General features: G+C 34.9%; 15 protein-coding genes, 1 non-coding gene and 2 pseudogenes across 17 annotated transcripts; 10 read left to right on the forward strand and 8 right to left on the reverse strand.

Annotated features, from left to right (window-relative positions):
- The first annotated feature begins 3718 nt into the window (after positions 1-3718).
- Positions 3719-7858, forward strand: LOC125209323 (MATE efflux family protein). Its single transcript, XM_089068758.1, has 8 exons — positions 3719-4066; positions 4306-4847; positions 4941-5027; positions 5483-5539; positions 6518-6756; positions 7060-7178; positions 7262-7351; positions 7650-7858. The coding sequence occupies exons 1-8, from the start codon at positions 3770-3772 to the stop codon at positions 7704-7706; spliced, it is 1488 nt and encodes a 495-aa protein (XP_088924884.1). The 5' UTR covers positions 3719-3769; the 3' UTR covers positions 7707-7858.
- Positions 7859-11768: 3910 nt separating this feature from the next.
- LOC125209057 (transcription factor bHLH94-like) lies at positions 11769-13010 on the forward strand. Its single transcript, XM_048108648.2, has 3 exons — positions 11769-12010; positions 12372-12692; positions 12855-13010. The coding sequence occupies exons 1-3, from the start codon at positions 11771-11773 to the stop codon at positions 12951-12953; spliced, it is 660 nt and encodes a 219-aa protein (XP_047964605.2). The 5' UTR covers positions 11769-11770; the 3' UTR covers positions 12954-13010.
- Positions 13011-18694: 5684 nt separating this feature from the next.
- Positions 18695-19729, reverse strand: LOC148930234 (F-box/kelch-repeat protein At3g23880-like). Its single transcript, XM_089067719.1, has one exon. The coding sequence runs from the start codon at positions 19727-19729 to the stop codon at positions 18695-18697; it is 1035 nt and encodes a 344-aa protein (XP_088923845.1).
- Positions 19730-21772: 2043 nt separating this feature from the next.
- LOC148930235 (putative F-box protein At1g47790) lies at positions 21773-22393 on the reverse strand. Its single transcript, XM_089066397.1, has one exon. The coding sequence runs from the start codon at positions 22391-22393 to the stop codon at positions 21773-21775; it is 621 nt and encodes a 206-aa protein (XP_088922523.1).
- Positions 22394-34379: 11986 nt separating this feature from the next.
- On the forward strand, positions 34380-36240 carry LOC125216450 (homeobox-leucine zipper protein ATHB-5-like). The gene is made up of 3 exons (XM_048118160.2): positions 34380-34897; positions 35163-35506; positions 35609-36240. The coding sequence occupies exons 1-3, from the start codon at positions 34837-34839 to the stop codon at positions 35960-35962; spliced, it is 759 nt and encodes a 252-aa protein (XP_047974117.2). The 5' UTR covers positions 34380-34836; the 3' UTR covers positions 35963-36240.
- Positions 36241-41569: 5329 nt separating this feature from the next.
- Positions 41570-50537, reverse strand: LOC148930236 (coatomer subunit gamma-like; annotated as a pseudogene).
- Positions 48091-49182, forward strand: LOC148930237 (secreted RxLR effector protein 161 pseudogene; annotated as a pseudogene).
- An 8685-nt stretch (positions 50538-59222) lies between the features above and the next one.
- Positions 59223-65524, reverse strand: LOC125215599 (uncharacterized). Its single transcript, XM_048117056.2, has 14 exons — positions 65154-65524; positions 64625-64707; positions 63612-63770; positions 62855-63074; positions 62680-62766; positions 62454-62593; positions 61800-61880; positions 61487-61551; positions 61208-61383; positions 60834-60964; positions 60655-60742; positions 60244-60460; positions 60022-60128; positions 59223-59942 (listed from the first exon to the last, which is right to left on the reverse strand). Exons 1-14 carry the CDS (start codon positions 65319-65321, stop codon positions 59439-59441), a joined length of 2226 nt encoding a protein of 741 aa, XP_047973013.1. The 5' UTR covers positions 65322-65524; the 3' UTR covers positions 59223-59438.
- A 3266-nt stretch (positions 65525-68790) lies between these two features.
- Positions 68791-71940, forward strand: LOC125211521 (uncharacterized). 2 transcript variants are annotated; one of them, XM_048111351.2, is made up of 3 exons: positions 68791-69036; positions 69243-69390; positions 70150-71940. In XM_048111351.2, the coding sequence occupies exons 1-3, from the start codon at positions 69017-69019 to the stop codon at positions 71821-71823; spliced, it is 1842 nt and encodes a 613-aa protein (XP_047967308.2). In that variant the 5' UTR covers positions 68791-69016; the 3' UTR covers positions 71824-71940. The 2 variants fall into 2 exon arrangements, with proteins under 2 accessions (XP_047967308.2, XP_047967309.2); XM_048111352.2 differs by lacking the exon at positions 68791-69036 and having other exon boundaries at positions 69104-69390; positions 70107-71940.
- Positions 71941-72958: 1018 nt separating this feature from the next.
- Positions 72959-74711, reverse strand: LOC125213856 (14-3-3-like protein 16R). Its single transcript, XM_048114616.1, has 4 exons — positions 74157-74711; positions 73543-73665; positions 73330-73446; positions 72959-73235 (listed from the first exon to the last, which is right to left on the reverse strand). Exons 1-4 carry the CDS (start codon positions 74631-74633, stop codon positions 73185-73187), a joined length of 768 nt encoding a protein of 255 aa, XP_047970573.1. The 5' UTR covers positions 74634-74711; the 3' UTR covers positions 72959-73184.
- A 3096-nt stretch (positions 74712-77807) lies between these two features.
- Positions 77808-80626, reverse strand: LOC125212321 (12S seed storage protein CRD-like). Its single transcript, XM_048112449.2, has 3 exons — positions 80397-80626; positions 78719-79379; positions 77808-78049 (listed from the first exon to the last, which is right to left on the reverse strand). The coding sequence occupies exons 1-3, from the start codon at positions 80590-80592 to the stop codon at positions 77917-77919; spliced, it is 990 nt and encodes a 329-aa protein (XP_047968406.1). The 5' UTR covers positions 80593-80626; the 3' UTR covers positions 77808-77916.
- A 4626-nt stretch (positions 80627-85252) lies between these two features.
- On the forward strand, positions 85253-88085 carry LOC125209099 (dimethylnonatriene synthase-like). The gene is made up of 3 exons (XM_048108700.2): positions 85253-85891; positions 86862-87177; positions 87243-88085. Exons 1-3 carry the CDS (start codon positions 85272-85274, stop codon positions 87870-87872), a joined length of 1566 nt encoding a protein of 521 aa, XP_047964657.1. The 5' UTR covers positions 85253-85271; the 3' UTR covers positions 87873-88085.
- A 516-nt stretch (positions 88086-88601) lies between these two features.
- On the forward strand, positions 88602-90356 carry LOC125217027 (glucan endo-1,3-beta-glucosidase 12-like). Its single transcript, XM_048118849.2, has 4 exons — positions 88602-88705; positions 88780-89133; positions 89621-89744; positions 89874-90356. The coding sequence occupies exons 1-4, from the start codon at positions 88642-88644 to the stop codon at positions 90058-90060; spliced, it is 729 nt and encodes a 242-aa protein (XP_047974806.1). The 5' UTR covers positions 88602-88641; the 3' UTR covers positions 90061-90356.
- A 133-nt stretch (positions 90357-90489) lies between these two features.
- LOC125215718 (small ribosomal subunit protein eS6) lies at positions 90490-92613 on the forward strand. Its single transcript, XM_048117239.2, has 6 exons — positions 90490-90629; positions 90746-90810; positions 91480-91537; positions 91635-91743; positions 91827-92099; positions 92197-92613. Exons 1-6 carry the CDS (start codon positions 90624-90626, stop codon positions 92433-92435), a joined length of 750 nt encoding a protein of 249 aa, XP_047973196.1. The 5' UTR covers positions 90490-90623; the 3' UTR covers positions 92436-92613.
- A 121-nt stretch (positions 92614-92734) lies between these two features.
- LOC125215717 (Peroxidase superfamily protein) lies at positions 92735-94331 on the reverse strand. The gene is made up of 3 exons (XM_048117238.2): positions 94117-94331; positions 93834-94025; positions 92735-93364 (listed from the first exon to the last, which is right to left on the reverse strand). The coding sequence occupies exons 1-3, from the start codon at positions 94315-94317 to the stop codon at positions 92768-92770; spliced, it is 990 nt and encodes a 329-aa protein (XP_047973195.1). The 5' UTR covers positions 94318-94331; the 3' UTR covers positions 92735-92767.
- Positions 94332-96562: 2231 nt separating this feature from the next.
- On the reverse strand, positions 96563-96634 carry TRNAM-CAU (transfer RNA methionine (anticodon CAU)). The gene has a single exon. It is a non-coding gene; the product is annotated as a tRNA-Met (tRNA).
- A 2544-nt stretch (positions 96635-99178) lies between these two features.
- Positions 99179-104266, forward strand: LOC125215719 (polyadenylate-binding protein 2-like). Its single transcript, XM_048117240.2, has 6 exons — positions 99179-99341; positions 99460-99562; positions 100349-100419; positions 103466-103657; positions 103732-103859; positions 103958-104266. Exons 1-6 carry the CDS (start codon positions 99231-99233, stop codon positions 104004-104006), a joined length of 654 nt encoding a protein of 217 aa, XP_047973197.1. The 5' UTR covers positions 99179-99230; the 3' UTR covers positions 104007-104266.
- Positions 104267-117535: 13269 nt separating this feature from the next.
- LOC125213467 (phospho-2-dehydro-3-deoxyheptonate aldolase 2, chloroplastic-like) lies at positions 117536-120677 on the forward strand. The gene is made up of 5 exons (XM_048114029.2): positions 117536-118158; positions 118623-118900; positions 119023-119299; positions 119399-119644; positions 120260-120677. Exons 1-5 carry the CDS (start codon positions 117640-117642, stop codon positions 120512-120514), a joined length of 1575 nt encoding a protein of 524 aa, XP_047969986.1. The 5' UTR covers positions 117536-117639; the 3' UTR covers positions 120515-120677.
- Positions 120678-140241: the final 19564 nt, after the last annotated feature.

Genomic DNA, 140241 nt, shown 5'->3' on the forward strand with positions numbered 1-140241 from the left:
AGATTGAAAAAATAAAATAAAGTATCAAGTCCCAATTCACTATCATTAAATTAGTCATCTAATAATTGAAAAACTAACACATAATTTTTACGGAAAATTTTAATTATATTTAAATTCAATTTGGATGGTAACTAAATTAAATAGTAGTAAAAAAATTGTTGGACTCTAGGTCTTTGATGCAAGACGAGTAGCGAAAGAATTGTCCAAATTGTCCTTTGAAGGTCTTAAGGGCATTTTCGTCCAGAAAAAGTTTAAAATACCTCAAATGATATTAATTTGTAGTTCACGGACCTAAAATAATATTTTCAAAGTTCACGAACCTAAAATGATACTTTGACAAAGTTCGTGGACCTAAAAAGATGTTTCCTCAAATATTTAATTTGATTGACACATAATTTTTTCTTTCAATTGGGACTCGAGTTCACAGTTTTCATTCGCAATTTTTGTATATGTATATACAAAACTATAGATTATTATAGTAAGAAAGTTTAACTTTAGGTGTTTTCCCATTTTCAAAGATTACGTACATCAATTTGTACTTAGTTACTCTCAATTGCAATATAACTCTCAATTATTGTAAGTTTGGACAATATGTCTAGACAATTTTATTGAAAATACATGTTACGTTCATATCTTGAACTCTAGTAAGCCTAATATAGGCCAAGAAACTAGCTAGCTTTAGACAAAATATGCCCAAAAAGAGCACCATAGGTAGACTCGACGATGCCTAATCACTTACTACAAATAATTATCATACATTAATTAAGGTTTGATTTGATATAATTAATTAATCATTCACCACTTTAGTTAACACATTACCAACAGCATATATCTAGCACTTTTTTCTTTTTTGAATTTTTTCCTGAACAGAACATATATGAAAGAGTTCAAATCATATTTCTCAATTATTGTAGTAACAAAGTAATTCATTTTATAGGAGTAGTAAATAAAAATTTTAATGAAAAAATAAGTACATAAAGTTTCATTGAGAGAACTCGAAGAAAATGACTACATGGATTTTGAAGATTAAGTCACGATAATTATTCATGGCACCCCAAACCGAAAATCTTGGATCAACGGCTGATATATTGTATGTTGTGATGAGATCCAGTTTCAATTTTAATGATAGAACAAACATTATGGAATGTGTGTATATGCAATTATTATTAATTGAAATCTTGAACTGAAAAATGATAGTGATAGACATATTTCATTATCGTCACAGCTTATGCCATTTTATTATCCTAAATATGTCACCTCTTCTGTCGTCGCATCTCTCTCACATCTTATGCTAAGACTATTATCTTTATCATAAATTCATAATTATCGAGAATTGCCAAAATATTTGTTTTGTGTTGTCTATGGCCGAGTCTTCAGACATGTACTTATCTTTTTTTATATGTCTTCTAGTTAATAAAAAATGTAGTATCTCTGCACACAATTGTTTTGTCTCTATTTGCAGCATGAACGTCAATGAACATCACTTTGAATTTTATACTCCATATTAATTAATTTTCTTGGTTTATACCATTACACATGTATATTGGTCAAAAATATTTATTGCAATATATATGTGGTAGTAAATTAATTACTATTTAATTTAAAAAGTTCAAAATTTGAGGGGCTGGCTAATGTTTAAATGAGAGGACAGTTGTCATTTCTCCTTTCTTGGAAAGAAGTAACAAACCAAACATTAATATACTACTACTACTACTACTATTAATGTCACAAATTACTATTGTAATTATAAACAATTTAACAAGCTGTACTATTTAATTAGATTCTACTTCGAATTATCTATATTAATTTTTAAGTGAAAGCTGAGAACCGAGATTCGTATTCACACATTACAATAAATTTGTCAAATTAAATAATGACATGATTTCAGTGACGTTAATAGACGTGTCACATGTTTATGTTTATGTACATTTATCTTTATTCTAACTTTTAAAATAAATTTGATAAATTTATTATAATAAAAACATTATTAAAACAATTAATTATTGTGACATGATAACTGAAACACAAAATGTGGAACAATTGGTCAACATTATTCGACATCTATAATTATTAGTTGAGCATTTTGCCTTTGAATTTAAGGCTCTCTTGTTCAACTATCATGTCAATATTAATAATAAATTTGTAGTAATAGTCAAACAAGAACGTGAAAAATGAAAGAAATGATAGTAAAATTTGCTTTATTTAGTGCAAAAAGAAATATTCTGATAATTTTTTTTAATGATGTGAGAAAAGTCACAAAAATTAATATGAAACCAAAAGTTCAAATCCATATTCTTAATTACTCCCTCCGCCCCGAATAATTCGTCCCAATTTTCCATTTCGGTCCGTCCCACATAATTTGTCCCATTTCACTTTTACCATTTTTGGTAGTGGACCTCATATTCCATTAACTCATTCATACTCACATTTTATTATAAAACTAATATATAAAGTTAGGACTCACATTCCACTAACTTTTTCAACCCACTTTTCATTACAATTCTTAAAATCGCAAAGTGACCCGAATTATCTGGGACGGACGGAATACTAAGAAACCAGCCTGTAATATTTTCAATTATTTGTGCTAATCCTTAAACGTAAATGCCTTTTTAGGGAAATACTTAATTTATCATGTTGATTTATCACATGGAACAATATTTATGATCACTAGAAGATGATGAAATTATCTAGCCACAAATAATTGTAAGGTACAATAATAAATAATTTTAATAGAATTAACTATTTGTCCGTCCTACTTATGAGCAGTGGAATTTGAATAGGATTTGGTTTAGATGACGTTATATCAATTTTTAGTAATTCGGTTAAAAAAGTTCTACAATATAGTATATTATTTGGGTCCAAATTCTATAAAAGTTAAAAACTTCATTTTTGTAATACCATAAATTTCACAATAAATATATTACTTTGTATGTTCAACTTAGTGATAAACATCAATGAATGTATATATAGGTCTATCTTAATATAAAGAAAAAAAACTTACTAATACATTGTATATATTGGTCTATCTATATACTCCGTATAGATACTTTATAGAAATATATATCTAGTAGATCACGTGACCAATGAAGATGAGATCAATTCTTTGTTTTGTGACGACTCACGTCTTATTATAGTTAATAACATAATATAGAGTATACGAGTAAACTATTACACCTACAAAATTTCGTTATTTATCATTATTGTTTATTTTCAATTTTCATTACTATATATAGTTGATTATTATTATACTCTTCAACTCAAAAGTTATACTTTTATCATCCTTAATTATAAATATAAATAATCAATTTTAGCAAGGTTTTTTTGCCTTTAAGTTCTTAAACATTCTCAAAATTCTAATTTTACGCACAAACTTTTATATTGTTATAAATAACCAAACTTTTACGCAAAATTTATGCAAAATTTTAAAAATTTGCAGACAAATTAAACTTTGTTAGCCGACATAGCACATAATCAATTATAGTAGTAAAACGTACCACATCACTGATTATTAATATTTTTAATTGACACAGTAGCAGTAGTATTAAAAATGAGCACATGACTGATTCTTATCAAATATTGGTAGTTCAATTCAAAACACTTTTGGTAACTAAACAACCAATTGCATTTGGTGGGGCCATAAAAAATTAAAGCAAAATACGAATTGAATTGATGAGTAATGAGGTCCAAGAATTTGCTATTTAATCACAAGATCTTCTCTTCTCTTCCCTTCTCTTCTGTTCTCTTCTCAGTCAGTCAAGAGTGAGAGAGAATGTCAAACACAAGCGAAAATGGTGAAACACAGCTCAAGGTACCATTGTTGGAAGACAGAGGAAAGAGCACTGAATTAGTAGAAAAAGAAGATGGAGACAACCCTCGGCTGAGTAGCAGAGTTTGGGTGGAGACGAAGAAGCTATGGCGGATCGTGGGCCCCGCCATCTTCAGCCGCATGACGTCGTACACCATGTTCGTCATCACCCAGGCCTTCGCCGGCCACCTAGGCGACCTCGAGCTCGCCGCCATGTCCATCGCCTCTAATGTCATAGTCGGCTTCGACTTCGGCCTCCTGGTAATCCGAACCAAACATCTCGTTACCGACTCCAATGTCATAGACTGGTCTTTTAGGAGGAGTTTGTAACATTAGTATTTTCATTATGAAATTAAACTAATAGAAATAGTGATATAGCAATAAATGTCAAACTAAAACATATTAGTTTTTCCTCCAACATATTAATTGGTCAAATTGGTCAAATATGATGAGAATTAGATTCGGTCTGAATTCTCATGTTTGGTCTGTAATGATGGCAGTTAGGCATGGCGAGCGCGCTAGAGACGCTATGCGGCCAGGCGTTCGGGGCGAAAAAGTACTACATGCTGGGGATCTACCTCCAGCGGTCGTGGATCGTGCTCTTCGCGTGCTGCGTTGCGCTGCTACCGCTCTTCTTCTACGCCACCCCGATCCTGAAGGCGGTGGGGCAGCCGGACGACGTGGCGGAGCTGTCGGGGACGGTGGCGCTGGTCTTCATCCCGCTCCACTTCAGCTTCGCCTTTACGTTCCCGCTGCAGCGCTTCCTTCAGAGCCAGCTCAAGAACAGCGTCACCGCGTACGTGAACCTCGTCTCGTTTATCGTGCACGTGCTCATGAGCTACCTCCTCGTCTACCGCCTCAGCCTCGGCCTCGTGGCCACCGCCTTCACCCTCAACATCTCGTGGTGGATCACGGTGTTTGGTCAGTTCATCTACGTTGTCGGTGGCGGATGCCCCCATACGTGGACCGGGTTCTCGACCCAGGCCTTTTGCGGTCTGTGGGATTTCCTCAAGCTCTCGGCTTCTTCCGGCGTCATGCTATGGTCTTTCTCCTTCCCCTTCTTCATTTCTATCTATCTTGACTACTTTTGTTTATAAAATATTGATTTAATTTTTTTTTTCTTGAAATGGACTAGTCTGGAGAATTGGTACTATAGGATTCTGATTGTGATGACCGGAAATCTCAAGAACGCGACGATCGCAGTTGATGCATTATCCGTCTGGTAAGTAGATTACGAAGAGTAACAACTTAATGATTAAAATTGCATTATAGAACAATACGAAGTTGAAAAGTAGTATAGTGAACGATCGATTTTGATATGTTATCTGTGTGGTAAGTAGACGACGAATCGAAACTTAATGAATAGAATTGCGTCATAGAACAAAATGAAGTTTAAGAAAATACTAGGAATAGTATATAAGTTTAAATGTGACTATCAATTTCTAATTTGTCTTCAACATTGCTACAACCTTGACAAATACTGTCTTTTTCTCTTTGGGCAACTTAATTTGTCGCATCTCTCCCGTGGTACAGAATATTCATATTTATCTTAATTATATCTATAAAAATTGACAAAATATATATTGAACTGTATTTTGTTACATATTGTATGTCTTGTAGTTGATAAATTGTAGTCCTAGTATATGTCTATATAATTTATTTTTTGTGTATTTGCAGCATGAACATCAATGGCTGGGAAATGATGATTCCTCTTTCCTTTTTTGCTGGAACTGGGTAAAAACAATTACCTTTTATGAATTACTATATTTTATGATTTCTAATAATTTATGCTACCAAATCTATAATTAAACACTAAACACAGGATTTCTTTAGTCATTACTGTGGCAATATCTTACTAGACTGAAATTGTAGCATATTTTAGGGTCAATGCAATGACACATGTATCACTACTGCTGGTCATATATTGATTGAATAAAAATTGCGACATGTGGGTAAATTGAATAAAAAAAATGGAGGGACCAATGTTTTAGAAAATTTGAGACATGTGTTAGTAAATTGAACAACTATTCAATAAAAACATGGAGGGACCTAGAAAGTTATTCAAGAAGGTACTCAATCAATGCTTGTACAATGCTCAAGGCTCTCGGCTGAGTAGCAGGAGCAACTTTTAATTTATTATGAGCCCAAACGATGGATTCAATAAGTTCTTGCCAATAACCACGTCCACTGAATAGAAACATTAAATTAAAAGCCCATACAAAGTGAGCACCTAGGAAAAAAAAGCCATATGCAGATAATGAAGAACCATAAGACTGAATTACCTGGGATGCCTGTGCCCATAAGAAATCCCGGAGCCACCCATTAATAGTAATAGAACTCTGCGTGAAGTTTCCTCCCGTGATATGAGTTACTACCCCTTGATCGCTTAGTATATCTCTGCTTGATTTGGTCAAACTTTATGTTGTCGGTAAAATAATTAATATTCCAGACATATCGTTTGTCACACGGTGTCTACAATCAATTATAATTACCAAAAGAGAGAAAAAGGAGGAGCAAGTATATTTCTGCAATTGTAACTGAACGCATCACGTGACAATCGAACTGTTTATGTTCTACTCTGATGACGTTTGATATCCTAACTTCTCTGTTAAAAAAATGAGGTTTCACCATTTAGTGCCCGAAGGGACAGTCGATTCGCTTTCTTAGTACATGTGATTCGATTGCTGACGATACATTTGGAAATGCATGCAGGGTAAGAGTGGCTAATGAGCTAGGAGCAGGGAATGGGAAAGGAGCCAGATTTGCAACCATTGTATCAGTTTGTGAATCATTGGTGATTGGTTTAATATTTTGGCTACTTATAATGATATTCCACAATGAGATTGCTCTCATTTTCACATCAAGTCCACCTGTCTTAGAAGCTGTCTCCCACCTCTCTCTTCTCTTAGCCTTCACAATTCTTCTCAACAGTGTTCAACCAATTCTCTCAGGTAAGATATATTTGTCATAAAATTTGTTACACTTTGTGGCCATTCATAATATATATCTATTTAAGTATCTATTCAATTAATGTCATTAAATTTTGTACTGATCACATGTGTTTTGATTTTACTTTGATATGGATGACACAATCCTATTAAATGTAATATTTACTGTCCTGATGTACACATTGCATGTTCTTTCACATTCAAAATTATTAACTAAATCAGAGTTGATAAATGTTTGCATCGTAATTATTGAATAGAAAAAGCATGTTGAAAACATGAAATTGAGAAGGTGTTTGAATGATGAAGGGGTGGCCGTTGGATCTGGATGGCAATCATACGTGGCATACATCAACCTAGGGTGCTACTATTTGGTGGGAGTTCCACTTGGAGTTTTGATGGGATGGGTATTTGACCAAGGAGTTATGGTATGTATGCATATCATAATTTTGAAATTAATACACATAATTAACAATTTTGGATTGGATTAATTTTTTCCTATTTTTTTCAGGGAATTTGGGCTGGTATGATATTCGGTGGAACTGCAGTTCAGACACTAATACTTGCTATTATTACAATAAGATGTGACTGGGAAAAAGAGGTAATTAGTTTTAATAGTATTATTTAATTTTTACTGTGTGTTACTATAAATAAACATTTCAATTGGTTGTCATTCCTGTATACATTATGTCAATGAAAAAAAATGTAGTTGTGTTAAAGTGTACCAGTAAATAGTCTAGGTGCATGAAAGGTATATTTCAGACATATAGAAAAGATAAAAGGAAAAAAACAAATGTATAGGAATATTTTTCAGAATGAAAAATGATAAAAAAAAAATAGCTCAAATGTGTCTTATTATTATTGATCACAATTTGATAATGTATGTCTGAATTCTGCAGGCGGCTAAGGCAACTATGCATGTGGACAAGTGGTCAGATTCAAGAAACACTGCATAAACTGATAAAGAGATAGGGCCAACATCAATTTTTTTTGTAATAATATCTTCTTCAAGTACTTACTAAAATTGTAATTTAAGTGACACCTAGAATTCAAGTTCATATATAATGATGATGTATTGGATTGGATTTAAGGTTACATATTTTGTAAAGATTTTGGTTATTTCTTGTACAAACTATAAACTAGTAACATTTGTATGTATTGGCACAATTATAAACTAAATCGTATCAAATATATATAAATTAATAGGAGATAGCAAAGAAGTAGAGATGCATGGTTAAATCGCAAGCGACGATTTGACCCGGAATCGGGTTGGTGGTCTGTGGTCATAATTTGAAATCAAAATAATTGTAAACGGGCTGAATCGTTACACCGTTTGGATGGTCCACTTTTGTTTTGATATTTTTGAACCGTGAACTAGCTATTTCGGCTCAAAACCGGGAAATAAATTGGTAGAAATCCGCCGGTTTTGAACCTGAACCAATTTCCGGCCCGGCGGATGTCTACAAAGAAGCATGGTTATTTCTTTCACGGGCTTTAGATTCAATACTCATGCCGTACACAACAGCCCAATTTTCCAAGCCCAAAATTCATATGGGTATTGCCAAATTAAAGTATACAATAAAAAATAAAAGAAAAAAAATGACCCAAGCAGGAATAATTTATAGTATCATTATTATATTAAATTAATTCAGTTGTATTAATATTTTCATTAAAATTTTTATTGCTTTATATGATTTGGAAATACAAGATCGCGACAGGTAATCTTAATAATAAAAGTTGATATATACGTAATTAGGAGAGTGATCAATTGCTAACTCATCATTTAATTGCTAACTACAACTAATTTAAGGCCACATGATTTTAAAAAACGTGTGATCTACAATTTGCCATGTGTAATTTTCGTTTTTATTAATTAAATCGAAAAATTTTAAAAAAAAACGCCAAATTAGGGTTTTAGATGAAAATGTCAATATAGTGTTTCGAAAATATCAACACAATGTTTTGAGAATGTCAACACAATTTTAGGATTGACATTGTATATGCTTTATATTGACATATTATCTTAGCTGTATTGACATTAGCTTGTATATGAAAAATACGAAAATTCTAGATTTTTTTTTTCAAATTTTGACGTCGGAACATATGCATGTAGTATATCGTTGGAATCCTTATAAAATTATCTTTAATTTGATATATGTTATATGAATTTAAAGTTTTGGGATTTCTTTTAAAAGTTAGTTATAAACTAACTTGACATTAATACCCCTATTGATTTTTATTGGAATTAATCATATATCCTTATTGACGTTTTTTGTTGATCGTATTGACATTTTGTGGTTAATGATCTAGACCTTTAATTTGAATATCTAATGGCTATTATTGAGTTGTAGTTAGCAATTAATAATTGAGTTAGCAATATAACACTACCCTACGTAATTAAGTATTTTATGTTGGGTTTCTTGATTCATCATACTGGTTTCCAAGTGTATAAGATGTCAAAAGCTATTTAGTGAGGCTGGCTTGTTGAAAATATTAATTAACAAGCAATTAGTATAAGACATCTGGATTTAGATGGAAGTAGACTAGGCTTTTTAGTAGTGTTTACTCAAACTCTATGCTTCATTAACCTTTTAATTATCTGTCGCAGAAGAAAAATATGAAGATGCATGTGAACTCCTGATTAAATAACAAATTAACAGTACCTAATAGAACAAGAAATAAATGTGATGGCATTATTTTAACGTTAGAAAAGTTTATTCAAATCACAGAAAATAATGAGCAAGAGTTCAATGAGACAACTATTAAGGTTTTGCCAAAGAAATACAACCACACACAAAAGCCTAGGCAAAAAACCATCTCGCCTCTTCGTGCACATCTCAATCTTATAGTCGCTGAACTAATTGAATTTATCTCACAAGTCACCCGTTGAAAATAGGATCGGGACACCATATATCCTCTAATCCATGTATCAAGATGCCAAAATAAACACTTCTTCTCCATCTTTAGAACGAACATCTTATTCTGAATATCACAAATTGAACATGACATGACATAGAACATGACGATCCACATCTTAACGTCCTGTTTGCAACCGGTGTACCCCATCCGGGCTACGAAGAGTAGACTTGTGAAAATGTTCCATCGATCATAGCAATGTGTACCATAACTTGCTTGGCACCCTAGAAAGTTAGGTCTCAATTGGTAGCCGAGTTAGAATTTGTAATGTAAGTTAAAACAAGATACTCCCTCCGTCCCAAAAGATTGTTCCATTTTTCCATTTCCGTCCGTCCCACAAAGTTTTTTCCATTTCACTTTTTACCATTTTTGGTTGTGGACCCCATATTCCACTAATTCATTTCTACTCACACTTTATTATAAAACTAATATATAAAAGTAGGACCCACGTTCCACTAATTTTTTTGAACTTACTTTTTATTACATTTCTTAAAACCCGTGCCGGGTCAAAGTGGGACTATCTTTGTGGGACGGAGGGAGTAGTTTATTTAGTTTTGTGTGAATAAGATAACACAAGTGGTTGTTTGGTATGTTAGACGAATAAAACAAATATTTTAACTCTATGTTTGGCATAATAATTTGCACTATTTACGTTTAAATTGTAATCGCACAAAATTGCCCTAGTGAATCTCAATCAAAATAAGAGGGTGAAATTTTGAGGGTAGTAAGATAATTTAAGTTAGTAATCATGATTGAATTTTCAATATAGATTAATTAACACCGATTTATTACATCAAAACATGAAAAACAAGACCGGCCGAAAAAATAACACGGGTTAAAAAATAATTTAACTCATAATAAATACTAGAACTAGGATAAATACTAACATTAATTAACCTAACTAAAACTACCAAAGGGACCCTTAGGATATGATACTCATGTTGAAGGAATTAAGCAAATACTAACATTAATTAACCTAACTAGAACTAGGATAAATACTGACATTAATTTCCTTCTTGGATGACCTTATTAGAGGCCAATTGAAGGAATTAAGCAAATAATTTTTAATGTGGTAATTAGGGTCTAGACTCAAAACCCTAACCAGCTATTGCTAGCCCTCCAGCTGTAAAAACTCCTTCATTTATTTCCTGTAATTTGGGGACAAGTTGTTATTTTTCAATAGTAATCGGACACCATCACAACAACACTAACGTGGTTGTTGTTGTGGATATACTATTGAGTTTGTACTTATTTGACATTAATATACTTGAATTACTATTGAAAAATAGAAGTATGTATCATACGTCGATATCATATTATTAATTTTTTTAATTAAATCTGTAATATACGATTTAATGCTGCAATCGTTGCTAGTAATGAATGTCAGATGAAGAACGAAAATACACCACCAAAAAGGGTTAGGATCGATGGACCAGTGATAGTTTCAAATTTCAAAATTAATGAAGTTTTTGTAAAAAAAACTAAAAAAATAAAGAAAACCACAACGTTCATCGATGCCGTTCAATTGTTGGTGCGGTTTCGGAATTTATGCTAAGAGAAAATATTCCATACCTAGAAATTGTAACCATATTATGCAAGAGAAAATATTTTTGTGCAAATTTAAAAATATGTCTGTTCAAATTGATGTAAAGAAAATATTCCTATGCAGAATTTTGATGAAAATGGGCTGTTTAGAGAATAGAATTTTGATGATTTTTTGCAGTATCATGAATTTATGTAAGATAAAATATTCTTGGGCAAATTGAAAATATTTGTTTTTGGGTTGTTTATGGAATATAAAATATAAGAGAATGTTTTAATATTTGTCCTCTCTAGTGAGAAGACATCGGGAAATGTTAACAAGCTAATGTTTTCAATTTAAATATATTAAATACCTTATTCTCTTCATAATTTGAAATTAGGCACGTCAAAAGTTGTAGTGCGACCCTCTCTAAATTTATAATCTAGCTAGTTGTTCGTCAACATTTTCAATTTTATTTTAAATAGACTGCAAACTCACCTTCTTCTCCTATATGTGCGCTGCCCTTGTCTGCTCAATTCCTTCCTCACTAACACAACAAACAGTGCTTTAGAGAGAGAAAAAATGGCTATGGAAGCAATGATTTACAACTACACTACGGAATTGAACATGTTCGGAGTTGAAGAAAAGGCTAACACACCGGAGGCACGGCGCAAGAGGCGGAGGAGCAAGCCATCGATGAGCGAGGAGGAGCTCGAGACGAAGAGGATGACTCACATCGCTATCGAGAGGAATCGCCGCCGCCAGATGAACGACTACCTCACCGTCCTCCGCTCCTTGATGCCTCCTTCCTATTCTCAAAGGGTAAAACTATTTCAAACCATGGAATAATTATTATTCTTTTAACATTTCCCATAAATAAATCTTTATATATATTTTTTATGGATATATTTTTGTGTATGATTATGTTAACCATTGAGTTAAACGTTGTCGTCTGATTGAAAAATCGTCAGAATATACTACTATACATAGGTAACTATATTCTTTTTCTGTGAATGATTTTGTACGAACTGATCTTATCTTCATGTTTTTCCAATTAATTTTTAATATTTTGGGACAGATCATAATTTGACTAAATTTCATGCGATTTTTAATAACTTGCCATAAATACTATAGTACTATTACATTATATATTACTCATATTAAATTTAATGTCACATTGTAGGGAGATCAAGCATCAATAGTTGGTGGTGCGATCAATTTTGTGAAAGAACTCGAACATCTACTTCAACTCTCCACTTTCCCTCAACTATACACTAGGAGATCAAGTAGCAACTCTTGTATCACGGCGAATGTCGCGGTGGAGAGGCGGTCGGATATCGAGGTGACGATGATGGAGGGTCATGCAAGCATCAAGATCCTAGCAAAGAAAAACCCTAAGCAACTCCTCAAATTGGTGGCCGGATTTCAATCCCTTTGCCTCAACATTCTCCATCTTAGCATCACAACCGTTGATCAATCGGTTTTATACTCTTTCAGTGTTAAGGTATGTTTTCTACTCATTTTATTTCATATTTTACATCAACTAATTAAATAGAAAAATGTCAATATATATATGACATGTTGGTCAAGTGCACGCATTAGCCAAATTCATAATTGAAAGAGTGAAAAATATTGTTGTTAAATAGTTAAATAAAATGAAATGCAGGTAGAAGATGAATGCCAGCTCAGCTCAGTGAATGAGATAGCCACAGCAATACAAGAGATGATTGGAAGGATCCAACAAGAATCTACTTCTTTAGCTTAGAAAATTGTCTTCTCTCTTTACATTTTGTAAAACCTAGTCTTATGGAAGTATCGTGTGTTATTTTATGGTAGCATTATTATAGTTTAATAGTCTAATTTAAGAATGTCACATATTTTAATACTCAATATTTATAAATGGTTTCAAAGTCTTGGGAACTTAAAAGGAAATAAAATAAAATTATAAAAATTAAACAAATCCCGAAAAATAATAGAAAGACTCTTTCACCCTTAAACAATGTCCGAAGTTTGTATCAATCCGACATAGTTAACGTTTTGGGTGTCATCGATATTGATGGGAATTGAATCAACTAGTCAGATTCAAGGTTTTAGAGAAGAGACAATTTAACTCAATCAATTTATCCTCTCACAAAATATAGTAATTTTACATAAATTAGTATCAATTTTCCATATATGGACTATGAGATAATCAGATAAGAGATAAGGATCGATATCGCAATAGCATAGAAGCCACTTTAAATCTAATAATTCAGTCTCCTTCTTTAACTATAATTTACTAGTTTTAAAAAATGGCAAGACTTAGTCAAATATATAAATTAGCATAGTCATTCATTCACAACATAAACCATAGTAGAAAAAAAAATGGCCCTTTTCTTCCCTTCTAAAGAGATGTTACTTGTCTTGTTCTTTTCGATCTCACCCATCGGTTTTGGTTTTGACAACATATACGACTACGACATTGAGATCTACAATGGCTCGTACCACACGTCATTGGTCACCACGTGCACGACGAGCTACATGCCTTTAGGAACCGTGACCATAAAGCGTCGCTCCCCGCAAATATTCCAATGTGGGTATCTCGATGGGGAGAGGAGCATGTTAACGTGCAACGTGACTATGGGAAAGTTGCACGGAGGATTCACTTTTTTCAATTCGGGTAGAGATCATTTGACGAATTGTAAGGACCTAATGTGTTCGTGGATTGTTGATGAGCGAGGCTTGTCCATGAGAAAGGGTGGTCGTGAAGTGTTACATTATCGATGGCCTTAGAGTTATGTGTGTGTCAATAATTTTCTCATCAATAATATGGTGATGGTATACTACTATATGATATATGATTACTCCATCAATAAAGAGAATGTTTATTCTGTTCGACATGTTACTATAATGCTATACATTACGTGAATTATATGAAATGGTATCTGAAGTACAACTCGGATGGTAAGATGAGCAACTCATCAATTGTTAGAATCTGACCAATGAGACTTTCGGACAAATATGTCCAACAAGAATCCCCTTCTTTAGCTTAGACAATTATCTTCTCTATCTACATAGGTGGTGTTTGATTTCCTAGATAAAATAATACCAAGACAATCTAGGATTGAGTTGTGAGATTATTTTAGTCATAGAGGGTTGGTTAGCTATGACTAATTATCCCATGATTATCCATCTAGAATTGAATTATGGAATTGAATCTCATGAACCAAACACATTATATATATTTAATCTGGGATACAATCTTGCAAACCGAACACCCCCATATTGTAAAACTTAGTCTTAAGATGGAATTCTTGTATGTTATTTAATAGTACTACTATTGATTTAGTAGGGCCTTTAATGATCTAGTGTTCGAAATCAGGTTTGCATTCTCTAGAAGAAGATTATGTCTTAATCGTAAACTTTCACATATATAAGGGTAGAAAATTGTTACCCCATGATCCGTCTAAAATAAATCTAATTTAAGAACGTCACGGGTTCAAATACTCAATATAAATGGTTTGAAAATCTTAGAAACTTAGAAAGAAAATAAAATAAAATTACAGTCAAAATTTAAACTAATTCCATAAAATCTATACATATATAAAAGGCGAGTTTTGACCTTCTTTTGAAATATTTATAAGTTTTGTCCTCATTCTGAAATACTTATAAGTTATGGACTAATTTGAATATTTGATAATTGGGCATGATAATCAATATAGCATTTATAATTCAAGTATTAATTATTTAATAACCGATAAAGGTGGGAATCATAATTAATAAGCATCTTATTTGTCCATATATCATTTTGGGTATTACAAATGAAAATCTATCTATACATCTTCATCATATAAAAGTTGTGTTTTGAGTACTAATTTAGAATATTTTTAAAATATATTTGTATTAAACAATATAGTGTATTAATAATAATTATAGGATTTGTAACTTCTTTCAAAATTAAGAATTGTATTAGTAATAATTATGATAATTTAAAATGGCAGTTACAATCTAATCACATTGTTGTGTGGGGAAATAATTTTTGTTGGGTTAAGCTTTAGTAATAAATAGAAATCCACCATGTATATATTGATGAATTAACATAATTTTCACACCGCGTATGTATCTTAATTTATTTCAATATATTAAAGAATTTATGTACGTACAAAATTATTTTTATGCACATAGGAAATCACTAACTCTCATTTAAGAACCAAACAAGTATATATGCGTATTACATAGGTTAAAAATTTTAATCAAAAACTCATCTATCTGCCATTTTAGATTAAAAGATTAAGTCTCTTTTAATTTCATAAGTATCGAGTAATATAAAATTATTTTAATTAAATGTCATTTCATTTGTTTGTAACACTCAATTTAATATCCAAAAATTAATGCTCATCATTATTTTACCGTTACATATTTGCTATCATGAATTCTCTATGAGAATAGAATAAAAAATCAAAATATTAAATTCTCTTATAAAATTAATGTGTGTCGGTATATAGTTTCCATCCATCAATCAATTTTTTAATTAATTATTCAGTTTTTGAAACTTATTATTCACATTTAAAGGTGCAAATTTATGACTTTAATTTGGAGAAGTTATAAAGCATCTCATGGTTAATTTTTTATCTATAAATATGACGTTTGAAGACTTACTATCTACACATTCCTACTTACTTTACACTTAAGTTTGCTATTTTTGTTCATATCTTATGAAGAAAGGTCGACATCATGGAATCATTCTTCACCTTTCTCAATGATCTGGAGCCTTCCACAATTTATTTTGTTATCGAAGTTCGTTGCATCCACGTTTATGAAGCTACTGCTCATGGAGCCATAACCAATGCCATCGGGTTATAGTGTGTTTTTCATTACCGTGCGGTATGTTGTTTAATGCGTTATTTTATGTTTGTATGCAAATTATATAAAATCATTAATTATATTTTTTTTGCTTAGGGCGTTAGTATTCAAGCAACTTTTCCGTGAAGTTTACACGAAAGGTTTGGTGCAATACTTAAGGAAGTGACGTTTTTTCGTACCATTTTATGTTTATCATTTGTTGTATTTTCATTGTGGTTGTGTGTTTTGTTTTGTTTATTTATTTATTTTTTTTACTCTTCACGACGACAAATTATATGAGAGAATGAGGTAGAGGGACACAGCGTGGACGAAGGCCGATGATATGGTGAAATTTCTGTGTAGCATCATAGCTGGCATACTCCTGTCCAATTTGCATTTCATATTTAGTCTTTTTCAATAATAATATTATTAATAGTCCAACTAATTGTGGATTGGATATTAGGCTATTCATCAAGTTTAGACTTCCCCATATTATTAGTCTTTATATTTTTGGTCTAATCTTCTTCAATAATTATATTAGTCTGATGAACTGTAGTTTATTCCTTTTGTTATAAAGATGAGCTATTAGGCTATTACGTTTAAGCTTGCCTATATTATTGGTCCGTTATATATTTGGCTAAACGATAGCCTTCACTAATATATATTACCATCTTTTTGGACCACTTATATAAGACGTTATTTCTATATCCTCTGTCCCATGGTAGAAAATTGTACTATACTACATATCAGTATTTTTTTCCACATATCTATATAAGTTGAGTTATGGAAGTATTAATGCTCTTATAAATTAATATTGCCTGAATCATTGCCTGAATCATTTTAATTCTTTTTTAATTCTTTTTTAAGTTTACTTTAATATTGCCTGAATCATTTAGCTATTGTTTTATATTTATTCCATGTCAATTTTTAAAATTTGTTGTTATTAAGTGTGTCAATTAATAACCAAATAGTAATAAGTTAATTTGAATTAGTCTAATAATATTGATTTATAATTTATTTATTCACAATTATGAAATTTTTGTATAGAAAGTAGTTCGTGAGATGTTATATTTTCAATTAATTCTAATATAGGAATAGTATTTTTATTTAGTACTCCATGATACATGGATTTTTTTTTTCTTCGAAGAACTTAATGAAATGATGTTATTTCAAATAATTTCCATTCATGTATTATGAATCAAAGCTTTTCAAATTTTTATGATTCATTCTTAATTATTTCATGTTTAATATATATGTTTTAGCCGTATAATTCATAGTTATCATATACATTTTTTATAATGTTTTAAATTTTTTGTAAATAATCTATAATTTAAAATTATTATTTTAAAATATTTAATCTGTGCATCGCACAGGTGTGATACTAGTAATAAAAATAGGCCAGTCAATCCGACAGTTAACACATGCAATAAGATGCAATATAGATTATATAAAATGAATAAAACATACCAAATATAACAAACATTTAACTAAAAAATAAATATAGCAAAATAATGCAGAACAAAAATAGATTCATAAAATATTACAATGCTTTGTTTTTTGTAAAACAAGTATATGAACAGATAAAATAAAGAAACAAAAGATAAAATGGTCTCAATAAGGCTTTATCTATGAACTTATCCACTAGGGCTACCTGACTATAACATTATATTTCTTGAAAATGGATATTTTTGCGATTATGCTATTTTCGGTTCGACCCTAAAGGGATATTTAGGCTCCGGACGCACCCCCACCCCCCACCAAAATCCACCACTACAGTGTCTCTCATGGAACTGATTCACCTAGTTAGATTCGTGCTTGTGGTATCTCATCTAGATATATTCTCTTACAAAAAAAAAATTACTAACAATTTTATTAAATTTTATTCCTATCAATTTTCCATATGGACTATAAGAGATATGGGATAAGGACGGACTCTGCAATGGCATGAAAGCCATTTTCCTATCTTTATTAGTGTAACCATATTTAAATCATAATTCAGTCTCCTATTTTAACTACTATAATTTACTAGTTTTGACATAAGGCATGACCTAGCCAATATTATAAATTAATATACTCATTCATTTAAGTTTAAACCCAAGGTAAAAAATGGCCCTCTTCTTCCCTTCTAAAGAGATGCTACTCGTCTTGACCCTCTCGATCTCACTCATCCGTTTTGGCTCCTCACTCGTCTTGACCCTCTCGATTTCAGTTTTCTATGAGTACCGGTATTGAATAATTATATTTATATATTTAGTTTCTAACATAGAGCATACTCGGTTGCTTGCTAATTACCGAACATTTTTGAAGCACCTTTCCATATTAGTGAACACACCGAGCACAACCATGCTCAGTAATTTACATATTGCAAAAAATATATATTTAAATTATTTAAACTACTTAAAATTTTAAACTACTGTGACGAAATACAAAAATTATATAGGACGTTAAAAGGAGAGAAAGTGTAAAAAAAAAACCCTCGAATCGAAAAATTAAATTTCTATAAGGAAATTATCACAAATTAAAAAGGAACGCGAACAGGAAAAAGGCCCTATAATTGAATCAATTCTACAACAACACTAAAGTAATTAACAAGAAAAAGAAAAGGCCCTAAAATAGAATCAACATTTTAATAAGGAAATAATCACAAGAACGAATGGAACACAAAAATGTTTAACTGAAACAAAGCTAAGAATTCAATGAAACGAGGCTTCCTCTATACTCAATAGTCCGGGACCCTATTAGGGACCGTTTGGGCAGCAAGCTGACGAATTCGCGTGCACGATAATCATACACATATTGCTCGAAAAAAACACAAGTATCAATGCTCCGAGGTATACAATACAAGGACACGTCCACATTCGTCACATGATTCCATCTCGATTCGCTTCCTTTGCCTTTCAACTCATAAATTCCCACCAAATTACTATCAAATAGTGGAGTAGCTATATCAAATCGGCGAAACGAGTGCTCATCTTCTGCAAAAATCTTACTACAAATAGAATCGTCCCCCAGGACCATTGTTGTCTTAAACACTTCATTCTTCATGTCAAAACTTAGTATCTCACCACTACACTCACATCTTTCTACACGCCGGCTTACGCGCCAGTGCGCAAAGTAGCCATTCTTGCACCCTGATTTTATAGCACTATTGTGCCTAAGGTGTAGATTATCAAGGACAGCGCTGTCTTCGCTCAATTCCCTCCAAGAATTCGTCCTTCCCGAGTACACATGGGCGTGGAGGCGGCGGTGACCCTTGCACGACAACAGTTGTACCACTTTGTAATCTTTATCGAAACCAACTCCAACCGTGCTACATGTTATTGTACACGAGGGGATGGAAATTAGTGGGAGGAACTTGAGTTGGCCTAGAAAAGGGTTGCATATGGCTATGGGCACCTCGGGATTCGTGCATTCGATGCAGATTAAACCCTTTACCGGCCCATGTAGCCGAACATGATCACTGGCGAACCCTTTAAAGTGGTCGGATTCTTCCGATATTAAGGCCTTCTTGTTGTGTTGCACGCAGATTTGACCGTTGGATGTACTGAATTTTAGATATACCGTGTCGTCTGATTTGTTGACGTTGTTGTACAATTTCCTAAAAGGCCGGGAATCGATGAGGTCTTCCCATGATTTGCAGACGGCTCTACATCTCAAGAGCGATTCGACGGGAAGATGCAAGAAAATCTCTGTCAACTCATCAATGTTCATTATCACCATGGTTGAATTATGTGGAGAATGGTTAACTATCGATGGAGTTTAATTAGCAACATATATAGAGAGAGATTTTGTGTAGCCTAGTTAGATTCGGATGGAAACTCGTATGATATTTATTTCCTTTTGGAGATAGGATCGATGTATAATTGCATTTTTTTTTAATATAGTCATACCATCCTTCCATAATAATCCGATTTTATAATTTTACATGGAAATTAATACTTCACGATTCTTACTTTTTGGAAATTATTTTCCATGATTCCAGAATTCTTATTAGAATAGGTATTTAATTTTGGATGGAAATTAATACTACCACATATACGATATTTATTTCCTTTAGTTGGTGATGCGATCAATTTTGTGAAAGAAGTCGAACATCTACTCCAACTCTTGTAGTATTTTTTATGCAGTCAAGTATTCAATAACAATTCTCTATACAAAGTATTATCTTCTTGTTTTTGTTTCAAATATTACTGCATAAATTTCCAATAGGTTGTCGATCTTTATCAATATAACGAATAACTCGTTTATTCACAAACAATTTGATTAGGGACACAGATTTTAAACAGTAGGAAAGTGAGTCTATCCGACACTTGAACAAGATTTTATGAAACTCAATATTTATGAACATAGTAAATCGCTAACTATGTTAAGTTGTTAAGTTGCTAACTTGCAAACTCATCAACGCAGTGTATTGAAAATGTCAACACGATGACAAAATGTCAACACATAATTTTGTTGAACTTCAATATAATGTGTTGACATTTTAATGTCACCGTGTTGATATTATGTGTTGACATTTTTAATACACAACATTGATGAGTTAACAGAGTTAGCAATTTAAATAATTAGCAATTTAAATAGTTAGCAATATAACGCACCCCAATATAACCTATGAACATATTATAAAAATTTAAAATAAATTTGGAAAAATAACAAAAACACTATTTTACCCTTTAAAATTATTCCTTGGGATATTAGGGATAAGGACCGACATTGCAATAGCATGAAAGCCATTTTCCTATCTCTGTCCCTTCCTTCTAAATAACAAATTATAATAAAATCATAATTCAGTCTCCTTTTTTAACTACAAAATACTATTTTTCAAATTTCAATAAAGACTTGGTCAATATATAAATAAGTACTCTTATAAACATTCATTCACTTATAAATTAAACCCTAGTAGAAAAAAAATGGCCTTCTTCTTCCCTTCTAAAGAGATGTTACTTGTCTTGACCCTCTCGATCTCACTCATCCGTTTTGGTTCCTGATCACTCCCTCGTATGACACGACGTTGGTCGCCCAATGTGCGATCAACAGCAAGCCAATGGGAGCCATGACTCCTAGCAAGATTTCAAATGTCCGTGGCTCGTAGGGGAGGTGAGCCTAGCTTGTAACGTGCGATGTGACCATGGGAAATTTGTGTGGACGATTCGATTTTTTTTATTCGAATTTAATAGAGATTTAAAGAGGACCCCAGCATCAAAATCTTGCATCCGTCACTGACAATAATGATCATATTGTAAAGGGAAAATGATATTATTATGTTTAGCTTTAGGAGACAGGGCAGAAAACGCATACTTCTTGAAATATTTATGCATATGCATAATGATACTAACGAATAACACTATATTTACTTAGAAAAAATTTGAATAATACTCGAAGTCGCTAACACTATATGCAACAATTTCCAAGTCAATAGCATTCGTCCTTTCAAATTCAATGAAAATTCAAATACTTCAGAGTCCATGCCAAATCTTTAAATTTAATCAAAATTCTGTATGGAAATAACTACAGAAGACATTAAAAGGAGAAATATCCAAAATAACACCCTCGAATCGAATAAATTCTACAAGGAAATAAGTACAAAAGTAACTACAACAATAAAAGGAACGAGAAAAAAAGAAAAATACCCTTAAATTGAATCAAAATTCAAGGAAATAACCACAAAAACAACTTCCTACATCAGAAAAAGGTCTAAAATTGAATCAAAACTCCCAAGGAAATAATCACAAGAACTAAATCGCACGTTGGTTTACACAAAGATTAATTCTCTGTCAATGAAACGAAGCTTCCTCTATACTCAAAATCCTGGGACTCGTCTGAAAAGTAATTATAGTAGCCAAAATCAACGAGGCTGCCGCTGCTCAACTCCACCCAAGAATCCGTCCTTCGTGAGTACACATGGCCGTGGTGTGTCCTGCAGACTAGCACTTGCACCACTTTGAAATCTTCGTCAAAATCAACTCTAACAATGCGACGTGTTATTGTACACATGGAGTTGGAAATTAGTGGGAGGAACTTGAGTTGGCTTAGAAAAGGGTTGCATATGGCTATGGGCACTTGGGGGTTCGTGCATTCGATGCATATTAGACCCTTGACTGGCCCATGTAACCTAACTTGATCACCTAATAACCCTTTAAAGTGGTCGGATTCGTCCGATATTAAGGACTTCTGATTGTGTTGCACTCGAAATTGACCATTGGATAAACTAAATTGTAGAAATACCGTGTCACCTGATTTGTTGTTGTCGTCGTTTTCAATGTACAGTTTCCTAAAAGGTCGAGAATCGATGACGTCTGCCCAGAATTTGCACACAGCTCTAAATTTTAAGAGAGATTGCACAGGCAGATACAAGAGAATCTCTGTCACCACATCGATGTTCATTATTACTTTGTGTTTGATTGTGATGGTTGAATTATGCGTAGAGTGGTTAACAATCGATGGTGTCGAGTTACATATATATAGATAGATGGGATTAAAAAATATATCGATATTTATTTCCTTTAGTAGATTCCGATTCCATAATTTTACATGGAAAATAATACTACTACTACTACAACAATTCTTGTTTCTTGGAAATTAATTTCCATAATTCCAGAATTGTTATTAATATAGGTATTTAATTTTATATTATTTTATTAAAAAACAAACTACACCATTATATTGACATAAAATAATATCCGTTTTTTATTTTGGTCCATTCATCAAAATTAGTCTTATTTCAGTATAAAGGAAAATCTTTTAAACAGTATTATTATCCATTTGAAACTATGTACAAGGGCTCACCTTACTAATGGGCTGGGCCGTCCTACGCGTCAAAGCCCAACACTAATTTACAAATGCACCCTTTTTCACATCAAATTATTTATGATGTAACGTTATTTTACCATAATAACTTACGAGTGATGATTTAGAGACATAATGTCTCCAAGCTATAATACCCCTATGTCACTTTGCCATAAATTAAATTATTATATGGACTAATATACCCTTATTTCAAAATTATAAAAGGAAAGACAATTCATTTATTATATCATTTATCTAAGTAATCAATCAAATTCATATCAAAAGTCAACTCATCAAATTACACTCTTTTATCAAAATATACTCAATCATCTAAATATACTCAATCAAAACTAACGAAATCTCAAATATATTAATTTCTCACTCCATAAATCATAAAAATGACTACATGCATATACATACTTAATTTCTTAGTATTATCATCCAACAAAATAGTTATACTCATTCGAATTAAATTATTTTATTAGTATTAAATAATTACTAAAATTCTAAGTCATAAAAATGACTACATGTATATACACTTAATTTTTAATTGTTATCATCCAACGAAATAGTAATAATTATTCGCATCAAATTATTTTCTTAGTGGTATTAAATAATTATTAAAATTCTAAGTCGTAAAAATGACTACATAAACACACATACTTAATTTCTTAGTCTTGTTATCCAACTTATATGGTAATAGTCATCCGCATCAAATTATACTATTAGTATTAAATAATTATTAATATTCTATGTCTTAAAAATGACGACATGCACATACATAATTTCTTCGTGTTATCGTCCAACGGAATAGTTATAGTCATCGCATCAAATTATTGTATTAGTACTCTATTAAATAATTATTTTTTAAAGAGAGTATTAAATAATTATTAAAATTCTAAGTTATAAAAACGACTACTATGTGCATACACTTCATTTTTAATTGTTATTATCTAACGAAATAATAATAGTCATTCACATCAAATTGTTTTATTAGTTGTACTATAAAATAACTATTAAAATTCTTAGTCATAAAAATGACTACATGCATATACATACTTAATTTCTTAGTGTTATTGTCCAACAAAATAGTAATAGTCATTCACATCTAATTATTTTATTAGTACTAAATAATTATTAAAATAGTAATAGTCATTCTTGTATAAAGTATTTTAATAATATTAAATAATTTTTTTATTAAATCTATTAAATACCTATAAGTTTAGAATTTAAAAAATATTATATAAAGTATTATTTAAATACAGGTTAATTCATTATATTAAATTAAATTTTAAACAAACTAATACGTATTACGTGAAGTTAGAAAGAATACTTCAAAAGCATATTTATGTAATGAATTTAAATAAACTAATATTACCTAATAAGTTGTTTGGAAATTTATGAGAGATTGATAAGAATATTTGAATATATATTTGTTTAAATCAAGCCATCCTTAAATATACACATAACTTTCCTAAGCAAGTAATTTTTAAATACAAATAAATATTTCATATGCATAAGGGTAGTATGGTACATGTACAAAACATAAATTTAAATAAAAATTTAAAATAATCTAAAATGACTATTTTAACCTCATTATAGCATTATGGCTTGGAGACATTATGTCTCTAAAACATTTTCCATAACTTAATTATATATGGAGATACAAATAAAAAAAAACAAGACAGCTAGATAGAAATAGATTACTATACGCAAACTAAATATGGCAAAATAAAAGCCAAGAGACCTTCATAATACCTCCTTAATCAGACCTTAATTAATTAATTATAGATTAGCTTATTTCAATATTAGTTGATATTTGATCATTACAATTACTTCACCATGTACTGGAAATTTAAATATGTTAATACAACCAAGCAACGTGATTCATTCTTTCTCTTCTTTATTTGGACATCCAGCTACAATTTTTTTTTCTCTCACAAAAGAAATGACATAATTTCAATAAAGAAAAGTCATGATTGGAAATATTAAAAAAAGAAAAAAGAAAAAGACAAAGGTCTTTATCAAGATTCTACTTTTCCAAACTTTTATAACATAAGCTTTGGACACCACTCACAAAATGAGAAAAGAGAGCCAAAAAAGAAAAGCTGCCCACCATTAAGGGGTCTACTTACAAAGAAATGCACTTTAATCGACTTTATTAACTAATTTTATTTAATTGTGTTGGTTCCGTATTTTGCTCGATATAATCTTATGGAATTTTTCAATTTTTTGGAAATAATAACTGATTTTATTAGATTATGTTTGTTTCATATTTCACTCGATATAATTATGCCACTTCTCATTTTTGTGGGACAATAATTTTGAAGAGTCTCTTTCGAAGATATTCGAGCAGTTAATATATTCTATGTTTAAACGATAAAAAAGAGAGTTTCAAGTTTGAGTTTATACAATTTCTCCAATTCCAAAAAATGAAGAAATATTAGTGACAAGTAATCCAAATTTATCGTAGTAAATAAATTATTATAGTACATAAAATCTAGTAACAATTACATAAGTATACTAAACAAGGTCAACACTGATAGTATCACAATAATATTCTAGTACAACGTGATATTAGTAGTACACAATAAAAAAAGGAATGTGCAAACTTTAGGCTTTGTTTCAAATTTGATCTAAAATTTATAGTGTTACTAATTAATAAGACATAACCTTTTTATATAAAGCTTTTCTTTAAACAAATTAGATCAAATTAATAAATTAATAAAAACTTTTTATATAAAGCAAATTAGATCCGACTTTGCAATTTGCATCAAAAGGCCCTTATATTAATTAGCATGTTTTGTGGAGATGAGATTTTGATATTCATAAATCATAATGCACTAAAACATAGTAATATTGATTGTCGATTGAGATCTTTTAAATACGAACTCTCCAAAAGCTTTAACTTCACTGCATATATATAGACTTTCAATTCAATTATTTAACCGTCGAACATAGATAATAAATTTACAATATGTGAGATAACTTAAACAATAACTTTCAAAACCTCACAATAAATTTTAAAATGTTGAATTTTTTCAATTGTAAAGTTAGCCCAACTGTTGAGAGTAATATAATGGTAATGGAAATATTTAGGGCAAACCATGAAAACATTAATGAAATGTTCTGCATATATGAGGCATGGAGGTTTGGCCTATCAATAAGTCTCTATCTTTGAGTTAATATACACTTTGGCCTTTCATGGATTCAAAGAGTCCCCTCTTAATTGGAGCAATAGACTCATTGATTTTGACTACTCCATTTGGCTTGCTTTTTTAGGGCATCATTAACACAGCCGCAAAAATTAGCCGGGTCCGAGGGGAGCAGTGCGGTGGCGTTGCTGGATAGCCGGGCGGCAATTGTAGTGCCATCGTGTGGTGCGGATGTCCGTTGTTGCAGTGCAATCTTCAGCAAAGTCTTACGATTTTGCTTTTTTAAGATGTTGACGTGACACGTAAATAGTAGACGTGTTGTTGCAATGCGACGTGATAAACCTTACAATTTTATTTTCTTTAAGATGATGGCGAGGTAGATTACAACACCAACAAATGCAAGAAGACTACTAAATTGAAAGAAAAAAAAACCGTCACACCAGGTGCAAAGCTGACACGACGTACTTTCTTTTATTGAAATTATACATTATATACAAATTATAAATAAATAAGTACAATAAATAATAAACTTTTAATACGTAGGAGTATGTTTTTTTACCAAAATATTCCATTTACATACGTAAGTTACATAATATCTTTGATAACGAGTTTAAAATTGTAGTTCTGAACTAAATGTCACTACAAAAAAACGCAGTTTATTTTCGTTTACATGTAAACAAAATATATTTTTAAACACAACGATATTACATTTCATTCACTTATTGTTTTTACAATACTTTTTTCCAATATCAGCAAAAAAATCAACGTTATATTGTGCTCAATATATTCTTTTAAGGCAAAATGTCAAAAAAATCATGAAGTTTGATCAAACATTGTATGCTCCACAACTTAGAAAATTAGTCAAAATAAAATTATGAAATTTGGATTTTCTCAATTATCTCATTGTAAATATTTTTGGTGAAATTGTATATGATATCGGAGCTGAAAAATCATACATGGACATCACTCCAATTAATTAAATAATATTGTCAATCCATAAAGTAAATGGCATCGTTTTATTGAAATTGATAACAATTTACTACATATAGACAACCTCAATTTTTAACCATTGAATAGTTGAGGGTTTAAATCCAAACTTATGACAGTCTGAAATTTGACTAAACTTAATACGAGTAATTTATTTAATAATTTACCTTATTCCTTATCAGTTAAACTCTAGTGCGGATTGATAATTACTCATTGGTGATTGGCGTATATGATTTAATTTGAATTTTAATGGCGTGTAAGTGTATCGTTTATATATTGCTCGTTTTGAATGCAAACTGGTAGTATATTTATGCCACATTTTAAATTATACAACTTGCATAATATTCATTTTATATAAAATCGATGGATGTATAAAATAAGAAATGTCTCAATATTCTGAATTATTTTCTTATATTTTACATATAGTCCAAACAAAATAAGGTACTTATTTTTTATAACCAAAAGGTCCCCAACTACTTAAGTGGTGAGTAAAATTTCACATTTTCGAAGTCACACAACAGAAGACCAAAACAAGCAAAAAAGAAAAGAACTGATCGACAACCAACAACTAGGCATGCTTGGTATGATAGAATGGAATGACATTCCTACCTTCATTCCATTCCTTTGCTTGGTAAATTTTTTTCCTTAGGAATGGTCATTCCATTCCACATGGGAATACCCATTCCATCCATTTAGCTAAGGAATGGTCATTCCATTCCATTTCATTTTCTTTCTTTTTATTTTAAAATTTAACAAAATTATATAAATATTATTTAATATTATATTTAAATTTAATATCATCTCAATTTTAGCATAAATTAAAATTTTAAAATTTTTAATAATTGAAAAAAAAAAAACACACACACACACACATAAACACGTAGCAACTCACACAAACACACACACACACACACACAAAAACACAAAAAACACATAGCAATACACTCACACACAGCAACATACAAAAACACACACACAGCAACACACAAATACATACATACAGCCAAAAACACACACACACACACACAAGCACACACAGCACACCAAAAATCACACGCACACACAACAATATACACAGCAACACACAAAAACATACATACAGCCAAAAACACACACACACACAAGCACACACAGCACACCAAAAAACACACGCACACACAACAACACACACCACACATACACACTCATTTACTTGTATAATTCAACTTAATAGATCCAAAATATTTGACAAAAATATTTTTAAATAAATATATTTTTTTTATAGAATCAACATATTAATTATTCATATTTCATTTCATTCCATTCTTATATTATTCGTAGTTACCAAGCTTAGGAATGAAATCAATCAAGGAATAACAATTCCATTCCATTTGTAAACCTTACCTTCACCAAGCACAAGAATGGAATGGAATTGTCATTCCATTCCCATCTTCATTCCATTCTCATCTTCATTCCATTCCCTCCTTATTCCATTCCATCATACCAAGCATGGCCTAGATATCTCGACCGGCGACGAAGTATAAAATGATAAATGGATTTAATTGGTCTATTTTTCATATATACCTTAACATCTCATTAAACCTTGAAGCAAATGCACACACCAAGACTAGCTAGTTGTGTTCCTAATTTTGTTTACCCACGTTTTAATTAATATAAAGATATTTAGACAAACATATGAAATTGAAAAGCCAGATGCAATCAACCTGCATTAATGATTAATAATAAGTCAAAATATATCACTCCATGTTTCAAAGGTTTGCTCGTGCGGCCTTCATAATAAAATTTATAAATTTCACAAATTAAAGCAAGTGTTGAAAAAATGGGTTGTGTTAAATGTCGTGACATGACCTAAAGGTTGTAGGACCCCATTTGTATAATTTATTAATTTCAGAGTATAGAAAAGCTGTCAGAAAATTGTGAAAAATGGGTGATAAGCACAAGCTTGTAGTAGTTACTATTAATTGTATAATTGGACAAAACACCTATCATCGAATATGAAACACTTGACTTGTTCAACTCTTTGTGTTTGTACAATTTAGTGTTGGTTGGGTTTTGGTCAAACTTCGATTATATTAATATGTAATCAAGAGAACTATGTTATTGGACACAATATTTCCTCTCCATCTAATAAGTTTAGGGTTCAAGACATCTAAAGATAAATGAGGATTATTATTAATCCTCTTTAATTAAAAAAAAAAGGTAACCATATTATTTTACCATTCTCTCATCATATTGTATTTCAAGATATAAATAATTGATTACATACATAACATATTTAGAGTATGTATGAGCTACAAAGAGATGTTGAAAAGTTTGTTTGGAAGTCATGTGTTTGTGGAAAATAAGCAACCTCCACATGCCTTACCTTTTTATGTGGGGTTTCTGTGGAAAGTAGAAACAATGGTACAACTCTTTTGTTGGTATCTCTCACTACATGTGTACACATTAATTTTCAAAAGTGCAACATCTACTTCTTTCATTTGTACCATTACATGCATAACTTGGATAAATATATATTTATAATTCTCTGTTAATATGTGTTTTCTGCATTCTCATGTAAAATATAATCAGTCTTTGTGTAAAAGTGCTAGGACCAAAGTAAATAAAGAGGAAAACATTAGGATACACTGGATGTCATTGTTGAAGCAAAAAGGAAGTATAAAAGATTTTGAAACTTCACATGGGACTTGGATTCCCCACTTTTGTTTGACTTTTGACTAATACGAAAAAAACAGTCTAGCAAAGAATTAGTCATAACCAATAATGATATCTTGGATCTAATTCGTGTAATGACCTACAAATAATTAGCCTCGACGAACAAAAATTTGGAGTAAACGTCTGACAAAGAACTAGCAGTAACCAATGAGAATGTTCGCCTTATAGGAGTCGTGTCGATTGCAGTCTCTCTAATGGCTCACACTTTGCTAATATAATACCTCCAATTAAACCACTTCAAATGAACATAGGGTTATCTCGTTAAGTTGAATGAAGTTTCAATTGACTAATCTCTAGTAATTAGTAATCCAATTATTTCAATCAATGTCCTAACACCCACATACATAAATTCGCATCTCTTTACAAGCTAGTGGTGGTGGAACCCAACATTCTCACCTTATTAACATACACCATTTAATTTGTGTGAGTCATACTTGACATTTTAATGTCTCATCTTCAAAAGTCTTTTTAACTTGAAACTAATACGTGACCAAACTTTTAGAAGCATATTCTATAATTGCTTACAACTTGTTATGATAAAGTAGTGACTCTCTCTAAATGTACGAGAATTAGTAAGTAGGAGTACTAGCAAACACATTGGATGAATAAATATCTTCAATAGTACATACGTCAATAGGGATATAAGTAAATCAATATCAGTCCACACGTGCAACATTATGAACTTGTTAAAGTTCCTATAAAAAATAAATAAAGTATAATAAAGAGTTGATCAGTCTTGGTCATTGCAACCCCTTCCTTTAATTAGTCTTAATTATATTCTATAAGCACTTGAAAACACAATCTATCTCCTATAAAGAACTCACATTTTTATCATTTTTCTTAATAAAAATCTCAATTTAGTTTTTATGAATATAACTTATATTCCATTCACTCTCATTTTTTATACAAGGCTTAAAATTCATAAACAACTCTTCGTAAATACTGAGGGGCCACTCTAGTAAAGAAATCAAAAGCGTAAAGCAAAAAATAAAGTAAAACACGATATAAATCGAAGAAAACAATAAGCACAAAAACTCACAAGCAAACCAATACAATCCAAAGGTACATCTTCTATGTGTATAGAAAGGGAAACATGGGCATGAAGTCCCGCTCAGCTCGATGTCTTAATCACCAATCAAACCTCTAATAAGCCATCTGTCATCGGCTGCACTAAGATAGGAAAGTTTGAGCACTAAATTTCTATCCTTTAACGAAAACCCAAATAAATCTTTTCTTCGCAAGATCTTACCTAGACTCATATCCATGAAAGATCATTTTGTTGCTAATATATACTCTATAATGACCACGAAATGACGTCAAACATAGATGTCAACAGTTTCTTATTAAAGTCGCGGAGATGAAGCCCATCCACGAGAGAAAGCATGTCGTCGATTTGTTAGAAACGTTTCGTCGCCCCTACAATTTACTAATGTATTAACTATTTATACTTACATTCTATTATAACTATCACAAAAATAAGATTCATATTCTACCCTACTATTCCACTAAAGTAAAATGAAGTTATACAACTAGTAACAAATTCAATGAATATAATAATAATGTAGAAAGCAATGTTGTGAAAAATAGGGGTTGATTGCAAGAATTTTCAAAAGGTTGATAGATTGTAGGTTGGGTCCTACATCTAGGGATGATTGAAATTATGATGATGAATGAGCAGTCCACAGCTAAATCCCACTTGCACATTTGGAACTTCATATCACAAGGTTTTGGAATTCCAAAAATGCATACCTATCCACACTCACATTCAGATGCACAAAATCATAGGTGAAGCTACATTCATTTTTCTCATGTACAATCTTAAATTTAAGAATATTTTAGATTTCTCAGAAAATGTTAAATACTACACTGAATAACAAGTGGCTGGAAATGTACACTAAAGATTGTGCAGAGAAATGATGAATATTCCTTCCCCTTGCACAAAAAATATGCATCATCAATCAACCAAAAGGTTTTTGATTGGGAATTTCTCCCCTTTTATTCTTGAAAAATATGTTTTTGCTTTTTGGGTGAAAAATGAGAAAATGGGATGTCAGTTCATATTTCACTTTGTCTTTCTGAATTTTAAAATCAATTTTTGGTACTATTGAAAATCCAAATTAATTAAAAATCACCCAACTTCCAAAATGTTTACATCTATTGCTTCAAATTTTTGTTATGATGAAACTAATATTTACAAGTAGTGAACTCCTTCACTTCTAAAACTTAGTGAAAATATTAAGAATTGAATAAATGATTGTGAAAAAGTAAAATTCCCACTTAGGTTAGATGAAAGTAAAAAGGACTGCAGCCTATTTCAGCAAAGTCATTGCTTTCCTTGATTGGCTAAAAAGGTTATTTCTGAGCTATGGCAAACCAAGAATCTGTAACTTTTAGTTTTGTCACTTTGTTAATGTAATGTAGCATGAACATGGTAATTTAAATAACTATTCCAATAGATAAAAGCTTCGATATTTTTCATTTTCCATGTAATGATTGATTTATGTGCTAATTAATTGGTGAATGGAATGTATATTTATTTGTAATTACAGATCAACAAATTACTAAAATACCTCCACATTTTTATTGCAAAATTTGGATCATCTTTTATTCAAAAGGTAAGGAAGGTAAAAGATCGACATTTACCCAATGTAGCCATCAAAATCAATTGATAAATGAATGGCAACGCACAAATGATAAAATAAAAATGCCTAATAGGTAAATAAATAACATCAAAGGTTATATTTTACCTCAATTTCTTGGAAGAATTCATGGACCATCGTAATAGCTATAGCAAATTGTGCGGGCACAATAATAATACCAAACTCTCAAGACATGGTAAAGAAACTCTTAACATGAGTGTGAGCACGACACGCCTAGATAGAAACATGATAGCAACACAATTTAATTTGTATTGATATACATGAATTGATCATGATTCGGTAAGATATAAGCTCAATCTCACTTGACATTGTAGCAATGTCAAATGTACATTCTTAAAGTTTAAAAACAAATACAGAAATAAACTAACTAGTAATTCCCAGTAAACAAAAGATTAATAATTTTGGATGCTTCGTTTTGATAATGATCTTTTTGTTTGGAGGTAGCCAACCCCTTTTGAACTTGTTTGTTTGGTTGCGCTTTGATTATGTTTATTCATGTTGTATATTTTACTATCTTTCTAAGTCTATTTTGTTTGTACCAGACTCTGTACTCCTTTGTTCATTTGCATCTTCCAACTGGTGATTTGAATCTTTCATTTTATTTTAAAAGTAAACTAAGAATTAAAATACTTAATATTCCATTCGTCCTATCCTATCTAATATGAAACATTTCTTGGTCATCACAAAATTTTATAAGTTACTCCCTCCGTCCACGAATAAGAGTTCCGTTTTTCCATTTTAGCACATTCGCAAATAAGAGTTCCGGTTAACTTTTACCTTAAATGGTAATAGGATCACACCTTCCACTAACTCATTCTACTCACATTTCATTTAAAACTAATATATTCAAGTGGGACTTCTATTCCACTAACTTTTTTCCACCCACTTTTCTTAACATTTCTTAAAATCTGTGCTGCCCATGAATGAGACTTCTAATGGCGGACGGATGGAGTATTGATTAATATATTTAATTGAAGAGAAATTGTAAATGTAATTATTAAAATGAAAATTAACGAAGATGTATATTTTAATTTAACAATAATTGAATATACACTTGAAAAGTGAAAAGTGAAAATGATAAATAAAAATGTGTCATCTAAGATAGACTAAAAAGAAAAACATGTCATTTTAGTTACTCTTTCCGTCACCGAAAATTTATCACCTATTTGCTTTTTCCTCCGTCACTAAAAACTTGTCACATTCCACTTTTATCATTTTTGGCAGTGGATCTCACATTCCACTAACTCATTTTCACTCTCATTATTATGATAAAACTAATATATAAAAGTAGGACTTACAATATCACTAACTTTTTCAACTTTCTATTACATTTTGTATAATTAGGGCGGAGGGAGTATTATATACTCCCTCCGTCTCACAAATATTGTGTCACTTTGATCGGGCACTTGTTTTAAGAAATGTAATGAAAAGTAAGTTGAAAAAATTAGTAGAACATAGATTCTACTTTTATATATTAGTTTTATAATAAAATGTGAGTATGAATGAATTAGTGGAATATAAGGTCCACTATCAAAAATGGTAGAAAAATGAAATGTGACAAATTTTGTTTGATGGAGGAAAATGGAAAAATAGGACAATCTTTACGGGATGGAGGGAGTATATAGCATTAATATTAATGATAACAATTACACGAACCGTTACACGCAATCAAAGTTAAAGTTTGTAGAGATTAACCTTAAAAAAACTGAATGGTATGGGAATTTATTTTATTACGAGTAATAATTAATTGGTTATCCTCAAAACAAAAAAAATAGATAAAAATGCAGAAAAACCAATTTCCGAATTATACGGTGTTGTTTCCTGCGCCGACCACACGGTGGTTGCACCCATGATCCGCTGACGCCACCCAAATCTCCACTCGGCTCGGCTCGGCTCAATCCCAGCCGCGGAGCCGATCCCTGTCCACTTCTCTGATAGTTGCATTTGCCTTGAATTTGGGGTTCATTTCATTTGCTGACAAATAAAAATCCCAATGCATCTAACCCTGGTTGCATCTCAACCACACATCCAACCCTAGTTAGTTTTATTTAAACACTCTGAAAATTGTGAATAGCCAGCTGGGCAGTGACACAGTCTACTGATCCACACCCCCCATATTTTTCTTTCCTATTCTTCAACTGATTGAGTAATCATGTGGAGAAACATGGTAGAGAGCAAGCATTTGCTTATTACTTGTGGGTTTGTGTAAAAAAAAGTTTCCGTTTTCTTGGGCTTTGGGTTGGTTTCATGGGTGCAGAAGTAGAGGAAAAGGAGAGAGATGGAGTTTTGATGACAGGGAAAAAGCTGCACAGTCGCAATTATATCACATGCATACAAAACTGTGCTTCTTGGGATTGTTGTCTTTCATGGGAGTTTGTTTGCCATTTCTTGTAATTCCCAACTCAAAAAACACACACTTCCTTTCACTCCTTTAAAGCTGGTGGTTTTACAAGAGAGATCTGAGAAATAGACTAGTATTAGTGTTAAGTTAACAACAACTGTGTGTGAGTTTTGATAATCAAGAATGAAGAGACTCAGTGATGATTCATTGGGTGGCTTGATGTCCATCTGTCCCAACACTACAGGTGAGAAAAGGAGAATAAATTTATTCCACTTTTTTTTAATTAACTGTGTGTTTATGGGATCAAATTATCACAAAAAGTCCATGTTTTCTTGTCCCTATGATTATGATATGATTCTGATTTCAATTTATGCCAATTCTAGTAATGTTTATGCTCCCCTGTTTTCAACCAACAAATCAATCCATCTATGTGTCTAGCTCTAGTGTTTGTTGCTATAATTTCTAACACTTTATTATCGTGTTGGTGTGGTATTATCGTGTTGTTTTAGATATGTACGACGCGAGGGAGTTGGAGTCGATGCTGGAGGGACTGGAGGAGGAGGCGGGGCCTGCGGCGGCGGCGGAGAAGAAGCGGAGGCTGAGCGTGGATCAGGTGAAGGCGTTGGAGAAGAATTTCGAGGTGGAGAATAAGCTGGAGCCGGAGAGGAAGGTGAAGCTGGCGCAGGAGCTAGGGCTGCAGCCGCGCCAGGTGGCGGTGTGGTTCCAGAACCGCCGCGCGCGCTGGAAGACGAAGCAGCTCGAGAGAGACTACGGCGGCCTCAAAGCCAGCTACGACAGCCTCAAGCTCAATTTCGAGCGGATCCAACACGACAACGAATCGCTACTCAAAGAGGTTCGAATTCCGATTCATCCTCTTCTCAATTACACGAATTGATCTCGATCTCGATCGGTGAAAACTGAGCTTCAATTTTTGAATTTGTGTTGAATTGAGCAGATCCGCGAGCTGAAATCGAAGCTCGGAGAAGATGATGCGGCGGAGGCGAAGCCGGAAATCGAGATCTGCGCGGCGGAGGCGGAGGATCGGGATCTGGACGGCGGCAGGAAGGAGGAGGAGGAGGCGAGGTGGCCGAGCTCCGGCGATTTGAAGGACGGATCGTCGGATAGCGATTCGAGCGCGATCGTGAACGAGGAGAACAACGGATCGTGGATGATGAAGACGGAGGCGGCGCCACAGCTGGTGAAAATCGAGGAGTACAACTTCTTCGGGGAGGAATCGTGCAGCACCTTGTTTTCCGACGATCAAGCGCCGTCGCTGCAGTGGTACTGCAATGAACAGTGGGATCGGTGATCGGGAAATCGTGTACAGTGAGATTTGGGGTAAAAAATGGTGTTGATTGGGATGAAGAGAGAGAATAAGGGTGGGTGAGGTTTCAGAGTTTCACGTGGGGAAGAAGAGAGAGAAAGGGAGAGTGAAAAACAGAGGATATATTGCAGTTGAAGAGGAGTGAACTGATTTTAACTGTGCTGTAAATTGTAGTAACTCCTTTTTTACTGTGGCCAGAACTGCTACTGCGTACAAATTTTTCACCGGGGATAAAAATTACTTTCACTGCTGTTAATTATAAATTATCTTTTCATCTTCTATTACTAATCACATCATACAGTAGAAAGCAAGAAGAAGAAATTCCACATGGACAAATAAACGCTAAATAAATGTCCTAAACTGCAACAATCGATGGTTTTTTGGAGAATTTAAATGTACGTCAGTCAGGTTAGCAACAAAGTTCAAAAGTGATGATGATTGGCCAATTTACTAGTCTCGGTGTTGACTATGGTTTTGATTTCAGTGTCTCATGGTTTGGGTTTGGCGTTGTATTTGTGTCATGACAACACATATGATCGTGTGGCTAACTACATTGGTGTTGTGTGCGGATCGTGTTCAGATTTTAATATATATGGCCAAGTTCGTGTTTATGTTGAGGATTATACCGTATTCAGATTTAGTCTTAACGAATTGAGTGATTATTAGATCGGTCTTGTAATAATTCAACTAGCACGTTTTGTCAGTCTTAAATTAATAGTGCAAAGTATTAAATCAATAGTTTTCTTTTAACTAAATCTTGAAAATAATTTAACGGTGATAATTTAATCCTACTCTAAATTAATAGTACTATAAAATGTTAAGTTGTTTTTTTCTGTATATTTTTCATATTCTTTTTACTAAATTTGGAAATAATCTAAGGTAGCTAATTAAATGTTCACGATTTTTTTATAGATTGCGAATTTGATTGGTTTCTATCAATTGGTAAAATTTGGAAAGTAAAGGAAGTTGATAGCTAGTCTACCAACTCCATCCTTCGTTTTCTTGACAACAAGATAATGAATTTATTATTTATTTCGTACAACTCATTTCTTCATTTATAAAAATACGCTAGGTCTAGCTATCAGAATAATTTAATAATTGGAAATCAAGAAATAAATTTTTTATTTCATTAAAAATTGAATTTGGTAAAACCTAGTCTAGACATATTGGATAGTAGACTGGTAGAAGTCGATATTATTTAAGAGGATATTATTGCATAAGTAAATTAAGAAAGTGAAAAGTTTATACTTCCACCACTTATTATATATTTAAATGAAATAATTATGCACCTCTGTTTATATGAATAAACTAATAAATAATTATGATTCGAAGATGTGTATTTTAAAGGATCCGTAGATGCGTTTTTTAATTAAAGTTTTGGAGTATAATCAACCTAACACAAGTAATTGGATATGTATTTAATCAACATTATTCCTTTGTACTACCAATTTTAAATTATGAGAGCACAAGACGAATCTCAATCACATAGGACACGTTTCGAAAGGAAGCTCTATTTCACACGTATATCTTACATATAAGTCTACAAATTATAGCTTTGACACTAGTAAAATTATACTAACACACGATAACATTTTATACTTCTATAATTGAATATACTTTGTCTGATGATTCGGTATGGGCATTTTCTAGATGAGCCAAGATTTTGTAAATTGCACTAGCTTTTATGTACAACGATATGATATGAGAAAAAAAAAAGTGGTCTTATTGCAACTCTGAACTGAAGGAGAAGTTAAAACAACAAAAACATGATAAAAATGCAAATATAAAGATTTTTAAAAATGTTTTATTCTGCATTGGTTGGCAATAACTAGAGAACTTTAAAATGTGAGAATTTAGCCAAGAGCGACACATAAAATCGAGGCATCATCATATCTGAGGGGAGAAGGTGGGCGAGCCAACTAAACGTAAGCCATAAGGCAAAACATAAAAAAAGTCTCATATAAGCAAGAAATCTCATATATTTTTCGATAATCCAAAAATCTCAAACCACCAAGTGGTGAGAAGGAGTACAGAACAACAGCAAATGCATCATTTATTTTCATGTAATAGCAACAAATAGCATCAATAGCATGCGACTTTGCATCTTATAGTACATCTTATATCATCAAAATCAATTTATAACCATTTATGGTAATTTAGTTGCATTTAGAATCAAATATATTTCGTTGACGAAGCTCATTTAATAGAGAAAATGATGTAACGAGAGACCTTGATTAACAAAGCGTGTTAGTTGCATGAATAGAGATATATATATACAGAAATGTTTTGATTAAAAATGCTTATATTTTGGTGGATTGTTGATATTTGATATTTTTAATTAAATCTTGTTAATATAAGTGTAACATTTGCTAGAGCATTATACTAGTATTAGATTTGAGCTTCCATTTTTTTATGTATTTGGAGAAAGAGATGTTTCAATTAAAAGTTGAAGATTTCTATTTTCTAGTAAACTCCCGTGAATTTATTATATTAATTTAGTCCATTAAAAGTCTGCTTGATCATGACAAATAATGTTGAATATTTCATGGTGATAGAGAAAGTGGTGAGCTAATTAATTCGTGATTAATTAAGGAAAAAGTAGTGTGATTTAGACAAGTATGTGGTGTGATTTAACGATAAGAGGCATATGAGATATGGTCTAGGCATCTAAACAACCTCTTATAGTTATCATCTTAGGTTTTCTTTTTAGTCATAATAGCAACTACTTCACATCAAATATAAATTACAGTAGTATTGTTTTACATTTTTTTTTCAATAAAGAGCAAAAATACTACTCACAAATCACAAACTGGCTACGAGCTCAGTTCCGAATACATAACATCTCGGATATATATTCGATAGATTAGTATCGATAAGAAACAAATAAAGAGCAACAACTTACCAACAAGGACACAAAGCAAAACACATCAACGGACACCTTCACTGAAAGACCAAAGCAAAAAATCACATCAGGATAGAATACAAACACGACCTCAGGCTAATTGTCTTGGAAAAAAGAAATTGGACACCAACCTCAACCCAAGTACCAAGATGTCAAAAAGTCTTCTTTCTCAAACTTTCTATTGAGTTTGAAATCATGGAATGCAATTTTATTTCGGATATTCCAAATAGACCACGAGGCAACTAGATCTCACGGAGGTCCAAATCTCCTTGTCAAACCTCCTAAAAGGAGCATCGAGCCACAAGACATGAAGTGGGTACATTCAAATTCCAATTATCTTCGAAAAATGAATTGGCACTATTAATCATTCGAAATATAGTTCACTACAATAATAAACTACTACTAGTATATTTCAGCTCAATAACCGTACTTAATACTTAAGCACTGTACAAATTATAAAATGCCCTCAGCTTGTCCAATTAAATATGTGGTGCCACCACATAATCGCAATCAACATCGTCTAAAATTTACATCCAAGGATCGTTATATATTCGGTCTCGGTTGTGATACAATACTAAGTAGTTTTTGAATAATTACAACTCTATGTATAAATATTTATATATATAATTATATATTATTCCTCTCACTTTCACCTTTTTCTTCAACTTCATGGTGGGGACATTTTACTTTGAAAAACTTCCCCAAAATATTGAAAAATATGGGATACCAAAAGATGAAAGCTACACTTCGACTCATGTCACTACTTACTATTTTTCGACCTGAATAATGCATGGTAGGGACTCTGCCCTCGTGAGGAGCTTCTGCTTCCTCTTGATTTTTTTTTCGCACACTCCCGATTCGTGTTTTCTCCCGTTTGTTCTTTTCGTTCATTAAGCTTTATCTTTTGATTTTCGTTTATTTTTGTGGTAAACGAGTACTCTTTTTTTTCCTATAGCGATGTTTTTCTCATTGGATTTTCACTGAAAAGGTTTTAACAAGGCTCTGTCCCTATTCAACTTCTTGTGTCTTGAGGGGTTTTATTGTCTTTAGGTTATATTTTCTCTAATAAGCTTTGATTATACATCTTATATGGCATCAAATTGTAACTTCATTGGATATGAACAACATTTATCAATTCATGGAGTTAAATAATTGCAATAATTGTCACTATCTTTGAGTCAATTACAAAAATAGTATCCTATATAGAAATTAATTTGTAAATTTAATTGCAATTAACACTTGAATTTTATGTTGATGGTGATTGACAGGTGAGTTTGACCTACAAAGCTGGAAAAATTGAACCCAAGAATGATAAGAACTCTTCACAAAAAAACAAGATAAATTAACTGAGAAACCTACTACACAAAACAAAAAATAAATAGGTGGATGGTGTTTTTCTTTTTCATTTCAGGACTAATTATAAACTGATGGAAAATTTTTCAATAAGCATAAAAATGCTCAAAGCTAGAAATTGGATGTGTGGAGGATTATTCAAACATTGACCAATTCATGGAAGTATATTTTGGTACTTTCCTTTCCCAACCCCCACAATAAGGACTATTCAAATAAAAGATGAAACCCATTTGAGATTGTAAATCAATAATGACTAATGACATTTGGAAAGATCTTTATTATGTATATAAATAATACACTAATATTCTAGTTGAAAGGACTAATAATCATTTTTAAAGGTAAAATGTTCTAGTATTGATGTTGATAGAATTTTAGAGGAAAATATTCTCTCATAAATACATTCTTTAGAAGGGGTTCGGACGAAAGACTTTGTCAATAATTCTTGTCATCATCTAATAATATGCAACGGAAAAACGTTATTGTGATGAATAAGAGTGAGTTAATTTTTCAATAGTAAAAAAAGACATTTCTTTTTCTTTTTAGGACTCTTTTAAAGATTTATTATCAGACTGCAGATTATGTTTGTAGTTTGCAGCTTTGGCTGTGGCTTAAGCCGTAGCCTTAATCCATGATTTTATTGATATATTTGTAAAAGAATTAGGAGTTTATAAAGAAATTTGTCGTAGCAAATTTTTTTTTTCGATTCAAATGTGTCTATTTTTCAGGGACGGAGGGAATATAATATTCTCAAACTCTCTCATTCTCATGATTTGGACTTTTTTTATGCAACACAAACACTAAGCCAAAAAAAATGACAAGATAACAAGCTGAGAAATGAAGCTGAAAATTTGAGCAAGTTAAGAGTTTAATTGATTCATCTCAAACTTGAAGGAAAAAAAAAAGGAATACAGTATAATATTTGCAGAATAAATATGATTTTTAGGTGCGTACACATAATAACTTAATTAGGAACACTCGATTCTCATTTCCATTTATAGCATAAACTTTATTAATCTCCTAATTCACTCTTTCTTTCTCCTTCCCACTTAATTCATTTTTATTTTCACTTAATTTTTAAACACTAGTTTTTCAATTTCTATGCAAAAAAGAAACATGTACTATGACTTTTTCATCAGCTATTTTTCCTTTCTCAGTCACTTCCATATCATAAATTCCCATTCAAATTGTGGATGTCTTAGTACCTAAGTGATCGGGTCACATTGTTATATAATGAAGTGACAATACAAGAATGAAGTGATTAAAGTTTCAACTTCAAATAAGTGTGAAATAGAAACCATATGTATATAGTAATTTAATGCAATATATATACTAATTAATTATGCACTCCCATTGTGGTTGGACGATTTCGACCTGAGCTTACTCGAAAAGCTTATGCCATGGGTTTTAGGTTCCTCGACCGCGACCGGAAATGATTGCGATAGTTGCTCGGCTTCTGGCTCACCATCATGCATGTTATTGGAACATGACCGAGATTTGATGACTCGAGATGCTTGTTCAGTTTCTGCCTGCATGTTACAAAAACATGCTCACATTAACTTATTCGGCTTTGGCTTCGGCTTCAGCTTCAGCATAAATATGATGACTTACTCGATGCTTGACTTGCTCCATATGTAACTTATACACATTCACATCCAAACCAATTGCTATTTGATCCTCCGGAGTTGTCCATGCCAGCTTATGCACCATCCCCACCTGCTACATCAAAAATCAAATTCATTACTTAATCAGCAAAGATTTACTAGCAATAAGAACATATGTATAGAAATAATTAATCAACCTTGTGCAATGCCCTGACAGCACTAAACCTCGACACGGGCCGATGAGAAACATGAAGAATTTGGCGCATAACATCTATGGCGCTTTTAACATCACTAATTTTTATGCCTTCCACCCTTGCCAGTGACCGGAATCCCTATCGCCACCATTTCATCTTTATCATGGATACAAAACAGTATGTATTTGTCTCTATAAACTTTGCCAGGGATACGGCGAGCTTTTGCATCCTACATACTCAATCTATATCTATCAGCACTTGAGACAAGGCCATCAACATTATTTTTAGACTAGCAATGATGCAATACTTGAGCAATACCGCGCGCCAGGATGCAAGGCCCCAATGGCGAAGAATACCAACAAGATTGCCCGGGAGAACAATGTCTGGAACCAAAGATGTTTCCAATTCAATGCACTGTTGACGCCATTGTGGTCCCATCTGAAATGAAAATGAGTAACAAATCAAGAATAGTGCCATCATATATATCCCACTGAAACATCTTCTTACCGCGAATTTTAGATATGTGGCATGGAACTGAACGTGTTTCATTTTTTCGTAACAAGTTGATTTAGGGTATACTCGGAGTTTGGTGGCCATGCTTGGATCTCTCTATGAGAAGATACAATTATAAAACTATAAATTCTTCCAACTACTAGCAAGGTAATACTTTTGTAATTCCTCAAATGGAGTATGGTGTAATATATACCTTTAGCAGATTGATTGCACACACAAGGGAAGCAATTTGAAGAATAGGATTGTCGTCACATGTCGCCACATCGAGGAATTTCCTAACTTGGCTTAAGGATGTGTCATTTGTAATATGACGAAGCAAACGGATAGCATTAGCCCGATATGCAACATTACCAGTGTTGACGTCTTTAAGGAGCAAACTAGTGACCAAAGGAACCTTATTAGCAAAAAATAATTTAAAAAAAATTAGCCCCTAACTATACCGAAGAGAAACATGTAAATGTAAAAATAGAAGAAGAAATGTGAACCTCATCTGCAATAGGGCAAAGATCCCTTGCAATTAGATGAAACATTCTTCTCAAATGAATATCTTGGAAATGATACATATTAATAAAATAAGAGAGTATAGTTGCAGCTTCACTCTACAAAACATATTACACTAAAACTCAAATACTATCTCAATTTCCCAATAACAAAATGGAACTAATTCGAATACCAAAGTTGAGTGTTGAATATTTGTGGACCTTCTAAGAGTTGGACTTTGGTATTAATTAGTTGGGCTGGCCCAATCCAATTAATATTAGAGCCCAAGTCTCTGGTGCAGGCCCAATGTGTTAGTTGGCCCGCTACTTACCTGGTTACCTGGATGACCGCCACGTAGGCAGCTCCACGCGGATCCTGGAGGGCAGCCGTTGGATCTTCTGTGTGTTTGTTAAGTGAGAAGGAGTCTTTACTCTTCTCTCATTCAGTTGAAACGTCTGACCTAGTCTTTCTCTCTCTTCGAAATCGCTCTACCTTCTCTCTAGCTTTCCGGCGACTCTAGTCGGAGTTTTCCTTCAAGCTTGTGTTTCCACCGATGATTCTCAGTTTCCTAGAGATCTAGTGGATTAGTTTGAGTGTTAGGCAACTTCTTCGGTTTCCTTCTCAAACCCTAGTGTTGGTCTTCTTTCTGTGACCGACCTACTTGGCCTGGAGGTGGTGTGATGAGAAATCTTGGTGTGCGAAGGTGTTTGGAGAGTCTTGTGGTGGTTCGCGTGTTGAGGAGGCCTACTGTGGTGGTAACCGGTGAAACTTAGGGTTTCTGGGGTCCTTGTTCAGTATTTCTCCCTTGTGACGGTTGGTTGTAGCTTTGGGGAGGTTCTTGGCCCGGTGTAGTCGCCTGTTGCGACCTGAGCCATATTTCTGTGCTTACGACTTTGTCACTCTTGTTTACCTTGTGGTTTAGATCCTGCGGGATCATTCTTGTGGTACTAACGAACTCTTCTTAAGTGTGCAGGGTTAATGAAAGAGATGGAGACTCAAGTTCTGTGTGCTACTTGAACTTAGTCTAGAATTCTTCTATTGTATCTTCTTGTACTCGTGTAGAGTGTAATCTTAGTATCACACTTGTATTGGCTTGTATTCCTGAGATTAGCCATCTCAGACTCAATAAATAAAAGAGGTCCCGGTAATTATCGAATCCCGAGTGGTCTGATCCCTACAGTGGTATCAGAGCCACGGGGGGATCACTTGGGCGCGCCGGGTCGCAAATTTAAGGAGGTGGGCTCGTCAGAGTAAAGCTCGGCCTCCGGTATAGGCCCTGAGGTGTAACCGCTCTGGTAAATTGGCTAAACCTCTCTTTTCTGCTTCCTTAGAACCCTAGGCTTGGGCTTTTGTTGCTGGTAGTAACCGCTGGCTGCGGTCTAGGCTCTGTGCTCTTGTCTTCTTGCATAATCTTGATGCTTATTGCTTTCTTTTCTTCCGCTGCTTGCTTGTTTTTTCTTTTCTTACTCAAGGTGTGTATCTCAGAAGCTTTGTTTCTGTGTCTTGAGTAAATCACCTATCCACCCTGTGCCTTAACCGCCTTGAGTGACCCCCTGCGCCCCCATATATTGGGTGATTGTGAACTGGGAAATCCTCTTGCCGGGGTACACGTGACAGATAGGGAGGAACTCATCTAGACTTGATCTTTGTGTGTCTGGGATCACCTTGAGTTGTGGTGCTCTGTGTTGCCTGTGGGTGTGCTTGCTGCTAGCTGCATCTGTGATTATTGCATGAAAAATCTCTGCATCTGTGTTCCTAGTGGATTCCTTGACTGTTATTTGTTTAAATCCACTATCTGTGAAAGCAGAGTTGCTTGCTTTGCCCTTGGAGTGTTGAGTTCTTTTGTGTGTGTTAAAATCTTTCTCAAAATGACTCAGCCAGTTGGCATTGTCCCCTTCAATGGGAAAAATGATTTTGTTATATGGAAACAAAAGGTTAAATGTGTTCTGATTCAGCAAAAGGTTTTCAAAGCTATTGAAGGGGTTCTTCCTGAAAATATGTCTGCTGAGAAAAAGGCTGAAATGAATGAATTAGCTAGGTCTTCAATTATCCTCAACCTCTCTGACTCTGTGATCAGAAAGGTTGGGGCTATTGAATCTGCCAGTGAAATGTGGGCTAAGCTGGATACTCTCTATACTGAAACTTCTATGTCCTCCAGGATGTATCTCCTGGAAAAGCTTTTTAAATTTAAATTGGATCTTTCAAAGGACATAGATGATAATATTGATATTTTTCAAAAACTGGTCCAGGACATTAAAAGGTCTGGAGATAAAACCATTGATGAGTATACCAGCATAGCCCTCATGAATGCTATCCCTGATACTTATGGTGATGTTAAGGCAGCTATAAAGTATGGAAGGGATAGTGCCCCTCTAGACATGATAATCAGTTCTTTAAAGTCAAAAGAATTGGAGCTTAAAGAAAACTTTAACCCTAAATCTTCTCAAACTAAGGCTTTGAATGTGAGAGGGAGGTCTAAATCTAGAGGGGATGGCAGTAATTCCTCTGGGAATGGTAAGAAGTCAAACAGAGGCAGGTCTAGGTCAAAAAGTAAAGACCCTAAGTTTAAAAGAAAATGTTTTAATTGTGGGGAAGTGGGTCATTACAAGGCTGAATGTACTAGACCCAAGAAAAGGTAAGAATCCAAATGGGAATAACCAGTTGGAGTCTGTTGCAAATCTGGCCAGGGATGATGGTGCAGATGGTGTTTGTTTTATGAACCATGATGTGTTTGTAAACTCTGCCTCTGAGTGTTTCTTCACCAAATATGACTGGCTAATTGATTCTGGATGCACTTTTCACATATGTCCTTTCAAAGATTCTTTTACTTCTCTCAAACCTGTGGAAAATGCTTTTGTGTCTATGGCTAATGACAAGAAGTGTAAAATTCTTGGCATTGGTACTGTGCTTTTAAAGTTTGAGAATGGGTATTTGCTGCCTTTGAAAAATGTGAGATATGTGCCTGATCTGAATTACAATCTGCTATCTTGCTCTTGTCTTGAATCTGAGGGTTTTGAGGGTAAGTGGGGGCAGGGTACTATGAAGATCTGTAAGGGTGTGCTATGCCTGTTTAAAGCTGTGAAAAAATGTAATCTGTATGTGTGTACTGCTAAGCCTCTAACTAGTTATGATCATAGTGTAAATCTGGTGAAAATGGATAAGGCTTTACTATGGCATAATAGACTTGGGCACATGAGTCAGAAGGGGTTAAAACTTTTGAAACATTATGATATTTTGAGTGAGTTGGATTTCAAAAATGAGCTCCCATTTTGTGAAACTTGTGTAATGGGAAAACAGCATAGGGTGTTTTTTCCCACCCCTGTGACTGAAAATGTTAGTCAAGTTGTTTTAGAGTACTTACATATGGATGTTTGGGGCCCTGCCTCTGTCACTACCCACTCTGGATCTGTGTATTTCTTATCCATTGTGGATGATTTTTCAAGAAAAGTTTGGTGTTTTCTCTTAAAACATAAGTCTGATGTTTTTCAAACCTTTTCAAATTGGAGAGTTTTAATGGAAAATCAAACTAGAAAATGCATCAAGACCATTAGGACAGATAATGGCCTTGAGTTTTGCAATACTCAAATGAATTCTTTGTGTCAAAAATCTGGGATTAGGAGACATAAAACTACTCCTTACACCCCTCAGCAAAATGGTGTTGCTGAGAGGATGAATAGGACTTTACTTGAAAAGGTTAGGTGTCTCTTGTCCAAAAGTGGTTTGTCCAAAAAATTTTGGGGTGAAGCTCTTTACACTGCTTGTTATTTGATAAATAGATCCCCTTCTGTTCCTCTTAAGGGCAGATGCCCTGAGCATGTTTTCACTGGTAGAAAACCCAATCTGTCACACCTAAGGGTGTTTGGGTGTAGTGCTTTTATTCATTCAAAAACTGACAAGTTAGATCCAAGGTCTAGGAAGGGTGTTTTTGTTGGCTACCCAGATGGTGTTAAGGGTTATAGGGTGTGGGTTAGGGATGAACCTGGTTTCAAGGTTGTGGTCAGTAGGGATGTTATCTTCAATGAAGATGACTTCCCCTGTAGTGTCCCCAGGTCCCCTGCTTCTCCATCCTCAGATGGTGAACCTCTTAGTGAGGTGGAGCAATCTGAGGAGTGGCCCTCAAGTGAGGTGGAGTCCCAGGGCAGTGATGCTTCCACTGAGGTGGAGCAGGTGTGGAACTCTTCCCCTAATAACCCAGATCCTATACCCCCTGAGCCTCTAGAAAACCAAGACCCTGACCATGAAAATGTTTTTAATGATGAGCCACAACCCAGTAATAATCCAGATTTACACAATTATCAGTTAACTAGGGATAGAGCAAGAAGGGTTGGTAAAGTCCCTGAAAGATTTGGTTCTTATGTGAATTTAGTTGCCCTAGCTTTTAATGTATTTGAATCTGATGGAAATGAGCCTCAAACCTTTAAGCAGGCTCAAAAGTCCAAGTACTGGGATTTATGGTTTAAAGCTATGCAAGAGGAAATCCACTCCCTATTTGTCAATAATACTTGGATCCTTGTGCCTCTACCCCCTGGTGCCTCTGTAGTTGATTGCAGGTGGCTGTTTAAATTGAAAGATGAGATTGAGGGGTTGAGGTACAAGGCTAGGTTGGTTGCCAAAGGTTTTACTCAGCAAGAGGGGATTGATTATACAGAAATTTTTGCTCCTATGGTTAAGTTTACTACTGTAAGAGTGATGCTTGCCTTATGTGCTCATTTTAATTGGGAATTAAAGCAAATGGATGTCAAAACTGCTTTTCTTCATGGTGAATTGGATAAACCCATATACATGAAACAACCAGAGGGTTTTGTGGATCCAAACTTTCCCAATCATGTGTGTTTGCTTAAAAATGCTCTGTATGGTCTTAAACAATCTCCTAGGCAGTGGAATATTAAGTTTAATACTTGCATGCAGAAGTTAGGCTTTATTAGGAGTACCTTTGATGCCTGCTTGTATGTGAAAAATCTTGATAAAGTGCCTGTGTTCTTGCTGTTATATGTGGATGATATGTTGATTATGGGTCCTTGCATTAAGTCTATTAAACATGTGCAAAGTGCTTTATGTAAAAATTTTGACATGAAAGATCTTGGTGATGCTAAAAAGATTTTGGGGATCAATATCCTTAGGGATAGGAAGTCCTCTTCTCTGGTCCTTCATCAGGAACCTTATGTGCAAAAAATTCTTGAAAAGTTTAATATGCTTGGTGCTAAAATTGCTTCTGTTCCTTTAGCTGCTCATTTTATGCTAAGTAAGGACCTTTGTCCTACAACAGAATCTGAGGTTAAAGCTATGCAAAAGGTCCCTTATTCCAATGCTACTGGCTCTGTGATGTATCTTATGGTTAGTACTAGGCCTGATATTGCCTATGCTGTCTCTTGCTTGAGTAGATACATGTCTAACCCTGGGCCAGTGCATTGGGAAGCTCTTAAGTGGTTGCTTAGATACCTGAAAAATACTTCTAAGTATGGTTTGTGTTTTTCTAAGCATGATCAAGGTGTTGAGTTGTGTGGTTTTGTTGATTCTAACTATGCTAATGATAAGGACAAGAGGAAGTCCACAACTTCCTATGTGTTTCAGGTTTGCAGGTCTTGTGTTAGCTGGAAATCACAACTACAACACATTGTAGCTCTGTCTACAACAGAATCAGAGTATATAGCCATTACAGAGGCTATGAAGGAGGCAATCTGGTTTAAGGGAGTTCTCTATGAACTCAAGTTTATTAAGTCTGCTCCTGTGTTATACTCTGATAGTCGGTCTGCCATCCAATTTTGTAAAAATCCTGTTTTCCATGATAGAACTAAGCATATAGATGTTAGGTTCCATTTTATTAGAGATGTTGTGGAAAAAGGTGAAGTTCTTTTACAAAAAGTGCATACTGATCATAACCCTGCTGATATGGGTACTAAATGTCTTTCAGTGGATAAGTTGTTGTCATGAATCAAAAAATTGCACTTTGATTTTGGTTGAGCATGTGCATTGCATGTCCCGGGGAAAGACCTTGTTGACTCTTTGAAGTCACAAGGCAAGTAAAAGTCCTGCAAGACTAATTGGCCTAGCCATCTGGAGTCTTGTGTAGGCAACCTGGCTGATCTCTTGACTAATGAGCCTCAAAACTCTTTGGTGTCTTGGGTTAGCCTTGTAGGCTGTGATGAAGCAACAGCTGACTAAGGCTCTCCCCATGTGCTCTCAATAGGTCCAAGGTGGAGAATGTTGAATATTTGTGGACCTTCTAAGAGTTGGACTTTGGTATTAATTAGTTGGGCTGGCCCAATCCAATTAATATTAGAGCCCAAGTCTCTGGTGCAGGCCCAATGTGTTAGTTGGCCCGCTACTTACCTGGTTACCTGGATGACCGCCACGTAGGCAGCTCCACGCGGATCCTAGAGGGCAGCCGTTGGATCTTCTGTGTGTTTGTTAAGTGAGAAGGAGTCTTTACTCTTCTCTCATTCAGTTGAAACGTCTGACCTAGTCTTTCTCTCTCTTCGAAATCGCTCTACCTTCTCTCTAGCTTTCCGGCGACTCTAGTCGGAGTTTTCCTTCAAGCTTCTAGTGGATTAGTTTGAGTGTTAGGCAACTTCTTCGGTTTCCTTCTCAAACCCTAGTGTTGGTCTTCTTTCTGTGACCGACCTACTTGGCCTGGAGGTGGTGTGATGAGAAATCTTGGTGTGCGAAGGTGTTTGGAGAGTCTTGTGGTGGTTCGCGTGTTGAGGAGGCCTACTGTGGTGGTAACCGGTGAAACTTAGGGTTTCTGGGGTCCTTGTTCAGTATTTCTCCCTTGTGACGGTTGGTTGTAGCTTTGGGGAGGTTCTTGGTCTGGTGTAGTCGCCTGTTGCGACCTGAGCCATATTTCTGTGCTTACGACTTTGTCACTCTTGTTTACCTTGTGGTTTAGATCCTGCGGGATCATTCTTGTGGTACTAACGAACTCTTCTTAAGTGTTCAGGGTTAATGAAAGAGATGGAGACTCAAGTTCTGTGTGCTACTTGAACTTAGTCTAGAATTCTTCTATTGTATCTTCTTGTACTCGTGTAGAGTGTAATCTTAGTATCACACTTGTATTGGCTTGTATTTCTGAGATTAGCCATCTCAGACTCAATAAATAAAAGAGGTCCCGGTAATTAGCGAATCCCGAGTGGTCTGATCCCTACATTGAGAAAGAGACCTTTGTGAATGTTTCACCCTGATTGAGAAGATACAAAAGCTTTTTGATGATCTAATGCAAACAGAAACCGAAATAATTAAACTAAAAATTGTAGTAACTATATTAAATTTGACATTGCAGAAAAAAGTACATGCAAACATCTTGTTTTCTCTAAATGGGGATCATCAAATTCCCTCACTTCAATTAAAACAGCATGTTTCTCAATCACTACAAACCAAGAGCAGTTTAGGTAAACATTAAATTATTCAATTTCTCTATTTCATAATAAAAGAAAATAAATCGAAATCAAAATAATATATAGAATTACTCGACCTTTTTCAGTAAAACAATCATTGTCTCTATTTACAATCAGCCGCCGCATTGTATGGCACTCTCAGAAAACAAGGCCCAAACATATATACAAATTGTAGCATGTAGGAAAACAATCGGTCACTTCTCTGTTAGTAAAAAGCTCTGTTTTTAAAAAAAAAAACTTTTTGGTGTTGTAATGGAACTTAATTGTGATCGCGTATATATAATGGTGAGGGCATTGGACTAAGATTGTTACAAACTGGAATTAATTCAAAGGTAAAACTATATTAGTAGATTATTGGTAATTTATTTAGAAGAAAATACAATGGTGATTTTGTGAATGAGAGATGATCAAATAGAGGTATGTCGTATTCAGTAAATAGGACTGACTTTTTCTTAGCAATCATGAATGAACTATTTTTAATTAATTTACCTTTAGAGAAATTTTAGATTTCATTTGAGGTATTAAAGCAGGGGTGAAAATTCAATTGGATAGTTTGGTCAATTTATAAATGTAGTGATGGAAATAATAAAGAAGAGAAAAAAAAATACAAAAATCCATTTTTCAGAAAAATCTGCATATCTCGATTCCATATTTCGAAAGTTCAATGAATTTAATCCCCAATTTCAAAAGGTCAACGAAGTGAATCCTTTTTTCCGAAATCTCTCCTCAAAGTACAGATTTGTTTAGTCGGTGGATTTGAATATACAAGTATGAAGCAAAACATTTGAAATTTCTGGTTGAATTAACTAGGAAAAAAAAACTGAGAATAAAATTGAATGTGTTGTCACCAGTGAGATAAAAACAGCCGACGGTATTGAGGCGGGTGAACGAGTAGTGGCACAGGGGTGAAGGACGGCAAGGTTGGTGTGAAGGGAATAAATATGATTTTTTAGCATGTCCAGTAATTAATTTTATTAAAAACTACAAATATTTCTCCCTCCGTCCCCCATTAATAGTCCATTTTGGTTCCGGCACGGGTTTTAAGAAATATAAAGAAAAGTGGGTTAAAAAGTTAGTGGAATATAGTCTCACCTTTTGTTTATTAGTTTTATAATAAAATGCGAGTAAAATAAGTTAGTGGAATTTGAGGCCTACTTACTATATACCGGTGAAAGTGGACAATTGATGGGGGACGGACGAAAATAGCAAAAGTGGACAATTAATAGGGGAGGGAGTAGCAATTTGAAACTGGAATACACGCCTTATGTAGCAGCAAGGACCACTTATAACAATTCCTAATACATCACCCACTTACTGAAAAGTGCCACCGAAGCTAATTAGTCAATAATCAAGGCCCAAAATAGGCCACGAAGTTCAGCTCACTCTCTTTTTCCGTCATTCTAAATTCTGCATCGCTGCCTGTGTAGTCTATCCATCCATTTTTCGCTCCATCAGTTCATCAGACTTCTGTTTTTGGTACACTTCTACACTCCTTTAATGATTTTATTTAGAAAATTCTCCTCTTTTAACTGTCCGAAAAATATCTTCCCCTTAATTTTGTCATTCATTGACGGGGGATTCGACGTTCAACGTCTGAATCCCCGTGCAGTTCTTCATGATTATATATAGTGTATGTTGATTTCATCCCCAAACATTTATTCTGAGAAGTCACATTTTGCAATGGCGGACAAAGGTAGAGGTATATGCTCGTTGTTTCTTCAACGTGTTATAATAACACTCTATTTGCCAGAAATATGAAATGGGATAAGAACGCCTTTATAAGTATCTGTACATTTCGTTGGCCTTGCTTGTGCTATATATGGTATATTTATAACGATATTTGCAGAATAAACATGTTTGACCGTTAAATTTAACGAAAAAATTTAATATTGAACCAAAACTATCTGATTTGAAATTCGCACGGTGCTTGAATTCGCACGGTACTTGAAATTCGCACGGTGCTTGAAGTTCGCATCGTACTGCATCAGCATTTATAATCGATCAAATTTCAGCTCCGTGCGAATTTCAAGTCAGATGGACAAAATCCAACAATCCATAGTCCCTAAATTGTCTTTTTCACCTCCTAAACTCATTCTAAAATTCTCTACTTAATGCTTTTATATTCTAAACATCTACATTTTTCTCTATAGAATCATAGATGTTTTCTTAAATAATATCTATAATCTAGAGAATTCTCCTAAATTATTTAAATATTTTAATACCTACTAATATCTAGAGAATTCTACATAATATCTAGATATTTGTTGTATAATATCTAGATATTTCTATTACAAAATCAAGTTTATTTATTAATATTCTAACTGAGATAGAGGTATATGCGTGTTGTTTGTTCAATGTATTATAACACATTTTTTTTGTTTGTTTGTTTGCAGAAATTGCTGATGCGTTTGAGCGGTACCTCAGGCTGGATGACCCCAACCATATGAGCCGGATCCTCCGGGAGGAGGACGTCGAAAGGAGCGAAGGCCTGTTTTGTGCGATGATTACCAGGGCAGAGAGCATCGTGGAGGAAAGAATGATGATGTTCGGCAACATTTCCCGAAGCTGCACAAGAGCCGCCATCGCAACGGCCACTGCCATCAAGGACGGAGTTCGGTCCAGGGCAGTCCTTGTCGAGTTGGTGTCGTCGATCACTTGCGCCAGTGATTAACGGCGGAAGCTCTGGATTCTGCAAATCGAAGAATCATGCACTATCAAATAGCGAGATGGGGTGGTCATGGTGTTCTGTTTCTGGTGTTCCTGTTTGTCCGCATTGCTCTGGTCCGGTGGTTGAAGAACACTGCCAGAGTGAGTTACCTAAACCCTGAGGAGTTCATTGCCGCTCTGGTGCCGACGATCATTGGGATATCCTCCTCTTGGATCGAGGCCTGGACCCACAGGAAGTTGCTCGCGCTAGCCGATGGCAAGATAGCGTCAGAGATGATGATCAAGATGAATACATACATCGAATGTGTTTTAAACAACCAAATTGTAAGGCTCATTTTCTACTCCCTCCGTCCACAAAAAATAGTCTTATTTGTGGACGGCACGTGTTTTAATGATAAATTGGTAAAGTAAGAAAGAGATGGAGTAAAAGTAAGTAAGGTATGAGAGAGAGGGGGAAAATCATGAGAGAGGATGAGAAAAAAGTAGATAAAGTGGAAGAAGAAGTTTCCATTTTTGAAATGGGACTATTTTTCAAGGACACCCCAAAATGAAAAAATGAAACTATTTTTCATGGACGGAGGGAGTATTTTTTATTTTTAATTATACCAAGTACTAAACTTTTTTCTTCTACATACAGGAGGAACCTGATAGTGAAGATGAAGATAGAATTAACAAGTTAAGATGAAGATGACTAACTAGTGATTAGAAATAGGTTTCAATAGTAATCCCTCCATCCGTCGTTAGGAGTCTCATTCCTTGGCGGCACGGGTTTTAAGAAATGTTAAGAAAAGTGGGTGGAAAAATAAGTTAATGGAATAGGAGTCTTACTTGTAGTATATATTAGTTTTAAATGAAATGTGAGTGGAATGAGTTAGGTAAAGGTGGGACCCTATTACCATTTATGGTAAAAGTGAACCGGGACACTTATTCACGGACGGACTAAAATGAAAAAACGGGACACCTATTTGCGGACGGAGGGAGTAATAGGTAAATATGGATTCTCTGTGACTTAGAACAAGCTCAGATTTTCAATGATACCTTAGTGAGTATTCGGAATTAGAAGAACAAGCTCAGATATTCAATGATACCTTAGTGAGCATTTGAAATTAAATACAAACTCAGAATATCAATGATAACTGATGATTTTGATTTGTAATTAGCAATAGATGAACAACCCAAGAATTACGTGGTTCGATCCATAATGGATCTACATCCACGGACAAAGATGAAGCGTTTATTGTGAACACAAATCCAAAACGATTACAACAATCACAATCTCTCAAGCTAGCTACTCAATCGAAGATCTCCGCTCGACTGTGAAAACTCACTTAGCTAACTAACATGAATTGTAAAGTGTAAAATCACTCACTCTCTCTAACTCCTCAAATCTTAGCTAGATACAAAAAGGGGGGAAAAAGAGATCGGCAGTTTGCTGTGTAACAGAATGAGCTGAGGTGTTGAGCTCACTCAAAACAGACGCTTGAGCTGCTGCCTTGGGCCTACTCATTTTGGGCTCAAATACATGTGGGCCTTTCATTAGTTGGACTCCAGGATCAGCCATAAATACCCAACGAACTCCACCTTGGCTGTATCCACCAAAACAACTCCACCTCCATCTAAGTTTCCTCATCTTCGAGCAGTCACATTAACTAAGTCCAAGCAATGCTCAAACTTAGCACTTGGCAGAGCCTTAGTCAGCATATCAGCTGCGTTCTCATAGGTGTGAACCTTTTTCACTGCTACTACCCCTTTGCCAATCTCATCCCTTACAAAATGTAACTTGATATCAATGTGCTTACTCCTTTCATGAAAAACTTGGTGCTTAGCTAGGCTAATGGCAGTATTGCTATCACAAAGTATTGTAACTGGTTCTTGAACAACCCCAAAGTCATTGAGTATCCCCTTTAACCATTTTGCTTCCTTAACTGCCTCTGCCAATGAGATATACTCTGCTTCAGTCGTGGAAAGAGCAACCACTGACTGAAGATTAGACTTTCAACTAATGGCAGTCCCATATAGCTTGAATATGTATGCAGACTGAGACTTTCTATTATCAATGTTGGCTGCATAATTCGAATCACAATAGCCAATGAGCACATCCTCATCCTTCTAAGTGCCAAACAACAACCCAAGATCTTGTGTGCCCACTAGATATTTCAGAATCCACTTCAATACTTGTCAATGCTCACTGCCCGGGTCAGCCATAAATCTGCTTGTTAAACTGATAGCATGTGATAAATCAGGCCTTGTACACAACATCATGTACATTATGCTTCCTACTATGTTTGCATAGGGGACCTTAGACATCTGCTTCCTTTCCATCTCAGATGCAGGCTTCTGACTCATGGAGAGCTTGAAATGTTGGCTTGTTGGTGTTAACACTTTTCTGGAATCAATCATCTGAAATTTGGTCAGCATCTTCTTGATATAGTTGTGTTGCATTAACCACAGCTTCTTGGCATTCCTATCCCTGACAATGTCCATGCCAAGTATTCTCTTGGCATTGCCTAAGTCCTTCATTTCCAAAGCTCTCTCCAAATCCTCTTTCAGCTTGCTTATCCCAGCCTTACTCGGTCCTTTCACAAGCATATCATCCACATAAAGAAGTAAATAGGCAACTGTTGCATTCCCTTTATACCTTATGTATGCACAGTTATCATAAGCAGACTTTATAAACCCCATCTTCTCCATCTGCTTATCAAAAGCCAAGTACCACTGTCTGCTACTTTGCTTGAGGCAGTAGATACTTCTTTTCAAACAGCAGACTTTCCCCTCATCACCATGCTTTTAAAGCCTTGTGGTTGCTCCATGTAAATTTTCTCCTCCAACTCTCCATGTAGAAATGTTGTCTTGACATCCAGCTGTTGGAGTTCCCAATTCCTTCGAGCTACAATTGCTAGCAATATCCTGATTGAGCTATGTTTCACAATAGGAGAGAAAACGTCAGTGTAATCAATCCCCTCCTCTTGCGTGAAACCCCTCGCAACCAAAGTCTTGTTTTTCAACAAAGAATCTATTTCTTCATTCATGGCCTTTATCCATTTCTCCTTATCTCTGCTCCCAATGGCCTCTTTGTATGAGCCCGGCTTTGATATCTCCAATTCTTCAGCAACACAAAGTGCATAATAGACAAAATCAGCATCTTTGTACCTAGCTGGTGGTCTGACATCTCTTCTTGTTCTATCTCTGGCCAACAAGTAATTGTCAAGATTAGATGGATCCCGACTTGATTCATCAGGCTCAGTAGGCTCTACTTGTTTTTCATCTGAGGAAAAAGTCTCATCCACCTGAGTAGCATCCTCATTGTTACTCTGATTTTGAGGTTGGAGCTGCTCCAAATCAACATCTGTGTGAGGTGGAGCTTCTGATACTCTATTTTGTTCAGTAGATCTGTAAGGCATCACTGATTCATCAAATATCACATCCCTAGGGTTCCCAACCTCTGTGCACCATAATTGATAGCCCTTAACCCCATCTTGGTATCCAAGGAAAACACATCTCAAGGCCCTAGGCTCAAGTTTCCCTTGCCTTATGTGAGCAAAGGCTCTGCGGCCAAAAATCTTAAGCTTTTGGTATCCACCAAGGCTTCCATACCACTTGTTATCTGGTGTGTCATTACCAATGGCTGAGCTTGGACACTTATTGATAAGTTTTGCTGCAGTAGAGACAGCTTCTGCCTAGAAACTCTTATGTACACCAGATGTGATAATCATACACCTCACCCTTTCAAGTAAGGTTCTATTCATTCGCTCTGCAACTCCGTTTTGTTGTGGAATTCCTGGTGAGGTTCTATGCCTCTTAATGCCCTTCAATTTGCGGAAAAGATCAAATTCCTTTGATAAGAATTCTAGCGCGTTGTCTGTTCTTAGGCATTTGAGACCATGCCCTTTTTTAACTTCAACTGCCTTACACCATGTTTTGAACTTATCAAAAGTATCTGACTTCTCTTTCAGGACCCATACCCAGACCTTCCTGCTGAAATCATCCACAATGCTCAAGAAATACCTCATTCCACCAGTTGATTTCGCTGAACTAGGACCCCACAAGTCACTGTGACAATAATCCAATGGCTTACTGGAGTTGCGTTTTCCTGAGCCATAGGGTAATTTCTTCCCCTTTCCAAGCAGACAAGTTTCACACATTTTTACTGTTTCTTGCTGATTACAGCTGAAGACCCCCTTCTTAATCAGTTCCTTCAGCCTCTTTTCACCAATATGTCCAAGCCTCTTATGCCATAAATCCAAACTATCATCCACAGCAGCACAAGAACTACCAACGATTACCTCAGCTTGCAGATAGTACAGCCTATTCATCCTAGATGCAGTCATAGCAGAAGAATTTCCCAAAATAACTTTCATACACCCCTCATAACAAGTAAAAAAATACCCCTTCAACTCTAACATACCAAGAGATATAAGATTTCTTTTAATGCTAGGTATGTATCTAACACCAGTCAACAGATTAACAGAACCATCATTCATTTTAAAACGAATGTTTCCTATTCCTTTGATAGAACATACCTCATTGTTGCCTAGCAACACTGATCCTTCTGCAGCAATGAGCCCCTCGAACCAGTTTTTGTGAGAGCATATATGAAAAGAACATCCATTGTCCATGATCCAAGATTCTGTAATCTGCTTCTCTGTTACATTCATCACATGCGCTGCCTCCAACTCAGCTGCACAATCAGCCGTGTTCTGATCAAGATTGCCTTCGGCCTGGTTTCTTTTCCAAGCAAAGCAGTTTTTCTTGAGGTGGCCAGGCTTTTGACACCAATGACACTTCCTGGTCTCCTTAGTTTCATCATTCGGCTTCTGACTCGCATTCTGAGACTTGTTTACTTGATTTTCTTTTCCCTTTGAATGTTTCTTGGGCTTAAACTTTTCACAAAAAGGGCTTCTGAAGCTTGATCTGCCCCCGAAGTAGATGTTTTCTGCAGTTCCTTCGCTTTCAAAACACATTGGACTTCATCAAGTGTAATGGCCTTCTCTCTTCCATACAACATTGCATCCTTCAAATGGTCGTATGACTTTGGAAGAGCATTCAACAGGAGAATGGCCTTATCCTCATCATCAAGATTTACATCTATATTCTTGAGGTCGTCGATGGCCTTGTTGAATTCATCGAGTTGTTCTCCAACCGGCTTCGTTTCGACAAACCTATACGAATATAGCCGTTGCTTCATGTACAGGCGGTTAGCGAGGGACTTTATCATGTAGAGGTTTTCCAACCTCGACCAAACACCAGCCGTCGTAGTCTCCTTTGCAACCTCTCGGCGGACTTTATCTCCGAAACAAAGAACGATAGCGCTGTGTGCCTTTTCAAACATCTCCTCTCTTTTAGCCGTGACCTTCGCATCTTCATCGGCTTCAGCCACCGGCGTCTTGGACTTGATTGCATCAACTAACCCTTGTTGGATTAGCAAGGCCTTCATCTTGATTCGCCATAATCCGAAATCGTTGTGCCCCGTGAACTTTTCCCCTTCAATTCTTGGCGTCGTTATCTTCCCACATACGGCGCCAATTTGATGATCCTGATTTGCAATTAGCAATAGATGAACAAGAATTACGTGGTTCGATCCACAACGGATCTACATCCACGGACAAAGATGAAGCGTTTATTGTGAACACAAACCCAAAACGATTACAACAATCACAAATTCTCAAGCTAGCTACTCAATCGAAGATCTCCGCTCGACTGTGAAAACTCACTTAGCTAACTAACATGAATTGTAAAGTGTAAAATCACTCACTCTCTCTAACTCCTCAAATCTTAGCTAGATACAAAAAGAGAGGAAAAAGAGATCGGCCATTTGCTGTATAACAGAATGAGCTGAGGTGTTGAGCTCACTCAAAACAGACGCTTGAGCTGCTGCCTTGGGCCTACTCATTTTGGGCTCAAATACATGTGGGCCTGTCATTAGTTGGGCTCCAGGATCAGCCACAAATACCCAACAATAACTCAGTGAGCATTTGGAATTAGAAGTATATGAATTTATAAAAATGTATTTCACCAAATTTCCAGGTTATAAATACTATGTTTTCTACTTTCCAAATCATCCACAGATAAGAAAATTAATTAATGAAGTAAAAACACACTCTATTGGCCAGAAAAGAAGCAATCAAGAAATGAAATTACAGAACATAAAAAAAAACATCAGAGACTATTGATTAAACCAACAATGTAACGTGACATACAACAGCAGTGGTACATTAAGAATTTTTTGGGGCTTGTTGCAACAATAATACTGCCAAAAATGGGTTACGAACCCCTTTCAAAGTATCTGTACATTTCGTTGGCCTTGCTTGTGTTGTATATGGTATATTTATAACAATGCCGAGAGCCATGTAGTGGAGCGCGTTACCTATTGGGCCTTGATGGTTCGATTTCATGGTCATCATCATCATCATCATCATCATTGGACCGAACTCCATCTTCAGCGGGCCGTTTCAATCTCTGAAATATCTCGTCTAGGTTATCAGAGGAGGACGAATTGCGGGATAACATCATATGGCTTGGTTCTTGTGACTGACGCAGAGGCATAAACTTTTTAGCTTCTATGTTGGCCTTGAAATTTTGAAAGCCCTGTTTCATGGACGCCCACTTTGTAGCTAAACCAGAAGGAACGCTGTTGTTAGAAGGCTGAGAGTTGACAGGGTCGAGCAACGAGACTTTCGCAGAGGTGATACTCTCGACTGGGTTGTTGCTGGAACCCGATTTGCTTTGTTCTCTCAAGGCAGCATACTTGGTGCTTATTGCTTCTTTGCTGCCAGAATATTTCTGTGTTTCATTTTTCCTTGGCGTCCTTGATGAACTTCCCTCCTTGCTGAACTCGGATGTCGCCTTCAATTCAAGAGTATGGTCCTGAAATGATTGTCATCGATTTTTTAGCATCACAATTAAGAACAAGTGAACCAACGATACAAGTAAAAGATGAACATACGTTGTTATGGCTGCCAATTTCAAGATCCAAGCTCGAGTCATTAAAATTTCGAGCCAATGGAATAACATGTTCACCAACTGTTCGTCCTTGTTCAAGCCAGGTTCTTTCTGCAAAAGTGTATATATACAAGTGAATTACACGAAGTGACGAAACTGTACTGTTTAAAAATTGGAATGTAAAGTACATGAAGCTCTATCTACAGGCACTGACAAGTAGTATTACCTTTCTGCAGTATAAGCAAACCAGATGGATCGAACCCATCCACATCATCCGATTCTTTTACAAGAAGTCTAAAAATCTTCCAATTTCCAAAGAAGCTGATGATCCGGTCAAAGAAGTTGCTTGCGACCAAAATAGTATAGATAACCATAATAAGAGGGTATACTTCGTTAAATCCAGTCCCAAAGAAAGGTACAGCATCATCAATTGTTCCCATCCGCTGCATCATTTTTCAGCCAAAATGAAACGTGTTACATATCTTTGCAGTCATCAGATGCTATTGCACAAAGGATGTTAAACAACATTAAAACCGAGTAAGCATTATCAAAGTATAAATCTACTTATGAAGAGAAAAAAGAATTAAGCGGGTTATAGGTTGACTTATGTAGACAAAACATATGATAGAAAGTTCACCCGCTCAAAAAATGTTGTCTTGCCCTTCCCGAGACTGATGAGATTAAGAAAATTATATGAAATTGGAGGCGCATAGCGAGCTACCAACCTGGCAGGCAGATCAAGAAATCAACTGTCAACTGCACGGAATAGTAGAAACATGTAATGAAGCATGCTATAAATGCATGATAGAAACATACGAGCATATCATTAACAAGCTAACAGCACTCGTTTGTCTGGGTGTCAATGAGTAAAACATTAGCCTTCCAACTTTGAACAATGAGTAATATGTGCAAAGACACATGTACATCAGGGGAACAAATGCAAAGACCTGCACGAAAGAAATTGAATTGATTATTACATACAGCTGTATGCACCACTTATCACTATCATGTAATTCAAATGGTAAATTTGTTAAATTTCAGGTAATAGTTTGTGCCAACAATAATTACAGCCCCAGCATCAGATAACATTAGGCTGTCACATTCTCACGATGTTTGAACAATTTGGTTCAAATTTCAAAACAATAACTATAATCTTTCATGAACCTTGGAAAAGTAGTCTGACTACATACCTGCACCAGAACCTCTTGATCTCCCACATATTTTATAAGAAGAGAAAATAGAGACAAATCAACTCCACTAGCTAGCATAGTAGCCTCAGCCAGTAGTATGGAAACTGACATGCAACCAAGAATGACAGCCAAAATTCTTTCCAATTGCTTCCGTAAGATACAACGCCATATGAGTTCTGGGGGGGAGCAAGAATGCAAACAATGATCAAGTTCTTAGGAACCTAGCTTAACATATTGTACTTCATGATTCGATGAACGTGGCAAAAGAACAAATATTACCGGCCATGTCGAGAAAGGACCCAATTTTACCAGTGCGTTCCATTCTGAAGCTTGAGATAAACTTCCTGTGTTACATAAAAATTCCACATATCAACCTTATATGAACAAGAAATATGAAATGAAAACATGAGATTATGCATCTATGCTAGCCAATTATAGATGACTTTAGGATCAGAATTAACTCAAAGGGAAACTTAGTTGCCACATCAAGTATACTTGCCCACGCTTGTGTTTATTTCAAAACAGAAGCAACAGAATGAAGTTCTTTTGGTTCATCATAACAGCCCAGAATTAGGAAGAGGAATGTACGAACCATCCAGTCATACTGCGCCTTTCATAATTCTTTATTGTGTCCTCTAACTCAAGAGCCTCCGTTACATAACTCAGGTACTCACTGTAAATAAAGCAACATATCAGAACATATAGTGTTTAACTAGTTAATATTCAACATTAACCTACATATGATAACCTCATCAAAGGTATAATCCTAGACTCCTAGTAAATAAATTAAGTATCTTTGAGGCACTAATACATGAGAAGTGATAAGTACAATCACGTAAAAGATTAAGGGAGTAGACAAGAACTAGATGTCTTAAAGGAAGCATTTTTAAGGTGGAAATTCTTTTTCTTATAGTAACTTCTCGACTTAAGCAACAATATGAAAATGATTGCTAGGCCAGTATTGAAAAGGTGGGAACACAAACTTTCACTTATACTGTCATGTATTGGAGCATCTATTTTCCAGACACATGGACTAATAACTAAATCAGCAGATCCTATCATAAGAACAATCTTGAAGAGGGTGGTGTTCAGACTTCGGACAAACTATGACAACTAAAAAGAACTCTTAGATATGAAAATGAGAAATAGTCAATCAATTAAAGAGCAGTTGAAATAAATTAAAATGCACAGCACACTGCAGAACCATGTCATAAATCTACGTAACATCCTGCAAAGATAGAGGTACCTTTTGCATCGGTAATACTCTTCTCGTGCTGCCCGAAGATGGCGTCTAAGTGTAGCCATTGATTTCTCATCAGTATCATAGTCCATGTCATTTTCTCCCAGCTGACCCCCCTGTGGCTTGAAGGAAGGATCTTCCTTGAACTGCAGAAACATATTAAATTAAACTTCCTATAAAAATATTATTATGAAATAGTGTTCCCGGTGGAAGCTGTGTAAGAAAAATGTACCATCTGCACTAACATATTGTCAATAACATCCATACAAGGTCTTAGCGGATCACGCTTGGTCATTTGTTTTGAAGTAGCCTGAGCAACCTATTCAATCCAAGTACAAAAGTACAGGTAAATGTTCCCACAAGAATAAAGTTTATAAATTTATGCACAAGTGTTTAGTGATACTAACCACAATTGCATTTGATAACTCTTTATGTGCATCGTCAAGTTTTAAAGCTGTTTTGGCTATTTTGTGTGAGAGAAACTTGTGACGGGCTGTCCAGTCAGCATTTCTCCAAATAGTTCTTGGAATCTCACTCAACCCAAAACCAAGAAGAAATGCACCAGTCACAAGTCCAAATGTGTTTGAGCATGCCATTGCCCAACCCAATATACCTCTTCCATCAAGCCTGCACGTGAAAAAGATCAGGGATTTTGAAACAGATACCAAAATACCATGTTAGAGTTAATCGATTTAGCTATCTATTCTAGTGTCATGCTAAGTCCATTAGTATACCCTAGTTACCATAAAAAGCATTTAGTTATGAGTTTCAGACTGAGAACCACGGATGCAGTTGGTGTTTGATGATTTGTCATGACAACTCACACAAGATTAATAATTACTTTCTGAAACTTTACATGATATTTAACATTTTTTATGTTACATGTTGTTATATTTATCTGAATAGCATTATTATTTATGCATTCAAGGTATCCATACCATATCATATTGTACGTATTTAATATTGATTATTGAAACTTATGCACCATAAGGTATGGAACCACCAACTCAATTCCGAGAAACCAATGGAAAACAGATGACCAGAACATGAGACATTTTCAGTCAATTCCAAGACCAACATAAATTCCGGTTTAAACAAATGCTAACTATTCAACATATAAAAAAAGAAAGAAGAAATAGATGAACCAAGAGACGAGGAACGAACCAATCTTTGTGCATAGTAATGACGAGAATAAGCCCCAAAAGACCAATGGATCCCACGATTACATAGAAGATTAAGTTTACATGTATGCTAGTCTTCAGCCTTTCTATCATATTAAAGTCCCCAGCATCTTCATAACCCTGTATGAGAGGCACAGCTAGCCTGCTCAGGGAGGAAACATAGAATAATTATCTTAAGATATATATCCATCGAAACATACAAAATGAGCAACCAGCAGGACAGCATAAGATTATAAGCATAGAACTCCAACAAATTGATTTGTGTTATGTTGTAACCTATAAAGAGGCTTTGGCATATACAGATAAAAAATCTATCACCTAATACTTGGCAATCACTAATCCAGCTTTCCTTCTTTCTAAACGATGTTCCATAAGAATAAAATGTTGATGGTACTCAATACATAACTCAATTACACACTCAATATAAACAACTGTTTAGCTAAGACTACACATGTTTGCTTCCAGCAATATGTATGACTGGAACTTACTAATAAGAATAAATCAAACAAGACATATCTATAGTAATGTTCTTCATGTGATTTTAGAAGAAAGTATCTCATATGAATTCAGTAGTCATCTTAAGCATATATTTGCAAAAGATCAATTTAAGGAACCAACAGGGAGGAGAATCTTGGATATGAAAGAAAATCACAGGTTTCCTTTATAGAGTTAGACAACCAACACTTTTTTTTCCTTCATCCTTCATTGGAAGGATAAACTGTACATAAACAAACTTTTGGATTACAATCATCAGACCTCAAAATCAAATTGCTGCATAATGTTTGTCTAAATTACTCCAAATATTGAACATATTAGAAAACAGTTGAATTATATATTTATATATCATCAAGCGGACAGTGAACTTTTCTACATATAAGAAATCAAAACCAAATTTACAATGATCGATAAGGTCTCATGTTTCTTCATATTGACTATTGAGAAGAAACACATTAACATTTAAGCTGTACAATGGTGAAGAGCATCCAAAAGGCATACCATGTCAGTAGAAAGGTACTCCAATATGACCAACTCCAAAAGAAAGAGATGGCCGCATTACCACTACCATTACCAACTATAGTCTGCAGGGAAAGAAAAAGAAAAAGAATAAGCTCCCAAATCAAAATTTCAGATAAATTTCTATGTTCCATAAGGCGAATAAGGGAACGATCCACATCAACTCATAACTAATAGCGCACAGGCATAGTTTATTCAATAACAACGATGATTTTCAAATTCATTTCGTAGAATGACAAAAAAACAGACTCTATGAATATGATCCTTCTCGAATCACAGAACCAGCTACACTATCATCTCAACCAGAATCCGACCAAACAATGCCAACATAACAAAGCTCAATCAGAAGGATTCTGCTCCGGATCATATCAAAATAACTAAAATCTAGCTCAAATCAGCTGATTAAACCATACTACTGGGCACAAGGAGTCATGGATCAGCGTATGCGCGCGTAATTCATTCGATTAAACTGTAAAAAACTAATAATTCAGAGAAATGAAGTGCAATTTACCGTCCAAATGTCGGCGGGGACAAGAACGATCACGGCAATCGAGCAAAACCAAGTGTATCCCACCGTGAAGAACACGTATCGAGGCACGTCTGGACCAGAGAAGTACTTGACAGTCAAAACCACCATACCTAGGGTTAATGGCAGCGAGATCAAATAAAACACCCACATCTTTCAAATTCTTCCCTCCAAAATGATGATGAATTTTTTTTGTATCTTTACTGATGAATTCGAACAATAGATCTGCGATTAAAGGTAAAATTTCTGGGATTTCTTCATTTGATTTGGTTAAATTACTCGGAATTGGGAGGAGGAAAGTGTTGTTGAAGAAACCCCAGTCAAATTTCCCCTTTTGCAAAGCTGATATACCATCAACTAAGTTCGATTTTTCAACGTGGTAAATTATAATTGCACCTTTTATGTGACTCTTTTTCAAATTGTTAATGGGCCTTCAGCCCACATAAAAATTGTTAATGGGCCGCTCTAATCATATCGAAAATAATCGAGAATATCAAAATTTCAATATACAGTGATTTTCTCATATTCTATTGAAACCTTGTGCCAAGATAATAGTATGCATTTTGGTATATCGACGTGATACTGCTATAGTGATATATCTCGATAGTACAATATATACTACGATATACTGGATTCCGGTAGGGCCGATAATTTTTTAATACGACATTAAAATCTGCACGAACACGCTCGAAATTAAATTGTTTGAGTCAAACCTTTTTAAGTTTGTGTCGTTTCAGATTGACCTGTTAAGTACCCGATAATTTCTGGTTCAAGTTCAATGGATTGGGTTCGGTAACCTGTTAAAGAATGATACAGTATAATTTTTTTTTTAACTGTGCTTTAATTTTTTTTTCACTGGGTTTGTGTAAATTGGGTTTTAATTGTGTAAATCAAGTTTGAAATTCAGGTTTTATCATGTAAAACCAGGTTTCAATCGTGTAATTTAGGTTTGTGTCGTATCAACTCATATTATATCGAGTGACCGAATTTCATGTTCGGGTTAAGGTCTTGGTTAGGTGCAGTGGCGGACACAGAAATATTTATCGATAGGGGTTGGAATTTCTAAATTTTGTTTTAGAGTATACATTTGAGTAATGTAGATAATTTGTAGCGGCTTTTACACTATAATTTACACCAAATTTGAATAAATTTTAAAAACAATTAATAGAAAAAAGTATAAAAAAAAAATATTCATTGAGGGCTTAAGCCCCTCCCCCACTATACTTGGGTCCGCCCATGGTTAGGTGGTTATCGTCGGTTGATTAGATAAGCTTGCACAATTTATCACCACCTATATTTCAGTATAGTGTCGATATGAAAATTGATCATTTTAAAATTTTGGTATACTGAAAAATTCAGTTAGAAAATTGTATGGTATTTACTCATATTGATATTTTCGTTAAAGTATATGATAAGACAATTTCAGTAAATTAATTTGCATTGACCGCCTTTATCCACTACCAATCATTTTTATATTCGACATATTTCACATAAAATCAATAGTTGAATACTTCTCTCATTCTAAGTGACATATTTTTTTTAGGATGTCTAATTCTATTTGACATATTTCTAAATATAGAAACATCACTTTCTCTTTTTTTTCTCTCTCTTTACTTTATTTCTGCACTTTACTCAAAAAACAACAGTATGCAAAATCACATGTTGAATTATAAATGTTCCACTTCGACTAAGATGGTTGTTTCAATCTATCACAAAAATGTCTAATCCCTCAAAAAAGGATTTAAGGGGCTGTGCTAGCAAATGAAACAAATAAATATCTCATGTTGGTGTAAGACTAAAAGCAAAGTCACTATAAAAGTCTTTTGAATTTGAACTACTTCACTTATCACTAATCGGTTTTAAATTGAAAATCATGAGTTTATATACTATCCTTTAAGCCGGCGGATTTTAATGAACATTTAATTGGCATGTGAATCATTGCCTATTTTTTACGTATACTATATTTAAAATCAACACCTTTATTCAGCTACATTATTTATAAAGAGATGAAGAAAATAGTTTTGATGTATGGATAATTCAATATTTTTCACAAATATTAATGAAAACCTAGTTTTTTGGCTTTCCAACAGGTTAAGGGCATCATGGAATTATTTGCAGCTGCAAATTTTGAAATGGGATTTTGATGGCCTTGATCCTAATTATGTTATTCCAGAGCATATATAATCTTTAGTGAGGTTTGAATATATTTATTTTTATTTTTATGCTTATTAGGTAAACTAAATTGTAACCATATCTGTCTTCTAATGCCTTGAATTATTTTAATCATCTGAAATTATTTTTACTTCTATATGTAGTATTTTTTTGTTTTAGTAAGATATACTCTAGAAATTACTATTTATCTGCAAATTATAACGGCAGTGACAGTGTTTTAATATTGCATTTGTTATAATACCAACGAGATATGTATTTTAGAGTGGCAAGCTCGACTCGAGTATATAAACTGAATTTAAAATAGTTCGTATTCAATAACCTATTTAAGAGTATTCAAAAAATATTTCATTTTTATGCCATGAATTACCAACTAGCAATAAAAATGTGAATAAAGTGCACCATCTAATTAACAAGACTCTTCAAATGATTTCATGCGACACATATAAATTCATAATAGTAGTAGTATTATTATTTAAATCACATGCCAAAAAAGCTAGCTCGAATAACATGAGATGGATGAAATAATCTTTTAAAGCTACTCGTGCCTATCGTCTTTTTATTTTGATGTCTACATAAGATCCATACTTATTTACATTTTTTATATTTCATCCGTTCATAATGAAGAAATTTTATTTATATATTCTAATTTATTTATTTTTAAATAATTTTATTATAGCCTAATGCATGTCCTGCTCTCTTACACGTGTAGATAAAAATACATCTCATATTTTGTGACGAAATTATTGCGCATATACCATCTTGGAATTTGGATCTACAAGCAGGTAGTAATTCAGACTATCAATGAATATGCCACGAAATCAAATAGTAAATAAAAAAAATTACTAGGTCACATTATGGTAAATCCCTCAACTTTATAAAATGACAAAATATATTAATATTTTTTTTTCATCAATTATTCCAAAATTTTATATTTTAAAAAAACTATGTATGATGTACTAATAAATAAAAAATATTGTGCGGATAAAATGTCTTAAAAATTTAGATAACATCGTTTAAAATCTTAAGTCAATAACATCCTTAATTTTCATATATATACACGCCACGTCAATAAATTTAGATACGTACCATCCGAAAAAAACACCATAAAAAACAAAGAAAAATGTCAAAGTCAAAAAATAATCAGCCATTTTTGGAAGTTACCAGAGTAATAAAAACTAAACTTATGATTTTTCAGGCCATTTTTCCATAAATAACATAAAATGATTTAAAATATATTCTTACTACTATAATCTAACAACTTGACATATAAAACTGAAATCGGCACAGAAATAATTAACTCCAATTTAATATAATCAAGATGGCCTTAATCTCCTCGCTTAATTAATTTCCACATTCTACCAAATAGAAAAGCACAATTCACGACATCGTGTTGGGCGGTCATACGACAATGTCAAACTTCGAAAAATCTACCAAGATTAAATAAATTCAATTATTTGATCCCATTTTTGTATTTTGGCAAGTTCAGATTCACATTCCCATTCAAATCCACATTAAACCTCAATTTCCAAAATCTCCCACTTTTGGCATAAGTCAATTTTCTCCATAATCAATTAATTTGCTCATCTTCACTTCGAGAAGAAAAAAATATGATGTGTTTTCGTTGATTACTAAAGATAGCAAAAACGAGAATAATCTGCCGCTGAAATTTCAGAGAAATGTCACGTTCAAGATCGAGGTACTTTCCGCAGTCTTTCTTGTACACCGGCGCTATATTTTTGTCTTTTTTTGGGAATTCATATATAATGTGGTGTGTGATCAAGAGAATTTCTCGGATTATTCTTAATATTGTCAAAAAAATTCAGTTTGAATCTTTTTTTCGGTTTCGTTGTTATTCCATTTTTCTCATAGAATTGTTGTGATTCTTGTGAGAAAAAAAACCAGATCAGCATCGGTTGATTTCGGACAAAAGAGTGGTCGACATTCATCGATATTTTCGAAATCCATCTTCGCATCGAAGCTCTGCAGAGGAGATGCAATCGCTGCACAGATTGATAATAGAGCACTCAAATCCGTTTCGAATTTATCCGAGGTATAAATTATAATCACACGCATAACTGTTTTCTGTTTATGTCGATAAATTGCCGGAAAAATCGTGAAGTTTGACGAATTGAGTGCATCCCGACAATTTGTCGAAAAAACATTAAGTTTGGATTTGTTTGCATTTATTACACGGAGGAAAAAATCTTATTTTGTACTGTTGACATTCTTTAACAAAGGAACATCGTCTAACTTACTGGTAGTATTATTTAGTGGCTGTCATATCAGATATAATTTCACCACGGTGGCAAAATTCATGCTTTTTCTAGCCGAGTTTTAAAATTGTGGAAAGGATCGAATTTGAGTAGGTTTTCATGATTTTTCCAACAATTAATCTATGATAAATAGAAAAGAAATGTATAAAAGGGTTTTTGTTGTTTTGTTTTGGAATGTAGAATCATGGTGTGAAAGGAAACATACCAATATACCATGATTCTGATTCTGGTGTGTCTAGCAACTTTAAAAATGAGTTAGAAAAAACATCAAATTTGGATTTGTAGCCGTTTTCAACAAAACGACACTATTCTTTGTATGAATACACGAGATCGTTTAACATACATACACGTATAATTTCCTGTCTGCTAATTTCAACACAAAAATTTCGTGGATTCTTCTGTCTTATTTTAAAAGTTGAGGAACGGACCAGAATTTGATCAAATTTGATGTTTTTCCATTAATTTGCTCTGTTTTTTTCTCTATGGTAAAAAGGGGAAAAAAAGATGTTGAGAGGCTTTTGGTTTTGGAAATGTAGAAACATGGTGTGAGAGGAGACGTCTCATTGCAGCAGCAACCGATGAGGGAGATGGAAGATAGTGAGAGTGAGGAACTTTTGATGGAGGTGGAGAGCTTGAAGAAAATGGTGGCCTCCGCCCGCGACGAAGGCACGGCGAAAGACCAGAAGATGGCGAATTTGGAGGCCGAGCTTGGCCGTATGCGCCAGGGCGAGGCGGACAAGGACGCCTCGCTCGGGCAGCTGATGAAGGAGCTCCGCGAGTTGCGGGAGAAAGAGACCAAGGTCCAAGAATTGGAGCGGGAGCTCGAGCGGAAGACCATGGCGGAGTCGAGCATGGCCAGGCAGCTCGACTCCGCCATGTTCGAGCTCGAGGAGTCCAAGATCGAGATCGCGTCGTTGCACGAGAAGATCGACGGGCTCGAGGATCTCTGCCACCGGATTGGGAAAGAGGCGACCAACAACGAGGAGGTTCGGGATTTGAAATCGAAGCTGTTGAAGGCGCAGGAGGCCGAGACGAGGGCGGTGGCGAAGGCCGAGAGCTTGGCGGATGAGATGGAGGTGTTGAAGGGGGAGTGGAAGTTTGCTATGGAGGGGGAAGATAAAAGCGCGAAAGCGATGGAGGATCTTGCGATGGCGTTGAAGGAGGTGGCGATGGAGGCGAATAAGGCGAAAATGGAGCTGATTGAGAAGGAGGCGGAGGTGGAACGGATGAAGGGGGAGTTGGCGGAAGCGAAGGAAGCAGCCGAGACACATAGGGCCGCATCCGAGCGTCTCCGCGCAGAAACAGAGGAGACGCTCTTCGCGTGGAACGCGAAGGAGATCGGGTTCATGAGTTGCATCAAGCGTGCGGACGAGGAGCGCGCGTTGGCACAGATCGAGAGCCACAAGAGCGCGGAGTCGCTCAAGGCCGCGGAGAACATGACTCGTTCGGCCCGGGAGGAGACGTACAAGCTCCGGGACATACTCAAGCAGGCGATAAACGAGTCGAACGCGGCCAAGGCCGCGTCCGGGCTCGCGAGGGACGAGAACTCCCTCCTGAAGGACTGCCTCGCGGAGAAGGAGGAGGCGCTGCACTTCACCACGCGGGAGAACGAGCGCCTCCGGATCAGCGAGGCGGCCGCGCAGGAGCACGTGAAGCAGCTCAAGCAGATGCTGACGCTGGCCTCCGCGGAGATCAAGATCGATGACGACAAGGACGAGATCGGCTTCGTCATGTTCACGGACCACGGACACGACGAGGACGGTAACGGGGACGAGGATAGGAAGATTAGCTTCAATATGGATGAGGTGAAGTTTATTAACGATGCCGAGGATGGGGACGAGGACGAGGACGAGGATGAGGACCCTGAGAAGGCTGAGGCGCTCAAGGGGTCCATCTTCGACACGAGTGTGGAAACGCCCAAGACGGAGGCGAGGACGCCTAAGGCGACGTTCTTTAGGCTCAAGTCGACCAAGTCGACTTCGTCCCCGCTCGAGGACGAGCATAGGACCGGAGGGGAAGACGAGCACGATGAGGCGGATGGGGAGGCGGACGGGGAGGGGGATAAGCACGAGCACGGGCCAAGACGGTCAAAGACGATGTTCCAACGAGTCGGGGGGCTTTTGACTATAAGGAAGAGTTTCCATAGGAAGGAGCCATCGATTGACCAGAAGACCACAACTACGCAAACGCAGCAACCTAGCCAAGTCTAATCTTGGCACAGAGGAATTGAGTGTTTGCTTATTTTGATTCATCATTTGTTGTAAACATGGAAAACACATTCATTCCTTCATCATTATATGTATAGGACGCGCGAGATTTTGTTTAAACGAGATATAATACTATGAAATAAGCAAAGATTGAATCGTGACAAAAAAAAAAAGATGAAATTGTTTGATTGCAGTGATAGTTTGTCTACATTTAGTTGTTGATGAAAATTGAGAGTCTCAACGTCGTGGTTGACCGTTGACGCACCTAATCAGTTTTGAAATCCATGGAATTAAAAAGAAATAATTAAGACGGTAGAAATATTTGACATACTATTAATTTAATTATACATACCATTAGAATAGAGTTGTCAAGTTCCACACCATTCAATTATTGATGATTTTCCCAAAGATAATAAAAAATTCCACTAAGCCACTAGATTGTCCCTTAGCAACCTCATTTTCTCATTTATGTGCCTCTTGATGTTGCTCAAATATGTTTAGGGGACAAACCAAAATATTTTATACTAGTTGACAATTAATTCAAAATAGATATAGAAATATAGATGAAGGTTGGTATGTAGTGGAGAATCAATCAAATAGTAATTCACATGCTCGGTCACTACAACCACCTATGGTTGCTTCTGCCTACTCCAAACACAACTGTAAAGTTTTCAAAAAGAAAGTTCTCAACTTTTTATTATGAGAGACATGACAATGTGACAACCTATATACATTCACATATCAAAATAATTGTTTGTTAAGTTTCATGAAACCAAAATAGTCCACATTTATCTGGAAAATAATATAGGCCTTAAACATATCCAAAACATTTATTAGATCAACTAATTTTTTTTGTATGAAAATGGCTTTAAATGTTAGGTTACATAAAAAATTCACAACAAATAAATATACACCAAGTGGGGGTTGTGCCAATTCAAGTTTCAACCTAAATGATAAGGATGAAATTTAATATTGCAACTGTTAACTGTTAATTGTCTGTATAAAAAGGAATCAGCAAAGATGCCCACATTGCTTTAAAGCAAGAACATTTTTGAATTTCAAAATCAAGAATCACAAAACACCCAAATTCGAACGACAATAGAGATATAGATGATTTTTGCTTTTGTGAAAAGATAAATAAGAGGACACCAAATATCAATCTTTAGGAAAGTTGTCAAAGATAAGAAATCACAAGCACATGAGTGAGAAACCCATCTAAAACTGGACATCACCAAAGAAGCAGAGACTATTAGCCTAACTACATGCTACAACCAGCAATTCTTGATTCCTTCAACACAAATATGTAGAGAGAGATGATAGCAACATCACCCGAACGGGAGAATCCTAAACCACAAAACCCATTTCTACTCGTTGTCGGGCTTAGGTGCTTCCTTGATCTCCTCAGCAGTATCATCCTGCAAAACAAAGAGGAACAACACCGTGAATCAACAATTTCTTACACCAGGAATGAAACCAGAGCACCCGGCAGAGGAGGAGATCGCGACAAACCTGCATATCCGAAGTCCACAGGGTGAGGTTGTCACGGAGAAGCTGCATGATCAAGGTGCTATCCTTGTAGGATTCCTCACCAAGAGTGTCCAACTCAGCTATTGCCTCATCAAAAGCCTATATAAACATCAAGCCCCAAATCGTTCAATACAGGTTTCGACATAACTACATAAGGAAGTGCAAAGCAATGTGTAATTTGGTAAAACTGCAGACCTGTTTAGCGAGATTGCAAGCACGGTCAGGGGAATTCAAGATCTCGTAGTAGAAGACCGAGAAGTTCAGTGCCAGGCCGAGACGGATTGGATGAGTAGGGGCGAGCTCAGTATTAGCAATGTCCTACAGATGAAAAAGGCGGGCTCAGTTAAAATCTTCCAAAGTGTATTGAATTCTAATTGTTGCAGTAGTTGATATCAATTTTTACTGGACAATAAGGACAGATACAGCTATAAAATTCAATTGAGCTTCAAAACCTAATTATTAGTTAGATAGTCAATAATTGAGACAGTAATTGATATCAATTTACCAAACAATAAGGTATACAGCTACAAAATTCACTCCACAGCACGAATCAACAACCAGAATCACTGCATTTTCTCACTAAATTAATGGAATTCAACTATAGTAATTACTCGTCAGAGAGAGAGAGAGAGGCAAATCTAGGTCAACAATACATTTGATAGCTTAGCAGTGTTTATGAGCTTCAAAACCCTAATTATTTCATTCAATACGAAAATTAGGGATCTAGGTTATAACTATACCGAAATTATAGATCAAAAGTAACAAACAGTCAAATTAGATTAAGAAATAAGTCAGAAGAAGAGAAGAACCTGAGCGGATTTGTAGGCGGATAGAGTATTCTCAGCGGCTTCCTTGCGCTCGGCTCCGGTCTTAAATTCAGCCAAGTAGCGGTGGTAATCGCCCTTCATCTTCAAGTAGAAGACCTTGGAATCGCCGTTGGAGGCGGATCCGATGAGCTTGGTGTCGAGGAGCTTGAGAATGCCGTCGCAGATGTTGGAGAGCTCGGTCTCGATCTTAGATCTGTAGCTCTTGATGGCGGAGACGTGCGTCTCGTTGCCGCGGCTCTCCTCCTTCTGCTCGATGGAGGAGATGATGCGCCAGGAGGCGCGGCGGGCGCCGATGACGTTCTTGTAGGCGACGGAGAGGAGGTTGCGCTCCTCCACGGAGAGCTCGTCGCCGTCGCCGGCGTTGACGACCTTCTCCATGAACTCGACCATCTCCTCGTAGCGCTCGGCCTGCTCGGCGAGCTTCGCCATGTACACGCTCTCCTCTCGCGGGGACGCCATTGCAGATTTTGATTTTTTAGAGAGAGAGAGTGTGTGTTTTGGTTTCTGAGAGATAGAGAGAGTGCGGTAGTGGAGAAATGGAGGAGAGAGGGATTTATATTCTTCCTCCTTTATCGAAAAATGAATTAAAATTAAATATTTGAATCACACAAAATTAAATTCAAATATTTTACTAATTAAATATTGAAATATACGGATCGGGTGTATGAGTTTAATGGGCCTTGAATTCCTTGAGCAATATAGGCTGGAGAGATTGTAACCACTAGTATGGTTCGGACCCGGATCGGCAGTTCCGGTTATCAAATAGTGATCGACTAGTCGATTATATTGGCCAATTCGTACTCGATTTACCGATTCTACCCGCCCGATTTCGATTTCAATATTTTTGTATTTGGAATCGGTGGTTAGCTAGTTTGGCACGAAATCAGAAAAATTTGAGAAATCTCGTGAAAAAAAAAAGTTTTTAAAAAAACTATTGAAAGATTGATAGAGAAAAAATGGCTAAAATTGTTGGTTTACACGATAAAAGTCTGCTATTAAGATTACATGATTAAAATCTGATATTACATAATTTAAATCTAATATTAATAAAATAAAGTTAAAATGTACTTATTTTTTTAACTATACTTATTTTTTTTTAAAAATTAAAATTAAAATAGAATTATCATTTTTAATGGATAGTGAACTCAATCCTAACTGAACTCAACCCAACCTGAGTCTAACCTAAAATTATTGAGTTTGTACGGATCAACCCGATAGGGACACATCTAATAAAATTTGACTTAAATTCATTAATTTCGTACGTGTTCTGTGTTCGTATCTGATATTCGTGTTGTGTCAAAATTATCAATACGACTAGGGCTGATTACTTTCTCAATTGAATTAGAATACTAATTATATCAAATAAGGAGAAATCTAGAGAAGTAGTACTTAAAACTTAAGCAGGTATTACAATAAGTCCACGACAGTTTTTAATTTTTTGGACCCAATACACGATTATAGTTGTATAAAGATGTGTTGACTGACGTATCCAATTTAATAGATAATTAAAGCAGCGAGGAGTAACTTTTTATAATATGGAGGATTTGAAAATATAGAAAGCTGAAAATTAAATTATGTATTCAAGCCAACTGGCAATAACTTTTCACAATATAAGGTTGATTTGAAAAATATGTAAGGTTGAAATTAAATAATTCATGCCAATTGCCAAGTCTTGAATAGGAAGTCACTCTGTTTTTCAAAATTAGGCTGACACATATCACGAGTCATGTCTCAAAAAACATTAAAAAAAGGAATATTAGTGAATTAATAGTAAAGGTCAATTAGTACTAATTGTAGTTTTTAATTTTGAGTTGGCACTACTCTTAGTTAATATTAGGCGGCAGCGAGGAACAATGGATTGGGCCCATTAGAAACAACGTGATTATCGCAAATTCAACCCTAATCAATTAATCGTAGTATTATTGTGGGACGGACAAAAAAAAAAAAGTATATATTCTTGTGGGACGAAGGTACTAGGGGGTGCTATTCATTGGAATGTTAGTCGGTTGAAAATTAGAGCAAATCGAAAGTTCAATAATTCGGATGCTTTGTTCAAAGTGATAGTATAAACCAAAATTTGTCCATAAATATACATACTAACAATAAATAAAGTGATATAAACCAAAATATGGTGACAAATATGCATACTAAGTACTAACAATAACTATTTATAGAATAAATTGATTTGTTTTACAGTCAGTTAGGGGGTTCAGTCTAGAGCCATTTTTTGTTTAATTAGGAGGCCTGGTCTAGTGCTCATTAGATCAAATTTGATACTGTGAGAATTTAATTAGTTTTTATCATTAAGTCGTCTGTCTTATCACAAGTTACTAGTTCCTACTACTATTGTTGTGTTTTTACATTAAATATCTATATGTCTACATTAAATAAATAGATCCCCACAATATAAATGCTTCATTAGTTATTTGGGCTTCACAAGTTCCTATTCTATACTAGTATTGAGTTAAACCCTCAAATAAATTCATTCACGTATGATTGATTTGATGATTATGGAATTAGCTTAAATCTCTACAATAAAATTCAGTATATTTATACTAGTTTCTTTTTATCAAACTATCCAAGCAAAGCATTTATAATATGAGAACATATAAAAGAAGGCGTTAGGCGTGGGTGTAACCATGATTTTGTATCTTAAATTAAGTAAAGATTCCTCAAAAGAGTCAACGCAAGCTATGGATGGAATGAAATATGAAAACTATATTCATTTTGATTTACATTATTATTTCAAGAAATATACACAATAACTATTTATTGAATGAATTATTTTGTTTTTTACAATCAATTAGGGGATTAGTCTAGAGCCAATTTTTGTTCAATTAGGGGGCTCAGTCTAGTGCTAATGAGATAAAATTTGTTTTTTTATCCAAAAGGACAAGAATATGAATATATGATAAGTCTTTTATCATTAAGTTATCTAGTCCCTATAATATACTTTGTTTTTAAATAATGCATGATTAAATCAAAACCTGATTGATCGTATTTTCATTTTAAAATCATAATTATTTCACACATGTTGGATTGAACAACATACTGGTTCAGTTCTAGTTCTACAATTTTTGAAATCGTAACGGATGATTTTTGGCTTAGATCAAATCAGAAAAGTCGATAAAAGTTATGAAAAGTCAAAAAAAATGTGGAATATTCGATAAAAAAACTCAACCGAATATTTACTTGTTAGGTTGGTTACGATTTCACTTCCGTTAAAATTGTAATCACCAATTACGAACTGGTACTAGAGCTACCCATCCTGGAGTTTACAGTTATGGACCCGGCGGCATACCTACCATAATCCCTTCTTTATGTCATTAAAATTAGTAAACCATACTATATATTATATAATGAATATATAATCTAATGAGACGGATTAAATATACTATAAATTGACAACTATGGAAAAAACTTTTGTTTTTCATGTTTTATTATCACGTTCAACACACATAAATACTTATATAGCACCAATCAAGAGTGCATAAAATTCAACTTCAAGCTAGGGTCAAATACATAGTAATAAACTTTTATTTTCATAAAATTTTATTATCATGTCCAACAACACACATATATATCCTATAATATCAATCAAGATTCAAGAGTGCATAAAATTAGACTTCAAACTAGGCACAAATACATATTCCACTCATATTTTCTTAAGTTTTATTATCAAGTCCAACACACATAAATATTCTATAGCATCAATCAAGAGTGCATAAAATTACACTTCAAACTAGCCACTCTTGCATTCTTCAAATTTGAGTCTCTCCACCAACTCAGCAGGCACATTCAACGCAATCTCTAAAATAGATGAAGACAACGATTTATATGCTGATCCGTTCCCTGCCAACGACTTGGATGTAGGCCTACAACACAAAATTGTTAGATTTTACGAGAGTCAGATCTAAGCATACCTGATATGTCAAAGGAATATCAAAGAAAATCAATTGATAATACGCATAATTCACTAGATATTTAAGTTAGATACATCACATTTCCGATATGTGACAACCACAACAAAAATATGTCCTCGAAACTAAAAGCTCCCGCTTAAGATCACTTTATGTATGAAAATCCCAACAAATACATTTATTCGAACCCAAATATACGGCTAAAATAGTTGTATAACCCCTATTTTTGATGAACGAAAAAAGCGCTCAAGACTAAATTGACGAACATAGTCCACCATGAATATTGACAAACCAAAACAATTTCAAAAGCCCACTAAACACACAATAGTGAAGTTAAAAATACTAGTAATAACAAAAACCAACATACTCAGATATAGTAAACAATATCACCAAATAATATCAGAATCCCAAAAATATCGATCTTGCAGCGCATTACAAACCAAGGGCACCCACATACTAAAGGATATGAACTCCTCAAACTGAGATCTGATGATCGCAAGTACCAAGAAAAAAGAAAGTCCACGAAGGAAAACAAAACTAAACCATAGTCTTAAATAAGACGATGCCTACCAAAACATAATATCACAGAATATACATTTGATACTATATGTAAACCTTACATACCTTGGAGATGTGGAGACACTAAATAATTCCAACCCTTGATGTGAAGCAATCATTGCAACAACAAAGAACTTAGGCACAACAATGACTTGTCCCTCCTCCACAACCTCATCCACCATTCTTGCACCATTGAGCCCCACAATTTGAACCTTGCCTCCACCCTTGACAACATAAATCACCTGATGCGCCGTGCTATAGTAAGCATCGAGCGCGCTCTCAGGTTCGAGCCTCACCAATTTCGGGCTAAGCCCAATCCGGTCCACTAGAGGAGAATCCTCATCAAGGTTGATGACATACTCCTCTCTTTTGCAGTTGGAAATTCTAGGCATCTCAATGCCTTTGTCAATCTTAATGACCAATGTGTTGGTTTGTTTTTCGAGCAACTCCTTGGATTGATCGGCGTTGAGATCATACATTTTGCTTATAAACTCGGTGGAGAAGCCGCGGAGAAGGGCCATGGCGCCAGTTAAGAAGTAGTAGTCGAACTGGCCAGGAGTGTAGGACTCGCTGCTTTCGCCTAGGAATATAACGGAGACATCGGAATCTCCACCGTTGAACCACCATGATATGGCGCCGGATTCTACCGGAACGGCGTCTCCCTTGTTGAGCACTACGATTTTCTCTTCTTTGCTATTTGGTGATATGATTCCCATTGTGCAAGTACCTTAGAAATATATAACAAATAATTAATCACAGAAAAAAATTGCTCATGCCGAGGGTTCAAAAACCGCGAGTTCCTGTTTCACGAATGTTGGAATCAGTGTCAGAGCCAGATCTTTTATGCCGAGTCCAAGAAGACAATTCATAGCTTATTAAAACATTTCTTTTGAAACATACATGCAAAATTAATATTGTTATTAAAATTTCTTGAAATTAATCTTGCAACAAATAGAAATAACATAGACATAGAAATTAATTAGTCATAGGCAGAGGGCAGGAGCAGGGGCAGGGTGAAGGGGCTTAAGATTAGTAGTATTTTTTTTCTATTCTCTATTACTATTAATTTTATGAAATTGTCCGAAATCATCTTTAGGTTTTATTAAGCTGGCGCAGATGAATTCGCATTATAAAAAATAAAAGATTTCTTCATTTTGATAGTTAATTACTTAATTGGTGGACATGAACATATTCTAGGTCGCAATCATGGGGAGGTACTTCAAGAAGTAAATATTAGTACTAAAACTTAAACGTGTAATAGAAAATAAATGAAAAAAAGATCAAATAGTGTCTTGCATAGTAGTAGTATATTATTGGTCCAGTTTTTTGTAATAATTCCACTACAAAATAATGTGCTTAATAAAACTCCTACAAACTTTATTTTTATCCGTCCCGCCATTTGATTAAATCTCCAACGTGGAACAAACGTAACTCTAAAACTTAAATAATTACTCAACATTAATATATTATAATTTTTAATTTGAATTAAAATAACTAAACTACCTTAAAATTTTAAAAGGGCCAAGCCCCACCACATATCTCTGCCTTGATTGGACTTGAAACTGGCCCGAGAAGGATTTTAGGCCCGAAATCAGGGCTCCATTTTAGTTCAAAGCCAGCCAATTTTACCTAGTTATTTTGATTTTCAATAATTTTATCCAATTTGTTTAATCTGTGGGTGTCATGTGGCAAGATGCAAAAATTAAACCATAATTTAAATTTTAAACTAAATTCATGCAATTACCTTCAATTACATAACCAATCTTGCGAGTGTCACCATAGTGAGGCAAAGCAAAGCCTCGTGGGTGCAAAACAAATATGCCGGCGCCGATTTCGGCCCCGACAACGTCAGGAGTTATGGAAGCCCACGCGTAGTAACCGCCGCCTTCTCCTTTGACCACGGTGGCGTCAGCCTTCTGGGGTTGTAGATTGAACTCCATGATATTCAATTGGAAACCTTAGTGACTAGTGAGTATAAAAATAGTACAAGATATATTCCCTATTTATAGTACTCAATGCAATTGGATGCACAAAAATATCATCATTTAGGACACAGTGACCTACCATTTCCTTTGTGACAAAAATGTGCGTATAAAATTTAAAATGGGACACATGCAGTAAATGTACCTTAATAGCATTGGATGCTGAGTCAGTGGGCTTACATACAAGCACAGCTCACCAAATTCTGAAAAATCATAGTCTGCATTAATTTTAGGGATGACTGTTATTTAAATTATTGTTTTTTTATTGTTTTTTGAAACTAAAATATAATAATTTTTATTTTAATTTTTCTTGATTATAATAAAGAAAAATATTTCTTGATTATACTATCAAACCTTGACTTTATGAGAGAAAATAATTTTCAGACTTTTCTTCTACTAATTAGTAGTACTAGTAGTCTAGTACTAATTGTTAGGTGACACTTTTTTAAAAAAAAACACATGTAACACAAGAATATTTTGGGTGATCACCCTTATTAATAGGGAGGCAAAATAAGGTCCATTGCCATTATATGAACGTTCGTTGAAAGAAGATTTCTTAGTCGTGTTCGGTGTCAATCGGGCAAGCAGTGCATGCACACACGCTCAGAGACACGATTTTTAGAGCCAATCAATCTTAAGATTGAAGCCAATTGCCATCCTAGAAACGCTCGAAAAAGCAAATATGTCTAAACAACTCACACCTTGAGTAGTTAGTTCAACTCCTTCAACAATAACTAGAGCTTCGTGTAACGGTATGAGAAAGATCTAAAATACACACCTAACCGAGAGGTGTTTACTCATGGGCCTATTAATGTACCACCTATTAGCCCAACGATTAAGGCTAATAACGTTGAACTCAAATTTGCTCTTATCTCTATGGTTCGAAAAATCAATAATACGATGTGACCTTTTACGTTTTCTATGAGTACAAAATCTTGAATTAGATCAACATTTTGTTATCACAAATTGCTAGTACAAATACATAAATTACTTCCGATGAACTCTAACATCAACAGTTGCTACATCATATCAACAATCTTTTTGTAGATTCGATTCGATTCGATTCGATTAGTTTTTTAATGGAACTCTAACAATAATTACAGCTCTGAACTCAACCAAACTGTTAGATATTTAGATAGACTAATTAATTATTGGGTCTCAGTGGTGCACACCCAAACTCCATATTCAAATGATATTGTCTGCTTTGGGCAAAGCTCTCACGGTTTTGCTCTTGGGGTAGCCATTATATATGTTTGCAACTCTTGTTCATTCTCCAATGTGGGATATAATTTGCTCCCTTTCAATCCTCCCCTCAATCCAAGACCACCAGACCACAGACCACATGCCTGCCCCATGTTACAGGTCACCACAGGTCTTGGTCGAGCTCACGTAGAGACATCGGAGAACTTGCAAGCGCAACCACCGAACCCGAGCCACACAGGCCCAGCCCTGAACCAGGGCTCTGATACCACTGTTGGGTCTCGGTGGTGCACACCCAAATTCCACATTAGTATGATATTGTCCACTTTGGGCAAAGCCCTCACGGTTTTGCTCTTGGGGTACTCCCCAAAAGGCCTCATACTAATGGAGTTGGGGTAGCCATTATATATGCTTGCAACTCTTGTTCATTCTTCGATGTGGAATATGGTTTGCTCCCTTTCATTAATGATCACTGAGATCAGTTTTGAGCTCAATTTCATAAAGTACTTGCGATGAACTACCGTTAAAAGGAATAGACGTTCACGGAGTTAGATTCTAATCAAATATTTGTAATTGATACGTTTTTTTTACATTACTTATCTATATATTACAATTGTAATCCTATACAAGAGGATGTCTCGTTTGGAATGTCAATCGGGGCAATCCATCTAGTTACGGATCAGCCCTATTTGCATACTAATCAGATGTGGACATGCTATGAATCTATGACCTGAAATCTAAACGGTAGGATTTCGGGCCGATGCGGGCCAATATTCAACAAGCGGGGTCCACATCCGTGGGTGCTAGCGAGGTGTAAACCACGAGTCGAAGCGTCATGCTGTTAAAATAAAGACGATAAAGAGCAGAGGTAAGGAAAAAGTCAATGGTTCAAGCAGTGCGACATCACACCATATGATCCAATGGATTGTGGAACTCCTAAAAAATTTGTATTTGCAGTTAAGTTATATTTCAGATTTGTTTAGTTTTATTTAGGTATTGGAAGTTTAATTTTTTAATAAATTCACATTTTAGTTAATTTATAAAATTAATTTAATTGAAATATATAATAAAATAAATAAATACTCCCTCCGTCCCACGTTACTTGAGTCACTTCTTTTTTGCACTCGTTTTGAAAAAATAATAATAAATAGTTAAAGTGGAGAAAAAATAAAGTAAAAAAGAGAATACTATAGTTAAGACTCTTCTCTACATTATTCTCTCTCTTATTTTTCTTTCTCTCTACTTTAACTATTTATTATTATCTTTTCAAAACGAGTACAAAAAAGAAATGACTCAAGTAACTTGGGACAGAGGGAGTAAGAAATAAATAATGGTCAAGCAAGACTTGTTCTAGTTACGTAGCTAAGTTTGGATCTCTCCGTCGTCGCTTTTGACCGTTAGTACTGTATATTTTAGATTTTAGATATCTAAGTACTTTGCATTTTTTATTTTAGTTTCAAATATTTAATGTGGTTTGCACTATTGCATTTATATATTTTATTAATCTCAATTACTTCAATTATCGTTTTCAGGTAGTTTGCATATTTATATTTTTTAATATATCAGGTTGTAATGGTATGCATTTTTAATGCATTTTAATCTTATCTTAGTTATATTCTTAATGCTCTAATTTGGTATGAAACTTAGAAACTATGAATTTAAAAAATCTGCTCGTCGCTCTTTTTTTTTTTTAAAAAAAAAAATATAGATTAATAGATAGTTTTGTCTTTGTTGGTGTTGATATATTGTACGTTTATATGTGCAACTTAAAATTGCTAGTGTTTTTAATTTTTATCATGATGATGTAAACTCAATATTACGAGTGTATTTTCAGATTTTATAACTGTCGCAAATAACAGCTGTCAATTATTATTATAAACACATGTTATTTATGATGTTTCAATGTAATTATAATTATATTATAATGAGACATATTTTTCTTCGATAAGCTTCTATATTTTTATTCGATGTATGCGTATAAATCGTATACTATTATCGTACCATACAGTGATACAAATAATTGAAAGTTAAAACTGAAATGGGGTGTATATACACGACACGGTTCACAAAACGTTTATTTGAAACTAAATCACGTGGAATAGATTTGCATTATTGTAGACCATAATGAATGATTGATGTCTCATAATTATGCAGCGTACGACTTATTTTAAACCATATATTTATCAGCCCAGACTATTTAATCGTGTCTCATTAATTGTGAAAACACACCAAAAAATGTTAAAAATCGTGAACATTGAATAAGTAAAAGAAAACCACAAAAATGTTCTAAAATGAAAGACAAATTGCCGAAAAAACCATGAAATTTAGTTAAATACTGTGAAGTTGAGAAAATTGCAGTAACACTATTCCTAGATTCATATCACTAAATAAACTAGTTTGAGACCTTTTGGGAGTGACGCAAAAATAAATTTGTACGGGCTTAACCCAAAGCGGACACAGTCAACAATTCGAACAAGTGGTATCAGAGTTAGGTGTTTGAGTTGGGCCCGTAATGTCTCGACGTAAATAGACACAGATTTACGTGGTTCACCAACGTTGCGTTGGATTCGTCCACGGGCAGAAAAGGAGAACAGATTGTATTTAGATTGTTTTCGGATTATAGAACTATGCGCTCTACTTCTATATAAATAGGCAGACAGACTACGAGCTAGGCCCAATAAGACAAATAGGGCCTAAAACAGAAACATAGCATAGCGTCGGGCCCCCATTTGGCTAGCGGCAAACAATACAGATTCAGTCATACTAACACTATATATTTATAACTGATGGTAAATGATTTTTTGATAATTTTTGAAGCATCTTTAACATAAAAATTCACAAATAAATTTAATATAGTATAGATGGTAAAGAAATGAATTAAAGTTCTTTTATTATAGTATTAAACTATGTTATTTCTTGTACTCCATAAAGAGCATGTAATGTTTGATTATAATCTAAATTACAAAGTATAAAAAATAGCTATAAATTAGGGAGTACTACTATGTGAGGGAAAATAAAATGTCACAAGTGAAAAACGAAAAAACGTGAGGCTCGGGGGAAATGTACGCAAAAGTCGCTATTGAAGAATTCCCAACACAAAAAACGCAAGGCTAAGTGGAAAATCTAAAGAAAAGTCGCTGAGGAAGAATTCTATCACAAAAAAAATCTGTGTCATAGCCAATAAACTCCACGACACCGTTTCACTAACATTTATTAAATGCAATATTAGAAAATATCTGCAGAGTAGTAGTACCATTTATTTTAGACCATATGTTTATCATTCCCAACTACCAGATGATAGCGACACTAATTAATCAGTCACGTTAATTACAAAAATGTAAAAATTTGCAACAACTGAATAAGGAAATATTATACTCTATAAATAGAGAGCAATTAATTGCATAAATCTCATCCTCTAAAATCAAAATCTTGTTCCAATGGATTTCCTCTCTCTCACCACAAAAATCATTTTATCATTTCTACTATTACTATTCCCTTTAATAATAAAAACAATTTTATCTCACTTCAAATCTACTAATAATAGCAAATTAGTAGCAACTCCGCCGCAGCCGCCGGGCGCGTGGCCGTTGATAGGGCACCTCCACCTCCTCGACGGCCCGCGCCCGGTGGCGCGGGTGCTCGGGGCCATGGCGGACAGCCACGGCCCCGTGTTCTCCCTCCGCCTCGGCAGCCACCGCGGCGTGGTGGTGAGCAGCTGGGAGGCGATGAGGGAGTGCTTCACCACGAACGACCGCGTCTTCGCGACGCGGCCGAGCATCGCCGTGGGGAAGTACTTCTACGACGGGGCCAGCTTCGGGATGTCGCAGTACGGGCCCTACTGGCGCGACGTCCGGAAGATGGTCACCGTTGACCTCCTCACCGCACGCCGCCTCGACGACTTTGGCCACGTGCGGGTGGAGGAGGTCGACCGCTTCGCCGAGGATCTGTACTCGATGAGGCGGCCGGAGGAGGCGGTGGCGTTGAGTGAGCGGATTGAGCTCTTGACGTTCAATATCATCCTGAGAATGCTAGTTGGGAAAAGGTTCTCGTTTACAAAGTAAGTAATTTGAAAACTTTAGATAATTTCATGTTTCAATTGTGAAAATATAAAATATGTAAAAATATACTCCCTCCGTCCAAAATTAGGAGTCTCGGTCACTTTTGCGCACTCGTTTTTATAAAAATGATACTCCCTCAATCCGCCATTAGGAGTCTCATTCATGAGCGGCACGAGTTTTAAGAAATGTTAAAAAAAGTGGGTGGAAAAAAGTTAGTGGAATAAGAGTCCCACTTATACATATTAGTTTTAAATGAAATGTGAGTGGAATGAGTTAGTGGAAGGTGAGATCCTATTACCATTTATGGTAAAAGTGAACCGGACTCTTATTCGCGGACGGATAGAGTAAAATAAATAGTTAAAGTGGAGAAATGATAAAGTTGAGAGTGAATAATGTTGAGAAGTGCAAAAATGACCGAGACTCCTGGCGGGCGGAGAGAGTAATTAAGAGAATTAATGAAGAAGAGTTGCGTGTTAATCTAGAATAAAAATTCAGTGCTCAAATTTTTTGTCTAATTGATACTAACAATTGCATTGTAGATGTGATTAGTTGGACATGATAGTATATAGGACTACAACTATAAATTTTTAGGACCACAAAATTTTATGACCACAAAAGTTGTAGGACATCCGAAGTCATTAGTTGTGGGGTTACACAAAATATGTCAATGTAAAATAGTGACATAATTTCTTTTTTTTTTTTCCAGGTGATGTCCCACTTAAAATAATATTTCTGAAAATAGAATATAATTTTTTACTTTTTTTTTTAAAGGTAACACACTAAATAACACAACATAGTTTTTTGTGCTCAAAAAGAAATATTTCGCTTTGAATAAATGAGACGAAAGGAGTAACAAAGTCAAACTCTCAATCTTTCAATTATGAATTCACTAGTGTGACAAGTCCATTTTAATTTACTAGTATCTTGCTTCAATATCCCAATTTTAACTAATAAGGTTTGCTCCTATAGAGAATCTCATCACAAAAATGGAGAATTTCAAGAAGCCATAAAGAAAGCATTGTACCTCGGTGGAGTGTTCGTTTTTTCTGATGCAATCCCATCCCTTGAATGGTTGGATATTGGAGGATACATCAAAAGCATGAAACAAACATACAAGGAAATAGACCATGTTCTTGAGGGTTGGGTTCAAGAAAGAATTCACACAAGAAAGCAAAATAATGATCAAAGTGTCTCAGATTTCATGGAAGTGATGTTGAATAGTATGGAGGAGAATGAGATGGTACATGGTTACACAAGGGAAACTGTCATCAAGGCCACAATTCTTGTAAGTGATATTTTTCAATTATGTTATCCACTATCATTTAACTAATATTTTAATTTTAAATTCAGATGCTGATCATGACGGGGTCCGAAAGCACATCAGAGACGATAATATGGGCAATCTCGTTGCTCCTAAGCAATCCCCATACCATAAAACTGGCCCAAGACGAAATCGATAAAATTGTGGGTAGAGACAGATTTGTGCAAGAATCCGATATCAACAACCTCCCCTACCTACAAGCAATCTTCAAAGAAACCCTAAGGTTGTACCCACCTGGCCCTTTATCAGGGCCCCGCGAGGCTCTTGAGGACTGTCGCATCGGCAAATATCATATCCCAAAAGGTACACGTTTGGTTGCTAATCTATGGAAGTTGCATCGGGATCCGAATGTTTGGTCCAACCCGGAGGAATTTAGGCCTGAGAGATTCTTAAACGAGAAAAGTCAGGTGCATTTTAAAGGACAATGTTTTGAGTTCATCCCGTTTAGCTCGGGACGGAGAATGTGCCCTGGGATGACGTTCGGGATACAAGTTATACAACTAACCCTAGCTCGTTTGCTCCAAGGTTTCGACTTGTCGATGCCAGATGGGGAGACGGTTGACATGAGTGAAGGGTTGGGAATTGCTCTCCCTAAATTGAAGCCTCTTGATGTTGTCATGACTCCTAGGCTTTCTCCAAAGTTATACCAAAGTTTCTAATTGTGGCATAAACGGAAAATGGTTAGAGACTTCCAAAGACCGTCCATCAATATGCTTACCATCTCCCCTAGTGCCCAAGCTCGCCCGAGGCGCCACATCGTGCCACCTCGTCGTATGCGAGATTATGTTTAGTTATTTCTTGTAATATAATTTGTGTAATGAATATAATCGAGTTAAGCATAGTCATAAACTTTGATTCTGGTTTTCTTTGTAGATTATTTTTTGAGTAAAAAAAAAAGAATTAGAACAAAACAAGGTTAGTAAATACTTTATATATAAATAAGAACCTTGTCTTGTATGGGCACCCTTGTCTTTTATTGTGCCTCTCAACAATTTTCTCCCAACATAAGAGGGAAAGTTAAAAAGAAAGATTGTATAGTAGTAGTTGATTCATTTTTAAAATAAAAATTGAGTTTTGAATAAAAAAACTAAACCGTTTATATTGGCACATCTTCTCTCTCCTCCCTATCTCTCATGCTTTTTCGACCAGATACTGTGTAACAGTGAAAGACAAATTAAAGAAAGAAAAAAGCATTAGATCTAGTACATCACATTAATACATAAACTGAACTGCACATTTGCTTCCCTATTTAGGCATCAAGTTTTCCCACAACACAAATTCCTCCTTCCTTAAGTTTTCTTACATTCTCTCTTCACTACAAGAAATTGATGATTCTTTCCCCCCCCCTTTATTCTATATAAACCCCACCAAGCCAATGGAGGTAGCTTCTCCATTCAGCCACCTCAATCCCACCTTAAAATTGCTTCCATGGATCCAAAAATAGTCCATCACAAAATGCTGTTTTTACTATGTTTTCTCCTCTTCATGTCAGGTACAACATTTGCCATTTCTTGATCTTTTTTAAGAAAAAAAAGACATGACAACATGAAACTGTTTTTTTTTTAGCCACAAAGGGTGCAGAGAAAGCACCAATAAAGCCATTTAATAAACCGGCCTTTCGAGAGGTGCGGAGGGACGACATGCCCGGGGTGAACCCAGCAGCGACTGGGCAGTCGGGCGGAGGGGCTTGGTGCGTAGCCAACCCCTCGGTCTCGCTGACGGCTATGCAAGTTGCTTTGGACTATGCTTGTGGGTATGGCGGAACAGATTGTTCCGCCATACAACCAAACGGGGCGTGCTGGGAGCCAAACACTGTGGCTGACCACGCCTCGTATGCTTTTAATGACTACTACCGGAGGAATCCCGTCGCTACGAGCTGTGTGTTCGGAGGGGCCGCACGGATCACCAACACTGATCCAAGTAAGATGAATTAATCTTGACTTTGTGATAACAATACAAGCTAGAAAATTTCTTATATACGTTAGTAGTGAGTATTATTATATCTGATAAAAGAATAATTCAAAATTTGTTTAGATAGGAAATATATGATCGAACATGCATATTAATTTGTGTAACAATGATTCTATATCCGCTATTAGGTAAAGCTTGATTCTAAATCCGTTACTAAATAAAGCTAGAAAATCTCTGATTAAAGTACTACTATTATTTTATTTTACCTAAGAAATTATATTGTAACTGCACTAACATATGACATTGCGTTCTTTTATATGTATTAATTAATTAAAGTTAAATCATAATTATCTAAAGCTTAATCTTATAATATAGTCCATTTATCTTAGGTTGTATTCTCTTATCACCATTAATAACTTAAACTGAAATATTCGTTGATTATTAATTATAGTTCAATATCTAACATAGTCTATGTATCTTCATCATATTGTCTCAGGTCACGGCAGCTGTCGCTTCCCAGCAGCTAGCACCACCCCGACGACACCTCCTCCCGCCCCCATGACGCCTCCACCGGCCCTTATGGCGCCTCCAGCCACACCCACGGCCCTACCACCACCTAGGTAAGCCACCAAGTTCATATATACAACCCAATATTTTGTAACAACAAAATCATCGTAGTTGAGTTATATTTATTCAATTAACAAATATGAGAGACTTAGATTATGCCTAATTTTTTTTGCAAATTCCAGTCCAACAACGACCTTCGACCCTTACGCCCCGGGCGGGGACAGTGGTGACGGTACACAACCAACAGACGGCGACTATGGGCCAACGGGCGAGCCCAACTCCGCAGGGACAACATCAACCAGCCTTATTATGCTAATAATCACCATCACTTGCCTAGTGATGCCACTTGACATGGCTAGCCACATCTAACGTGCGAAAATCATCGTCGAATCGCCATTGATCACTTCGGAATGACAAGGCACAACCGCAAAGACAAGCAAAAATTTTGAGGCAGAAGATATTGCAACGACCACAAACAAGCCAAGGCCTTGAACAAATTGTGATAAAATAGACAGAAAAAAGATTAGTTAGTTTGTTTAATAGATATAAGTATGTGCAGTTAATAAAGTAATTTCATGAAATGTATTCGTAATAATTTGGAGCATCGGAAATATGATAGCTTCTTATAACTGCTAAAAATTTTAGAAAACAAAAAGATTTTCCAAACCTCTAATATCTCCTTAAGTCAAGTATATTTATTTATATTGATAAATCACATATTCATAAAATAAAATTTAATAAATTAATTTTCAAATGTCATTAAAAATAAATATAGCTAACGTTATTGAAAAATTACAAGCCCAAAATCAATTCTAATTAGAACTAAATGGGCTGGGCTTTGAGCCTTTATAAATGAAATGCGCCTTCTTCTAAACCCTAATCGCAGGCTGAGCGTTTCAAATTAGCAGATTTTCTCCGCAGCCTCCGCGAAGATGAAGGTTCTCTACGATTTCGAGTTCATGAATTTCTTGAATCTCTCCGTGATTTTGAAATTCTTGTGTGAGTTTTCTCGTTTTTGTTTTGTTATTAAGTGATTTACTTTTTCGCTGTGTAGTTCAACATCGCAAACCCGACGACTGGATGCCAGAAGAAGCTGGAGATCGACGATGACCTCAAGCTGTAAGTGTTTTTTATTTAATTGATTCTGTTATTCCTCAATGCGTGATGACATAGAGCTTTTTGTTGATAGATGTGTTTGCGTCGGAATTCTAATGTTTGATTATTGCGATAATACAATTTCTATATATTGCTCGATGCTTGATTTGATACAATTTGATGATTTTGTTGAATCTCTCTGTGATAATGTTTGTTTAGCTAGATTGTAGCTGTGTGGCTTTTGCATCTTATCTCTCTTTTGTACAATTAATTACCCAAAAATATGCTATATGATAAATTTGAACTTGTATTGTAGGTTTTTATGTTAGTATGTCTTTCTTATACACATGAACACATGTTTATTATATAACTGTATTCTACATCAACTACTGCTCCAACAAGTACTGGTGCTTGAAATCAATTAATGGCATAGCTTGATTATGCGTCGATTCAAATAATATAGGTTGTATTGATTTTAGTTTTGTTTATAGAAGTTGTGTTCCTGAGCTTTGTGTAATTTAGCTAGTTAGTGTATAGAGTGTTATAATGTGAGACATCGATAAACTTAATGTTCTGTCTATGATTGCAGTCCTAATTGCGTTCCTGAGCTTTGTGTAATTTAGCTAGTTAGTGTATAGGAGTTATCAAGTGATATCAACATGGATAAACTTACTGTTCTGTCTATAATTGCAGTCGTGCTTTCTGGGACAAGAGGATCTCGCAGGAGGTCAATGGGGAAGCAATGGGTGATGTACGCCTCTTCTCCATTCAGCCATGTCCATTTTATTCATCAAATTAGACTTTTTTATTCATGACCTTGTGTTTACCTTGTGGATTGATTATTTCAGGAGTTCAAGGGTTACGTCTTCAAGATCATGGGAGGTTGCGACAAGCAAGGTTTCCCCATGAAGCAGGGAGTGCTGACTACTGGCCGTGTCAGGCTTCTGTTGCATAGAGGTCTGTGATGATTGTTTTAATATATACTTGCTGTAATTACTTTTCCCACACTGTGTACAAGAGCTAACATGATTATTCATCAGGAACTCCTTGCTTCCGTGGTTATGGAAGAAGAACTGGGGAGAGGAGAAGGAAGTCTGTCCGTGGGTGCATTGTTAGCCCCGATCTCTCTGTCTTGAATCTGGTGATTGTCAAGAAGGGTGACAACGAGCTTCCCGGACTCACTGATACCGAGAAGCCAAGGATGAGAGGCCCCAAGAGGGCTTCAAAGATCCGCAAGCTGTTTAACCTTAACAAGGAGGATGATGTGAGGAAGTATGTTAACACTTACCGCCGAACTTTCACCACCAAAGCAGGTAACTTCTTTCACCACTTGTCATATGTATTGCGCACACTAACCTTACCCATGGCATCATCTTACGTTTAAATTGTGAATTGTGTGTCCTTAAACAGGCAAGGAAGTGAGCAAGGCACCTAAGATTCAGAGGCTTGTCACTCCCTTGACATTGCAGAGAAAGAGAGCTAGAATCGCTGACAAGAAGAAGAGGATCGCCAAGGCCAAGACAGAAGCTGCTGAGTACCAGAAGCTTCTTGCGACCCGCATGAAGGAACAGAGGGATAGGAGAAGCGAGAGTTTGGCCAAGAAGAGGTCTAAGTTGTCTGCTGCAACAAAACTATCAGCTGCTGCATAATCGACACCTTCTGCGTTTATGCTTCTGAATCTGCTCATGTCTTCTCAGAACTGATTGAGTTTTAGATAATTTTGAATCTTTTGCCGAATGTTACAAAACCATGAGTTTTGCCTATTTTGTTTTGGATAAATTTTGAGATGATACTATTTTCTTTGAATTTCATGAGCAGCTTTTTATATTCGAGTAATCAAATCTTATTTCATCTATATTCTTGAATTCAAGTTATTGGTGTCCAACAATGTTCATATATCTACAATTGTTACTACTGTAGCACTTCTTAAACAAGATTTTATATATAATTCAATGCCAATAACAATGTTTATTTATAAATCTCATTTTGTTTTCACTAATTGATCATCAGAAACGCCATTAACAACCCTGCAGTTCCTCCTAATCTCTCCAGGCTTCCCACTCTGCAAGTCTCCCAACTTTATCATCCCTTCCACCAATGCCTCGAAAAACCTCTTCTCATTCTTGCTGAAGATCTCGACATACTTCCTCGTCTCTGGCAATGACGTCAGTGTCTGATCCGAATTCAGAAACCCTCTCCCCCGGACGAGGTCCTTGAAATACTGGTTGTCGAATCTCTGAGGCGTCGCATCCAAGTCTCCAGTGACCTCCTCATCTCCCCCCTGCGGACAGAGCCGGCTGAGCTCAGCCCAGTATTGGGGGTCCATGGCGGGGTCGGGCAGGCCCGACCCTGACTGGTTGTAGAGCCTGAAGACTATAGAAAAGCACCTTCCTTGGCCAATGGAGTGGGTTCCAGAAAGGGCCACCAAATCTTGCACAGAGAGATTGAATTTGGTGAAGAGAGCTATGAGAGATGTTGCATTTGTCCTTGGACTTGGCATTATATCATTTGAATCTTCTTGGCTTGCTGTTAAGCTGTCTTGCCTTCCTAACTTCACCTCCCATTTCGGCCCACCACTCTGAAATATTTATTAGTAGATTTGATTAGATAATTAAAATTTCTACGTAGATACCTTTATTCCCTTTAACAAACGACGAAAATTTCTTTTTCGATTATCTCTATCCCGATGAGCTTAAACCACGTGATCTGTAAACGACAAAAATTTCTCTTTTAATTATCTTTATCCCAATGAGCTTAAAACCAATGATCTTATTCTTATATGACTCGAATGAGTCCTTAAATATCTATCCTGACGAGCCCTTATCCCTATTCCAGTGTCTATAGATTTAACTATAAACATTAAAATCGTAAGAAATGTCAATCTTCAATGAGGCATTCTTAAACTTGAGGCGAATAAATGAATTTTTTTTCCGCATTTAATTAACTCTAATAATCGAACAAAAAAAAAATCGAGAAATGAATTTTTTTTCCGCGTTTAATTAACTCTAATAATCGAACAAAAAAAGAGAAAGAAAGAGTAAAGTTACCAAGAAAACAGCATCTCGGGCAGCCATGATGAGAATATCAGCACAAGAAACAATCCCCGGACAAGACACCTCCAACGCATCCTTAATCTCGTCGACAACTTCAAACGATCTCAACGAGTTTATGTTCGACAGCGCCGCCTTCTCCCCTGCCATTTCCGGCGTTTCATCCAACAGCACCGATCCATCACAGCCCTACAACAAAACAATCAAAAAACAAACAAGCTCATCAATCAAACAATCATCTCTCTTCAAAGAATTTTGAATGAATTAGTAAGATTTTTACATTGACGAAGCAATCGTGGAACTGCAATCGCATCACGGAGGCCGCAGCCCTGGCTTCTCTCGCCATGGCCCTGCCAACGACGCCGCGCACCGTCGTTTCGGCGCCCGGGCAACTCTCCGAGTAGAAGCTCTGCCGGAGGAGAGCGCCCTCGGCGGAGCTCAGGAGGACGAGGAAGAGAAGTAGGAGGATGGGATCAGACATTCTTTTTTAGTAGTCTTACTAAGATTGTAGTAGTAGTTGTTTTATAGGGAGTTTTCACTTTATAATGTTGGGGTAATTTGTCCATAAATTTGTAAAATATTATTGGATTTTGTATGCTAGCTTTAGTATTTGCCTATAAATTATAAAAATATTTACTTTTATAAATTTTCAACTAAATTATTGATTTGTAAATTCTGATGGTAACGTAAATTGATGACTTATTTATGTGGCATTATTGGACGCCAACCAAAATGACTTGACATTTTAGACAACGTAACAATGTGGTATTACATTAATCTATAATAGAGTTAAAATTTTGATTGGTTGTAAAACTAGAGCAAACCAATCATTTAGTAATTTATAGACTAGTTTAGAGTTGGTATGTAAAATCAGAATTTGGTAAAGTTTAGAAATATAAATCTAAATGCAACTTTTTATTCTTATTAATATTTTTTTTGTGAAGTGTTTAAGGGTTAATTGTTGACAAACTTTAATGTTTCAGTTATTATCTTGGTCACGCCATAAGTTAAAAAATCATTCGTAACAGTTATGAAGTTTAGATTTGTTTTCAGGGCGAAAAATATCAGTTTGTTCATGTATGTAAACAATGTCATATTCTTTATGAATTGTACGATGTCGTTTTAAGTTACTAGCACTAGTGTTCACGTATGATTTCTTAGTTGCGTCGATGAATTACAAAATAGTCTAAACTTTATTTTTTCCAACTATTAAATATTTTTTAATAGAGGGGTAGAACTTTATTTTTTCCAACTATTTTTTAATAGAGGGGTAGATGCAAATTTCATGTAATTTATCATTGCTTTAATAAGAAATGGATGCTATCTTTTGTTTTGTTTGAGGGATATAAGTTTTACTAGTACTTAGATGAGTTAATTTTGTATCTACTCGCTGAGCTGTATATGTCTTGTTGTTTTCTTCATTCAGTTTTATCGATTATCTACATACTCCATACATCGAATATTGGCTTTTGGGATATTTTGAAATTTTCATATTTCTCCATTTTCGGTTAGTTTTTTTGTAAATAGTGTGTGTGTTGGAATATGTGAGACAAAAGGGGAGTGTGTTTTTTGCGTGGGCAGAAAGCTGCATCCACTGCGGCAAACATGATGATGGGACCCAGGCCTAATATAAAAATATTCGACACTTATTTATTTGTTTTCATTTATCTTATATTCTTTTGATTTAATTCGACACTTATTTATTTGTTTTCCAAAAGCAAATATAAAAGTAATATTTCAATTATTTAGAATGTATACATCTACATAAAAAAATCAAGTTATATTCAATGAATTTGTGGTATAGATGAAAATAATATTTTCAGTTCATATTTGAGAATTCTAAATTTATTTAATGTCAATTTTATAATTATATGGCTATTTCATTTTCTAGATACGTCATTTTTTCTTATTTTATGATTAATACTATCTTTGAGTTACAAAATAGAATCTTTAGAACTTCAATTTTTAAAGTAAGTTTAATACTTCATTTGTTTTGAGTTCAAGATAAGCTTTACTAACAAAATCAAGTGAACACTTTTTAACGCATTAACAACTGTAACGCATAATGCTTTTATGGCTAGAGTACGTAGATATCTAACAACTACTTTTACAAAGAGAAAAAGATTTATGCTTTTACATCTACAGCTATAACGAATGAGCATTATGGAACATTCTAGAGCTATAATACAATTTTTCTTATTTTACACTACCCTCGCAAGCTTCGTCATATAATAAGAGTCATATTTAGTGATCTCTCACTGATTTTAAAAGGTTAAGAAAAGCGGGTTGAATAAGTTATTGGTTTATGTGAGTGTAATAAATTAATGGAACGTGAGGCTTAATTATTACCATTTATGGTAAATTAAAGTGAAACGTGACTTTTATTTTGGGACAGACCAATGATAAAATGTGAATTTTACCGTGTGACAAATGTAGTATAATTTACGACTGTGGAGTAATTAAAATGATATAAAATTTGTAATAATGTATTTTCTCTCTATGATTAAAATTACATAATTTCAAAAGTATAGTAACTAAAATTCTAAAATTATAATTTAAAAGAAATGGTTGAAATAAATAAACAAAAAAGAAGGTTTTTATTAATTTGAATATAGTACAATTACATACCCTCTCTCTTCTAGCAAAAAAACATTATAGGTGAATTAATTGTACATCTATAACCTATGAGTGAAAAATTATGTGCTAGGAAGCTTGCATCTGAAATATATCAGAGCCAGGTTTCGATCCTGGGACCTGTGGGTTATGGGCCCACCACGCTTCCGCTGCGCCACTCTGATCAATTGATGTTCATATTCTGTAATATATTTATTTGATAGGTATTTTACGCACTGAAATCTATTTCAAGAAATTTTTAGCGAATTCAAAATATATTAAATATATTTATAATTCCAGTTTTCTTTGAAGTATACCTATTATTTTGAGTTTTTGTTAGATCATAGTACTATAAGCTAAATTAAGATTGTATACTCTTATCAGTATTTAAAATTTTAATTGGATCTCAATGGATGAACTTGTAGAAAGATGAGAGCGAAATATAAATTCAACTACTTGTATGTTTAGACTTGAGAAGCATAATTAGTGCTTCTATCATTTGTAAACACATTAGTGCATTTCAGAAAATAGTGCTAATAGTAATCATATTATGTATAAACTGTCATTGTGTTTCCATTACAATAAAATAGTACTAGTAGTAAATTACTTCTAGTATTTAAGGTACAATTCGAACACATATTGAGATAGTATGTCTGATGGATTTTTTTCACGCGATCTTAAACAAGTTTTTTTTGTCTTAAAATAATTCGTACAAGTAGAAAACGATAGTCTAGAGAAAACTTAACAAGTTGGTATATCCTCAATAAGATCAATTTTAGTTAAATTCGGAAATTGGAAAAGTAATCAAAGAACCACATGGTCTTGTTGGTCCAAAACTATACGCTTGAGTTATAAGCATTGTTCAACTTGCCCCATATAGTATATTGATTGCTGGCAATGACGATAAAAAAATAGAGGTGGTGCAGTAGTTGTTATTGATAATTAATAATGGACAGAGAATGAAATAATTTATAACCTCAAATGATTGGGAAGGAGTTGCTGCACTGATATACCTAAGGGAGATATCGGGGACGATGACATGTTGCCTATGTGAATGGGAGAATAAACTACGCAAAGGGTGGAACCATGCCAAAGTTTTGTCAAATATTTTGAAATATTTGATAGAAATGGAAGGATAGATTGAATTAGGGAGAGAGATGTCATAAAACTATTTTCTTATTGTTTTAAAGATGAGATAACAAGCGTTTGAATAATAGACTAGAAATCCTATGCAATTTGTCTCTCTTTTGCGAAAATGAAAATCGAGAAAGAAAATCTAAATAATATGCTCGAATTGTTTGCTACGTTTGGGCCGAGAGGCTAGTTACTGCGTTGAGTCAGATGTGGCTTATAAAGATTGTTCTAATTGTGTGGTGGAGTCCAGATCAGCTGTGGGCCTGTGGCGTCGTAGATTTTTAGAGGTGGTTCATGTATGATGGTATATGTATCACACACTATATAAGCGATGACAGTTTCAAAAGCGATTTAATAAGAGACCTGTCGACCCACCTAGATCATCCACTAAGTGTTGAAGTTAACTTTAAACGTTAGATTTGTTTTACGTGTAGTTAGATGTGGCTTATAAAGATTGTGCTAAATTACTTTATTCGAGTAATAGTTAACAATCGTAACATTCGATAGTGTTTATATGTTCCAATTTTTAGAAATGGTCCTAATGGATGTCACATCATTATCGTGAGAACCCACTTGAAAAATACTCCTAATTAAGTAGCAAACCTTCCATTCCAAGATATAAAACATAATTATAACTGAAAGCTTTATTTCCGATTCTCATCTTTTGCCTTCTCCTACAAATAACGCATGTACTGTATATACATGATCAAATTGAAAGATGTGTTCGTATGTGATTTCATCAATATATAGTGTTATTACATCATGTTTGTTTTACATTGGAGTACTATATTTATTGAATGGATCTTAAAAGTATTCCTAGGTATTCACATCATTGTCACCAAAACAGTTCATTCTCCTCACTATTTATGCACCACAACAATTTTTATCCAATTTATTACTGCAATAAAATATTCATGTAGTAAATTAATTGAAAAAAAAACGTCAATAATAAAAATTGACTTATAAAAGAACTGAATTCACATTTTTAACAAGTGGTTTCGAAACTAAAAAACACAAGTGATACATTAATGAGTTTTAGCTACAATTCACAATTACAGATATTTATAGTTGTGAATTTGTGGTTTTTCAATTGATATAATTTATTCTGAGTTTTATTTTAAAAGATAAAATTATATCACTAGATAATGTAACTTTTAGATTTGAATATATTATTTTTAAATATTATAATTTTATAAATAATAATGTCAAATATTATTATATCGACCTATGATTTTGAACTTCTTATTCATTTGTCAATGTACAAAATCAATTGATAAAAATATACTCCATATTTGTTAGGGATTATGCTTGGCTTGGGGAGTAATATATTTATTGTTGTTAAAGATATTAGTATAATGTCAAATAACTAAAATATAATTCTTTATTATTGTTATATTCGTATATTTATAGTAATATAGTACAATGTAATTATTATCAGTCAAACATACAAATTACAAATTATAATGATTGCCATAATTCATTTAATGATGGGCCAATTTCCATAAATGACTGGGCCTGTATCGGGCTTTATTATGGGCCTTCAATCACTGAGCCCTCATTTATAATTTTATTCATCAAAAATCAAAATCAGTTGTTTATCCCTTTCAGCTCACACACACAAGCAGAGAGTGAGAGAGAGAGAGAGAGATGGAGGATGAAGAGCATGAGGTTTACGGCGCCGATATACCAGACGTAGCCGAGATGGAGGCCGATGCAGACGTCGACATGCCGGGAGCCGACGATGACGCTGCCGCCAAGGTTATTATCGACTAATCAATTTTTCCCTAAATTTAATCTCAAAATTGTAAATTTGTGTTTGATTCATTAGGTTAGGGTTATGCATGTTCCCTAGATTGATTTGATCTATGATAATTAGGAATTGGATGAGATGAAGAAGCGATTGAAGGAGATGGAAGAGGAAGCCGCGGCGCTTCGTGAAATGCAGGCGAAAGTAGAGAAGGAGATGGGCTCTGTTCAAGGTTTAAGAATTGTTGAATGAATTCTTAATTTGACAATTTTAATTCCCCTGTTTTATTGTATACGTTTACCCTCCAATTCTGATGCTTAAAAGAGTAGTTTTTCGAGCGAATCTACATGTTTGGTCTTGGAAAATAAGGGAGAAAAGAGAAGAAGATGTGATCTTTGATCTCTGACTCCGTGAATTTTTATAATTTGGTTATGTTGATCTGTTTCTTTTTTTCACTGTCGAATTTGGATTAGATCCTAACAATTTGTTCTTTGGAAGGTGCATTTGCCATTGTTGTAGAAATTAGATTGTTTCACGTAGCTGATTAATGATATCATGTACAGAATTATGTAGGAACTCGTATTTTCCAGGTTCTCGTTAAATGTTAATATTCGGAATTTGGGAATTATATGGTTTTAAAATGAGGGAAGGATAGTGTTTTATTTCTCTTTAGAGATTCAACATTCATCTTTGTGGGACATAAGTGGAGGCAATCAAGTGATTAATTGGTAAGGATAAAAAGTGCATAAAGAATAGTGTGAAAATATTCACAATCAAGTGAATTAGTGATTATATGGTAAAGATTAAAGGTGCATAGAGAATAATATGAAAATCTTCCGACTTACAAGTTTCAACTTCCAACACATAAATTGATTTCACTAGCTAGATTTCTATAATTTGTGGCATCTTTACATGATAAATGTGTTTTCTACTTTTGATTGTTGAATAAAGTAATTCAGCTGCTACATATTTTTTTGCTACGTTTCTGGTTACATGTTCTTATTCTGCTGTCTTGTAGATCCTGCTAGTGTTGCTGCAGCTCAGGTAAACAAGGAGGAGGTGGATGCAAGATCTGTCTTTGTTGGCAATGTGAGTTATCTGTCCCATGGTTAATTGTTTTAATAAGCCTATGACCTATGAATTGATTTGTTTGACTGCGTACTTTATAAGTGATTGAGCGTTTTATGTATCATCTCTTTAGAGTAGTCTTCTGCTGGAATTTTTTTACTATGTTCTATAATAGTATATTTTTTATCCTTGTACATATAGTATTGTTATCTATCTATTGTCGGACTGTTAGATTGAATGATTTTTGATTCTATGAAATTTCCGAAAGTTTCTGCAAATCAGGATAGATGGATGTACCAATTAAGGCTGCTGAACTCCAAAATCATGGCAAAGGTCTTACATTTATTTTTGTTATGTCATTATTTGGGAGTTTTGCCACTACAAAACTGTCATTAAAAAGTTTAGTAAGTACATTGTACCTATGTTCGATCATATCGTCTCCATTAAAAAATGTTGTATTTTCTTTTCAGGCCACGTTTTAACACTTTTTTATATTGCAATATCTTTAAGTGACAGAGTTCAGTTTAGGAATATGGAATGTTGCCTAAAACCTTCTTATATGTAGTATCACAACTGAACTTAATAAGGTGTTTCGGAAAGACGTTCAACCTCTCTGGTTAAATTCTGGTGCAGCGGCCGTGTTTGGGGGTTATGTTGATTTTTTAGTTTTTTATTTGTAATTAAGACGATTATGATGATGTTTGCTTCCTCTGACGCGCTTACTTCCACATGAAGTCTCTGCTCATCTGCTTTCAAGTTTGATGATGTGCAGTAATATGGTGGCCTCTGTGATGTGGCCACTTGTTTTAGTTAGTCTGACCATTCTCTCTTTTTGAAAAAATATTTGACTCACAGTTAGACTTATTATGTATTTAATGCTTCTGACTATGATCGCAGGCTCGGTCATATTCCTGAGAATCATTGGATTTAGCCTTGTATATTTGTGGCGAAAGCAGTTCTTTTGCCCTTACGTGGACTTTTCTTGTCAGTATCTCTATATGTTTGTAACCTATCGAGTTCTAAACCAATGAGGAAAAAAAGTTAAAAGTCAAGAGAGGAAAAATATAGTGATACCCCTCCTGTAAAAATGATAAAGCAAAAACATTTAAAACAGAAGGACGGGGAAAAAGAAAAATCAAAAGAAAAAAAAAAGAAAAAAAGCAAAAAGGAAAAAGATACACTGTTACATGAAGTATATCTTTTGAGTTCATGCCATAGTGATGAGGCTAGCTCCACCTGTGACAAATTCCTTGAGTTGTCGAATGTAATAGTACCTGAAAGTTCCCTCAAGAGTCCTGCTTTCTGCCACAAATCCTTCCAGTGCATTTGAAGTGAGGAGGCTGGTGACAAGCTGGCTACTTCAGTGGGCCAATATGATTGCTGATTGGGCTGACAGATTTGGCTTCAAATGGTTGGTTTTAAGAGCGTGATGTGGTGAGGAGTTACTTGATGTGGCTCTTTCTCTTTTCTCCCTATTTGCCCTAGATCAGTATTAAAGAACCACTTAAGAATGCTCTTTTGTTTCTCTCCTTGAAGCCATCTATGCGTCTATATATAGAAATAGATCACTTGGTATTACTCAGATAGAAAATGAAGTATATAAGTTCCGATAGTTTAAGCTGGTATGCAGAAAATAGTGTTACATCTACACCTCAGCGAAAACCATGCATATTGTTTTCATTTCTTTTCTGCTTTGTGTCATTATAATGCCACATCTTTTATTGTTTTTTACTACAAAGAAATAGTGCTCTGTGAAAATAGTGTGTTAAGATTGTACTTTCTTGAAATGTCGGTGCCTCATATTTTCAAATACTCCTACAATTTCTGCAAAAAACTTGTTGACCTTTTAATTCTCATGCCAATGTTTTTTATACATGGAACTGCAAGTGAGTGAAAAGTCTTAGGCTACTCAATGTTTTTCGATTTCTTTTCCTTCTAAATGATTATATAGTAGAGTTTTAAGGCTGTTTAGTTAGAAAATGGGAAAAGGTGATTTCTGTTGATTGTTTGCAAGTGAGTGGGAAGATTATGCGAGAAAGATCCCTGTAACAATATGGTAATGGGACATGTTTCTGTTGTTCATTAGATTTGCCAAAGCTTAGGTGCTGGTTTTGTTCAGTGCTTTTAATTGAGTGATTCTATATATTAAAGGTTGCTGATTGATCAAACGATTTTTCTGGTTTAGAGAGTTTTTGTCAAGGTAATGTGACAAAAATGGAGTACAATTTTATGGCTCATTACTGCTCTAAGAATGATTGTGTTATGTGGTGGGGTTTTCTTCTGTACGGGTTCTAAATCGCATCCAAAAGCGGGGACACTAATTTAGTACTCCCTCCATCCCAAAAAAGTTGAGTCGTATTCCTTTTTAGTCCGTCCCAACAAAGTTGAGTCATTTCCTTTTTTAACAAAAGATAAAACATCTAATCACTCTTTTTTTATTCCATCATTTACTTTACTCTCTCTTATCTTTCCTAACTTTTTCATCTCTCCTATTTATTTAATATAAATTCTTAACCTCTGTGCCCAAAAGTTTTGTCTCAACTTTTATGGGACGGAGGGAGTACTAGATTTTAGCCACAATCTGTCTATACTTGAAAACTGTTGTCATAGTAATAGAGCTAATTGGATTTACTTGTTTACGTGGTGGTGTTTTCATTCGAAAATTTGGAAAAACTCTGGTGCCTGCACATATAGCGTAGACATGTTTGCTCTGAGATTATTCTTATGCAGATAAAATCTTGCGCTTACATTAGGAGTAAATATTTCTAATTTGGATAGAAAGCTATGACCCGGACCGACTATTACAGTAGTGTAACTTAAGCAGTAATGAATTTTAGCTATTTCTCTGGTCTCTGTCTTTGAAGTGTTGAAAGGAGGATCTTGCTTCTTTCCCCACTTTATTCTTCTAAAATTGCGCATGATATTTAGTCATTTTGAATATTTAGTGTATATGGTAGACGGTCCTACTATTTTGCATAAAACATGACCTATAGCGCTACTACTATCGCATTGGAAATAACTCATCGGTGATGGATAGAAGATTTTGAAATTGCTCTATTTCTTCCAGGTTGATTATGCTTGCACTCCAGAGGAAGTTCAGCAGCATTTCCAAACATGTGGAACTGTAAACCGCGTTACTATTTTGACCGACAAGTTTGGGCAGCCCAAAGGCTTTGCATATGTTGAATTTGTTGAGGTAGAAGCCGTTCAGGAGGCCCTCCAACTGAATGAATCTGAGTTGCACGGACGCCAATTGAAGGTTCGGCTAATAAAATTTCCATTTCACTTGTAGGTTTGTCACTAACGAAGACGCTTTCCCTCTCGTATTTGCAGGTAATGGTGAAGAGAACAAATGTTCCTGGAATGAAACAGTACCGGCCGAGGAGATTCAATCCTTACCTTGCATATGGATATCGTAGGCCTTTCGGACACCAGCCTCTCTACTCTCCCTATGGCTACGGGTGAGTCCTTTTCTCACTCCCCCCCCCCCCCCCCCGACCCGCTTACTCTATTGAAATTCGAGTGAATAACCGATGGTTCCGTACATGTCCTGCTGCAGCAAGGTGCCTAGGTTCAGGCGCCCACCGCGCTACATGCCGTATTACTGAAACCCGAGTCGCTATTTGGTTTGTTCAGATGCAGCAACCGGCCATCACACCATGGTGGCACGGGTCGTTGCGGTTAGCTGCTGCTGGTTAGATAATGCATAATCCACGCCTCATGTGTACTGCTCTCTATCCAGTAAATGACGTTCATTTCAGCATAATATAACATTTTGCATCATATTTGAATTATTTACATTTTGAGTAACTCATTATGAATCTTCTGTGGTGATGCTATCTATGATATGGAGTAGCATTTTTCTATATATTATTTGATTGCTAGTGTCACATTTTAGTTTCTGGGTAATTATTGAGGATAAAATTAATTGTCTTGACTTTAGTTACTGTAAAAATATTTCATTCCAACCTACATAAATAAGTAAAAAACTATTGAGGATAATATTAATTGTCTTTACTTTTAGTTAGTGTAAAAAACTTTTCCTTACTATGATTTTAATATGCGAATAAAGTTACAAAATCCAATTTTAAATAAGAGATAATAATTAAGGTGTATATCGAAACACGTCATTTGTTGATTATTAACACTAAAAGAGGTATACATAAAATGTATTCGATATTTTTAAATATCTTCCAGAAAACAGCATGTGATATAAAAATAGTTGGTCGTATTCTAATTAGTTTTATTCGAATTTACAAGCTGTCACTCTCTAACACAATTTCGAGCAACAGAAGTACTCTAGTATTATACTTCCTCCGTTTCATAGTAATAGAGTCATTTTATCATTTTGGTACGTTCCATAGTAATAGAGTCATTTCCTTTTTGAGTAAAAGTCAACACATTTTTTCACACCTACTTTACCGTCTCTTACTTTTTTCTCTTTTCATCTCTCTACCTTTTTCATTTTTCACTTTATTCTCCCATTACTTAACTCCCCTAACACAATTTTTCTTAATCTCCGTGCCGAAAAGAATTGCTTCTATTACTATAAAACGGAGGGAATAGTAATTTTTTCTTATATAAGTACTGATTTTGTAAGATAATGGATCCTACCACAGACAAAATACTACATGTGATATCAGTTATCACCATAAGAGATCTAATGGATGTGACCTTTAGTTGAAAATATCGTACTATTGATTTCGATTAACAACCTAATGAATTTGGTTCATTCATTCTCTTCATTTTTGTTTTGTTTTAGATTCTTTGATTCATTACCATCTACATAGATTGATGAAAAGAAAATCTCACATTGATAATATTTTGGGCATTTTGTATAATACTCCTTCGTCCTTTGAAAATAAGTCTATATTTGCTACTCCATTTTGGAATGTCCCATAAAAATAGACTAATTATGCGGAATTTATTTCAATAATTGATAGGTGGCAATATGTTACTACTATATATGGGCAAAGTTAAACGAATGCAGAAAAATTGAAGGATTTGATATGATTAAATATAAAAGTATGATAGCTTATGAAATGAAATCTTGTAGTTAATGAAGTGGAAAATGAAAGTATAAATTGTTAGAAAAAAAATATTAAGTTCGGTCAATTTTGTGATTTTAAAAAATTGCCGATGATGTTGTACATTTCACATTTTCTTAATTGTGTCATGGAGAAAAAGTAAGGGCTTATTGCATATCTTAATATATTGATATGACATTGTGTACACGTGTAAAAATTAGACATGGCTGACTAGGTGTATTGAACGACATCGTTTTTAATTTAAAAAAAAATTAAAGATGTGGCTTGGCTTCGACTAGCATATTTTCCGTAACTTATTTTTCTTCAAATCTAAAATCATGGGCCTATTAAGAAAAATATCAAAATTATGATATTTAGTCTACTACTTTATAAAAATTACGAAATTGATCCAAGTTGATGATATTTTTATTATTATTATTTGTAGAAGTAACTAAGCATGTGCTTGATTCTTTGCCTAAAATTTATTTTGGTTTGGCCAAAATCAATATAGTATAATGATTCATCTCTCTTTTTTCTTATACACACACTGTTTATAAATGTGTTTGTTTTGATGAATTAGATAAAATTGTATTTTATGAATATTGTTGGATAGGCATATTCTGATATATACCGAATCTTGTTATAATGTCACATGCAATTCATTGACTTATGAATTTTCTCCTTCTCAGTTACAAACATTAATTTTAAGTTACTTTAGATAATAATCTCAAGATCATTTAATATTGAGCAGCCGAGCACTAATAATATGGAGTATATATAATATAACTATATAGAGTCGTGGCTTGACCAGCTCGAAATGCTTTCGCAACTTCTTGTTTGACTAACTGATCTTACAAAAATACTTTGCCCTTTTTCTTTTCCTCTCATCAATTTAATGGAATGATGCAATCAGTTTACATTTCCTTTTTTTTTTTTTGTTCTAGGAAAGTTGAAATAAAAATAGAGAGACAACAAGGTTGTTTGTATTAATAGTATTAGCATGAAATTATACTAGTATTATTATGATGTTCATGCACGTGTCATGTTTTTGTATCACAGTGACACAATTAGTGGTAATTTAGTACTCATTCTCAATTTCCACCTAAATCATAAGCCACCAAGATCTAACACGTTTGTTCTACAAAAGTAGGTTTCGCCAACTACCAATTATGCACATCATAACAATTTATTTTAGTGCTCCAAAGAGGTAGGTGACCAATAAATTATACATCTCCAAAATACATCAACTCAATAATTATTTGTAGGACTACAACAAACTTATCACTTATTTGCATAATAAGAATATAGAGGCGTGATCGCTAACTTTCTCTAAGTTGTTAATTTTGCTAACTCATCAACGCAATATATTATAAAATGTCAACACGAAGACATTAAAATATCAACACATAATTTTGTTGACATTTCAATATACTTTGTTGATATTATGTGTTGATATTTTTAATACACTGCGTTAATGACTTAACAAAGTTTGCAACTTAAGAAAGTTAATAATATCACACACTCCATATAGAGATGTGATCAATTACTAAAATATACTTATATCACACCCTAAGAATATATACATATCTAAAATATAGGTAAATTTTCAGATTTAATTTGTAGACTATAGCAACCATTATCATTATATCATACTTAGTACGGAGTACTTATTTGCATAACAAGAACATATATCTAAAGTATAGGTAAGTTAAAAAAATATCATGAAGCTTGGTCAATTTCTAACTAGTTTGTCCGCAATTATTTTTACCAGTCAGAAAAATTAAAAAATTTGGATCTATTCGCAACTATCCCAATGATGAAATCTAGTCGCTTACGTATATTATAGTGTTGATATTTTCAATCAAACAACATCATTTCTTTTACGAGCAGAGAACATCGTTTACTGACCGACAACGACATCTATGTATGATTTCATCTCAGATTTAATCTCTCTAGAAAAATTCGTCTTATAATAATTATTAACAAATTCAAACTTCATAATTTTCGGACAGTTTTCCATAAAATATACCTATATATTGGTAGTTTGAAACCCAAGGACGCACAAGACCCTAACATGAATAGTCTCTATAAAATATTCTCATACAATAATAATGTTGTGATCACGTGTATGCCCAAATAAATAACTACTAGTAAAAGTGAACAACATATTAAAATGCCAACTCAGTTTAGATCTTTCTCCACTTGAATACAGATTCGGCCCAGTTGAAAATTGATTTGGTTGTATTACTATATTATACACCCACGTTCTAATAATATTTTATTTTGAGTTTGAACTTTCAAAGGATGATTCATGTTGGGTAAACAATCTTTTATTATTCATGTGATTACTAAGTTAGATTTAAGTATGATGTTTACTTGAAATTAATGAACATAAATTCAACACTTAATTTGTAAGTACATGGACTGTGTCACAAAATTGGTCTTCTCTTTTTGTTGGAATGTCCTAATGTGTAGTCCATTTTTTTTATATTTGAATTTTATTAAAATTTTCTTTTACCACCATTTGTGAAAATAATACGTGGGGGCTGGGGCAATAAATAAAAGGCAAAAAAAGAAAAAGAATAAATAGCATAGATTGTAATTTTCAAAGAACATGTATTTTCGTATTTTGCGTGAAAAATAAAAGAGGACTGTTTTGATTTTTAGATAGGATAGAAGAAGTATTTTGATTACTATATTTAATATTTCAAAAAATGAGCAATTAGTGCACATTATTGGTCACTTAAGGCATAAAAGATATTGTATCGAAGTTATTGAATGAACATAAAAGTGTTCCGTATTAAGGTTCAATAGTGGCATCAACGTTAAGTTCAATATACACATGAAGTGCTTGGCATAATTTATGTTAATGTATAGTAATCATTAAATTAATGTTCACTATGCATTAAATGCCATGTCAATGCATGATAATTATTTATAAGAGATACTGAAAATTAATGATTAGTTACGTGATTGGATACCAAAACGGTGACGATAGTCATACTATGAAATCCTAGATATGCATATGTATGAAAAGCTAGGTGTTATTGTACATGAAGTGAGATGTCAGCTCTCCCACTTTGTTTGCCTTGCTTGCTTGGTTACTTGGTGGCTTTTGCTTTGGTATGAGCTGAGGTGGGGTGAGCTTTGGTCGTTTGATTATTTTTGTTTTTGGTTTTTGTTGGTGCTTAGTTTTTTCGTTGGTCTTGGTAGGTTTGTTTTTTTGTTTGGGTTTTGTTATTGAACTCTTGCTCACCATCTTTTGGTTTGAGCCTATTTTTATCAAAAAAAAAAAACATTCAACTAACTTTTTTACTTATTTTTCTTCATATTTCTTAAAACTCGTGTCAAGTCAAATGTGGATAATATTTTACAGACAGAGGGAGTATTGTACGGAAAGTGAGATGAAGAAGGTTGAAGAGTGGCGTTAGCCTTAGGTGCTCTTGTATTGAAAAAATGCTAAATATGGAAAATCAACCTTAAGTTAGCCTTCACATAAATTATTTGACTTTGTATAACAGAATATTCATTAATTACAAAATGCCAAAGAAAAAAGTCTTTCATCATAAGCCATTATATATTTATATGTTTACTTTTATTTTATTTTCAAACGCAACTCTTAATATCAATATATCATAAAAGCGAATTAGGTGAGTCCAACTGCACATCAAGAACGTCTTTCTTTATGATTTTTTTTTATAAATGAATTTGTAAAATCTTGAAGTAAAACACTAGAAATTTTCATATTCTTATTTACGCATTGTAAGCATTTACTTTAACAAACAAAAAATGGTTTGGAACTCTTTAGGAATATTTCCAGCTTCATTTTTTGTTCAAAATTATATCCAATATATTTTGAATAATAGTACTAAATAAAACTTGGACTATAACTCGCATTTCATTCCCATTGAAAATAATAACAAATCACAAACACAAAGTTATTTTCATAGAATTTCGAAGTAGTTGGGTTTGTACTTGTATGAAAAAGACGCCCATAAATAATTTTTCTATTTATTAATCAGAATTTATAAATTTAAAGAAAGTTAATACTAGTACTAGTTGAACAAAATTAGCCTATATAGCCTATAAAATCCGATATTTGTAGCATGTATATGATTAAAGGAGTTGTAATCAATGTCGAACCCTTCTTAAAGACCGAACTAGAGAACAAATCTGGGCCATAAGATCTAGTTTTTTGATGAGATATGTTGCTGTGTAAATTTTTTTCGCTCTTCATTACAAGCCAATTTTACTTCATTGTATAGGTTTATTACTTCATTCTGTACGTAATGCATTGAAACTACAACATGTTTTTACTTGCTTCAAATAGGTTTTGAAATGATTCAACATATGCTTCGTTCGAATTCATTGACATGAGTTTTTACTTTATTCACATTAAAAAATGCAATTTATTCAAGTGAATTTATTACTTCATTCAGAAACGTTATTACTTCATTAGATAAGGTTTTTACTTCATTCCAGTAGGACTTCAAATGCTTCTACACATACTTCATTCATATAATTTATTATATTATTCCATGTGTTTATTACACCATATCAGCGTCGTAGCGGTGGTGATAGATATTGTAGAGAGAAAGAACGGCACGCGACGGCGAAACTGCATTTACGTACTAGAATGAAGTAATAATCCTATTATAATGAAGTAAAAACCTACCGGAATGAAGTAATATATTCTGGAATGAAGTTAAATATTCGTAACGTATTAGTATAACTTATTTACCTTCGGATGAATAATAAAAGACTGGTGATGAAGGAGAAAATAATTTATAAATTTTTAAATCTCATCCATAAAAAACTAGATCTAAAAACCCTAATTTGGTATGGTTCAGTGGTTCAGTCTTTAAAAGTGGGTTTGTGGATAATGGGACTCATGATTAAAGTCATCACCTTCTAAAGTTTTACGACTCTTCTTTCCTTTTTCTCCTTTATTTTAATGTTATTTTCTTTTTCTCTACTTCTCTTAAATGTATAAATTTATTTCTAAATAAAAGTGTGAATCTTTTTGTCATTTTAATTCAATAAAAGTGTGCACAGTACACAATCCAATTTTGGATACTATCACCACAAATCAGTTTCCTATTTTTATTCTAACTTTCTCAATATATACATTCATAATATTACAACACATATAAATCACAACTATTCAAGTAGGAAATGGATCATCTGTTGTGCTCAGCATGTGCTGTACTATTTCCTACACACAATTAAAGAAAAGAAAAAAGAAAAAAGATAAAAACAAGGAAAGCTGCCTTTTTTTTATAAAACTCCTGTGTTTTAAACACAGTCCCACACAGCAGGGGATCCTTCCCCATTCACGTAACACTACAATAAAAGTAGATCTTTTTTCTCCACCCACACAAAAATTACATTAATAGTCATGCCATTAATTCTTATGAGAAGGAGGGAGCATGGGATTTGTTGTTTGGTATCAAAATTAATTATATTAATATAAATTAAATTAAAATTAGGCAAACTACGACTTATTGATAATACTATCGTGCTAGCATGTAGACATATGCATGTCGAATTCTCTACTTGAATTTCCAATCAATACTAGATCCTTTGTCAATTGTCACATATACCCAAATTGTGGTGCAAAATCGATTAAATATGGTGATTTTTAGTTAGAAAATATCTTTTGTACTAGTACGAAATTAGTTAAAGAAGTCGAGGTAGTGTTTCTATCAATATTTGTCAGAGGTAAGAAACGACTCAAGTGAGTCAAACAACGTGAAAAATGCTCTGCCAATTATTTTTTTAAAAAAAAATTGCACATAAATAAACAAAATAAAAAGAGAGCAAATATATAGATTCAGATGGCATATTGGTAGCATTTTCTTGATTCTCTTGAGATTCCAATATTGCCCTTACTATTTGTATATAGTGACAAAGAGATACAATCAATAAATATGAAACATGCTTAGTTGATATTCTAGTAATAAAGTGAGTGTTCGAGTTGTGGTATTTGTATGAAGGTAAAAAATTATTAGTATTAATCTTCTTTTTAAATTAATAAGAGCACTCCCAATGGAGGTGGCGAATTCTCGGCGATAAATCGCCGATTATCGCCGAATTATCGCCGGCCATTGTGGCGAAGTCGGCGATAATTCGGCGATAATGTTACCGTTGCTTCGCCGAGTGGCGATTTATCGCCGGATTATCGCCGAGCGATCGCCGGCCACTGTGGGCGACGCTCGGCGATAATCGGCGATTTTTAAAATTTTTTTTTTTTTTTTTGGCCGAACGGCTATTTTATCCCACCCCTATAAATATTTCATCCTCTTCCTCCATTCATCACCCACAAACTTCATTCACACAAATTTTCAATCTTTTTTCTCTCCATCTTTATTAAATGAGTTCTGATTCATCGTCTCGTGCTCAGTCCGACGAGGAAATATCACATTCTTCTTCCGAAGAAGAGGTACCTCCCGCTCCCACCGGATGGGATGTAGCGGGTTTTCGCCAACAACCCATTCGTGTACTTTTTTTTTTTTTAATTTTCTTCGTTGTAATGTGTACCCGTGTTTAATACAACGAACTTTATTACTATTTATTTGATTTATCTTTATAAATTAAATAAGCTAGCTTTATTATATATAAAAATAAAACAATTAAATTAGTGATGATGTAAAAATGAAATGTTGAGTTAGGGAGAAATAAGGGAGAAATAAGGGAGAAACCATTGTAGGGGTTGGCTAAAAACTGGGGATAAAATGTGATGCTGATGTGGCGCTGATGTGGCAGGAGTTAGGGAGAAATAAGGGAGAAATAAGGGAACTCCATTGGGAGTGCTCTAAAACTAAAGAGTTTAAAATATATGGGGGACTTAGATTAGGATTATACTTTAGATAATTTCCGACTATCTCTTTGTTTCAATCTAAAATATAATGGGATAATATCTAGCCGAATTGCTAGTTTTGTTTGAGTTTGAAATAAAAGATAGGAATGGAAATTGGCCTTATTATCTCTAATTTACATTTAACAAAGTAATTTTTCATGAACCAGCCTAGTTGATGGCCTACTGATTTAGTCTAACATAATTAAGTGGATACGACTTTGAGGGATAAAACGAAGAAAATATCATATTACTCAATTATTATCGTAATTTTTTACTATTTATAACGTTAAATTTACACGTGGTTGTCATTTTTTACTATTTATAACATAGAGTAGTAGTAGTATTTATAAACACTACACAAATCTGAGATTATTCACTGAAGTAACACTTATAATTAATGTCGTCATTTACAACATGTATAAGTTAATTAAAAAAATAATGAACCAACTATATATATTGCTACTTACAATAGCAACAATTGGTGCAACATACTACTAGTAACTAAGTATTATTGATTAGTAGGAGTACATAACGTCTAATAACACAAATTATTGTATCAACAAAATATTAAATTTGATTTATCATACATAACTAATAAGTCATTCTCTATATCTTCCCATTAAAATCTCGGACAACTTAAAAATGTGGACACCTTAAGTGGGACAGAGGGAATAGTAACTATCAAATGGCTCGGATTTATACATAATTAATATGTCATGAAACGACATATACATAATTAGTTTCCCTTGATGAATAATTGAATATGGGTTTGATATATTAATGTAAATGTTCCCCCAATTTTTAAAATAAAATTGCACACACAAAAAAACATTATAAAAAGACAGCTAGCCTTAAAAATAAAAAAATATAAATATCACATAGATACAGATGGAATCTGTTAAGCATGTGCTTGATTCTTTCATTAGATTCCAACACTGCCCTGCTAATTGTATTATGCAGTATAATTTGGCAAAGAAATACCATTATTACCCATTAATAATTGAGTGACTTATATGATGATTAATTATCTTTTTTCAAATGGAAATATAGTGGGAAAATATAAAGTCAAATTGCAAATTTTGTAGTTTGAGTTTGAAATAAAATAAAAGGATTTATATATAGATAAAAATGAAAATTGGCCATATTATATCTAATTTACATTAAATCTAAAGTAAATAATTACTCCATAAACTAGCCTACTTAATGGATTGCACATTTAATCTGAACATTATTAAAAGGCCACGATTTCCATGGGGAAAACGGAGAAAAAAAGGAGATTGCTATAGTCATTTTTGTACTCTTTGTAACATTAAAATGAAAATATAACATCTTAATTCATTTGAATTAAGGTTTTTGACCTTAAATATCAAGCACTTTTCCATCAGGGCAATGTACACCTACATACACAATTGTTATATTCATTTGCAACATCTCAAAGTCAATTACAAAAATTAATGAATCAATCGCTTTGTTGCAAACAATGCACAACTTGTGCAACGTAGTAACTACCTATTGGTCGATATATACATAACGTTTAAAGACACGATCTGTCGTACCAACACAACATATAATTAGATTTCTCATAACTGAGTTATGACATTATCTATACATAACATAAAAAAGCACAAACTAATCGCACCAACGAACATAGTAACTACTTTTTGGCCAACCCATGTCAAGCCATACATGACTTTAAGAACCCACAATGTCACGCCAATGAAATACTATAAAAGTAGATTTATCCTGATCGATTTACGACAAATCATTCATACATGACGTCTGAGAAAATAAGTCATCACACCAACGAAACATACTAACTAGCTACCTATTGGCCGATCAATACGTAATCAATTTGTCATGACGAAACATATTAACTAGTTTCCTATTGGTTGATCAATACAGAATTGATTCGTCACGACGAAACATACTAACTAGCTACTTATTGGCCGATCTGTACATAATTGATTCGTCACGATGATAACATACTAACTAGCTACCTATTAGCTGATCTATACACAATTGATTCTCACGACGATAACAAACTAACTAGCTACCTATTGACTGATCTATACATAGTTAATTTGTCATGACTAAATATATAACTAGCTACTATTGGCCAAACTATACACAATTAATTTGTCATAAAATAGTCTATATATCATACCTTTTCCCTTGATCAATATGGATTTGACACACTAATGTCTTTCTTACATATTAAGTCATTGAAATTGTAAATTTAAAGAATCTTTTGACTTTTTTTCCTTTTTTTCTTTTTTTAACATTTTAACCACAAAATATTGCCAAAAAACAGATAAAAAAGAAAGAATTCAAAATTTGTTGCTATATTTTATCTATAGTAATAAAACCTTTTATCTATACTAAAAAAACTTTGTTTTCATTGGGGAGCCTTTTCTAATCGTGGAAAAAACGATTAAATTGATTTTGACAAAAAAAAAGAAAAAATACAAATAACATTACATCTATCGAATTAAACTAAATTACATATTTGATGCTTTTGATAAGTAGATAAGTCAATGTAAAGTAAATGTTAATCACAAACTTGATGATTTTGTAAATTTAATTTAAAGAAAACACCATGACATATACACAATCTTAACTATTTTATTATATACACACATACTACTATTGTTTTCATCATTTACAACATTTATATGTCAATTGGAAAAATCAATGAACCAATCACATTGATGTTTATCGTGCGCAATTAGTGCAATGCAGTAACTATTTATTGGTCAATCTAGACATAGTACTAAGTACCTAAGGAGTATTAATTAGTCGTTCTATACATAGTTAATTTGTCATGAAATAATCAATACATAATTTATATATATGATATATTAATGTTTTTTTACCGTTTAAGTCATTCAAATTATATTCCCTATTTAAAAATCAACAGTTAGATGCCTAAAAATAAAATAAAAACCTCAATGCAATAAATTTAATTTACGTAAGTGTTTGCATAGATATTTCGCCCTAAATAAATCAAAAGAATAATTTTTCCCCTTTATTTTCTTTTGTTTTTATCTAAACTTCTAACTGCAAAAGGATGCCAAAAAACAACAAATAGATGAAAAGGCATTAAATTTTTGTTGCTAGATCTTATCTATATCGATACAACTTTTTATCTCTACTTGAAGAACTCTGTTTTCATTTGGGGACCTTTTCTAATTGAGGAAAAGAGTAATGATGATAGATTGATAGTATACTTCATCTAATACCTTTTTAACTGATTTACAATATTATTTTGTAGTTATACCATTATATTTGAATTTCATTTTATATAAAAAACAATCTTGATACTTTTAATTTCTTTTGCTTTAGCTTTCTTAATATTATTTTTTTTATATACTTTATTCTCTATTATTTACGTACTTACGTAAATTCACATAGACATAATTTTCTTAAATCTCGTATCGAAATGCCTCAGCTATATTATGAGATTAGAGAATAATTAAATTTGATGGTTTTGATAATTAGATGAGTCAATATAATATCATGACATCGATCTCATAGTTTACACACAGTGTAAGGGGATTGTTCGGTTATATATTTATTTGTAACTAAAGGCATGTCGTCTAACCTTATCCGTTATTTGATTGTTTTTTTAAAGCTCGATCCATTGCGTCTCCACAATGTCAATATTTGATTAGGAGTACTACGTAAATATCATATTTACCCCTATAACTAGTTTAATCCTGGCCAAATTTTATTTTGACTAAGCTCAATTTATTTTTATCATTTTAAAAGGCGAGTTCACATAAAATTGTTGTGATCATTTCAATTTTTTTTTTGAGTGAACTACAAAAATGGTCCCTGGACTATGGGTTTATCTCGCCCATAGTCCCTGGACTTTAAAAATATCGCCAGTAGTCCCTGGACTAAGGGTTTATCTCGAAATTGGTCCTTTTGACTTTTTTTGGTACGAAAATACCCTTTGATATTATTTTGGGGGGTTTGGGTAATTTGGTCTTTTTACACTTTTAACATTTTAAATCTGATATTATTTTAGTTATGTACTAACTTTGATATTATTTCAAAATTATCATTCTTCTTCCATTTTGTTATCCTTCACTGAATTTGTTTTTTTAATTTCAATATTAGATTTAATTTTACAAAATTTTAAATTTTATTTTTTAAATATCAATAAATTTTTTTAATTATAAAAATTATTAAATAGCAAAAATTAATAGTTATAATCAATATTTGATAGTGTATAGTACTATGTAATCAATAAGGTATGACAACGCCTTAGTTTTAATCAATATTTAAATAGCTTTAATCATAAATAGATTATACAACACAATTTATTCTGAAATAAATATGCATCTAATGTAAGACTAATATAATTTTTGTTTATTAATTTGAAAACAATCAAAATTTACTAGAAAATTTCAACAAAAATACTCCTATATAAAATTTTAAGTAGGATCAAATTTTTAGTCAACTTCATAATATTTAATCACAAGCAATTATAACAACCGAACGGAGGCTAAATAGAATAACTCTTATTTTTCCATCATGATTAATATTATTTTTCTGTGCTTCTTCAATTCAATTGAATATTATATTAAATAACAAAAATTAATAGTTTTAATCAATATTTATAGTGTCCATGAATTAATAGTTTTCATTAAAAAATTTATTGATATTTAAAAATCTAAATATTAAATTTAATTTTTATAAAATTAAATCTAATATTGAAATAAAAAAAAATTCAGTGAAGGATAACAAAATGAAAGAAGAATGATAATTTTGAAATAATATCAAAGTTAGTACATAACTAAAATAATATCAGATTTAAAATGTTAAAAGTGTAAAAAGACCAAATTGCCCAAACCCCCCAAAATAATATCAAAGGGTATTTTTGTACCAAAAAAAGCCAAAAGGACCAATTTCGAGATAAATCCTTAGTCCAGGGACTACTGGCAATATTTTTAAAGTCCAGAGACTATGGACGAGATAAACCCATAGTCCAGGGACCATTTTTGTAGTTCACTCTTTTTTTTTTTTAAAAACAACAGTTCCAAATTCCAACAACCTCCTTTGTTGAAGAAGCAGACACCTAACCTTCTGAAAAACTTGTTTGACAACTCCATTTTAGATTTCACCAACCAAATTAAATAATCATAAATAAATAAAAAAACAACTAAAAAAATAAAAAGGGAAAAGAAAGATTTTCACCTACCAAACTCTCCTTCTATAAAAAGCCATTCTTCATTTCAGCATTTTGCAGACATCTCTCTCTCTTCCCCACTCTCTCTCACACATTTCCCCCTAAACACATACTAACAGAGAGAGAGAGCAAAAAATCTCCGATCAAAAAACGAATTAACAATGGCTGCTGCTTTGCCGAACACCACCGCCTTCTCCTCCAAATCCGCCATCCAATCCCAAGCTCTCCTCCCCGGCGTCTCCCATTCCCCCTCATTCACCTGCGCCCCGGCCTCCGGCGCCGCTCGCCGCCACATCTCCGCCGTGCATGCGGCGGAGCCGGCGAAGGCTCCCGTGGTTGCGGCGAAGCCGGCGGCGGCGACTTCCTCCGCCGCCAAGTGGACGCCGGAGACCTGGAAGACGAAGAATGCTCTGCAGCTCCCTGAGTACCCCGATGCGGCGGAGCTGGAGTCGGTGCTCGACACCATGGCGGCGTACCCGCCGCTGGTGTTCGCCGGAGAGGTGCGGAGCCTCGAGGAGCGTCTCGCGGAGGCGGCTGTTGGAAAGGCCTTCCTGCTCCAGGGCGGCGACTGCGCTGAGAGCTTCAAGGAATTCAGTGCTAACAACATTCGTGATACCTTCAGGATTCTTCTCCAGATGAGCGTCGTCCTCTCCTTCGGAGGTCAATTGCCGGTTATCAAGGTATGAATCTGTTTTGATTAACTCGATTTTTGAATGGAATCTATTGATTGGCGATTCGATTTCGAGTAATTGTGTTTAGATCTGAAGTAGTTGCATCAGTAGCTAGCGAAACGATGATCGTAAAAAAAATGAGTGTATTCTCCTGATTTTGAGGCCGATTTTTGATTGATTCAATGCACATAAGCTAGATCTGCTTGCAACTGGGGATTTCAGTGTTTTCATGCAAACATTCTATTTGAATAAAAGTCTGAAACAGAATCGGTGATTTAGGTTGCTATTTGAGCCCATTCTGTTTGGGGATTTGGCATAAATCATTATTGGTTTGACGTACATTTGCTTTAAATGAGTATAACAAGCCATTAATAGATGCCTTCTTGTTTTAGGAATTAAAGCTATTGAGGTTTCAAATTTCCAGATTCTGCTAATCAACAGTGACTGACAATTTTGTGTATGGTTTTCAATAGGTTGGGAGGATGGCTGGGCAGTTTGCCAAACCAAGATCGGACCCTATGGAGGAAAAGGATGGAGTGAAGCTGCCGAGCTACAAGGGCGATAACATTAACGGTGACGCCTTCACTGAAAAATCAAGAATCCCGGATCCTAACAGGATGATCAGGGCCTACTGCCAGTCTGCGTCGACCCTTAATCTTCTCAGGGCCTTTGCCACCGGAGGTTACGCTGCAATGCAGAGAGTTACTCAGTGGAATCTTGATTTTGTCGAGAACAGTGAACAGGGCGACAGGTGTGTGGCATTGAAACGATCAGAGTTCTATAGTTTGATCTCGTCGTTTAATTTTTTAAATGATAGTACACTATTTTTGGCCTTTCAAGTTGCTAAAGTTCCATGTTTGAATTGTTCAATAGGTATCAAGAACTAGCTCACCGGGTTGACGAAGCCCTGGGGTTCATGGAGGCTGCTGGACTCACAATTGACCACCCTGTGATGTCGACAACTGAGTTCTGGACTTCCCATGAGTGTCTGCTGCTTCCTTATGAACAGGCGCTCACCCGTAAAGACTCAACAACTGGTCTCTACTACGGCTGCTCAGCCCACATGCTCTGGGTCGGTGAACGTACCAGACAGCTCGACGGTGCACATGTTGAATTCTTGAGAGGAGTCTCTAACCCTCTCGGTATCAAGGTAGCAACTTTAACATATATTTATAGAAGTAATTCTGAGTTACCAATTCTCAATCAATTTAGGCAACATGCTAAGATATCTACGGAATCTGTTTTGCAGGTGAGCCAGAAGATGGACCCGAAGGAACTTACTAAACTCATCGACATCTTGAACCCAACCAACAAACCTGGAAGAATTACTGTCATTGTCAGAATGGGCGCTGAGAATATGAGAGTCAAGCTTCCTCATTTGGTGAGGGCAGTCCGTGGAGCCGGCCAAATCGTAACCTGGGTATGCGACCCTATGCATGGAAACACCATCAAGGCACCTTGCGGACTCAAAACCCGTCCTTTTGATGCAATCTTGGTATGTTCACTTTCTTTCCTCGTCTTATGCAAATACCATAACATTTTTCCTATAACGCACCTCAGTCGAATTTAGTAATTACTTCATTCTGTTAATGCCTGCCGTATGTATTAGACTTAGACTTAGATCACTAGATGTACATATATATTGGTCTAATAAAACACTAGTTTAAACATTATGTTGTACGGATAAAAACCCGAAATGTTGGTAGATTGTTGACATCAACATTAGTCAATAGTGCCTTGAAGAAAGCGTGTAAGGTTTCTTTGCAAGGATTCTACCAATTTTGACTATGTCAATTGATAGAATGGTTGAATCGTTAAAAAAAATTAGTGTTTTCTAAAAAAATCATTAAGCTCATAGTTGAGTTGTGGTAGTTGAACAATATAATTAGGTGCGTGCCATTATTTGAGCTGTTGCTTTCTTCATTTTGCCACATGAATTATTTAAATCTAAGTAGGCCATCTTTGACAAGTTGCTTATGCTACGAATGTTCTCATCGTTGAATATTTTAACCAGGAGTGTCTCATCGTCTTCCTATCTAGATCTGCACTGTAAATCTGTAATAAATTATCACTCGAGTTCAAGTTACTTATCGAGCTTCACTAAATGCAGGCTGAGGTGAGGGCATTCTTCGACGTTCATGAGCAAGAAGGCAGCCACGCCGGTGGAATCCATTTGGAGATGACTGGACAGAACGTGACAGAGTGCATTGGAGGATCACGGACTGTGACATTCGACGATCTGAGCTCGCGCTACCACACCCACTGCGACCCGAGGCTGAACGCGTCGCAGTCCCTGGAGCTGGCCTTCATCGTCTCGGAGAGGTTAAGGAAGAAGAGGATGGCATCTCACAGTCTCCTGTCTTAAATTTTGAATGTGAATCCGCCGAAAAAGCCCAGATAAAAATTACAACAACCTGCTCACCTACTCAAAATGTGTCTGTTCTGTTGTAGAAGTCATGTCGAATTTATGTTTCTTTTGTGAACTTACAGTCTGAATTATTATTGAATAAGTCATGTGGTTGCCTTCAGTCTTGTGGTCCCTCTTCATGTCGTGTGCTCTATTATTTGCATCGATAAATATTTAATTTATTATTGTGCTTCGCTTTCATAACATGAATGAAACGTGAGATTATTGGGAAACACGAGATTGAAAAGTACACTATTTATGATCATGTTAAATTCGAATTTCTTGAGGAATACATTTGGGAATGTTAGATTATTATACAAAACGACTTTTTTTTTGGGGTATAAATGATACTAGTACTTGACATAACTACCACGTACAATTTGAATTTTCTATAAAGTAAAGGTTAAAACTAGCCCTGAACATATGTCCAATTTATGATTTTGGTCTTATACTTTATTTTTAAAATTTTTGCATTATGAACATTTTAACTCGGATCACAATTGGTTCTACACTAACAATTGCGTCAGTTTTTAAACGGTTTTAACTCGATTTTGACCGATTTTAAACGATTTAAACCCGAATGGGACTGTTAAAACCATCAAAATCGGGTTAAAACCGTTTAAAAATTGACGGAATTGTTAGTGTAGAACCAATTGTGATCCGAGTTGAAATGTTCAGGATGCAAAAATTCAGAAGCAAAATCGTAAAATGGGCATATGTTCACAACCTGTTTTGGCCTTTACTGTTTTCTATATATGGTTCTTTAATTTTTATGTTCATCTCATAGGATTTTGTGAGTCGGGTTACCCAATCTCTTATTGGAAATATTCAACTACGAGAACATAGTTTGTAGATAATTTATGTGTTGTGTGAGTAGTGTGATTCTTTGGATTATTAATGTCTTAGAGCATCAGCAACGCGGCTCGCCACCGGCTCGATCTCGTCTCGCCGAGACGGGTTGGCGGCGAGACAGTGTTGCAAAACGCATCTTGTGCCGCTAGGCGTGACGCTCACTCGCCGGCCCGCGAGTAGCGTCGTAATTATGATATATATATATATATATATATATATAGAGTAGTGATATGGGGAAAGTGCCCCTTAAGTATATAACTAGAGAACAAATCACAGCCACAAGATCAAGAAAATCAAGGGCTAGTTTTAACACATGAGATTTTCGAATTTGAAGGAGAAATCAGTTCACTCTATCACAGATTTACTTCACTATACAAGGCGGGGGTATAATGGACATTTCACTAATAAAATTAGGGTTAACAATTGAATTAATTTCTCATTTGCAGAATTCATCTCCCGCCATCACTGCTCTTCCCGTCGCCTCCATCCATCGTCGCCGTCGCTTCCATCCACCGTCACCGTCGCTTCCATCCATCGTCGCCATCGCTTCCATCCATTGTCGCTGCAATCGCCGTCGCCTCCATCCATAGTCGAACAATGAATCGAAATGAGAAAGATTTTTCAAAATGTAAGTTGTTCTACTAGTTTCTGATTTAGATTTTTCATTCTTATTTAGATTTAGTTTTGAGAATTCTGCAAATTCAAACGCCGAGAGTTTTTAATAAGTGAGATATGCAGTAGTTTATTATGGAATCCAAATTGAATAGAACATATGTTAGCTTACAGTTAATTACTACAGTTAACTACTTCTATGTTTTCTGTAGGTTTTGATCGACAGAAAAAAAAGAAAAACAACAACCGTAGACTCTGATCGTGAGTAACAGCTACCTACTCTGTTTTTCATTTAGTGAAGTATTACATTATTAGAGTGAAGTGTTTGTGATCTATGCTTATTCTGCTCTATTTTTTCATTGGTTTGAAGTAAAACAGTGTTAAAGTGAAGTGTCTGTCATCTATGCTTGTAGTGCTTTGTTTTTCCAATTCAGTGAAGTAAAACATGCTTACAGTGAAGTATTCCAGTGTTAGAGTGAAGTGTCTGTCATCTATGCTTGTAGTGCTTTGTTTTTCCATTTCAGTGAAGTAAAACATGCCTACAGTGAAGTATTCCAGTGTTAGAGTGAAGTGTCTGTGATCTATGCTTGTAGTGCTTTGTTTTTCCATTTCAGTGAAGTAAAACATGGTTAGAGTGAAGTATTCCAGTGTTAGAGTGAAGTGTCTGTGATCTATGCTTGTAGTGCTTTGTTTTTCCATTTCAGTGAAGTAAAACAGTGTTAGAGTGAAGTATTCCAGTGTTAGAGTGAAGTGTCTGTGATCTATCGTTGTAGTGCTTTGTTTTTCCATTTCAGTGAAATAAAACATGGTTAGAGTGAAGTATTTCAGTGTTAGAGTGAAGTATCTGTGATCTATTCTTGTAGTGCTTTGTTTTTCCATTTCAGTGAAGTAAAACATGGTTAGAGTGAAGTATTCCAGTGTTAGAGTGAAGTGTCTGTGATCTATGCTTGTAGTGCTTTGTTTTTCCAATTCAGTGAAGTAAAACATGGTTAGAGTGAAGTATTCCAGTGTTAGAGTGAAGTGTCTGTCATCTATTCATGTAGTGCTTTGTTTTTCCATTTCAGTGAAGTAAAACAGTGTTAGAGTGAAGTATTCCAGTGTAGAGTGAAGTGTCTGTGATCTATGCTTGTAGTGCTTTGTTTTTCCATTTCAGTGAAGTAAAACATGGTTAGAGTGAAGTATTCCAGTGTTAGATTGAAGTGTCTGTGATCTATGCTTGTAGTGCTTTGTTTTTCCATTTCAGTGTAGTAAAACATGGTTAGAGTGAAGTATTCCAGTGTTAGAGTGAAGTGTCTGTGATCTATGCTTGTAGTGCTTTGTTTTTCCAATTCAGTGAAGTAAAACATGGTTAGAGTGAAGTATTCCAGTGTTAGAGTGAAGTGTCTGTGATCTATGCATGAATTAATAGTAAACAAATAACAATGCTACTAATATGAAGGCTTCGAATTCTTGTTATGATATGATGATTGTATGTATAGCTGATTGTTAGTATAATAATACTTGTATATGAAATACTATGGAGCTTCTATATACAAATGTATTCTTAACAAAGGTGAAAATTTTAGTAATCATTGCTAATGTTATCTTTCTTCTATTGATTTCAGTAACACTGCACCATATATAGATTCAAGAAGCTGCATTGCACCTTAGAGTGAAGTACATGATGACTGTTACTATGGCGAGCGGAACACGATTGAAAATATATTGCCTAAAAAAAGCAGCAAGTGAATGCTCCAAAGGCTAAGAACAAAGTATTGCAGCTCATTAATATTGTCGGAAACAAACCATGAGTCATTGAATAACTTGGCGACAACATCAAAGCATTATCAAGAATGTAGCAACAACATGGAGATAAATGTGGAAAAATGATTGTAAACTTCAAGCGTTCATGACCATTTGTATGAAACTAGTTCATAATGTGTCATTTAATACAATATAAAGCTTATCCGTTGCAATTAAATTCAATATTATGTTGACTATTAATTTACTTCACTGCATAGCATATTTTCTTCACTATAGAGCAGTTTTATATCACTGTACATAACAGTTACTACACTATATAGTATTTCAACTTCACTGCAAGTATATGTTCACAATAAATGAACCAAAACATGTAATTGAAATAAAAATCACTCAAAAGTGTACTAAAAATGAGTCATAAGTGCTCTACAAAGTGAACTATTTATGTCAAAATCCTCACTGCCTATGTTTTGCCTTCTCATTCCCCTTTTTGCAATTCCCCAATCAATGCTCTCTTTTGTGTGGAAAATAGGACAACACCTTCTGCAAGAAGATGCTTCTTACCTGGGACAGAAGGGCAACAACAAATGTCAAATGGTGATCATGATTATCCTTACCCGTAAAAGGAGCAAATATCATACAGTAGTTACATATTAAAACCTTCATATAAGTACACTATAAAGCAACTTTAATTAACTATAAGTAATATAAACTTCACTATAAAGCATGCAAAATATATTTCATTATAAGCATATACTAGTTCACTATATACTCAATATACTTCACTATATGTTCAATATACTTCACTATATACTCAATATACTTCACTTTATGAAATATTCACAATAAATCACTGTTTGTATAAAAAGGCAATGTTATACTTCATTGTTTGTTATATATACTTCACTATATGAAATATACACATCAGTGTAAACATTAAATCACTAGTGTATAAAAAACCAAAGTTATACTTTACTCTATGAAATATTTACATCACTATAAATGATAAATACTTCACTCCAACGTAATATAAGTAGTTTTAGAGCTAATCATGCTGTGCAATTCACAAAACGCGTACACTTCCATTTAAAGCATATATACCTCACTCTGACATCTTTTTTCGCATCATACACACACTAATCATGCTATAAGAACAAACACATAGACTTCATCTTCATCACTTTAACTGATAATAATTGATAATTACCTTTAGATTCTTCTTCTTCTGATGAAGGGGAATCTGAATCAGAATAATCTGCCAACGATGGTTACGGAATTGACTCCATGCGATCAGAAATTCAAATGTCGTTGATCAATCTCGCTGGAGAAATGAATCAGAAAGAAATCGAGCTGCAGTATTGAATCGTGGCTGACCAATCGCGATGAGGAATGAATCGAGATGAATAAATCAGGAATCGTTGAATTGTGATGGAGAAAATTCGTAAATCATGACTGATCAATTCACAAATTTGGACGATTCACGATGAACTAATCAGAAATCTGGATGATTCAGGAAAAACGCGATTTGATTAGGAAGATCAAATAAGAAATCTGGACGGAAGATGAACAATTTTGAATCTATGGAAGAAATCATAAGCTGAATTTGGTTCAGATTGTACAAATCGCTACACACAATTCACGTTAATCTTATGAGTTCCGAAAATGCCCTTGGGCTTTTATTTTGAGAAAAATCTGAAAGATTATTTAAGCCATAGGATTAATTTGGAGTAATAAGATATGTGGCTGAGATTTAGTCTCTAGTTATACACTTAAAATTAGTTAGACCTTGATCACTCCTCTCTCTATATATATATATATATATATATATATATATATATATAGGGGTGCGTTAAAATGACAACACTCTTAAAATGACACTATGACACCACGCTAGACTGCAATATTATAAACGCTAGACTGCAATATCCAATACACTAGACTGCAATCTATAGATTGCAGTCCAGCGTATTGAATATTGCAATCGGGAAAAATTGCAGTCTAGTGTATTGGATATTGCAGTCCGCGAAAATTTACCATTGAGCAATTTTTATGATTGCCACATGGCAGCTTATTATTCGTCCACGTGTACAAATGATTGGCTAGGAATGGTGGTATAGTGTTACTTTAAGTGATGTTGTCATTTTAACACAATCCTATATATATATATATATATATATAGGGAGGTGATCAAAATAAGAATGCATTGAAATCCAAAATGCAGCCCAAATCTTGGCCCTAGGATTAGATGATCTAATGGTCAATAATTAACCCAAAACACGGAATGTCATAATTAAGTAGTTTTAGGTCATATTATAAGATTTGGGTTTATGTCATGTTAAGATCATTTTAGGTCATGCTTTGTTAGCATGACCTAAAAATAAACTAACTATGACCTAAAAATGTCCTACTAATGACCGTGTTCTGCGTTTCTGTATTTAAATCTGGTCTTCATAGATCAAATATATATATATATATATATATATATATATATATATATATGATTTTGATCAAAACAAAAATGGCTTTAAATAAAGAAATACAGACCAACTTTCAGCCTTAGGATCTGGCGAGATCATCTTGTAATTAAAACATCTAATGGCTCAATTAATTCACTAAATCTTATTATTTTATTCACTAAAAATCCAATAAGGTTACTAAAGTCATTAGCTACCTCTCGATTGTTATGGCAACTCCTATAATCTTGCAATTTCTCTTTCCACTAACAAATCATATGCGTGAATTATGATTTAACATTCCTCAACTTCATCTCCTTCGTATCTTCATCTTCTTCAGCCACTGTACCATCAAACTTCCATTATACTTGTTCCAGATTAATTTGTTTCATTCTCAATTCTATATTATCGTCGTTGGCAGATCCCAACTCCAAGCGTGTTCCATATTAATCTGTTCCATTTTCAATTCTATATCATCGTCGTTGGCAGATCCTAACACATTCTACTTCGCACGTAGATAATCAATCATACTCCGATGACGTTCTTGAGAATACAGGTTATGGTTATTGTTTTCTACTTCATTTGTTTGTTATGCTCCAATTCATATATTTGTATCTGTGTTTGTCATGGTCTTCTGTTGTATGAATATTTTCACCTATACTATTTGATTGATTTTTCGCTATGCTTCGATTTGTGTTTAGTATGACCCATTTCCGTATAAGACAGTTATAATTGTTGTATGCCGCGATTTCATCCTATTATGACCTATTATCATTCTAAATCCAGTAGATGGAAACTTGTCTTTACTTCATCATCGTTAGTTTTTAGGTGTGTTCTGATCATGAATTATTACAGATTTAAATACACCAGAATGCCCTATAGAGCTAAACCTTTTGTTGGTCGTAGCTTCCCCACATTGGACAACGCCATTGAATTTTACGAGAACTATGGTTGCCGTGTTGGTTTTGACACAAGGAAGAACGGTTCAAAGAAGGTTGATGATCTCACCATATGGTTTTACATGGTGTGTAACATAGAAGGTGAACAGAAATTTAGCGATCAAAAACTCAAACGACGACGTAAATCGAAAAAATGTGGATGTTGGTTTATTATGACACAAATTAACCATACGATGATATGACCCAAATATTAATTTATTATGACCCAATGTATGAATTCTCAGATACTATATTTTTTTTTGCCTGATTATGCTCATTATGACTCTTACATGCATATATTATGACATGAACGGCTAATTTACATAATCAATTTTTTCTCACAAGTTGCTTAGTTACTTTACAAAAATTGCCACAACAAATTAATGATTTTATTTTTATCTTTTTTGCTCAAAATGACTCTAACATCTACGAAGTATGACATAGAGTCATCTTATACTGTGTTTTTACTTTTCAGAAGAGATCAAACAACCAACATATTTTATCTTGGTCATAGAGTCTGAAAAATAATTCATATTAAAATCTAATTTGAAGAAACAATTAAATCCAATGTCATTTTAAAGTATCACCCATTGATGAAATAAAATGTTTGAAAATCCATATGTTAAATACGCACATAATTATATCAATGAAACATACTTTAAATCCAAAATTTATGACATGGCCATTACAAAAGCTTTGTAGCTTGCTACCATTTGTAGCTTGATACCATCTTTTCAACATCGATCATCATTTTCTTGTTGTCCGTTGCATAATTTTTGGATGTCAATGATTTATTGGAAAGGGAGCTGTGATTATTTTCAGCTAACTTCAACACAATAGTTTTTAGCTCTTAAATACTGAAGCACACCCTTATATCTAGTCGATAGTCCACAATTCCAATGGCCTTCTCTCACCCATGTTGACTTCCATCTGAGAAAATAAACATTGCAGTCACTTATGACATAAAAGTGATACAAACATGACCTAATTCATATATTTCACTTAAGACATAAAAGTGATACAAACATGACCAAATTCATATATTGCTATACTACATAACCCATAAAACTATTCCAATGCTAATCAGTGACCATACATTTATTTTAGGTGATTCCAAATTGAATGCAACTTATAGAAACAATAACAGTTTATAAACATGACACAAAACTGTTACATATATGACCTAATACGTTTCATGTATATGAAATGAAATTTTGAGAGACATTCTGAGTTTTTTCTGTAAATCTGTTACCCATTTCCAACAAAAAATATTAAAGTTTAGTTCACATTTCTCCATTACTGAAAAAGACATCTCGGTAAGTACCTTTTTCAGGACCATTCATATTTGCTTAGGCCTCGCCTTAGCCATTAATGATTCCCTCTCTCTCAATTGTTCTTCAAAGTTCGCCAACCAGATTGAGCGGCTATTCGAAACACAATAAAGGTTAGAAAATTAGGGCAAAATTTAAAAATCCAAACAATCGACACCGAAATGAACCAAATCTAGGTGGCCAAATACCATTTTTCGGAGGTTGGTTTTGTGTTTCTTTCTTGTTCACCTTCATCCTTTCATAAACTTATGGATAGCGAATAAAAATACCAGAAATCGTGAATTAATTTTGACCCAAAACTAAAAATAGAAATTATTAGAAAGTTTAATTAACCTTTACCGTCCACGATCCCTGCTCCGGCAGAGCAAGTGCTCGTCGTCGATAAAGAAGCGTCGCTGTTGAGAGAGATCGCCGATTTCGTTGAAGCGTGTGAAATAAATTACTAGGGTTTTTTGTTTAGGAGTGAATGATTTTGTGTTATTTGCTTTGAAGAAATGATAAACCTTTTCTCTCTCTCACCTAATATCTAGCGTAGGAAATGAAAATGTAATTTGCTGTCAATATTAATAAATCCCATAAAATCCGCCCATTAAAACAGTAGGTGACGGTTCCTAATTTTTTTGATTCCTAATTTGCCCCTCACATGACACAAATCCGTCTTATTATGACCCAACAAAAACGATGAGTCATTCCAGATCGTGGCCATTAATCTCCAAATCCAACGGTTCATATATGGTATGTATTTCTATACTTAGGGACTTCTTTTGGTAGATGAAAACCCATATATAGGGGAGCATTAAGGTCCTATTGCCCCCTTAGTGTCTATTTCCTTCTTAATATCATCCATTAGATTAGTATGATGGACGGACTAGATGAAGCCTCACAAAATCATCCGTGTTGCATTATTAGGTTCATTCTGTGCATTACGGGTAATTACGGGTACAGAAGAAATTACCGGTACTCTCGAAAAAATATAATTTCAACGAGAATTAAAAACAATACAAATTTCGCAAGATATTTTAGAAGCAGAAATTTCTTCTATGGAGAATGATGGGAGAAAAATCATGAAAGAGAAGAAATAATTCTGTAATCTTATAAATAAAATCGCTTGAATATTTTGTGATGGAGAGAATCATGGACTTTCCATAACCGACGTAAATGTGTATCCCCTAAACGCCCTTTTCTATTTTTTTAATGAATAAAAAGGATTAAATCAGGCCCTATTTTCGGCCCTTAGATCTTGAAAATTGATGGTGGAGATTGAGAAGGAAAAAGAACAAAAGATGCAAAAAGGATGTGAATACATCCCTATATATATATATATATATATATAGAGTTGTGATCAATGTCGAACCAATTTTAAAGACCAAACTAGAGACCAAATCTGGGCCATTAGATCTAGTTTTTTTGATGAGATGTGCTGCTGCGAAAATTTTTTCTTCTTCATTACTAGCCCATTTTACTTCATTATATATGTTTATTACTTCATTCTGTACTTCAAATGCTTCTACACATACTTCATTCCAACAATTTATTACATTATTCAATGTGTTTATTAAACCATATTAGCGCCATGGCGTTGGTGATAGATATTGTAGAGAGAAAGACCGACACGTAACGGCGAAACCACATTTACGTACTGAAATGAAGTAAAAACCTACTGGAATGAAGTAAAAACTCACTAGAATGAAGTAAAAACCTACTAGAATGAAGTAATATATTCTGGAACGAAGTTAAATCTTCGTAACATGTTAGTATGACTTATTTACCTTCAGATGAATTAAAATAGGCTCGTGATGAAGGCGAAAATAATTTATAAATTTCTGTATCTTATCCATAAAAAACTAGATCTAAAAGCCCTAATTTGGTAGGGTTCGGTGGTTCGGTCTTTAAGAGTGGATTTGTGGATAATAGGACTCTATATATATATATATATATATATATATATGTAGGGTTTTGATCTATGAAGACCAGATTTAAATACAGAAATGAAGAACACGGTCATACGTAAGACATTTTTAGGTCATAGTTAGTTTATTTTTTAGGTCATACTAACAAAGCATGACCTAAAATGATCTTAACATGACATAAATCCAAATCTTATAATATGACCTAAAACTACTTAATTATGAGCTTCCGTGTTTTGGGTTAATTATTGACCATTAGATCATCTAATCCTAGGGCCAAGATTTGGGCTGCATTTCTGGATTTAAACACATACTTGTTTTGATCATCTCCCTATATATATATAGGGATGTATTAAGATGACAACCCTCTTTATTGTAACACCATACCACCATTTTAGGCCATTGGATTTGAAAATCGTGTGCTTGTCATGCTGCCACGTGTAAAAACACGGAGGGGTAAAATAGGAAATTTCTAATTTTACGTTACCAGATTGCAGTGCTGTTCATTGAATATTGCAGTCTTACCACAATAATATTGCAGTTTACCACGATTGCAATATCTAATACAGTAGACTGCAATATCTAATACAGTAGACTGCAAACTCGTGTTTTTTCGCGAAATTTAATCCTGGGCGTCCATAGATGAGATCTAACGGACTATATTGGTGGTATGGTGTTATCCTATCTATGGTGGCACCATAGTGCACCCCTATATATATATAGGGTTGTGTTAAAATGACAACACCTCTTAAAGTAACACCATACCACCATTCCTAGCCAATCATTTGTACATGTGGACGAATAATAAGCTGCCATGTGGCAATCATAAAAATTGCTCAAGGGTAAATTTTCACGGACTACAATATCCTATACACTAGACTGCAATTTTTCCCGACTGCAATATCCAATACGCTAGACTGCAATCTATAGATTGCAGTCTAGCGTTTATACTATTGCAGTCCAGCATATATAATATTGCAGTCTGGCGTGGTGTCACAGTGTCATTTTAGAGCATCTCCAATGCTATTAAGCCAGCCATAGGCCAGCCACTCTCTCTCCCTGCCACGTCAGCAGCACTAAAAATCCACCTGCCACATCAGATTTAGGCCAGCCATAGGCCAGTCGCAAAAAAAATAATTCAAAATATACTACATTTATGGAATTAAAATTACGATTAAATTATGGAATTAAATTTACGAGACATATACGGGAAAATTCATTAATTGCATTTAAAAAGGTACATAGATAAAAAAAAATTACATTTAAAAAGGTATATAATAAAGAAAAAAAAACTATCGCCGTGCAGTCCTCCGTGCCCACAACTCTTCAATTATATCCTTTTGGAGTTGAATATGAGCATCCACTTGGCGCATGTTGGCAAATTCCTTGAGGCGGCCGACTTCATCGAGAGGTACCCCCTGTCGTACACTAGGGGTGGCCGTTCCGTGGCTTGGACCGGCTTCATCGTCATTGGCCCAACTAGTCAGTTGTACGCCTTCGTCTTCGACGATCATGTTGTGCAGGATAATGCAGGCGTACATTATTTGGGATACGCATGTGACATCCCACAAACGCGTTGGACCCTTAATTGCCGCCCATCGAGACTGGAGCACACCAAATGCGCGCTCCACGTCCTTGCGCGCCGACTCCTGTCGTTCCGCAAAGTAGGCCTTCCTTTCATCACTTGTTTGCCTGAACGTCTTCACAAAGACAGGCCACCGAGGGTATATCCCATCCGCCAAGTAGTAGCCCATATCATGCCGGTTGTCATTGGCCACAAATGAGACGGCTGGACCGACGCCCTGGCACTTCTCGTTGAAGAGGGGAGACGAGTTCAGGACGTTGAGGTCGTTGTTCGACCCGGCTACCCCAAAATACGCATGCCAGATCCACAGCCAGTAATCAGCTACGGCCTCGAGGATCAACGTGGGATTCTTTGACTTGTAGCCGGTCGTGTAGGCCCCCTTCCAGGCAGTCGGACAGTTCTTCCACTCCCAATGCATACAATCTATGTTGCTTAACATCCCGGGGAACCCATGCTTCTCCCCGTGCATCTGCATCAAATTCTGACAATCTTCGGGAGTAGGGCTTCGAAGGTACTGCTCACCGAAAATGTTTATCACGCCCCCACAGAAATTTTTCAGACATTCCAGGGCTGTCGACTCACCGATGTGGAGGTACTCATCCCACATGTCTGTCGCGCCTCCGTAGGCCAACTGCCTGATTGCCGCCGTGCACTTTTGAATAGGGGTGTGGTCGGGTCTGCCAACCGCATCGTGCCTGAAGCGGAAACACAGATATCGACGCTCTAATGCGCCAACGATACGTATAAACAACTCCCTGCGCATTCTAAAACGCCGCCGGAACATGTTGGCGGGAAACCGCGGGTTCTCTGAAAAGTAGTCGTCGTACAGCCGCTGATGTGCAGCGGCGTGATCCCGATCAATCACTTCTCGGCGGTGGATAACCGGAGGAGGGTGAGGTATCGCCTGCTGTTCCACCCTACGCATGTACCGCTCCATCTCGCGGTTCATGTAGGCCTCCATAGCCTCGTTCGTCCTCCGTTCGTACTCCTCAGCATCCCCACCACTACCACCACTGCTACCACCCGCGTTACTCATCGCTCGATGATGCTCTTGTACAGAAAGTTAAAGAGAGAGAAAACACGTTAAAACAAGCGGTGCAAATGAAAATGAAACTAAAATCGCGTTTATATAGGTTTTTAAAAAAAAAATTTAAAAATCGTCGCTGGCCGATCGGGCCGCCACAATGGCGGCCAGCGCATCGGCCAGCCACACGCAATCGGCTAGCCTTGGCCGGTTTTTCCGCCGAAAATCGGCTGGCCTACTCCAATGGTTCGGCTAGCCGGTGGCTAGCCTACCAATGGAGATGCTCTTAAGAGTGTTGTCATTTTAACGCACCCCTATATATATATATATATATTAAATCCTATATTTTGAAAAAAAATTAATTTTTTTTTTCAAACAGTCATATGACCGTTCAAACAGTCGAAATTTTTATTTTTTTTATTTGCTTTTCTTTTATTATTCTATAAATACTCCCTTCATCTTCCATTCTCCATTCTACACACAAACAGTACACTCATCTATTCTTCTCTCAAATATCTTGTCTCTTTTCTCTCCAATTTTTGAAAAAACGTCCGGCGATGGAAACTCCGGCGGCCGCGGCTAGAACACCCTAATGTCCATGTACCTGCTCGCCACGATGGCAAACACTTCAAAAATGAGTCCTCTCCAATTTGAAGCCCATATGGACGACATTGAGCATATGAAAGCTCAACTTGGTATTCGGTCTCGATCTAACTTGGGTGCACCTCCACCCACTTCGAGGGATGATTCGCCGGCGGAGTAGTTTTTATAATTTAATTTAGAGTATTTTAATTATGTATTTTTAATTTTTTTAAGGATTTTAATTATGTATTTATTTTATTTTTAGGATTTTAAATTATGTATTTTTTTTATTTTTTAGGCCTTTAAATTGTAATTTTTATTTTATTTAATGAAGTGTGCTTTTATTAATTGAATTTGTTGGAATTAAAAATAAAAAATGAAATTGAATGAATAGTTAAGGGATGAGACGGTTTAAGAGCATCAGCAGCGCGACTCACCACCGGATCGATCTCGTCCCGGCGAGACCGCGTTGCAAAACGCATCTCGTCCCGAAGAGACGGGACGTCTCGTCGCACGTCGCGCACGGAAGGGGCCGGGCACGAGCTGTCTCGCCACGCGACAGCGCCACGTGGCGCGCGCTGGCGCTAGGCGTGACGTCCACTCGCCTGCCCGCGAGTGGGCGTCGTAATTATGACGTCATAATTTATTTATTTTTAAAAAAAATTCGAAATTTCGAGATTTTTTTTTCAAACGGTCGAATTTTTATTTATTTATTTATTTTCTTTTATTATTCTATAAATACTCCCTTCCTCTCTCATTCTCCATTCTACACACAAATACTACACTCATCTATTCTTCTCTCAAATATCTTATCTCTTTTTTTCTCCAATTTTTGAAAAAATGTCCGGCGATGGAAACTCCGACGGCGGCGGCCGCCGCTCCGGCGGGTTCGACTTGAACTCGTTTTGCGATTGGGCGGGCATGTACAACGTTTTGGGTACTACCGATACCGGTTCGTCGCAGGGCACCCAAGGCTCGACGACTCCACCGGCGTACCAAATACCACATTTTGATGTGGATGCATACTATCGGCCCTCCCCCCAAAGGTACGGGCAATCGCCGGGATTATCCAAATTCCGGAGAATTTTCCGGATGAACGCACTTTGGGATACCGGCCGATAGGTTGAGGCTCCGCCAGGAACGAAGTAAATGCCGAGGTGGCCGAGGAGGAAGAGGGTGACGACGAGGTTGTGGTGGACGGCGGCCGTCATCCATACAACCAAAAGGAGACGTTGGCTCTGTACGACGCTTGGATCACCGTCTCGTACGATCTTGTCGTCGGGAATCAACAAACCAGCTTGTGTTTCTGGAAAAAAGTCACCGAACTTTATAACGCACGAAGGCCGAAGAAGACCTTTGCCCACAACGTGAAGATGCTCCGCAGTCATTGGAACCGATGCGACAAAGATGTTAAAAAAATTTGTTGCGATATACAGGGTAGAAGAGGCGAATTTTCAAAGCGGAGTCAGTGGAGCCGACATTCTGAGAGCGGTGTTGCGGGTCTTTAAAGACGACGTCGGTAAAGATTTCAAGCATGTCGATGTTTGGTTAAAAGTCCACCACCTTGAAAGGTGGGCAGGCGGTGTCCAGTCGGGCTCGAGCTCGAAACGCACGAAGCACACGGCGCGTGGCCAATACTTGTCTAGTGAGGGCAGCGAAGGCAACACCTCACAAGAGGGCACGCCAAGCGATGATGCAGGGGGTCTTCCGGTTCACGACGTCGGCCGCAAGGGACCAAGGCGGCGAAGGCGGCTAGAGCGAGGGGGATGGATAGGGGCCGCGGCGAATCAAGCCAGGCGGGCTCGGGCTCAGGCTCCGGCACGGGATCGAACACCCTAATGTCCATGTACCTGCTCGCCACGATGGCTGACACTTAAAAAATGAGTCCTCCCAAATTTGAAGCCCGTATGGACAGAATTGAGCATATGAAAGCTCAACTTGGTATTCGGTCTCGATCTAACTTGGGTGCACCGCCACCGACTTCGGGGGATGATTCGCCGGCGGAGTAGTTTTTATAATTTAATTTAGAGTATTTTAATATGTATTTTTAATTTTTTTAGGATTTTAATTATGTATTTCTTTTATTTTTAAGGCCTTTAAATTGTAACTTTTATTTTTGAATTTGTTGGAATTAAAAATAAAAAATGAAATTGAATGAATAGTTAAGGGATGAGATGGTTAAGAGATGGAGGGATGCAAGTGTTGTCTCTTAGTTAAGAGATGGGCTGAAAAGTACAGTGGGGCCCATGAATAGTTAATGGATGAGATGGTTAAGGGATGAATAAGAGATAGCGTTGTGGATGGCTTAAGAGATGGAGGGATACAGGTGGTGTCTCTTAGTTAAGAGATGGGCTGAAAAGTACAGTGGGACCCATGAATAGTTAAGGAATGAGATGGTTAAGGGATGAATAAGAGATAGCGTTGTGGATGGCCTTATAAATTTTGACCCCAATTTTGAGATTTTGGGTATTCAATTACTCGTATAGGATTATAATGTAACCAAAATAAGTTTTGGGATAAGTGTCGGGTATAGAGTTGAGCCAAATTTTGGGATCGAGTACGTGATTTTTGGGGTCAAGTATTTATGTATATCTATCTACTTGAGGGAACATCTTTTTTTGTCCACGAACTTTGTCAAAGTATCATTTTAGGTCTGTGAACTTTGAAAATATCATTTGAGGTCCGTCAACTATGAATTAATATCAATTGAAATACTTTTTTATTATTTACAAGTTTTTTGGACGAAAATGACCTCAATACCTTTAAAGGGTACATATTTTTAATAAACTTATCACATACTCATATTTTTTATAAATATCTTTACTATATACTTTGACCTTTATTATTATCACTTAATTTTTTGTATGTCACAAAATTAAGTAATAATATTGAAGGTCAAATTATATTTAGAAAATTCGTCAAAAATATATAGTAAATATATTTATAAAAAAGTATGAGTATGTAATAAGTTTATTAAAAATATGTACCATTAAAGGTATTGAGTATTTTCGTCTGAAAAAACTTGAAAGTAATAAAAAGTACTTCGATTGATATTAACTCATAGTTTATGAACCTCAAATGATATTCTCAAAATTCACGGACCTAAAATGATATTTTAACAAATTTCACGGACAAAAAAAATGTTCCCTCTATCTAATTTGACACCATCTAGACTGTCTGAATTATGTTTCATATTTTCAGATGGTGCAGATTTTGTGGAAATTGATTGTGAAAAACATAAGGCAGATTTAGGGAATCAATTGGGCTGATTTGCAGAAATAATAAAGTTGACTTGGGCTCAAAAAAAATAAGTGGGCATCCTCAAGAAAAATAATAATTGGACTTGTAAAAGAATAAATGCAATAGGCCCAAATGTGTATATTATTATCCTTCTATGGACTAAATGAACTAAAACAAAAATTACTTAAATATTTGACGTTCTTTTGGGAACAATTAAAAAAGATTGGAAAAAATTGGGGTGTTACACCTGCTTATCATTTATTGTAAAAGTGAAATAAGATTTTTAACGAGGGAAGAACACAAAATGACAAAATAGGACACTTAATTGGGGACAAAGAGATTATTTGGTATATCAAACGGATACAAACTTATGTGTCCTTCTGTTTAGGACATAAACACAATAAAATTATCAAAATGTCACCAAACATCCTAGATGGAGTTCTATCCAAAGTGGTACAACACAAAATGTACCCATTTTGTGGTAGTTTTATTTCCTTTGCATGGTCTTTTAGAGATGATATGAGAATTAATAGATGATGAGAACTCACGCTTGATAGCTTCATCACAAATAATCTGGCCGAAATCCATTCTCTGATTTCCACCCATTAGCTACCAAATCCTTCAAACTAAATATAAGTATTTCCTCCTTACGTAATGTCCAACTAAGTTAGGTACGATCAGCTTTAAAACAAAGAAGAACTATGGTAGAAAATCAGTGTGTATTGAAATCTTCCAAGTACAAATTTATAGGATACTGTTCAACAAATTCCTAAAAACTCTCTAACAACTCTTTATATCTGCCACTAACAAAAAAAAAAAAAAAAACTTCAATTAAATCAAATACTAAATCACTCTACATGATGGTGACTCCTAAAATCTAGAACAAAATAATAACAATAGCAAACTAAATAAATTAGCCACTAAGCATAACATTAGTTAGTGGTTCCTAAAGTTTAGCATTATTTTCAACAAGTTTTGGACTCACGCCAAGAAGGTCAACCATCTACTAAAATCACACAATATATGAACTCAAGTTTGGTGTCAACAATGATGAACATCGTAACGCATCAGTAGTAATAATCGATCCAATTTCAAGCACCGTGCAAATTTCAAGTCAGATGGACAAAATCCAAAAATCTGCCGTCCCCTAAATTGTATTTTTCGCCTCCTAAACAATGTCAGATGACCAAAATCTATCATCCATCAATGACTTTGATTTTGAATTTCAAGCACCGTGCGAATTTCAAGTCAGATGCACAAAATCCAAAAATCTGCCGTCCCCTAAATTGTATTTTTCACCTCATAAACAACGTCTGGTGGCCAAAATCTATCGTCCATCTGCTAAAATCTCACAATATATGAACTCAAGTTTGGTGTCAACAATGATGAGCATCGTAACGCATCAGCAGTAAGCACCGTGCAAATTTCAAGCACCGTGCAAATTTCAAGTCAGATGGATAAAATCCAAAAATCCGCCGTGCCCTAAATTATATTTTTCGCCTTCTAAACAATGTCATATGCCAAAATCTATCGTCCATCGATTTTGAATTTATAAAACAATTTCAAGTTGTTTTGCGCCATGGTGTCCAAGGGGGAGACAATTCAGGAGGAGCTGAGGCGCAACGACACCATCGACGACCTGCCGATTTATACTCGTGCCGCAGTAGCGGTTACGAGTATTCTCCTGAGCATCCGCGAGGGAGTCGTCGCCGGCAAGGTCATACTTCACCTGTTGGAAAAGTTCGACGACGCAAGAGCTCAGGCTTCAGGAGCCCTGTCCGAGTTGCAGAAGGGTGCAACATTTTATAAACGAGTGAGATGGGGTACGCTAGCGAGGATGGTCGTGGGAGTCATCAGTGCCATTTTCATTATGGCACTGATGACTTTGATTTTGAATTTCAAGCACCGTGCAAATTTCAAGCACCGTGCAAATTTCAAGTTAGATGCACAAAATCCAAAAATCTGCCGTCCCCTAAATTGTATTTTTCACCTCCTAAACAACGTCTGGTGGCCAAAATCTATCGTCCATCTACTAAAATCACACAATATATGAACTCAAGTTTGGTGTCAACAATGATGAGCATCGTAACGCATCAGCAGTAAGCACCGTGCAAATTTCAAGTCAGATGGATAAAATCCAAAAATCCGCCGTGCCCTAAATTATATTTTTCGCCTTCTAAACAATGTCATATGCCAAAATCTATCGTCCATCGATTTTGAATTTATAAAACAATTTCAAGTTGTTTTGCGCCATGGTGTCCAAGGGGGGGACAATTCAGGAGGAGCTGAGGCGCAACGACACCATCGACGACCTGCCGATTTATACTCGTGCCGCAGTAGCGGTTACGAGTATTCTCCTGAGCATCCGCGAGGGAGTCGTCGCCGGCAAGGTCATACTTCACCTGTTGGAAAAGTTCGACGACGCAAGAGCTCAGGCTTCAGGAGCCCTGTCCGAGTTGCAGAAGGGTGCAACATTTTATAAACAGGTGAGATGAGGTACGCTAGCGAGGATGGTCGTGGGAGTCATCAGTGCCATTTTCATTATGGCTGTTATACTCAAGCCGGAGATCAAAATGGGTAAAACCACAGTTGAGTTTGTGGTGGGCATGGCGGTGCCAACCATCATAGGTCTGGCGTCACCCTATGTTGATGGATGGGTGAAGGGAAAAATCGACCGTCTGGAGCACAACCGAAAAAACTGTCAGGCGATGGTCAAAATATTGACCTACATCAACCACATTATGAGGGATGATGTAATTGTATGAATTTCATGTTTTTAATTATTAGTACGTATGAAATATGGGTTTGATTACAATGTACATACAAAATATTTCACTAATATTTCAATTGAGTGCAGAATATTTTAAGTTAACAAATACTCCCTCCATCCACGAATAAGAGTCTCGTTTTCTCATTTTGGTCCATCCACGAATAAGAGTCCCGATTCATAATTACCATAAATGGTAAAGAGACCCCGCATTCAACTAACTCATTTCACTCACATATCATTTAAATCTAATATATACAAGTGGGACCACTATTGCACTAACTTTCTTCCACCCACTTTTCTTAACATTTCTTAACACCCGCGCCATTTAGAAATGAGACTCTTAATCGTGGACGGAGGGAGTATCATACAAAAAGTTTGATTAGTGTTACGAATTAGTACATTTCATCTAAAATCACTAACACTATTACTTTTTCGTATTTTTCTCCAAAATTAAACATGATATTATTATTAGTCTAAATAATACCTTATGCATTGCCATATGGGCATTTTATCAAGCAATGAATTCACATTTAACTTTCAGCTAATATTTGTAGCTAATTTTAGAGTCGAAGGGATGGAAAATAAGAAAAAGTAACGATGTTAGTGATTTTTAGACGGAATGTACTAATTTGAAACAATAATCAAACTTTT

The sequence above is a fragment of the Salvia hispanica genome, chromosome 3 (genome assembly GCF_029641045.1).
Source record: "Salvia hispanica isolate PSC_SH4W2 chromosome 3, Shi_PSC_v1, whole genome shotgun sequence".
Classification (NCBI taxonomy): domain Eukaryota; kingdom Viridiplantae; phylum Streptophyta; class Magnoliopsida; order Lamiales; family Lamiaceae; genus Salvia; species Salvia hispanica.

Coding starts and splice junctions, on each gene's coding strand:
- LOC125212321 (XM_048112449.2), bottom strand. CDS start 80,592: ATGGAGTTCAATCTACAACCCCAGAAGGCTGACGCCACCGTGGTCAAA. Junction 79,380..80,396: donor GATTGGTTATGTAATTGAAG/GTAATTGCATGA, acceptor TATATTTCTAAG/GTACTTGCACAATGGGAATC. Junction 78,050..78,718: donor AGTGTCTCCACATCTCCAAG/GTATGTAAGGTT, acceptor TTTGTGTTGTAG/GCCTACATCCAAGTCGTTGG.
- LOC125209057 (XM_048108648.2), top strand. CDS start 11,771: ATGGCTATGGAAGCAATGATTTACAACTACACTACGGAATTGAACATG. Junction 12,011..12,371: donor CTCCTTCCTATTCTCAAAGG/GTAAAACTATTT, acceptor GTCACATTGTAG/GGAGATCAAGCATCAATAGT. Junction 12,693..12,854: donor TATACTCTTTCAGTGTTAAG/GTATGTTTTCTA, acceptor AATGAAATGCAG/GTAGAAGATGAATGCCAGCT.
- LOC125215718 (XM_048117239.2), top strand. Junction 90,811..91,479: donor ATCGACGATGACCTCAAGCT/GTAAGTGTTTTT, acceptor CTATAATTGCAG/TCGTGCTTTCTGGGACAAGA. Junction 91,538..91,634: donor ATGGGGAAGCAATGGGTGAT/GTACGCCTCTTC, acceptor TGATTATTTCAG/GAGTTCAAGGGTTACGTCTT.
- LOC125213856 (XM_048114616.1), bottom strand. CDS start 74,633: ATGGCGTCCCCGCGAGAGGAGAGCGTGTACATGGCGAAGCTCGCCGAG. Junction 73,666..74,156: donor CCGCCTACAAATCCGCTCAG/GTTCTTCTCTTC, acceptor TTTCATCTGTAG/GACATTGCTAATACTGAGCT. Junction 73,447..73,542: donor CTTGCAATCTCGCTAAACAG/GTCTGCAGTTTT, acceptor ATGTTTATATAG/GCTTTTGATGAGGCAATAGC.
- LOC148930235 (XM_089066397.1), bottom strand. CDS start 22,393: ATGAACATCGATGTGGTGACAGAGATTCTCTTGTATCTGCCTGTGCAA.
- LOC148930234 (XM_089067719.1), bottom strand. CDS start 19,729: ATGGTGATAATGAACATTGATGAGTTGACAGAGATTTTCTTGCATCTT.
- LOC125216450 (XM_048118160.2), top strand. CDS start 34,837: ATGAAGAGACTCAGTGATGATTCATTGGGTGGCTTGATGTCCATCTGT. Junction 34,898..35,162: donor CATCTGTCCCAACACTACAG/GTGAGAAAAGGA, acceptor GTGTTGTTTTAG/ATATGTACGACGCGAGGGAG. Junction 35,507..35,608: donor ACGAATCGCTACTCAAAGAG/GTTCGAATTCCG, acceptor TGAATTGAGCAG/ATCCGCGAGCTGAAATCGAA.
- LOC125215599 (XM_048117056.2), bottom strand. CDS start 65,321: ATGTGGGTGTTTTATTTGATCTCGCTGCCATTAACCCTAGGTATGGTG. Junction 63,771..64,624: donor AGTACCTTTCTACTGACATG/GTATGCCTTTTG, acceptor CTCCCTGAGCAG/GCTAGCTGTGCCTCTCATAC. Junction 60,743..60,833: donor AGCTTGTTAATGATATGCTC/GTATGTTTCTAT, acceptor TCTGCCTGCCAG/GTTGGTAGCTCGCTATGCGC.
- LOC125209323 (XM_089068758.1), top strand. CDS start 3,770: ATGTCAAACACAAGCGAAAATGGTGAAACACAGCTCAAGGTACCATTG. Junction 6,757..7,059: donor TGTTCAACCAATTCTCTCAG/GTAAGATATATT, acceptor TGAATGATGAAG/GGGTGGCCGTTGGATCTGGA. Junction 7,352..7,649: donor GATGTGACTGGGAAAAAGAG/GTAATTAGTTTT, acceptor TGAATTCTGCAG/GCGGCTAAGGCAACTATGCA.
- LOC125217027 (XM_048118849.2), top strand. CDS start 88,642: ATGGATCCAAAAATAGTCCATCACAAAATGCTGTTTTTACTATGTTTT. Junction 88,706..88,779: donor TTTTCTCCTCTTCATGTCAG/GTACAACATTTG, acceptor TTTTTTTTTTAG/CCACAAAGGGTGCAGAGAAA. Junction 89,745..89,873: donor ACGGCCCTACCACCACCTAG/GTAAGCCACCAA, acceptor TGCAAATTCCAG/TCCAACAACGACCTTCGACC.
- LOC125215717 (XM_048117238.2), bottom strand. CDS start 94,317: ATGTCTGATCCCATCCTCCTACTTCTCTTCCTCGTCCTCCTGAGCTCC. Junction 94,026..94,116: donor TCCACGATTGCTTCGTCAAT/GTAAAAATCTTA, acceptor GTTTTGTTGTAG/GGCTGTGATGGATCGGTGCT. Junction 93,365..93,833: donor CCCGAGATGCTGTTTTCTTG/GTAACTTTACTC, acceptor TAAATATTTCAG/AGTGGTGGGCCGAAATGGGA.
- LOC125211521 (XM_048111351.2), top strand. CDS start 69,017: ATGTCACGTTCAAGATCGAG. Junction 69,037..69,242: donor ATGTCACGTTCAAGATCGAG/GTACTTTCCGCA, acceptor AAAAAAAACCAG/ATCAGCATCGGTTGATTTCG. Junction 69,391..70,149: donor CCGTTTCGAATTTATCCGAG/GTATAAATTATA, acceptor TTGGAAATGTAG/AAACATGGTGTGAGAGGAGA.
- LOC125213467 (XM_048114029.2), top strand. CDS start 117,640: ATGGCTGCTGCTTTGCCGAACACCACCGCCTTCTCCTCCAAATCCGCC. Junction 119,300..119,398: donor CTAACCCTCTCGGTATCAAG/GTAGCAACTTTA, acceptor TCTGTTTTGCAG/GTGAGCCAGAAGATGGACCC. Junction 119,645..120,259: donor GTCCTTTTGATGCAATCTTG/GTATGTTCACTT, acceptor CACTAAATGCAG/GCTGAGGTGAGGGCATTCTT.
- LOC125215719 (XM_048117240.2), top strand. CDS start 99,231: ATGGAGGATGAAGAGCATGAGGTTTACGGCGCCGATATACCAGACGTA. Junction 100,420..103,465: donor GATCTGTCTTTGTTGGCAAT/GTGAGTTATCTG, acceptor TATTTCTTCCAG/GTTGATTATGCTTGCACTCC. Junction 103,860..103,957: donor TACTCTCCCTATGGCTACGG/GTGAGTCCTTTT, acceptor GTCCTGCTGCAG/CAAGGTGCCTAGGTTCAGGC.
- LOC125209099 (XM_048108700.2), top strand. CDS start 85,272: ATGGATTTCCTCTCTCTCACCACAAAAATCATTTTATCATTTCTACTA. Junction 85,892..86,861: donor AAAAGGTTCTCGTTTACAAA/GTAAGTAATTTG, acceptor TTGCTCCTATAG/AGAATCTCATCACAAAAATG. Junction 87,178..87,242: donor TCATCAAGGCCACAATTCTT/GTAAGTGATATT, acceptor TTTTAAATTCAG/ATGCTGATCATGACGGGGTC.